Genomic DNA, 126,495 nt, shown 5'->3' on the forward strand with positions numbered 1-126,495 from the left:
GCTCGTTTTCTAAACAGGTCTCATTTTTTGCCCAAACTCATATTTCAAGCCTATATTTTTACCTGAACCCTCCCATTTTTCGGGTGGGCTGTCAGGCCGGGCCGGATAGCCCAACTCAAGGTCACCTTTAGTGCTTACCTATTCCTTGAAGAACATGTATTTGAGAGTGTAAAGTAAATTGACATCAACAACACATTTCTTAATGGGGATTTGGTGAAAGAAGTGTAACAGCCCAATTTTCAACGGTGCCAGGAATAGTGGTTCGAGGCCACCAAATCTTGCAAGTAAGTTCGTAAATATTATTATTTAATAGTTACAAGTCAAATATGGTTTTAGAAAGGTTTTTGAATTAGTAATTTGTGTTTTATAATGATTTATTCAGTTAAGTAGTTTTAGAAAATGAGGCATTGAGACCTCGTTTCTATAAACCGAGCCGTAAATATTTTTATAAATATTTACGAAGTGTCATTAAGGTAGTATTAAAATTTCATTAAAAAATTTTAACGTTTTAACAGTTAACTAATTAAAAAGGACTGAATTGAAAAAGGTACAAAACTTGCTAATTATAATAATAAAATGACTAAATAGCTTAATTAATAAATAAGGGAGGACTTAAGAAATAATTATGCCAAAATTAAAAGGATGAGGCGGCATAAAGATGGAAAATAATTAAAAAAATGCCATTCAATGGCAAAATGGTAAATAAGTTGAAATTAAAAGTACACAAATTAGATTTAAAGGTTTTCTAGACATTTCTTACTCAATTTCGGTTCAAAAACAGACATGAGAGAGCTATTTGAGCTGGTTCTTCAATTTTACTTCATGTGAGTTTAACTCTTACCTGTTTTTTGTAATATTTATATTTTTGAGATTGTTATAATTAAGTCTAATTAAATCTTACCTTTGTTTTTATTTTGTTAAAAATTCTGGATGTTGCCATTGATGAATATATATAATTCTTGATGTTAAATGATGAGTTTGAGATATTATTTGTTAATTAAAAGCATTTTATTAAGTGATTTTTGATGAATTTTTCGATTAAGGACTAAATTATTGAAATAGTAAAAATACAAGAGTTTGTTGTGAATTTATTGCAAAAATGGGATGTATTGGATGCCATGAATATTTGGCTAGCTTGAATTTGTATAAAAAAATTGTTAATTTGCATGTTTTGAGTTCATGGACTAAATTGAATAAAAGTAAAGTTTTAGGGGCAATTTTGTAAAAATATCAACATGATCAAATTGCATGAAATGAATTGTTTTATTATCTAAATTAATAAATTGAATGAAATTGTTAATTTAGATCAAGATTGGATGGAAAATAGAGGAAAATGGAGAAATACCAAAATGCCACTGAATCTTGGTATTTCTGCAATTTAGCTAGGTAAGTTCGTGTAACTAAATTGTGAATTTATGTGTATTAATTGAAGTGTATGTATGTGATTTTGTTATTTCCATGTATATGAAGTTGATTGCATATCCGGCAATGCCTGACAAACATCAAGTTCCAATTGAATAAATAAAATTCGATGGATACAAGATTTCCCGAATTGGTTGTGGTCCTGCATATGTTGCGAACACACCATAGCTCAAAAGAGCGTCCCATTATTATCCCTCTTGAGCTTCCCGTTATATGGTTCTTGCGAGCTTCCCATTAATAGCTCTTCGGAGCATCCTGATTCGTTGTGATCCTACATGTGTTGTGGATACACCGCAGCTCTTATGAGCGTCCCAATATATGGCTCTTCGTGAGCTTTCCGATTAAAGGCTCTTTGTGAGCTTCCCGATTAGTGGCTCTCCGAAGCTTCCCGATATGGCTCGCTTGAACTTCCCGATATATAGCTATCCAGAGCTTCCCGATAATGGCTCTTCGGAGCTACCCGTTATTGGCTCGCATGAGCTTCCCGATTATGGCTCTAATAAGCTTTCCGTTATACGGCCTAGATAAGCTTTCCATTATATGGCTCACATGAGCTTCCTGTTATATGTCTCGAGAGAGAGCTTCCCGAATATGAATTGACGAATTTCAGATTCGTACATTTCATGTGTACTACCCTTATATCTATCGATATTTTAAATGATTCAACGGGTAAAGTTATGATATGAGATAACATGAGTTCGAAATGAACTATTACCAGTATATACCTGAAACACATGGAAATGATATTTATTTTATATATTAAAACATGACATGAAAAATACATGTATATGAAACTTGCTTGATAATCATGTATATTCATGATTATGAACTGTTACCGGAATAAATATACACGAAATTCATGAAAATGATGGTACATAAAATATTGATATAATGAAATGAATGATATATGTTTATGAATAAATGACAAAAGAATGATATGTATAATGACATGTAAATATGTGACTATCTTTGATATGTTGATACAAGGAAATTATGTATGTTGAGACGAGTAATAAACTCAAGTGTGACATGTCGAGAAAATAAGTTTATCAATGTTGAATTTATATGTAATATGTGCAAGTACGCTAACCAGTGTTGTTTGATGCTTAGGCAAGTGCCAAACTACTGGTTGAATGGTAATATGTTTATTTATATGATACATTAAATTGGTAAGTATTTAAGTGGAAACATGCTAGGGATCATGAAAGAGTGGTAAGGTTTAAATTATGCAATTTCTTATGAAATGACTTATCATGTTATTAATTCGAAAAAGGTTTTGGTTAAATGCACTAGCTTGTGACCATGGTTGAATGATATATTTATGACTTGTGTGTCATACGTATGAAATAAGTGTGGAAAGTAAAGAAATGCAAATGAAAATAAAGAAGTTTGGAAGAGTTAAAGTTATATAAAATCATACAAAGCTTGGGATAATATGTATAAGTGATGTTGTGGATTTTTTTCACATTGTGAATTGATGAATATAACTTCATGAGTATTGTGCTGTCAATATTGGATTATTCTTGATATGTATAGATTTCATATTTGTAATTCATCTTGATATGTATAGATTTCATATTTGAAATGAATTAATATGAATAAAGATTACACAAGCTTACTAAGCATTCATTACTTACGCATTTGGTTTTATTTACCATACAGATTATCAAAAGCTCGAACGGGTTGGAAGCTTGTCGGAGTTATATCACACTATCCATTGGTTCTATCGTAATTTAGATGATTTGATTCTGGCTATAATGACATGTATAAGTTAATTTGACCAATGTTGGCTTATTAATGTTTTGTTATATCTAGCCATAGGGATGGCTTGTGATGAACATGTTTTGATGTGCATATGAGAGGCTATATTGTGTTAGATGTGAGTTTTTGGTATAGTTGAAAGATGATAATCTAGGTATGTTAATACTTAGTACAAGTATGAATATATGCGAATTTGGTCAATTTGATAAGTTTGAATACTAGAGTATTTGTGATGATCATATATGAATAAAACTTGGTTTTAGCTTGATTTGAATGCTATGATATAGGTTGTTGATGTGAAAAAGTGTTGAGTTAGGTTGATGACAAATGGGGTGAGAAATGTGGCTTGAAAATGACCTAATTTTGTCCATACAGGCAGAGGCACGAGTGTGTGTCACAGCCATGTGTCCCATGTGTCTATTAAATTGAGAAAAATAGAATGTTCACACGACCTAACACATGGGCGTGTGGCTTGGCCGTGTGACCCAAGTTAGAGAGCACCCTAATATAGACACGGACTATGACATGGCCGTGTGTCCCTATTTTGAATGCCACACGGCTTGAGACACGGGCGTGTCTCTTGACCGTGAGAGCCACACGGCCTGACCATACGGGCGTGTGTCCCCTACACCTAGGAAAATTTTGAAATTTTGCAAAAAATTCTCTAAATACCCGGTTTAGTCCCGACTTGTTTCTAATGCATGTTTTGGGCTTCGAAGGCTCATATAAGGGACTTTATGAATAATATCTGACATGAATGTTAAATAATATGAAATGTTTGTATTTGATCTGTTTATTTCGGTAATGCTCCGTAACCCTGTTCCAGCGACAGATATGGGTTAGGGGTGTTACAAGAAGTTTACATGCTTCAACCACCAGGATTTGAACAATCAAGTGATAATGGTGAACGTTTAGTTTGCAAGGTTCATAAGGCTTTTTATGAGATTTATGCAAGCCCTTAGAGCTTGGTTTTGTTGTAAAAAATCCAGTTTAGAAAATGATTTCCAGTCACAGTGTAACACCCCAAAACCTGGCCCAGAAGTTTTGACCGGATCTCAGAGGTTACATTGATCATCGAAGTGATCAGGAAGCAATTTTACAAAACACGTTGTTGATGTCTCATTTCAACATGGTTTAGCTTGATCCTAGCTAAATCATTCAATTATTTTCGGATTCAACAGAAAACTTCAGATTACGACAAAAATGTTCAAAGTTATAATTCTATAATTTCCAAAGTTTAGTCAACATGGTACTTTACAAAAATAGTTTAAGGTGAAATTTTATAAAGTTCGAAATTAAACTTAAACCATAGTTTTTACAGTTCAAAACAATTTATCAAAACAGGAACTGAAATAAGACTTATTAACTTACTTTTTAACACGACTGTCTAAGACCTTTGGTCTACCGAGCCCAGCTTCAGATTACGAGAGTACTTGAAAGGGAAAATTAAGGGGGTAAGCCATACGAGCCTAATATGAGTCTGAAACTAAACGTAAGAAGCAAAAGACAAAGAAACAAACCAAAATGCTCTCAAAACATTACTCGAACAATCGATCAGAAATACAAAATAAGGATATAAAATTTACAAGCAGCGTTTACAAAATCCCAATCACACACAATAAGTAACCACGCAACACTAGGTACTTTAGTGGATAAAAAACAGTACATGCACCCCCACGTTCAAACAAGTGGATAAAAAACAGTACATGCACCCCCACGTTCAAACAAACAACATGTAAACATATGCAAACGATATGTAACAAGTCAGAAAATAATCCCACCCATCCAGCCAAACACCTCTTCATTCTCTGTTCACACCACAAATGAGTTATAAGAAGCTCAACCAACCATTCACACCACATAGGACCTCAAAAGGCCCATCCAACCCTACACACCACGTATGTGGATCAAGCCACTCAAATGTTAATATGCAGCAGAGCTGATGTAACACCCCTTACCCGTATTCAACACCGGAATAGGGTACGAGGCATTACTAGAACACATACACTTGTAAACGTATTTAACCGAGTTATAAAACTTCATCTAAATTAAAACTTTCAAGTTATTAACATGCTTTTAAAATTCTTCATAATATATCCTCAAAATATTATATTCATAATAAATGGGACCTACAAGACCCGATACATATTCATGCAGTTTACAAGTCTCAATATTTCAATGCTTCATTTCCATTTCATTCAATTCACAAATTTCTCATGTTCACAATTCAAATCATTAAGTTCAATTTTAATACGTATTTACATTTAACTCAACCTTTATCGGTTGTACCATTCATTTACACATTTATGAAATTCTCAATTTTGCAATGAAAATATCAATTTAGCTTAAATAACAACATCAATTCAACCCATCATCCTAGAATAAATTCACTACCACTTACCATCCTTAATCAAAGTAGAGAACGGTTACGGAAAATTGAGTACTTCACTTCCACTTTGCCATAGTATAACTATTATCTTGCGTATAATTACTTAGCACTTTCCGAAGCCATAGCCCTGCCATGGTCTTACACGGATCACATTTATCACTTGTCACTTATCACTGATCAGATAAGTGTAGCTAAAGCTACCACTTATCACTTGTCACTTGTCACCGATCAGATAAGTGTAGCTAAGCTACCCCTTATCACTTGTCACTTGTCACTGATCAGATAAGTGCAACTAAAGCTACCATTTATCACTTGTCACTTATCACTGATCAGATAAGTGCAGCTAAAGCTACCACTTATCACTTGTAACTTATCACTAATTAGATAAGTGTAGCTAAACTACCACTTATCACTTGCCACTTCTCACTGATCAGATAAGTGTAGCTAAAGCTACCACTTATCACTTGTCACTTATCATTGATAACATAAGTGTAGCTAAACTACCACTTATCACTTGTCACTGATCAGAAGTACTCAAATACGACGTTCAGCTCAATTTGATCATTTATTCTATTTTCGCATTGTTATTTTATTCTCAATTCATCAACAAATATATCTCATCATACAATATATAATTCATGAAATTAACATGTAATCATTAAATTTCAACCATATAAACTTAATATTTTATTACCTTTCTACACTCGTTTTCTATGCATATCACACAAGATATAAACATATCATTCAATCATAGTCGCAAGCTAGTGTATTTAAACATAACTCTTTTTGGAACTAACCACATGATAAACCATTTCACTAGAGATTACATAATTTAAACCTTACCACCCTTTTTTTATGATCACAAGCATATTTCGAATTAGGCACTTACCATTTCAATGCATAACTTATAAATTTAATGTGGCATAATCCAACCACTACTTGGCCAAAGCCTAAGCATGTACACCAAATATGTTGGCCAAATACACATATAGCATAAGCATTATAAGCATGGATGAGCACAACATTTATTCATGTATCACGCTTATCAACATATGTTAATTCATAAACCATTCATGACATTACTTCATGTCAAATCATATACCGAATATACCATACATACATACTATGAAACTTTATTTTCACACATGAGCTTAAACCATGACCAATAATGCACAATTATAAGCATCATTTCTATTTCATCGTTTATCAATTATAATCAAGCATATGACCAATTATACACAAATCATTCATATATTTTCCCAATTTTCCTCCTCCTCCTCTTCATTCCACATCCTTAATGTGTATAACACATTTAAACAACATTTTCCATACTATCACTATTTTCCTGTATGTAAATTCAAGCTGTCTATCTGAGTCAAAGTCACTAATTTATTTATATCTCAAGCTACAGAGCTCCAAATTAAGATCTGTTAATTTTTCCTGAAACTAGATTCACATATATTCTTACCATAAAATTTTCCGAATTTTTAGTTTAGCCAAATAGTACAGTTTATTCTTTAAAGTTTCCCTTGTTTCGTTGCTCGATAGTTCTGACCTCTCTTCACTAAAAAATAATTATCTCATTGTACAGATTTTGGATATTGTTTTTGTTTGTTTCTCTTGAAAATAGATTCACTGGTTATTCTAAACATATAAAATTTATCCCATAATTATTTTTGTACAATTTTTGAAAATTTTCCAAAGTCAGAACAAAGGATTCCGAACTTATTCTAACTCTATCTAACTAAACTTAAAATATCTCAAAATATATAACTCTTTTGCTTGTTCTGTTTCTTTTATGTGAAAATAGACTCATTCAGCTTTAATTTAATATATTATTCAGCCTCTAATTCAATTTCCACCATTTTTGGTGAACTTTCAAAGTCACACAGCTGTTGCTGTCTAAACTGTTTTGTTGCTAAATGTACTATTTCATAATTTCACTTTTTCTCACTTTTCTTTTTATAGATCAAGGTCAATTTCTCGTCTTTCTTGATTTATAACAATACATTTAACTTATTTAACACTCACATTATTCAATTTAGTTTCAAACATCACTATTTGGAAAAATTACATTTTTGCTCCTAAACTTTTCATTAATTCCTATTTCGTCCCTAGGCTCGAAAAATGAAATTCATGGAATTCAATCCCCTTTCAATCCTAAACGAAATTCATAGGTATTTATAACAGTTCATGGATTTCACAAAAATTAGAATTTTTCCTTTGCATTTCACAAGTTTACCATTTAGTCCCTAAATCTCAATTTCACCCAAAATCACTTTGTAAAAGTTGTTTATTTACTAACAACCTTTCATTTTCTACCATAAATTTTCAATTTTCAGCATGTTCATCCATGACACAATTTCCATACCTTGATAACTTTTCAAATAAATCCTCAAGTTATCTCGATCTCAAAAATATAAAAATTATTAAAAACGGGACATGATTACTTAACAATTTATGCCAAGAAAGTCTCTTCTCTCTCTCCTAGGGTTTTCATGTAAATTTTGGGGAAGAAGATGATAGAAAAAGATGATATGTTCATGTAATTAATTATCATCTTTTAATTTCCCCAAATTCCAATTTAGTCATTTTCTTTCTCTCAAATTCCATGGATGATTCATCCATAAAAATCTACCATTTTTTGATTGATAGTCTATTTACCATATAAGGACCTCTAGTTTTGAATTTCATAACTATTTAACTCTTCTAGCTTCTAGAATTCAATTTATACATTTTATACAAATAGATTATTTCCTTAATTAATCACTAATTCGATAAAATTTTCATATCAGTATTTTCATGCAACCTTCCTATCATAATGCAACCCATGTCATAATTTTAAAATAAATTTTTTCTCATTGGATTTGTGGTCCCGAAACCACAGTTCCGACTAGACCCAAAAATCGGGCTGTTACAACTGACATATGTGTAGTATAGTGCGGTAAACCGCTGTACTGATGAGTTGCAGTTAAAGTTGCCAAAATAGAACAGATCAGACTTCTTTCTCTTCGCAACTAAACCCAAAATTTTCATGCAAATGCAAAAATGCACCTCATTTAAAGATAGACATACAGAAACAAAATACAAAATCAGAAAGGCACATAATCGAACAATCAAATTCAGAATTAGAGGTCACGATACCTAACTACTAGGTAACATCACTTAGGCAAAGTCATTAAGTGAGTGATATGCTAATACTTAACACATAAATTCATGCCAAACGGAATCTCAACTACTCTTGCTCAGGCCTAGCCAAAGGTCGAAACACACAAGAACACGAAACAGTCACAATCCGACTCAAAACAAATATATAATTAAAATATTCATGTTTTTATACTAGGTTAAAATATGTCATAAGTCATTGTACTATTCGTAAATTTGAAATTTAATCAATGTACTTTTATTTTTGGGTTAGTCTTACTTTTTAGATATCAAAATTCAAGTTCAACTATTAGTATTATTAAAAAATATTTTGTTAAATTCATGTTCATTATAATGTCATTATTTAGTTATATGAATACTGATAATTTTTTTATTTAAAAACGTGACATTAACAAAATTGACAAAAAAATTTAACAATGTTAACAATTTCAAATCTGAAAAGTAGAGAGACTAAATTCTAAATTTGTGAAGAGTACATAGACTTATGACATATTTTAACATTTATACTGCAAAATATTTATTATTAAAATATTAATATTGAATATTTTTCAATAATATATAAAGAATATAAAATTATTATTAAAATAAAATAAAAATATTAAATAATTTATTAAAATAATAAATTATTATATGATTAGATATAGATAATTAAATATGTACGTTTAATAATATTGAAAGTTATAAGATTTTATTAATTTGAAATATTTAAAAATTATTATAATAATATTAAACTTGACTTAAGTTAATTTTTATATAAAAATAAAATCACCTATAAATGAGCTCTCTCTTCAAAATGGTAAGTCATTTTACAAGAAAAGAGGTTTATTTTTCGTTGTCCTGTAAGTCATTTTCCGTTGACCAAGTTGTTTTCCATGAAACAAACATAGGAAAATGTAGAAAACATTTTTCAGAAGCCATTTTCAGTGAAATAAACGGAGTCAAAAAGTCAATTACTATTAAATAGTAATCAAGTCATTTATCACAAATATAAACAACTCGTGGTCATGTTTACTTTTTATCTATAATGTAATGTCAATGTGAGGATTTCATTTACCCATTAGTTGAGCTATGAATTCCACTATTGTCAATAATGATACATACTGCAAGAGTCGTATACCAAACGCGTCAGCTTTCGGTTCCTTATCTATTTGAACTCAGGTTTTTACTTACATTAAAGTATACGATTCACACATGCATAGTTATCATCTACTTGGGTTTTATCTGATGCACTATTAGTCTAGTCAGTCACATTTATGTCTCTATCTTTTAGGAGTCTTTCGCTCCTATGCTCAAGATAAAACATCTCTCCAATTGAACTTGATAGACAACATATTATTCTTTCAATTGGTTTGCTCATTTCAGATTAAGCTAAGGGCATATTTAGGTTCATCTACTAATACGAGCAGTTTTTTCGTATTACAATTCAACCACGTAATACCGCTTAATATTAGTTAAACATTAGATAACCAATGAGCCATTATTTGCTTCCATTTTGTTTTGCGTGCAAAAACATTTGAGGACAATATACAAATGGTATTAATGTAATTAATGAATGTTATTATTAAACCAATTTGTTCAAAAAAATACAAGTATGAAAAATGAATATACTACACTTAAGGCACCAGATCCAACAGATTTCACAAGCTAAATGAGTTTTTAGTTACTGAACTCAAGTTAATCACTTTAATTGCTGACACATCACTGTTCACAAATAGAACTAATAGTTCGTGGATGATTTGTCTTGTACATGTTAATGACATAATACTTACCGGAGATACTCCTAATGACATTGACATGCTATTCAAAAATTGAATCACATGTTTTCTCTCCAGGATATTGGTTACCTGAAGTATTTCCTTGGTGTTAAGATTCATCATTATGATAGTATGATTCATTTGTCTTGAAAATAATATATCATCGGCTTGCTGCATAAAGTTGATATGTTGAGTTCCAAGTATGTTCCCACACTTATGATTACGTCTCCGTTATTATCAACTTTAGATGGAGATCCTTTGATTGCAGATTATGATGTTAAGTATCGAAGTATTGTTGGGGAGATTGCAGTACATTTGCTTAACTTGTCTTGGCATTTGCCTTTTCTAATTAATAATGTGAGTCGATAAATGCAAACACCTACAACTAAACACTGGCAGGATGTAAAGAGAATTTTATGATATCTTCAATGCACTATGACATATGGACTTTTGTTTACACCAATAGACCAACTTACTTTGAATGCCTTCTCTGACACCGATTGGGGTAGTTCACTTGAGGATCGTAGGTCCACATCTTGATGTTGTATATATTTAGGGCGAAGTTTGATTGACTAGTCCTTCAAGAAGTAAGGTGTTGTTTCACGATCAACTACAGAGGTTGAGTATCGTAGCATCGCCAATACAACTGTTTACTTATCTTCAGATAGTTTATCGTTGACTTAGTTAAGTGAGAAAGTGATTGGAATCCCAACAATTTGGTGCAATAATATAGTGGTAGTTCACATTTTTACTAATCCAATATTGCATGCTAAGATGAAACATGTGGAATTGGACGTTCATTTTGTTCAGGAGAAAGTTGCAAAAAAGTCAATTACAAATCAATCATGTTCCAACCCAAGAACAAGTTGTCGATTTTCCACTAAGCCTTATATAAAGTGTTCCTTATTTGTTTAAGATATAATCTTGGTATGTGTGATATGGATGATAGTACATTTTCTGAGCAATAACAAAAGAAAATAGAAAGCATATTAGAGTATATTGATATGTGATATATATGTTTGTTAAGTTGGTCAATTGTTGAGTTGTGTTAGCAATATTCTGTTAAGTTGTTGTTAATAGTTGTTAGAGCTATTTGTAAATGCTACTCAATTAATTAGTCATGTATATTGAGTATGACTCCTATTTCAGTCAAATTTGAGAAATAATCATTCAGTTAAACTTTGTTTATTTGTTTCAATCAAACTCTGATTAGTCTAGATTATTTTATTATTATTTGACCTATGAATTTAGTTTATAAATAGACTTTTTTACAACATTAGAAAATACACCCATTAGAGATTAGAACTCATTACACATTTAGAGAATTTTGTGTTTACGTTTTGAGGGTTCTTTGTTTTCGAGTTTTCAAGGTTTAGTTTTTATCTCTATTTTTTGTACTCTTCGCTCTTTTGCCATTATAATAAAATTATCTTTGCCCGTGGTTTTTTTATCCTCTTTGGAAGGGTTTTTCCACGTTAAATTTGTGAGTTCAATTTCTCAATTTATTCTGCTATTTTTTACTTGTTACTTAATTGGGTCGATCCCAACAAATGGTATCAGAGCTAGTTTAATTTTCATAGATCAACTCATTCAGTGATGGCAGCAACAATGTTTGAGATTGAGAAGTTCGATGGTGAGACAAATTTCAATCTGTGGCAAGTTCGAATGATGGCAATTCTAGTTCAAACTGGCTTGAAAAAGGTTGTTACCGGGAAAAAGCTTGAGAATCTAAATTAAACAGAATGGGAAAAGCTTGATGAAAATGTTTTGTCTGCAATCCAGTGTGCCTCATGAATACAGTATTGCAGGAGGTATTGATAGAGAATACCTCATCTGCCATGTGGAAAAGGTTAGAAACTCTTTATGTGACTAAGTCTCTGGCTAACCGTTTAGTATTGAAACAACGTCTATTTACGTTTCGCAAGAACGAATGTGAGCTTCTTAGATATCACATTAGTCAATTCATTACTCTTTTAAATGACTTAAAGAACGTTGAGGTTCATATTGACGATGAAGATCAAGCTATGCTATTATTGTGCTATTTACCCCATTCATACAAGTCTTTTAAGGAGACTTTGATTTATGGTAGAGACAAACTCTCGTTCGAAGATGTGAAGGGTTATTTGTTGAGTAGAGACAAACTCGACAATGAGTTTGGTTTGGATAGTAAGGCAGATAGGCAAGCTTTCGTTTTGGTAGCATCAAAGAAACGAGACAAAGGGTGTCGCTATTGTAAAAAGTTAGGTCACGTCAAAGCAAATTGTTATAAACTGCGAAATAAAAGAGCTGCTGAGAGTAACGAGGAAAATGTAGCTGGTGCTAATTTGGTCGATGAAAGCGGTGATGATTTCTTATTAGTGTCAACGAGCGATAACTCCAAGATCACGTCCAAGTAGATTCTAGATTTGGGATGTTCTTTCCACATATGTCCCAATAGAGAATGGTTCTGCACATACAGTTCGGTTGAAGGTGGAGTTGTGCGCATGAGAAACGATTCATCTAGTAAGGTAATTGGTATTGGTGCTGTTAAAATTAGGATACACGATGGGACGATTAGGACACTCTCAGATGTCAGGTATGTACTTGATTTACGAATGAATCTCATCTCCTTGAGTATTTTAGACTTGAAATGATACAGAATCAACATCGAGTCGAGCAGTATTAAATCATCTCGTGGAGCTATTGTTTTGTTAAAATGTAAAAAAATTGGCAGTCTTTATATTCTGAAAGGTTTTACAGTGACTGGTAAAATCGGACGTCCCCCATTCGTTCCAGAGTCGAAGTTAGCTTGTTTGGAGCGGAGGCAACTTGGTCATAGGAGGGAAAAATGTACGATCGTTTTGTTGAAGAGAGGTTTTCTTTTGGATGCAGGTTTTGAAAAGTTAGGGAACTTTGTTCATGAAAATCAGACCTAGGCTTTTTTTTCAACATTAGAAAATACACCTATTAAAGACTAGAACTCATAACACATTTAGAGAATTTTGTGTTTACGTTTTGAGGGTTATTTGTTTTCGGGTTTTCGAGGTTTCGTTTTTATCTTCATCTTTTGTACTCTTCGTTCTTTTGCCATTATAATAAAATTATATTTGCCCGTGGTTTTTTTATCCTCTTTTTTGTGTGTTCAAATTCTCAGATTATTCTGATAGTTTTTTTACTTGTTGCTTAATCGGGTCGATCCCAACAATGTATATAAACTGGTGTACATTGCTATTGGCGATTAAGCAATTGAATTTTATCTCTCTTATATATTCTTCTTATTCTTCTTTTTAATTTCTCCATTTCATTCCATAGATTAGTTTTAAAACCTTCTTCATTGTTTATTGATTTTCCAGCAAGCACCAGATGAATCGAATGTCAAAATAAATGTAGATACTACCTTCAATGTCAAGGATTCGAATGCGGGTTTGGGCGCAATAGCAAGGAATGGAGATGCCATGGTTTTGGGAGGCCAGACATGTAGCGAGGCTGAGGTTTTGAATATAACATGCACTAAAGCTTGCATAGTGACAATGGACTTAGAGTTGGCACACAACATGAAGCTTAGAAACATTGTGCTTGAGTTTGATAATATTGTTGAAATTTCTAAGTTAAAACATGCTGCTTTAGATTTATCTCTTTCATGCCCGTTTTACTATTTATATTTAGGGTTTGTTGTTGCTTTTCTCAACGATGTCATCTCCAAAGGTTGAACCTAGGTTCTTCTCTTAGGAGTGCAATGTACCTTACCAATGCACCCAACACTTGTGGGAGGAAACCATTTTAATAAGACCTACGGGTTATTAGCTTGTTTTGATCATGTTGTATTTAATTATATACTGAGGGTAGCAATGGTGGATCTCAGGACTAAGTTTTGGGATCTAATTAAAATTCCTAAAATGTTTAGGAGTTTATTGAGAATTTTCTTAAAACAAAAATTTAAGTTCTAATTAATTATTAAAAAAAATTATGAAATTGATAAAGATTTTTAAATTTTTTAGGAAATATTTAATTTTTTTTTAAATTAAAGGCGTAATAAAGATTTCAAAACATTTAAGAGACCTAATTAAAATTTTAAGAAAAAGATTTAGCATAATAAGTTATGAATGATAAAACTTTTTGATACTGTGGGTGTATACAAATAGCTCAACACAATAATGATGAAATTTTGAGCTACATCTTTACCATTGTTTGATAACAATGGCAATACAGCTAAGTGGACAAGAAAAGAGTTTATAAGGTGTTATGGGTTTGATTAAAAACTCAACAAGAAAAAGGTGATATTCTAATTTTGGATTAAGATATAATTGAAAGTAATTGACATAAAAAAATAAGTGATAACATAAATATTATTTAAGTACCACAATCTCCATTTGGAAACAACAACTCACTCCTTTTAAGTTTACCAAATTGCTTGTTACTCAAAATCAGACCATACAATGTGTTAAGTTATATATCACATCACATCCATTCATACCAAACACACCACAAATGTCATAAATAGTATATGATGTTTATTTAGAAAATTCCCATGCTTTGAGAAATTAAATAAAAAATTTGAATATAGTATTTATATTGATATATGTTACAATTATTTTAATTTTCGAGTAAATGGATTTAGAACCAAAGGGAAGGGATTGTATGAATGTGATTCTACATCATTCTTATCCATTTCTAATAGGAGAATGACAAATCGGATTTTTCCTCCTGAAAAAATTCATATAAGAATGACTTAGAATCACAATTTCATATAATCCTTTCTTTAGAACGAAATTTGCATTATATAGACAAATCATTCCGTAAATAAAATTAATCAAAAATATATCATAAAGAAAATATTAAAAAATAATGATTTAACCCATTCATGAAAGTGATATGAAAAATAAAATATAGATATGTTTAAGTGGTAAAAGCTTGTTTTTAGGTAAAATAAAAGAATTTTTATTTAAACAAATTAAAACAAAACGATAGTATAACGCAATATTAACATTGACAAAGCCACACATAAATGAAGGTAGTAAATTAAAATTCTAAAGAAAACTTGTGTTGTTGCCTTTTCTGGCAACAACATCAACATACTGATTATCCTCTCAAAAGATGTGAATAAGACAACTATGCTCAAATTGCATTTGATAGGTTTACATAAACTACCACAATGCAAAACAGAGATTTTTTTCACAACTGTCCCCAAAAATATTTAATTTATAAAAATGACCCAAGGATAAAATCATTCACAACGGTCATTTCACCGTCGGCACTATCTTCCATCATTCTTTAATCATGTAATGATTGGCCCGTCCAATAAAAAATGAATTTTTTGTGCTGGTACTATAATTGTCTATATGTACTTTTTTGAAATGCCTTTAAAAAATATGGGTATTTCATGACTTAAAAAAATAACTTTTTTGTATTTTTTAATTTTTAAAATACGACTATCTTTAAGGAGAATTTGGAAAAATACATATTGGTGCCGACGGTTACAATACCGGCATAAAAAAATTCATTTTTTATACACCAAACAATCATCGGGCAATTATTACAAGATGATGGAAGATGTGGACACTAACATACACTATAAATTTTAAATCATTTTCGTAATAAATTTTATACGTAGATTATTATTGTAAATAATCATTTTCTTTTAAATCAGTTTAAAAAAAACTCAAAACAATCATTCATTTAGCTTTATACAGTGATTTTTTTTGTTTTTTGATAAAGCTTTTATACAATTAATTCAACATAAAGGGAAAACTTTCATACAATGATTAGGCGTGAAGGTAATGAATAAAGGGAAAAAAATTGTCATTTTGTTTTTTATTAAAATATAGATAAATTAATTATTACACATTAGATTAAAGAGCAAATTGATTTTTCAGTTAAAAATTTGTATCTTTGATCCATTTTTATTACAAAAAATTAGTATGATTGATGGAATAACCGAGCAATTATACGTGACATTGTACCATAAAAAAAGATTAATTTTGTTTCTTTTACTAAAATATAAATAAATTAATCATTGTATATTAGACTAAAGAGTAAACCAATTCTTTCAGTTAAAAACTTTTATCCATTTCTACCGTAAAAAAGTTAGTATGGCTGATGAAATAATCGAATTATTATACATGACGTGTCACGTATATTTCATTCTATCATAAAAGGTCTAATTTGTAGCAACAAAAATAAATAATTTTTAATAGAATGATTAAATTACTCTTTGATCAAATATTTAAAAATTAATTTATTTTTTAAATTAAAAAAATACAATTTAACTTCACCCCTTCATACTACTTAAAAATATATATAGCCATCTAAATAATCCAAATACATAAAATTGAAAGCATAATGAGACTAAAGAAATAAAAGCAAGAACGAGCTTTTGAGTGAGTCTTAGTAAATTATTGCTGCTTTGCAATGATTAGTCGGCTCATGGGAAAAACAAAGTCCCACCAAAATTTTCCACCACCACCATTAATCAGTTATGTACACCTGTCCACTAATTATATTGTTACATCAAAGTATGAAATTTCATCAATGTGTATTTAAAAGCTAGACGTAAGAATCTCATCTGATATGCCCGATAATTAAGTGTTTTTATCATTTCAGATGTGACCTAGGTTCAAGTTCGTTAGTCGCGTTAGTTATTCGAGATTTATATATTATTGTAATTCACAAAAAAGAACTTGATATAAATAAAATAAAAATGTTGTTTAAACATAAATCTTCAACATTTAACATTTAAATCATATCAAAACTAATTTGTTTTATCACATTATAATTTGTATTATATAGAAATATATAGGTAAAAGAACTCTTTAGTCCCTTTTAATTTTTAAATTAAGTAAATTGACCTATCTATAAAAATCAGAGTAATTTAATTATGTCAATTTCGAAAGTGAGCAACTAAGGACAATTAATCATAAAATTGATGTATTGTGTCAATTGTACATAATTTTGATTGATGTGATAACATATTTAGCCCTCGATGTGTAACATTCAATTGGTAATATTTAGCCACTGGGCCAATGTGTGTGAGAGAATACAAGTTTAGATACCAACTAGATACTTTTGAACAAGTTCAGGGGTAAATTACATATTAACCTTTTGAAAAAATGTCTTATTTTCTACAATAGTTATTACTGATCTTTCTTATTTCGAGTTTAAATTTGTAATAACTAATCTTTATTTTATATCTAATTATTATAACAAATACATAATGAATATAATTTTTTCTCGTGTTATAACATATGTAGCTGGATGAGACATTAAAATTAAAAAATCAAAAGTTTCTTTAATTATTTTTAATAAAAACAAGTAAAACAACTCTTTATTGTTTTCTAATACCACATATTTTCATTTTTCAAAATTTATTTTTAAATACGATTTTTTTAACATTTTTCATTAAAAAAGAGACAGGAAAATTACCTATATTTCCTCAAACCAAACACAACTTCATATTTTTCAAAATTTGATAAAAACAATGTGTAAACTTTAAAAAATATATTTGTAATTGAATATTATGATTTCACTCATGTTTTGTAATCTCTTAAAATAAACATAAAGAAGAAGAAGAAAAAGAAGCAAATTTCTCAATAATTGCTCTGACCTCTAATTATGTCTAAATGACTACAAGTTTGTCTAATGCTAATTGCAAAGTCCAAAGTCAGTAAACTACTCAATTCCCCATCTTCTACATTCGTTTGTCAATGCTACTTTCACGTCATCTCTTCTTTTATTTAATTTAATCCTCGAAAAAACATGTCTTTTTTTGTTGGATATATATTCCATTAATTTATATAGTTGTTTCAATCAACCAAAATTTCATTTCATTTTATCCGATTTATAATAAAAAAAATTAATAATTTGATTTGGATTGATGCTTTCTTCAAATAACTCTAATAAATAATCTATTTTAATTTTGTAATTAATTCACACTCTATTAGAATAAAACTGAGCATATTTCTTTAAATGCCTGATAAGTAGGATGAAAACGTCCACATTTTGCCACGTCATCCTGCACACTGTTTTTAACTACAGAAAAAGATTGTATAAAACAATGCCATCTCATTTTTCCAATAGTTTAATGTCACATCGATATTTTTATCATGAACAAAATTAAATTTAAAAAAAAATCCTAATGTGACATTAAACTATTAGAAAGAGATAATATATTTATTTCATACAATCTTTTCTCTTCCGACTACAATAGAGATCTTTTGCTGCGTTGAAACGGTCATCTAATGTATTTTATTTTTATCTCATGCTTTTCTTTCTTCCTTTCTCTATTGATGGTTAAGTATAAGAAAAGAAAATTGTGTTGACTATAGTTAATAACCATCCAATTTTAAATTCATTTTTTACAAAATATTTATATTTATTAATTAAAAGTTTCCAAACAAATTAACTGTTGGTTTGAACATTGAATGTATATATATTAAAAATACATATAACATGTAAATTAAATTATAAAAATATGTATACTTGTTGCATAAATAACTTTGGTATGATATGCTTTAAAAAAAAAACTTTTCTAAAATTTATTAATGTTATCTTTTTTTTTTAACATGTTATATCGAAATTGACATTTAACATTTAATTAACGATTAAGTAAATAAAAAGACCCATTCGATACAATCCTATTACTTCAAGTACATAGGTCATATTTGGTAATTCATTGAAAATTAAATCAATTGCAAATTAATATTTTTAGTGATTTTTTATTACACACTGTTGGGAGAGGGAGAGGAGGATAATAAGGTTTAAACCTATATCATTTGGGTGCTAGACAAGAGTCTTAATTATTACTCCAATCAAGTCTCAACAATTTTTTGGTGATGAATTTTTTTAAACACGTTTGATAATCAATAATAAAAAATAATAAGAATGTTATTAAAAATATAAAAAAATATAAGTAACGAGCTACTTATCAACCAATATATAACTTATTCAATTATTTTCATTTTACCTTATTTTGTTAAAACAGTAAAAATAATATATGATATAAACTTAAATCTGTAAACCATGTCATGTTAGGTTATTAATAACAAAATTAAATGCGGAAATATATCTAAATCTATGGATTTCTTGAAATCTTATGATCTTATAGTTTTGATATTCTAAGTTAGCACGCAAGTAATTTTGAGAAGGCGACTCTCTCTTTTCTAAAGATGGATATTAGAAAAGTTACGCATGTGTAATTTGGGGACCATAACCCTAATCTATAACTTTTACACATTAACATTAATTTCTAATAAGTCCATCCTCAATTAAAAATTAGTTACTAGGGTATTTATACATATTTGACACATACTTTATTTAATAACTAAAAATCAATAAGCCTTAACCAAATTAAATCGCTTTTAATTTGGACTAACATTTTATGATAGTAAATAATATGTAATTACACCTATTATATATGTGATGTCCATATTTTCAAAAATATTTATTTTAACATTATCCTTTAGATGTTTTATCTTTAAAATTTTAAATAATATACTAAACAGACTACATAATTTAAATTCAATACTTAATTTTATAACATTTAATTTTTCAAATTATCAAGCAATGTTTTAATTAAAATGCTTTAAAAATTATTGATGAATGTAGGTTTTAAACTATAATTTAAGGATTATTGGTAAAATTAACGAAAAGAAAATTTATTAAAGATGCAGTGTTAATTAGATGGGGGGACTGAAAATAACGTTCGTGTTATGTGGGGAAAGAGAAGAAGAAAAATGAAAAGGTGTGGTTGGAAGAGCGGTGAAGGAGGGAACAGGTAACCCCGTATTATGGGGTCTCTTGTTTTCAGTTCATGCACGATCACGAGCCATTTGCTTCTGCTCGGTGGGTGGCTTGTTGTTCATACATGTCTTTTTCACATTCATTTTAATATTTTTTGGTTTTATACCATATATTTATTTAATCCTTCAAAATTATAAAAAAATATTTATTATAATAAATATAGTCCACTAAATTATAGTATGGAGTAATGAAATTTTGTAAGGGTAACGATAGGTCTGTTTTAGGATTTATGTTTAGGGTTCGTGATTACTTTTTTTAACAATGTAGTCTTTAATGTTTAAATCCATATATTCCATTAGGAGTATAATATAGATTATCATTACTCTCAATAATTAATTTTATAGTTGAATTTCAAGATATCCTTTATACTCGTTTATGATTCATAAAAATTTTTCAGGCTTCATGACTCAAAAATTTCCAGACAAAATTTAATATATTTACTTTTTAATGTCATTAATTATTCTAAATAGTTGATATAGATAATTATTATGTTTCAAATACTGATGTAAATTTTACTAATAAATATTGGGTGTAACGATAAAACACATGTACTTCTAAAAAGAGAATGCAAGTTCAAACATTTGAGACAATATTATTGAGAGGAAAACTCACGATCCTAAATATGAACCACAAAATAAACACAAAACTGATATAATTTTAAAAAACCATATCAGAATATATACTAATTTTAAGAAATATTTTAATAAAAAATAATTAACTAAATGAACTTATAGAAACAAAATAATTAAATTATAACTAAATTTACAAAAAAAAAACAAGCAAATAGAAAAAAGAAGAAGAAAATAGAAAGTGGAAATGTGTGGAAATTTCAATATTTGAAAAAAAAAGTATATTATATTATAGAAAATAAAGTATCACGTTGATTAAGGAATGGTATATTAGTATATTCTAATTCACGATGAGATGAGATTATGATGCTATTTTTATTTATAATAAAACCATTATTGAAATTGGACCACTCAGTGAAAAACTTAAAATATAAGTAAACCAATCCACCAAGAAATTATTTTGAAAAAGAAAGTTATCATTTGTAAACATCTGAGTTGATTTGGAACTAATTCGAGTTATTATTAACAAGGTCAGAGGACGGATTCACATGTGGAATGATACAGTATATTCAACCGCTGTACAATTGAACTGTTCCGTTTTATATTTGGACCGTTGAAAACTAACGACCAAATTTCAAATTTTGATAATCAACAAAAGAATGAAATTCAATAATAAAATGGTTTTGATTTTTGTTTATTAATAATTTTTAATATTTATTTATTAAACCAACCAAACCCTCAATACATTTTCTCTTGTATTTATTTTTTCCTCCAATTTTTTTTTTTTAGTTTTCATTGTGAAACACAAAATAATTAGAGTGTACATTAGAATGATCCTAAAAATTAAAATTTTTAGCCACCAATAAGATTGTTATATCATCAAATTTTAAAGATATGAAATTATTATTATACACTAGTCCATAGATAAATTTTTTTTGGATCCTTCCTATAATATTATTCATTATCCTTTTTAAATTATTTAATAATATTTCAGCGATATTTTTCTAAGTTATTGACACATAATTTTGTTAAATTTTTTACCAAAAACCCTGAATCTAGAATCTCGAACCTTACACCCAAAACCTAATCTTAAACCCCGAACTCTTGAACCCTAAATCGAAACATTGAAGCTTGAACCTCAAGGTTCAGGGTTCGAGTTCAAGATAAAAAAAATAGTAAAATTATGTGTTAATGACATGGAAAAATTGCACAAAAATTACTAATTTTTCCTTAAAAAATTGGTTGCACAAAAAATAAAAATACTAACTTATGAAAAAAAATGATAAAAATTTGTAAAAGAAGAAAAGATGTTTGTTTATAATTTTAAAAATTAATTATTTTAATTACTTTAATTAAAGTTAAATTAAGTTGGAGAAGATATTAAATATAGATGAGTGTATAATAATACTTTATTATCTTTAAAATTTAATCACATGACATTATTTTATTAGTGCCTAAAAATTATGTTTCTTTATGATCATCCGAATATAATTTATTCCGACATAATTAAACCTAACTTTATACCATTTAGTTGTTGTTTAATACAACTAAAAATTAAGTATTAAAATATATTTAGTATGTTACTTAATATTAAGTATTAAAAAACTAAACTTTTTGATAAATATAAAATATAAATATAAATTTTTTATCCTTAATTTTAATCCCTTCACTTAATTTTAAATCCAATTAAATTTTAAACGACACATATGAAATATTTAGTGTCAATTTACAATATAATATTAAAGATATTGAAGTTAATTACGTAGTTCGGAAAAGCATTCTAGTTTGAAAAAACAATTTAGTGTCAATTTATAATATCATATTAAAAACATCGAAGTTAATTACGTAGTTCGGAAAAGCATTCTACGTTTGAAAAATTAATTTAGTGTCAATTTATAATATAACATTAAAGACATCGAAGTTAGTTACTTAGGGTGGGTTTGGATAGGTGATTGGGTGCGTTGCGTTTAGTTCACTTTTTGTCTCACGCTACAGTATCGCTACAGTATTTAATCTCACCGCCACTGCTGTTTTTACACTAATCACAGGTAAACACACCGCCCATCCAAACTCACCCTTAGTTCGGAAAAACATTCTATATTTGAAAAAATAATTTAGCGTCAATTTATAATATAATATGTAAAATTAATGGCTGAATTATTTGTACTCAATTTATATTTGAAAAGATAAATTACTAAAAAAAGAAAATTAAAATTATTCAATTTTTTTTCTTAAAGTTAATATTATAACATAATATTTTATGTTATTTTCATAAGTTTTGGACCAAGGTTAAATATGATAATTTAAATATATATTTAAAAAAAAAGATAATTTATTTCAAATATAAATTTATTTTTAAAAGAAAATCAATTTAAGAATTTCAACATTAAGTACTAAAAAAAACTAATCTAATCTAATCATCAAACATGTTTAAGAATAGATTTATAAGAAAAAGCTAATTTATTAATAAGATTAAATAACTAAATTAATTTTGTAATAAAAATAAAAAAAACTACTTTTATCATGCTAATTTATTTTTAGAATAATTAAAAACCTGGTGATCTAAAGATCTTAACTTTGAATCAGTAGGCTGGTATACACCAGATTCATCCACGCGAGCGGTTCAACCGAGTCAAAACGACCATATGTCCGAGTCATAACAGCCGAGTCAAACAATCATTAGCGGAAAAAAAAAAAAAACAATATCAATTCAAAACGTAAGTTACTGTGGACGATTGCTATATTGAAAAAAATTAATTAGAAAGTTAAAACAGCACTTACCTCGCAATTTATATATTTTTTTAGAATTTTTTTTTATTTAGAGTTGCACGTTATATTATTATTTTTTGGTTTTATTTTTGTGGTCTTCCATTCTCCATTAGCTGTACGGTTCTCTTCTGCTTCTTCTTCTTCTCGATCTCTCCCTCCTTCTCTTCAACAAGACGCGCCGTTTTCTCGCAGATTCATACTATCTTTATTTCTTATTTATTTAGTTTCTTTTTTTCCATAGCTGTTTTCTTGTTGTTCAGGTTGGACTGTGAATTGTGAATTTGTGACGCTTATTTTTATTCATAATTTTCTACGCTTTTACCCGTATATATTAAATATATAGATAGATTCATTTTTGTAAATCGAGAGAGGTTTTTTTTTTTTCCCTTCCGTGGTTCTTCGGTGATCTGTATCTTGAGTGAACCCGAGCTTTGAGGCTCGGGGAACACGGGATCCGAAAAGCTAATGGCAGCCGAGAATTGCAGTGATGGTGGACAAGATCCGAATCCTTGCTATTTGCAGAAATTCAGACTCTACGAGACTCGCTCGGTATTTTTCCTCTCCCTGTCGTATATACATACTCGTTTTGCTTCATATATTCGTATGCTTGTGTATACGGGCTGTTGGTTTAAGGATTTGAATTTCGTCATTGTAGTTGCTTATATGTTTATCACGCTATGATTTTTTTTTTTGCTTTTTTTTCCCCTGCGGCTGTTTAATCTTTTTGGCGATTTTTTAACTAAATCGTCATATATGTAATTTGAGTGTATTTGATTTTCAGCTTTAACTGGTAGCTGCTCTGTGATTTGCTCTGTTTTTCTCAATGGTTAGCTTGATGTTGGGATGGTTGATTTTTTTTTTCTTTATTTAAAGTTTGATTGTATTTATCTATGGGTTTATAATTTCTTTTGCGAGTTTGGTTATAATTGCCGAGATCTTGATTTACTTGTTCTTTATATTGTATTTGTTAGTCTGACTGAGATTTTTTTTGGCTTTTGAATGCGTATTGAACTGGTAATTGGCAATAGGAAGTCTGATTGCGGTTTAGCTTCTGTTGTCAACCTCTTTTTTTGGCTTGTTATTCTAAGGAGCGGTTTGGTTGAATTTGCATTTCAAAATTCTTTTTATATTCAACACGTATTACTCAAACTTTTTAGTATTCTGAATTCAGCTTAGCAGGAGAAAGTCTTCACTTAATGAATAGGTTCATAATATTCTCTTTAAATGGATTCAACTCTGATGAAGTGTTACTGTTTCTTTTTTCTCGGTTTTAATCTCATAAAGCGGTTCATTACTCCTGAGATCATGGGCAGTGACTGTTTATGTGCTTGGAGCTACTTCTGTAGAAATAGTCCTTATGCTTGGAGCAAGTTCTACACTTATAAGATATATATTTTCCTGTTTCCCTCTATGATGCTGATAGGAGTGTTGCTGCTGCTGCTTTTGTTTTAAGTTTCTTTTCACTCTCCCGCCCCCAAATTCTTTGAGCTATTATTATGCAGTTTCCATCTTCATTACATGATATTAATGGAACATTTGTATATTCCTGGTATAACAGAACTTCTATATGGTTGGAAGAGACAAGAGCGGAACTCTTTGTAGGATATTAAAGATTGATCGATTAGATCCTTCTGAACTAACTGTTCTTGAAGACTCCACCACTTACCCAGAAATTGAATGCTATGATCTGTTAAGACGGATACATGAAGGAAACAGGTCCACAGGCGGACTTAAATTTGTTACAGCTTGTTATGGAATCATTGGTACGTATATCACTCAGGTTCTCCACCTTCCCCTCTCTGTCATTTTCAGTATGACCTAATGAATTTCTCTCATTAATTTAGGGTTTGTAAAATTTTTGGGACCTCATTACATGCTGCTGATTACAAAACGAAGGAAGATTGGTGCAATTTGTGGCCATACCATCTATGCCATTTCCAAGACCCAGATGATAACGATTGGCAATTCTCCTGTCCAGTCAAATATGGCTTATTCTAAGAATGAAAAAAGGTCTTTTGTCAATTCTGTGTGTAAATGTAATCTGTCCTCAGTACTTATAAGGAAATATATGAGATTAGCGCCTCAAGTTTTCATTGTCCATTTGTATTTAAATGGAATTGTGTTATGTTGTGGTTATTTTATCTTCTCAATTATTTATGTTCTTTGGGACAACAATTTGATTTCTGTAGTTCTCTTTTAAAGTAGAAGAGTTCCACGGTGTGGAGGTAATCTCTGTGCCATTTTTGGTGATACACCCTTCTTGTCTTATCGTTGACGTGGCCCATGCAATTTGAACTTATTTAATCACTTCTCTGGTTTAATACCTTCTTTCTTTTATGTTTACTTTTCTTGGTTGAACCAATTAAGTCAGCTTGTACCAGTTTAATCTAGCATCTTAGTTAATACTATTTGTAGAGGCTATTGCCAGTTCATTTCCTGCATGCGTACAGGGGCTAACTTCATTGCTGTGTGATATTAGTATTACATGTTGACTGACACAAGGTATCATCAGTGTTTGTGGGGGAAAATTACTATCTTTCTATTTAATTTCCTGGTTAAATTGTAGCTTATGCAGTGTTTTCATTGTTAGTAATTCATCTAATAACTAAACATGTGTTAACATGGATTGCCTTTTTCTTTCTTTCTTCTTTGCCATTGTTGAAATAGATACAAGAAGCTCCTGTGCTCAGTGGATCTTACAAAGGACTTCTTTTTCAGCTACTCATACAATGTCATGCATAGCCTTCAAAGAAATTTATGCAAGAACGAGACAGGACTATTAAACTATGAAACAATGTTTGTTTGGAATGAGTTCTTAACTCGAGGAATTCGGAATAATCTCAAGAATACTCTGTGGACTGTTGCACTGGTGTATGGCTTTTTCAAGCAGGTATAATGCACTAAAGCTTCTTCCTATTCATTAATCTGATATGTTAGGTTGAAGTAGCTACTTTATTTTCTTTCAGATTCTGTATTTCGTTTAGGCTTAAAACATGTTTTGCAACAATCTAGATAACCTTGAACTTTTTTAGCATTTTCAATAGTTGTGGAGCTTTTTGGTGTGGGACATTCAGATTCGTAATTTCTTTGGTTCTATTTTATTGAGCGAAATTCTTTTGTCAATGATCTTGAGGATCATAAATAAGCAAAACTAACCCATAAGGCTTTTGCTAAATGTGTTAAATTGAAGTAACTAAAGCAGTTAAAGGTTTGATCTAACCCCTGTTCCCTATTTTGCTTTCCAGGTCGAACTTTCTGTATCTGGCAGGGATGTTAAGTTAACTCTCATTGCAAGGCGTTCTCGACATTATGCTGGAACAAGGTTTAGATAGTTTACAAGCTATTGATTGAAATATCTGCTGCATTTGTTATAACTACCCTTAACCATTTTTATTTTGGTCCACAAGTCATTAGGAAAATCAGCTTCATGCTAATTTCCATTGTTAGATGCTTTGTCATTAGGATGAACTTTTCTTTCACCTACTTTTGTTGCTGATCTTGGTTCAGACATGTCTCATTTTCTTATTTTGTTTATATTGCATAGATATTTAAAACGTGGTGTGAATGAGAAAGGTAGAGTAGCAAATGATGTTGAGACGGAACAAATTGTGTTTGAAGATGTTCCCGAAGGATGCCCCACACAAATAAGTTCTGTCGTGCAGAATAGAGGCTCCATCCCACTTTTCTGGTCCCAAGAAACTTCTCGCTTGAATTTGAAACCTGACATCATATGTATGAATACTTTCTTATTGAATAACATAATGAGAGCCATAATCTTTAGTTTTACATGGTAATTACTGTGCATTTTCTTAATTTCACCTCTTGTTTCCAGTATCAAAGAAGGATCCAACTTATGAGGCCACAAAACTACATTTTGAAAATCTTGCAAGGAGATATGGAAATCCAATAATCATATTGAATTTGATAAAGGTAGGCCTTGGCTGACTGTTCGTAAGTTTCCATAAAGTTTGTGATGTTATTCTATTTGCAATGTTGCCTGATTCATTCTGCTTTTTCTTCTGGTGATTAACAGAGGTGTGAGAAGAAACCTCGGGAAACTATTCTTCGTTCAGAGTTTGCTAATGCCATCAGATATATCAATAAAAGTTTAACCAAGGAGAACCGTCTGAGGTTTCTTCACTGGGACATAAACAGACACTCCAGAAAGTACTTTTTCCCTACTTCACTTGCATATGCAAAATTCTTGCTTACGAATCTTTTAAAAGATGGTTGACTTAATAGAGCTTTATCATTTTTGCAGAGCTACAAATGTGTTGGAACTTCTAGGCAGAGTAGCTGATTATGCATTAAACTTGACGGGTATCTTTTACTGTCAAGTAACACCAAATTGTAGACCAGAGGGGTTGTTGGATTTAACTTGCGTACTGTAAGTACTATAGGATTTGATCATATTTTTATGATGCTGTATGCTGTCTTTGTAATAAGTCTAATATAAACTTGCAAACTTCCTAATCTCTTTTTCTACTAGTTATTTGATGAAAGAATATCTTTTTGCTCAGCCCACTCTTTCATGACTAATTATTGCTAGAATGCACATCATATTTGCATATGTAACTAATGATGCTATTTGTTCTCTCTTGCATTTACTTTTTCCTTGAACAATATAGCCATTTGTTGATAAAATAATATCTGTTTTGGTTGATTTGTTTTACTGAAACTTTTTCCAATTATTTGCGTTTAACTACTTATACTACTTTGTTTGCAAATCTTTTGCAGGCAAAATGATGAGCACTTTGCTCAGATCCCTTGTGACAAAAGTGATGATGGTGAGAAGTTGGACATAGATGTTGGTAGTGATAATCAGAGTTCTACTGAGAATGTAAAGCCCCCCATGTTCCAGACCGGAGTCCTTAGAACCAACTGCATCGACTGTCTAGATCGTACTAATGTTGCCCAATATGCCTATGGATTAATGGCTCTTGGGCGCCAGCTCCATGCTATGGGGTTCACAGAATCCCAAACTATTGACCAAAGTAGTCCTTTGGCCGAAGATTTAATGGGAGTTTATGAAAAAATGGGTGACACACTTGCTCTACAATATGGTGGCTCTGCAGCACACAACAAGGTAATCCTCTTGAGAGATTTAGGGAGCTTCAATAATTATCCCAAAAGAAATTAATGAAAATAATAATAATAAATTTCTTTATTAAATTTAATAAATGGCATAGTCAACCTTGAAACCTTGTGGTAGTAACATGGAGTTGCTTGCTCAGTATCATGATGAGAGAGCTTACTAGTATCTGCCTTTCCTTGTACTGAAACCTTAAAGTATTAGGTCCCGAGTACATTTCATTAATCTGTATTGGTCATATCAAACAGATATTTTGTCAAAGAAGAGGTCAATGGCAAGCAGCAACTCAGTCACAGGAGTTATTTAGAACTTTGCAACGTTACTATAGCAACGCATACATGGATGCAGAGAAGCAAAGTGCAATTAATTTGTAAGTTAAAAACAAGTTACTATAGCTTATGACAGGAAATGCTTGTAGTTTTGTGCAAATTGCAGTTGTCACATTTATGATAATGTGCTTGGTAGCAGGGAGGGTCCAGTGCAATGAGGACTCTCTCCCATACCACTAACCCACCTTAATAACACTCCTAGAATTTGGCATTATCCTATTCAGGTTCTTGGGTCACTTTCAGCCACAACAGGGTAAACCAGCACTATGGGAGTTGGATTCAGACCAACACTACAGCGTTGGAAGGCATGGCCCTAATCTTCTTAACGAGGATGCAAGGTATATCGAGTGTCCAAATTGCTAATATATTTTATACCAAATTTCTAGTTCCATTGGTTTTTCTGAGACTACATATTGTCAAATTTCAAGATATGATATGCATATGCTAAGCACTATTTATGTTTGATTGTGAACAAACAAATTTTTTGGATTTTAACCAATCAGGAAGAGAAAGTTGTTCTTGAATAGCAATATCATACTCTCATTTGTTTGTTGTAGGATAGGTAATAAATTTTTTTGACCTGTTGTTTTCTGATCCCATATTAACATGGTAAATTTAACTTTTCTTGCAATAACCACAGTCACTTTCAAATATCTGTAGGACATCTATTAAAAGATCAATGTCTGATGGCAACATCCTTTGTGGAACTGACTCTCCCATGAGTGCTTCAAATGTTAGACAGGAGTCTGAAAATAGAGGCGAAGCTATTTCAGAGTCCACTCATGAAATGCCAGCTTATGGCATTTCTTATTCCAGGTGTGTACTAACTGTTTCTTGTTTTCCAAGTTTCCAAATTGCTGTTGTGGGTATAGCCCCTTCTATAGCAAGGTTGGCTTCTAAAGATGCCAACATCTTAAGATTTTTAAATCTATCAGTGTTTGTATTGTGGAGCCTTGATAACAGATCATTTTCATTTGAATTATTTAAAACTGATTCAGAGACTTCATCTGCTGACGCACATGCCTAAAATTTACTGGTTTTCTAGGTTTACTCCAAGAATGTCTTGTAGGCAACTTTTTGGAGAGATTGAGGACCAGTTTCTTGGAAGTAATCGCATATGTTACGAAAACGGAGATGAATGTAATTGTACCAATTTTGATATGGACTGGCTTTCTTCATCAGGAAATTCATGTGATGATGATGCGTATGACAGGTAGTTAAAAGGCACCTTCAGTAAACTTTACTTTAAAAAGCACTCTGAAATCATTGATCCTTTTGCCACTAATAATTATGTTTCCTTTTTAAGTTCTCAGTTAGTACCGTCATCCCAAAAATTGATTTGATCACAGCCTTCTACTACTTGCGTCCCAGTTAGCATTGATATTGGTACAACTTTTTGAGATTAAAAGTTGTGTTAATTTGATCACAGCCTTCAACTACTTGCGTCCCACTTAGTATTGATTTTGGTACAACTTTTGAGATTAAAACAATGCTAAACGAGTAAAACAATTTAGCTTTTCAATTAAGATCCAAACCAAAAGAGTTGGGATTTTAGTGTTTCTGGGGTTGAAAATTGACTTTGATATGAACGACTTTTCATTTCACCACAACATTTGTTTCACAGCAATGCCAAATGCTGAAAATTCTGAAATAATTTTCTCACCCAATTTGCTTGTAGCTGCAGGTCTGCCGCGGGCCTATCCTCTGAAAATATTGGTGTTGAACTAAAAACTGGCATGACCACATCTCCAAGTGAGTCTGGTTCAAACATAAAGGTTAGTACTTTGTTGTTGAAACAAATTATTGCACCCTTTCAGTTATGTGTAAGAGGTTCATCATCTTATATATATATATTCCCAACTCCATCCTCCCCTCTGACCACCAAGAGATCATTCATTCCTTGAATTTGGCGCACACGTCCAGGCAGGCAGTAAATACAAATAGTTAACTAGGGTTAGGGTTGCTAATTTTTGAGTTTCTTTCATCCATTTTATTTTTCCCAAATCGTAATAGTTGAAAACAATTTTTTGTTTCTTGTTTTGCTTAGGTAGGAGAGCGCAGTGCGTCTGAAGTGACTTGTGATGGTCTTATGGATGAATATTCTGAGAGCTTTGTGAATTGGGTAACGCATGGAGATTTGCTTATTCCAGTAAAGTTTACTTGCCAGTAGTTGTAGTTCCATGAGTAGAATTTATTTAAACTGCAATTACAGCCAAATTGAATCCATCCGAAGGATGTGAGTTGATTTCAAAATCAAAATAAGTGGCTGAAGATATACAAGAGGTAAGTGGGGGTACCTGATATCACAGCGTATGGGAGGGGGAAAAAGCATTAAATTTTAGCTGTTGTAAATGGGTGCCAATACCATAGCTGCTAATTCATTTTTGGAGCTCTCTGACGGCCTCAATCTACAAAGAAAAGGATTAAAAAAAAACACCCAATATAGGCTTCCAAGTTCTTAAGGTTGTATGTATTTCATAAATAGATAGATGCCCGTCTGGTCTGATTGAGAGCTTCAACATTTTGTTATGCCTGTATTTCCTTATTACTCTTTTAACTTATTTTTCAAAGTACATGATGCACATTCACAAATATATCTTCATTTTTTTTTGACCTATTGGGAGGCAATGGCTCGAATAGAAGAATTTCAATTTCAGTTGTTAGGATCTGCTAGACGTCACTGGCAGCCTTTAATTGAGATCATATTTTTGAGAGGATTACAATTAAAAATATAGTTTGCTAGTACATATTCTAATGATACAATGTAAAATTAACCTTATATATAGCACGATAGATGAACCGAAAATAATCGGATAAAAGTCTTACATAATACATGTATAAGATGGGACGAAGATTCACTTATCTTAATTATGCATCAATTTCGAATCTTAATCAACAATTCAACACCTCATTTGTATATAAGAAGCAAAGCCCAAAATAAATAAAAAAATATTCATTATTAAATTAGCATTAATTGAAGGTAGTTTCTGTAACAATACAAGTTACCGGATATGTCATTTGTTTCACTAAAAATGACTTTTGGAAAATAATTTGCTTTTCTGAAAAAGTTAATATTTTTTAGTGTTTGGATGGATCTGTATAAAATATTTTCTATTATTTCTTGAAAATATTTCATAAAAGTTATTTTCAATGAAACAAATATACATTTAAGATTTATAATAAGTAGTGAATTGATTATAAAATAACGTTAAGGTGAAATTATAGTTAATAATGAATCTTCATAATGTTAAGGATTAAATTATAATTTTTTTGAAATTTATGATTTAAATAAGAGAAATGGCATGCATGAAACTTTATGTATTATAAAAATATATTTTATTAAAGTGCTTATATGGTGAAAAATAAATTACATGGCAATAGGGACTAAATTTAAAAAATATACAAAAATTGTGAAAAAAATTAATATGTGAACAAAGAAATTATGACAGAAGTTTAATGAATGTGTTATAAGATATGAAATATGGATAAAGTGTTGTAAAAGTGAAATTATGGAAAAACATAAAATTTTATGATAATGACTAAATTGTTAAACTTGAGAAAAATGTGAATGAAATACATAAAAATTTGATATGTGAAACAAGATATTGAAAAAAATTATATGATTAAAGTGTAACAAAAACAAAAATTAACTTAACATGATTAATTAGTGAATATTGAACTTGACATAAAAAACTAAATTGAAAAATTATAAAAATTTATAAAAAATTTAATAAATAAAGAATGTAATAGAAAATGGATGTTACGTGTCAAGTATACAAATATTACAGTGAACAGAAAAAAACTAAATATTTAGTACGCCATTTTACGAAATAAAATAGTAATTTTACATAAAACAAACGTAGAAACAAATTGAATAGTATTCGTAAAAAAATAAATAAAATAACAAATTTCAGATGCTAACGTATTTAGCTTAGCTTGACATTTGAGAAAAAATAAAACAGTTTAAAAGGGGAATCAGATATTCAAGTTTGAACATAGCTGGGACTAATATTCAATTTCATTGGCTTTTATAATTGAAAGTACATAAACAATATTACAATAAACATTAAATACTTAAATTTAACTCTATTTGACCAAAATAATATACTTACCTATTTCTACATAGAAAACAGATGGCTATAATTTTTTTAAAAATTCCCAAGAGAGGACTAATTTATGCAGTAGGAAGAAGCGCAAAGCATATTTCTGATACCAAGAAACCATTGCCGCATATAACAATAAATTCATCACTTTTGATTCCAAAACAAAAATAACAAAAATCCCTAAATAATATCTATAAAAAAAACTATTCAACTAAATCGTGCCAGAACACACAATTCCATTGTTCGACATAGCTCATATTTCAAAAGCAAACCAAAACATTTTTTGTCAAAATCATAATAAATCCCTCTCATTCCCAGCCAGTAGCAGCAGGGGCTGACACATCGACAGGAGCACCAGGGATTTGTGCTGGGGCAGCTGCAGCATCCCACACATCAGAAGTAACGGCAACTGCAACTGCATTTGAAATTCCAAAGTTGATTAAGCAAAAGCAACAATCATCAACATGTAAATTAAATAATATGTACAAAGAATTCTTTAACAACTTACCTTGATCACCCCAATTACCAGCAGGTACACCAGAGATAGGTGGCTGAACCATATCAGCAGACCATTGATCACCTATTTGTGCGGGCCATTGGTCAGTTGCTAAAGAAACCATTCCATAATCAGGAGCAGCGATTGCTTCCTCCTCTTCTTGCTGTTTAGCTTCCTCAGGCTCCCTGTAGAAGAATAGATCAACCTGCATACATACAACTCACGCATAAGAATGTGCAAATCTCAGAAACATCAAAATCACAACATAATGGTTGTGTTCTCTTTTACCATGACATCCCATTTCTGTCCAGGAGCAATTGTTCCACGCATCTGAAGAACCATCCTAGCTAACAGCCAGAAAAGGCAACCAATGCTGTGCTTTCCCTTGTTATTGGCAGGGATACCAATGTCAACATATCGCATTGGTGAGTCAGTATCACAAAAAGCAATGGTTGGAATGTTTCCGAGAGCTGCTTCCTTGATGGGCTACAATATAAATAGACTCAAGTGTTAGCTAAATCCAAAACCATTTTCATTAACTTATTGTTTATTGGAACACCATAAAATTCAGCGCAATTCAACCATATAGTACAATTACCTGGTGGTCAGTCCTGGGATCTGTGAGGATAAGAAGACGAGGCTCACTGAACGATGTCTGGAGCTGGTTAGTGAAGGTACCAGGAGTGTGCCTTCCAGCAATTGCATGACAACCAGTGTATTGTGCAAACTTCAGTACAGCTCTCTGACCATATGGCCTTGCAGATTGGACAATGATGTCCTGAGGGTTCTCGATGGCAACAATAACACGAGCAGCAAGTTGAAGTTTCTCCCAGGTCTTGCCAAGGTTGATGATGTAGATTCCTATCAATGACAAAAAAAAGAGATAATTTAATCGTTAAAAACAGATTAAAACATACTTACATAACTTTTAGCTTATAACCAAATAGATTTAAGATAATTCAAGGTGTTATTAAGATCCTTCTCTGAAGTCAATTAATCTGAACCATCGTATCATCAATAGCAAAAATAAACTACTAGGAACACCGGCATATAATGAACAAATTACTATTTATATAAGCAACAAATAGTCTAAATACACAAAAGCCAAATAAAAAGCTACGTTATCATCAATAACCTCGTGTTCCAATCAATTGTGCATATTATTCTACGGAGCACGAAACGTGACAAGCTAAATTTCATCAGAAAAGCTAGATAAATTTGCAGGTGAAAGATATATTCTGTAAATATATAAGATATTTTAACATATGAATTGAGAACATGAAAATACTAAAAGCAACGCATTCAACAGATCTCAGATCTCTATAAATATACATACTATACTAATCAGATAAAACAAACAACATCAAAAAGGGGAAATTTTAAGCTTCTGCAGGAAAAAAAAACCCAACAATTAAGTAGATAAAGGAAAAGGAAAAAAGGGGAAAATTTACCGTCATTGCGACGCTTGAAGACGTAACGCTCCATTTGGAAGTCACAGTTTTTGGTACCGAGATGGACTTCGGCGGCCAACATCATTTGGATGTCGGCTTCCTTAGGAGAAAGCTGCCTTGCGGCAGCGGGGACAGTGGCGGTCGCCATACTTTTGCTTTTCTCTTTTTAACTGCTAAACCCTAAAGGAGGGGGATGGGTTCTCCACAGAGGAAAATATTGAGAAGAAAGAGAAGAAAGCAAAAGAGGCAATGGTGAGAGGGCTGGACGCCTGTTTTGAAGTTCTTTATAGAGTAGAGTTTCGAAGTAACCCTAGTTATGTGCAATGACACTACTGTCCTCGTTGTTTCTTCCTATTTTCCAATAAATAGGACCCAAAGCCCAATAATGCCGAAATGAAAAACTCGAAGAAAGGCCCAATTCAATTGTAAATATATATTCTAATTTCAATTGATTAATAAACCCAATTCAATTAAAATTCTATTTATAACTTAATTCAATTAAATATCAAATATCGAGTAATAGACCTGTCCATGGACCAGGTTAACTATCTCATCTCGATGGCCTGCTCGAAAAGCGGGAAGATTTGAGTAAAAATATAGGTTTGGGTAAAAAAATAAGGTTCATTTAGAAAATGGACCGACACTCGAGTAAGTCTTTTTCGATTTTAGCCCGGCCTAGCCCGATTATGCAAAAAAATTTACTGTTTTTTTTAAAAGATTTCTTGTTTTTTTCACTATTATATTACTATTATATTATTGTTATTATTTAAATATTATATATTTATTGTTAATTTTATTATTATTTTAAAGAGATCTACTTACTAAATTATATGTATGGCTGAATCCAACCCCTCTAAAAATTCGTGACAAACTCAATAAATACATTGTTAGCGGTTGCGTATCACTAATAACACAATTGCAATATTTAAACCCGCAACCCGACCCGCCCGAGAACAAGTCTTTAATTGATTTTCCATCTTCTCCGTTGTTTTAAACCCTAAACCCCTTAATATCTTAGATTCTCTTTTCACTGTTAGAAGCCGTAAATGCAAAAGCAAAGATGTCGAACTCGAAAACCGCACAGGACGTAGAGCTACTGAAATCTGATATAGCCTCATTTGCTTCCTCTCTTGGCTTCTCCGCCGATTCTTCTCTCCCTTATTCCGGCTTCAACGATGTCGATTTTAGGAAAGCTGGTCCCCTTAAACCTCCAAAGCCCCCCAAAACCCCCAACACCCCAAAACAAAACTCACAACTTGAGAAGAAACGTAGCAATACCCAGACCCCCAAAACTAATAAAAACACGAAAAACAACCAAAGACCAAAGCCCAAGCCTCCCGCTTTGTCACTTGATGACAGCAATAAGAGTAATAGGTTTTCTAGAGATCCTGATAAGTTTAAGAATTTGCCAGCTTTGCCATTGGTGAAAGCGAGTGCTTTAAGTGCATGGTACGAGGATGAGTCGGAGCTGGAGAAGAAATTGTTTGGAGAGGAGGGGAAGGGGAAAAAGGCTGTAAATGTTAGAAATGTGGAGGAATTGGAGAGATTGGTGGAGAAGAAGATGGAACTTGGGGAAAGATTGATGTGGCTGTACGCGAAAGATTACGAATTATCGAAAGGGAAGTCTGGGGATATGAAGATGGTGTTGGCTAGTCAGAGGTCAGGGACGGCTGCTGATAAAGTTTCTGCTTTTTCATTTGTGGTTGCGGATAATCCTGTTGCTAATTTGAAGTCGCTTGATGGGCTATTGGGTATGATTGTTTTCCCTTTTTTTCCTGTTGTTATTAAGTTTTTTAGTAGTTGGGAAACTATTGATTGTTGACTTTATGGTTATAATGCGTATAATTTATGTTTGTAGCCATTTCCGAATTTATGCTTATATAATGAAGTTTTGGTTGCGTTTGCTTGCAAAATGAGGAATGTTCTTAGGCTTTTGCTTGCTGTTGAAAGCTAAATATTGTACTACTTTTTGCACGAGCCTTTTTTTATGCCTATGTTTGCTAATTCAGTTTTTCATTGAATTTGATTTGTGGCAATGGGTTTAGTTTTACATGTTGAATGTTGCAAGTTCAGAAATCTTTTCATTAGTTTGAGTAATGTACAATTTGCAAAATGTGTTGCTCTGCATAAATATTATTACACGCATTTGAATCAATGGACCCTGGATATTTCCCCTATTTGCTGAAATGCTATTGTTCAAATGGACTTCTTTGCTGTTGCAGGGTTAGTAACATCAAAAGTAGGAAAACGATATGCATTTACTGGATTTGAAGCTTTGAAAGAACTTTTTATTTCAAAGTGAGTATTCTCTATACCCTCCCTGCCCATGCATGCCTAATCCTCTTTCTTTCTCCTTGAGTTTCTTTTCAATCATACATCCATGTAGTTCATGTGCTTTAGGATAGAGTGAATATTGTCAGTAAGGAGGTATAAGACCTTTTATGTGCTAAGTTGTCCCCAAGATAAGTGACCTCCTTCTGTGGTAGCTATTCTTTAATAGGCTTCCAAGATAATGACATTACAGACATGAATCATGGGTCATGCACTTGTGGAAGATGTCTAGATTTTAGGTCACTGTAGATTTGATGGTTCTTGTAAATTTTATGTACTTCTCCAATTTACTCATTACTCACTTAAATCATTTCAGGTTATTGCCTGATCGAAAGCTGAAAACACTTATACAGCGTCCTGTTAATGAGCTTCCAGAGACAAAAGATGGCTATTCCCTTCTACTTTTCTGGTATTGGGAGGACTGCTTGAAGCAGAGGTATTTAAACTTTTTTTTAAATACCTTGTCGCAGTTGTATGGTCCTTGAAACTCAGAATTCAATAAATTAATTTAGGCATATGCATGGTTTATGATTCCTATCAGTAGGCTCCCAGTAACTTGACTGGCCATGCAAGCATTAGTTGATTAAGGTTTATTTTTGTCTGTGCACAGCTTGCCTGCACTTGTTAATAACCGAAGATTTGAGAAAAAACTTACCGCTCTTTCAGTCCAGATTGGTTAAAACTAACTCAAACCCCCAAAATTTGCTCAGCCCGTTCTAAATTGAAACGTAATCTAATGCAATTTGACCATAATTAAGTTAACAACTTAAATTGTACCATGAATCCTAGTTAACCTGTCAAAATGATCCAAAATGAACTATCCAAAGTCTACCTCAAAATTATTAACTAATTTTATTTTCCAACTCAACAAATTGTACTAATGACTGGGACAAACATAATAACTAGAGTGTGAAACCAAAAAGACCTGACCTGAAATGGTCTGAACTCAAGATAATCCAAAGGTAAAGCAACTCAAATTTTCTTCATACAACCTGAAGTGACTTGATCTGCTTGATTGACACCTCTACTTTAGTCAAATAAATTCATCTCTTACACATTTGAACAACTTTTTTAGGTATGAACGTTTTGTCGTTGCACTCGAAGAGGCATCAAGAGATATGTTACCGGCTCTGAAAGACAAGGCACTAAAGGTTAGTCTTATCTGCTAAATCTATGCATTACTTGTGATCATAAGTAGATCTCTCTTTTTGTGGATGATTGACTAAATGAGTTTTCCTGTGTAACATGTGCAATCCTCGAAGCTTTTTGACCTTTTGTTGATTGCTTTTGTTGGAATTCCTATTTTACATGGTAGTTTAAGTTGACCGGATGCATTTGAACTTCGTTGAATTGAAAATAGATCATAGATCAGTCTAGAGCATCTTGATCTGAGTTTTGCATGGTCAAGGTTTTGCTTTAGGGAATGAAATCCAGTATCCTAATATGAGTAGTTGGAAATGTTTATTCTCTTTGCATTCTTGTTTCCATCAGGTTATAATACAAATGTCTCAACCTTTTTTTATTTGCAGACCATGTATGTACTGCTAAAGAGCAAACCAGAGCAAGAACGCAAGCTTCTATCTTCACTAGTAAACAAAGTAAGTTGATATTAAATTACTTGAACACTAAAACTTTCCTTTATTGAAGCATATACAGTGTACCAGCATTTGAAGCTGTAATAATTTTGTTTCATCATGTTTTGGTTATCTATAGCTTGGAGATCCTCAAAATAAGGGTGCATCAAATGCTGACTATTATTTATCAAACCTCCTATCTGATCACCCTAATATGAAGGTATAAGCTCTGTTAACTTTGTGTTTAGTCATCTGTACTGTATTTCATTGTTTCATTATCCATACCAAGTTATAGGTGAGAGTTTTGCTTTGAAGTGGGAGATATTTCAAAACTAGCTAACTTTTATCTTATCATTGGTATTGTGGCCTATGAGAGCAATTGCCTTGCCTCTTGTCTAGAGAATTAATGGTAGATGTAACTGTACGGCCAAAATTTTTGAACTTGTTGAAATGAAAACACTGGAATTATCTATTGTGTTATTTCCTGTATAGGGAACTGAAGAAAATTTTAAGATATTCTTGCACATGTTAGTGTTGCATATAGCATTATACTTATGCTAAGAGCTTTTCTGTTTTGGCAGGCTGTGGTTATTGATGAAGTGGATACTTTTCTTTTTCGGCCTCATTTAGGACTACGTGCCAAGTACCATGCTGTATGTCCATCTAGTTCTTGCTAATAAGATATTATAAATATTGTACTATACATTCTTTTCTACCTGTGTAGCATCATATTTACTTATTCAGTATATTGAATCAAGAAATATTGCTAATTAGTGAATGGGTTTTCATGTTACTTCAAGTCATCCATTGAGGGAGAACATATCATCTCTTTTTTAAACCATAGTAGGTTCTTCAGAAAGTTCTTTTTAAAGCAAGTATTTTGTATTTTTAAACAATTATTGAGCATATTTCTTAGAGCAATATATTTTGCTTTGACTTGACTTGATATAAATGCTCTATTGCTGGCATTTTTTGGAATTGCTTGTGATAATTAGAGCTTGATGTCTGTATCAGATGAATTGCTTGTCACTATTCTGAACTCCATTAGTCAAAGTTATGATGCAATTCATTTTCTGATTGGACTTAGCTGGGAACTTGCTAATATGTCCTTTGTCATGTACAGGTCAATTTTTTGAGCCAAATTCGTTTGAGCCACAAAGGAGATGGGCCAAGGGTAGCCAAACGTTTGATAGAAGTATACTTTGCACTTTTTAAGGTATTTGTGGGTTTCTATTTAATTACAGGATTTTGTTTGTATGGCTGCATTTCCTGTTTCTTACTCAATGTAACTAATTACTTGGATATAATTTTAATATTTTTCCCTAGACGTGTGTTTGTAGTCCAGTTGGTGATTTTGTGAAAATAATAGATTTTATATTTCACAATTGCAGGTACTGATTTCTGAGGCAGAAAAAGGTCAACCAGTGGATGACAAAAGCAACAAAGCAGTAAAAAGCACACATAAGTCTAAGGAGAACAAAAGAAAAGGTAGCAGGGAATCACATGTTGAATTGGATTCAAGGCTTCTGTCTGCTCTTCTTATGGTCAGTATTGTCTGTGTGGAAGTTACTGTTCATGATTTGAAAAAGATTTGCAACTTTATCCAACTTCCTTGATTTCTCCTGTTGCATATCTACAGGGAGTTAATAGGGCATTTCCTTATGTTTCAAGCAATGAAGCTGATGACATAGTTGATATAGAAACACCAATTCTCTTCCAACTGGTAGGCAGAATATGACATTTATTATTATTATTCAGCTAGAACATGTGGATAGATGTTTTGTTGCTTCTTGTTGAAGTGATTTATCATAATCTTGATCTTGGATGTCAACATGGACCATTTTCAGGTTCATTCCAAGAACTTTAATGTTGGAGTTCAAGCGCTAATGCTTCTTGATAAAATCTCATCGAAGAATCAGGTTGTCAGTGACCGATTTTACCGGGCTTTATACTCAAAACTCTTACTTCCTGCTGCTATGAATTCATCCAAGGCAAGTGAAGTTGAGATTTGGTTAAATTTTGTTTCAATGCAATATGTTTGTGGTCTAATGCTTATTGGATTTTATGGCTGTAGAGAAGACATGTTTCTATATATAAGAATTTTGGAAATAGATGTTTCAGCAAAAGCATTTTGTAATTGTGTGGAACATGATTGTAAAGTTTGTTTTTGATTGTTACTCGTTGAAACAGAATCACTATTTACTGAGTACTATATTAGTGTACAGATGCTTTTGTGGATTCTATTAGTTGAAAAAAGGAATTCTTAAATTTACATGGCATATCTTTTCAGGCGGAAATGTTTATTGGACTTCTTCTGAGAGCCATGAAAACCGATGTCAATTTGAAACGCGTGTCTGCCTTTTCAAAACGTATATTGCAGGTAAGGAATGCATTGCATTCTCTCTTTGCTTACTCCTTTGGTTAGTTGATGCTTTGAAGGAATACATATAATGCCGACACTTAGAAGTACTTTTCATTTCATAACCAACATTTTTTAGTGCATGAGTGAATGTTGTATGGGAATTCATGCTAGTATAATTATTATCTTTCTAGCCTTCTTGGCTACAATTGTCATAAATGATTTTCGTAATTTTCAGATATATTCCTGAATTGCCTGTGGTATTTGCTGGTTGACAAGAAGTGGGACAGGATATTGATAGCTATGGAACAAGACAGATCTTATTTTTGCTTAGCAGTTTTAATCTTTGTTCAGTTTCTTGTGAGGTTATTTTTTGAGTTTGTATAGCATTTATTCTGTGAATGAACTAGATGTTGTTTGATTTCTAGAGATTTAAGTAGACATCTATCTACAACTTTTAACAATTTGAATTTCTGCTGGTTCTACTAATGAACCAGGTGTTGTCTGATTTCTATAGCTTTTAGCGTCTCTACTATCTTTGAAATTAACAATTTGAGCATCTCCTAGGTTGCACTTCAACAACCACCCCAATATGCTTGTGGCTGCCTTTTTCTTATATCAGAAGTTCTCAAAGCAAGGCCTCAATTATGGTAAGGCTGGTTTCATTTAGATGGCCTTGCACCGTATTTTGTTATGTTTAGAAGTTTTTTTCTCTTCTGACAAGATTGCTTTTTCTGGTCAGGAATATGATGCTCCAGAATGAGTCAGTTGATGAAGATCTGGAACATTTTGAAGATATTGTAGAGGAAACTGCCTCTGAATCTAGCTTGCCATCAAAGAAAGAAGAAAATAATGCTGATATCTGTGTTGGTGAAGCTGCCAACTCTGATAGTTATTCTTCAGAAGATGAAGGTGTTTTGCCATCCTCTTATTCTGATGATGACATTTCTGAAGATGAGAAAGAGTTGTTTAGAGAGACTCCAAAGGATCAACATCACAAGGAGCCCAAAATAATATCCAATCAAAATGCATTAACATCTCCAAAATCCACTGTCAAGCCTTTCTTGCCCGGAGGATATGATCCCAGGCACAGGGAACCTTCTTATAGGTATCTTTTCTGTCATCTTTTTCCAGCTTGTGGTGTTTCATACTGTTACACTGCTTAAATCCTAGTATGCATGACTGACCAAGTGATCTTTGTATAAATTGGCATCATTATCATTCTGATTATTAAGAAAGTAAGAGTTTTCTGTGAATCAAGGGAGAAACCGCAGAACACTTAACATGGTTTATTGGCTTTTTTTATTAATTTTCATTATATAAATTGCACTGAGATTTTATCATTGATTTTCTTCTTTATCTTGTTGGGTTTTGGATGATGATTTTGTGGGACTGCGTGTGTATGACTGTCTCAACAGCAATGCGGATCGTGCAAGCTGGTGGGAGCTGATGGTACTTTCAACACATGTTCACCCTTCAGTTGCCACCATGGCTGCAACCCTTCTGTCCGGGGTCAATATTGTTTACAATGGAAACCCATTGAATGACCTATCACTTACTGCTTTTCTGGACAAGTTCATGGAAAAGAAACCTAAAGCAAGCTCATGGCATGGTGGATCCCAAATTGAGCCTGCTAAAAAGGTTAGCTTTATCTTCTCAAAGTCGTTTTGCTTTGATTTTGAGGTTTCAATCACTTTTGAGGAACTTTCTAGTTTGTGTGCCAGGCTATTGATTGATTGAAGTAGCTCTATGGTGGAAGTACCCTGCTGTGAATAATTTGAAAATTTTGCTGACATATTTTTCTGTTTTCTCAGCTTGATATGAACAACTATTTGATTGGACAAGAGATTCTGTCATTAGCTGAAACAGATGTTCCCCCAGAAGATCTTGTCTTCCACAAGTTTTATATGAACAAAATGAATTCCTCGAAGAAACCAAAGAAGAAGAAGAAGAAGAAAGCTGCAGAGGGAGAAGCTGCTGAAGAATTGTTTGATGTCGGTGGCAATGTTGTGGATGATGATTATGTGGATGGTGGTGATGACAGTGATAACGAAGAGATTGAGAATATATTGGATTCGGCCAATCCTTCTCTTGATGCAGACGGGGACTATGATTATGATGATCTAGACAATGTTGCCAATGAAGATGATGATGACTTGATAGGTGATGCCAGTGATGCAGAGATGGACATACCCTCTGATGATACTGATGGAGAGGGTTTTGATGTTGATGCTGGCACTGATAGTATCAATGATGATGGTGACGATGCTATTGCTATTGGAGATGCAGATGATCTTAGTGATGGTGAGGATGAGTTTCATCAAAGAAAAAGGAAAAGAAAATCTGGTAAAAAGACTTCAGCTTCTCCCTTTGCAAGTCTTGAAGATTACGAGCATTTGCTAAACGACGATAGCCCAACCGAGAAAGATTCCATAAAAACGAAAAAGTCCAAACCTCGTAAAAAGCAGTTATCTAAGTGATTCCTGCCTTACCTGGTTTATTCAGAATCTCATGGTATTGCATTCTGAACGTTTGTTTAATTATGTGCCGGAAGATCGGTCCCTTGGAACCCATGCCTTTCATCAATAATGGATGAGGCATGCCTCACTCCAAATGAATGGATGAACAATTTTCTCACCTCCTTTTAGCATCAGGAGTGAATCTAAAACTCATAAATGATTCCAGAAGCAAGACACCAAGGGAATTGAGGGTAGGAATTGACCGAGTAAGAAAATTTGTTCATTGTCTTTTACATGCTATAATCTAAATGTTGTTTTATACATAATCATATTTTTATGGAAATCTTGTGGCAATTGGTAGGTTTTGTGATTGACAATTGAAATTTTCTTAAAACAGAACAAAATGGACAACTGCTTCATTGAATAAACTCTTTGGAGTTCACTTCACTCATTACATGCACGCATGCATGTATACAATGCGTATATTTTTGTATGCACCACCCCTTGATTCTGTTTCCAATCTACCTATGTGTGTTACTTTTAGCTGCTCATTGACATGATTCATATTTAACCATAAATATGCAGTTTTACCAATTAATACCTCTACAAACTAATTACAATATTAATACGTATTTAGCATCCTATTCTTTTTATACATGTGATTCTCCCTTGCTATAAGAGTAAAAAAAAATCCATGTTCTTTAATCATTATCTTCAAACAATCATATGTTTTGTTTAATTTGTCATTAATAGCTGCTGAAATATTTTATGATTAGTAGTACAAAATGGAGCTAAACAATTATTAGTAGTTGATACCAGGTCGGCACATGACATAAATCTACAACAAGATGTCCAAATGTTACTTCTAAACCACATGATCCAAATTTTGAGATATTGTTTCATGTTCACTTGCAGATTTCCTAGCCACCCTACTGCCTGCCTATGCACCATAGCCCTAGCCTTTATAAAACAATAGTTCAATCATTTGATAACCCTTTATTTATCAACACCTCTTTGACTTATTTAGCATGTGAGGGATTAAGTTGAAATTAAGCTTTAATTCACTCAATTTTTTTAAAAAGTTGGATTTCCTCGAGATTGGGTTCTAGTTATGATACTAACAACAGTTGGCTAGGGCCTTTTTTGTACTAATTTATTATATATCCCCTATGTTTAAGTGTATATTTATAATAATGAAACTTAAATGTTTAGCTGTAAAACTTGGTGATTATTCTTGTTCTGATTGTAATGTATTCTTACATCAATTAAACTAAACATGTTTAAATGGCGGTAGGTAAATCATTAATCATGTATTATCTAACAAATATACACGTTTTAATTTATTCACTCAAAAACATACCACTGGACCACTGGCAGGCAGTTGGTTCCTCTCTAGCCTTAGCAATGCTACCATCGAAGGGACCACTCAAACTCACTCACTTCACTCCAAAACCAACTAGAGTCATTATTATTGTTTTTTAAATTTATGTGTTTATTGGTCATTACACTAACTTTCAATATTCATATAAATTAAAAGTTAAAATATGCTGGAGGCTCTTTCAATTTACAAAATTTCAGAATTTATTCTTGTATTTTTATTCTCAAGAACTTAATCCCTTTACTTTGAGGTTTTCAAAACATTGTTTACAATCACATTTTCTTTTTTTTTTATTTACATAGCTATGAAGTGAGTATTTTTTTTATCAAAATACTACAACAAATTTAATAAATAAAATTAATAGTGTTAACAGTTAGACCTGAATTATAAAATCTAAAAAGCAGAAGGATTAAATTCTTGACAATAAAAGCACAAGGACCAAATCTCAAATTTTCAAAAAATTTCATGGACTCATGATATATTTTAACCTCAATTAAACTAAAAGAGCTAATTTGTCAAAAAAGAATAAAAATTCAGAATTACATTATTATTTCTATAATTTAATGACTTTTTTTCCTTTTTGTCCACCAAAAGTTATTTGCTAAACCTAAACAATTAATGATTAGATTTGTAAGAGTACAAAGGTTTAATCCCAATTCCAAAACATTAAAACCTTAAACAATGGTCAAGATAAAGAGTTTTCGATACCCAAAATCATCTCTAAATGAGGGTTCAACTTTTGATTCTCTTATATTTGAAATCGAGTCGGATAATACCTCTAAATGAAAAATAAATTCTCTTTAACTTTATTTTTTTCGTCCATAAAATTTAAACTTAAAATCTTATTTAAAGAAAATTGAGTTCTTTCTATAATTTAACCGGACAAACATCGGTAAAATTATAATTATTATTTCTCTAATTTAATGGGTTTTTTTTTCTGATCTACCAAAAATTCTGTGCTAAACCTAAACAATTGATTCTATGAATAACAAGACTTGTAAGACTAAAAGTCAAAATAAAAACCCTTAAACAATTATAAAAAAAAAAAAGGTTAAAAGCTTAAGATAAAAGTTTCCCTTACCCAGTATCATTAATGGATGGGGTTGACAACTTTTTATTATATGGAGCGCTCCATAAAATTTGGCATAATATCATGCACCACCATAATTTAAAATTCATATAACCCTAAATTATTTTTTTTTGTCATATCTATTTTTTTTGAGACAATATTTAAATTTAAGTATAATTTCTTTTCAACCAATAAATAAGAGTTAGAAGTGAAACTAGGGTTGGCAAGGGCCTAGCCCCCTAAAATGGAAAATTTTTCATTTAGACCTTTTGATATTTTTATAATTTTAAATTAATAAAGATAAAATTACACTTTGGCCCCCTAAAAATGACAATTTTAATTTGATACTTTAAAAATTATAAAAATATAGACTATTAAAATGGTAAAATTATATTTTTACTATCGTAAAAATTTACAATTTAGTTTCTGCCCCCCTAAAAATATTTTTTTTGCTTCGCTCTTATCTTCAACACACTCAAACGTACATATTCTTATATTGATAATAATACTTATACCAATCGAGTTAAGACTCAATCAACTTAAACTATTAATATATATATATAAAAAAAGGTAGTTTGGTAACGCACATTATAAAATGCTTAAAAAGACGAACATTTGAACAAATTGTAACGCATATTGGGGGAGAAATGAGATACCCACCAGCTCAAAATACTTTGTTTTTATACTACAAAATTTTGAAACAAAAAATAAAAAAAATGGGGGTATTTTAGTGTTTGGAAATGGTGACTGCTTACCAACCAACAGCTAGATTTTGTTGCTTTTAATCATGTACATGGACAAGAACAATGAAACCACCATTTTGCCCTACTCTCTCATTTCTTTCTTACATTATTGCCCTTTCATTCTTATTTTAAGTATGTTGTTTGGTGATCATTTTTCACCATCATGAGAAATTTTTTGGAGTCTTTTTCAAGATATGTAAAAACAGTAAATTTGCTATAAAGATCCACATTAAGGTTTTATGATTCTAGTGTGGAAGATGTGTGATTTAAGTTAATACCAAGTATTAATTAAAGTTAATAATAACATGGAAAAAGTTGACCTTATACATCTCAACTTGCTAATTTTCTAATTTTTTTGGGTGAATTATAATAACAGGTTAAAACTTGAACAACCAACGCGACTAGCACGATTTAAACCCAGACCACATTTGGGGCGGTGAACATCCTTGACCAAAATTTGAGCTAATCATTCCTACTATAAAATATTTGATTTAGTAAAGCATAAATTTTATAAAACCTATCTAAATATATAATTTTTATTGTAAAAAGAATTAGAAATTATAAGTACATATTTAAAACACATTATACCATGTGTGACTCGAATATGAAATTTCAAAATTCTAAATACCCATTAATTCAACTTTGACAAAACCGATAAAAAGATAATCATTTTATTTATTTATTTATTTATTTCATCACCTTTTCCACCTACCTTCATCATAATATGTGTGTCGATTTCAATTTTTCCGTATAAAAATTCTACTATATCTATCAATTAATATCATCTTAAATATTAATATAAGTTTGCTATAAAAAATCACATTAAAATGGAATAAATATAAAGAAAAGGTAGTTCTTATATAAATAAAAATATATAAACTAAAAAAAAAAAAAAAGAGTCCCCACCAAATGGTCAAACAGGGGGCAACTGGTTTTTTCATTTTTTACAAAACCAAATGTCATTTCTTAGCTGTAATGGTATTATATCAAACAGTGGGCCTTAAGCACTAGCAATGGCCTCCCCCTTCTGTTCTTTTATATACCGACTTTCCTTCACTTTTCTCTGCAAATTCACTCAAAACAACAATCCCCCTTTTCTCTTCCTCTTCAAAACCCAGTTAAGAGAACATAGGTTATATATATGGCGAAAGTTGGGAAGCTAACGAAGCTCAAGTCTGCAATAAAAAGATGGCCGTCTTTAACGAAACTCACCCGTACAAGCAGCGCCATAGCGTCCGCTTCAGATTCTGAGGATCAGAAGAGAAGTATTCCGACGGGTCTTCACGCAGTTTACGTCGGGAAGTCACGGCGGAGATACCTGGTACGGTCGGAGATCATCTGTCATCCTTTGTTTCAAGAGTTGATCGATAGGTCCGGTAATGAAAGTGAAGTCATTGTGTCTTGTGAGGTTGTTTTGTTTGAACACTTGCTTTGGATGCTTGAGAACGATGGGGCGCAATTGGGTTCCATGGAAGAGTTGGTCGAGTTCTACACTTGCTGACAAAAGGAAAATGGTGATGACGAAACCAGTGCTGAATTTGTAAAAACAGGGAAATAATGGAAATCAATTTTTAGTGTAGGATGATATAATTTTAGTGTTTTGATGTTCCATTGGGGACGATGAGGATTAACCCATAATTTGATTTTCAATCATGATCGATGTTGCTTAGCAAACAACTTTTATAGGAAATTTGTTGTTCTGTTCTGTGTTCTTTTTAAATGTTCTGTAAGAACTGTTACAACCAAAACTGGTTGAGACTCGAAAAATGGAAATTAAATTTGGTTGTTTTTCAATCTTTTTTCTTAATTACAGACATTGATATTATCACGTTTATTTGTTTACATAAAATAATTATTTAATTATAATTTTAAAAACTTGTAGTATAAAACTTTCTGGAATTCATAACAAGAATAATATACAAAATTTTCAAATTATAATTATTTATTGTTTTATCTAAAATAAAAGAAAATATATAAAAATAATGATATCTAATAATTCAAATCAAAATCCTTTTATTTATAGGCAAGTGAAATGAAGCCTAATTCTCAAATCTTTGAAGAAAAATGAAAATATATATATTTTTAAAATTGATAGTAAAGTTTTTTATTTTTTATTTTTGGCCCCTTTTTATTAAGAGTCAATTTAGCCTTACTTTTTAATAAAAATACTTTTGAGAAAAAAATATTACTAAATAAAATACTTTTAAAATTTTTAAAAATACTTTTAGAATAAAAATACTTTTAAAAATACTTTTAGAATAAAAATACTTTGCAAAAATATTTTTTCGACCAAAAGTAAAAGCAGCAAATTTTAATTTTTACTTAAAAATACTTTTTCGACAAATTATTACGTAACGAGTAATATGAAATATTAAAGTTTAAAATTTTAAAATTCAAATTAATTTAATTTTTTTCCTAATACAACATTGTAAAAGATCCAAAGTGTTGAAACAAAGAAGGTAGGGGAAGATGCAAGACGACAAGGGCTTTGGCTTTACTTTAAAATAGTAAAATTGCCTTTAAGATCCCTTATAAATTATGAAACTATAAATTAATATAATGATAAATTACTTTTTAAACCTCTCAAAATTATAATTTAATTGTGATAACTTAAAAGAATTTCAGCCTTTTGCCCTAAAAGAAGGGCCTAAGATTACAGTGATCTCACACAGAAATTAAAATAAAAATAAAAATAAACACAAAGCCATTTTTTTTATATCCATTATCAGCTATCAGCAATGATTAATGTCACGGATTTTTTTAAGAGATAAATAACTAACCATGAAATATACTGTATTTTCATAAATGAGAGATTAAATCTCAACCACATGATTAAGGGATGAATTATATAGATAATCACTCAACAATAAAAAATATTTTATATTTAGACACTTAAAATAAAAAGTTTACAAATTAAGCACCCATATTACATAATTTATCCATTTCAGTCCAACCCATTAAAATCACAAAGTCAACCTCACATGGCAGTTAAAAGAAATGAAATAATATCAAATTTAGCCCTTAACTTTTATATATTATATCGATTTAGTCATAATTTTTAAAAATTAATCTCAAATTTTATAAATGTTCTCAATTTGATCCTAATTCTAAGACATTCAAAAAAAAATTATATAAAAAATATAAATATTTTCATAAAAAAAACAATAAATGTAAAATGAGTATTGGAACTTTAAAACAAGTTATAAAACTTCAGCTGTAGCTACTGATCGGTTGTATGTTTGTCAACCAAACAGCAACTCTATGTATCGGATAGAAGAAGCTCCGACGAGTGTGGAAAGAGCGGCAGAACAGGACCGATGGTGGTTGAATTGGAATGACTGAATGCTTGAGTTTCTGAAATCGGAGGATTTATGCCTTACAACTGAAAGGAGGAAGGGAGGGTTTCCATTTCTTTATTTTGCTGATGAACATGAGGAGGGGAGTTGGTCTTTTCTCTCTGTTTTTAAATGTTTGTTTGATAGTGATTTTATTGCCCGAGATGTAGTTATGACTCGTGGCAGCTTAAACGTTTTTATTGGTTGTTGTGGCGGTGTAATTTCAACTCCCCTCTAATACAATTAATGGAATCCCTTGTTTCTCTTACGATTACAAAACCCCGGAATAATATCGACGCTCTGGTCTGGTTTGGTCTGTGGACGATGGGGGGTGGGGCGACGGAGAGGGACTGGGGACGGGGGATTTTTATTTTATTTAATATTAATTTTATTATTACATTTTTAAATATTTATTTTAGAGTAAAATATTACAATAGTCACATTTATTTACCTCAAATTACATTTTAGTCACTTACATTAATGTATTGTAATATTTTAGTTATTGAGCCGTTAATTATCGTTAACAGTGTAACGGTGAGATAACGTGACACGTTAAATCATCATTTCAAACAAAAATTTTAAGTTAAATTATATAATTAGTCTCCATATTTTTTGTTTTAAGCAATTTAATTTTTTTATTTAATTTTTTTTAATTTTTTTCATTCTCCTTTACTTCTCTTTTTTTTCCTCTTTTCTCTGTTTTTTTAATATAATTTTTATATTTTCTACTTGTTAAAATTAATTTCTATATTATATTTTTAATTTTTTTCAACCATTTAAAATTTTCTTATTCTTTTTCTTCTTCCACTAGCATAAAACTCAGTTGAGTTGAACGGTAGAAAATGTGTCTGTCACTTTATCGAGATAGTTTTATCCCGTAGGCGATAACAAATACGCATGAGGGTAGGGTAGGTGTATAGGGCGATAACAAATACACATGAGGGTAGCATGAAGCTGGACTGATCCTGATGCTAGCAGGTGTAGGTGCACAGTCTTTTTCACCGCACTTGGTCAAATACCAGTGTGAAAAACTAGGCAGTGATAGATGATGATGTTGACGGTGAGGAAGAGTGTTTCCATCTACTTCAGTTTTGGTCCCCTATTCTTTTGTCATAACTCCCTACAAAATTTAACAAAAATCTCGTCTATATTTCTGAATCATGTCAACATCTCATCAACACCACAGTTTTTCATTCTTTTTATAAACAACATTTCAGAAATGGGTTAATATTTTGTATATTATTCCTTCATAAATTAGCAAATCATATCAGGTGGAAGCATAAAATTCGAAACATTAAAATAAACGACAAAGTGTTTAGAGGGAAGCTTAAGATTAAAATTACATGACAAATTAGGATGACCAAACGAGAGCGTTGGTATAATAATGGTTTCCTTCTTTGGAAACATGCAAGAGGCAAGTATTTCAAAATCAACCAATTAAAATTATTTAGCTTAATTAAGAAAAAATTCGGTTGGTTGGCATGTAAACACTATGTTGTTGCAAATTAATAAGGGATATTTCATGAGTTAGGTACAACACCAATCGCAATTAATCCAAGTGGGGGCAAGAGAGAGATTAAAACATAGAAATATTGAATATGGATATTAAAAGAATTAGGTTAAGCTGTCAGAAATAGACAAAGTTTTAACTAATATAAAACATGTTGACGTAAGCTTTTTAAGGTGCAAATGATTGAGTAGTTGGAGATGCTTTTTACACGTCCCAAAAGGGAATGACTTCCACTCACCTTTTATCCATTGTGTTTACCCATCTGGATCTTGGATCTCCGCAAGATGGAACCCGTTCGAGTATGGGTCTTGCGAGTGGTGGCTTTAGTTGTTTATCAGCAGCGGAATCATTTTCCGACGTCGATTCCAATAGCACCATGGTTATTAAATGCCATCCAAAGGTGTATTTGCCTTTTCGGTCAACTTCCAGCCTTCCCAAGCGATCTTCTCCGACGATACCGGCTATGATGTTTAGATGCTAGGTTTAGTAGTTGTGGTTGGGCGCCCAATATAAACCTTTAGGTTATTGTGTTGTATTTTTTGGCTTTGTGTGTGTGTTTCTTCCTTTAATGAAAGCAGATGATTATTAAACAAAAGAACTCTTCGGGCACATAAGTAAACCGGTTTCTCCTTTTGAAACTTGTGACTGAAATTTGCTTGTAAGTTCATGAAACTTTTTTTCCCCTTTTCGCATAACATTCACTTATTGTGAACGCCCCTTTAATGCAATAGTTGAAGCTCTTTTGTTGACACCCTAAAGTTTAAGGTCCAAACTTTATTATTATATTATTTATAAAATAAATCCAAGCTTAACATTTTGGACGCGTTTGGTTTGTCGAATTTTAGACTACGTTCCATAATAGGATTATAGAAATGTAAGATTACAGGCAAAATGATATATTATCTTACTGGTTCATTTGGCGAGGACGTAATATTCAAATACTTGGTTAACAAAAATGTAAGATACCTAAAATAATATTTTACTCAATTGTCATTATTATAAAATTTGTCTTTTTAACAAGTTTAATTCTTTCAATATTTTTTTACTCCCAATTTCCATAAAATTATGATAAATTATTACGATTTTCACTTTTTATTATAATTTATATATTAAGAAGTAATGAACTATAATGAGATTACACTCTATACTAAGGTATATTGACATTATTTCCGTAATGTACATTACAGGATAACTGGAATATTGACAATCCAAACACCCTAATCATATTCCGAAATGTAATATTACGGGCCATAATAGGTTCATATATAGTCATTGATTAACTAAATAAGTCCATAGTCATTGATTTTTATTCATTATAGGTTCTGATCATATTTATTTTTTTTGATACAATACTTAAAACTATCTATGGCTCGTTCTCAACTTGTAAATAGGAGTATAATGCGCTTTAGCACATCGAACTCATGTTCTCCTACATTAACAATAATACTCATACCAATCGAGCTAAAACTCAATAAACTATGTTGCACTAATTTTAAATAATATATCTTTTATACTATTAAAATATTATTAATTAATAAGTGATGTTCAAATTTTAAAACCGAGTTTTATTTTAACATCTCGATTCAACTAAGATTACCTTAAAACAGATACACATGTAATTATAAAAAATAAATTATTGATAAATTGATATTCTTTTTCTTTATATTATTTCTTTTATATCATATGTATATATAGCCACTAACAAGACAGCGCTATACTTAATCCCAAAAAAAGGAACAGCACTATAATTGGAGAGCGCCCGCCTATTAATGAATCGGTGTGCGCTTACTATGGGCTGCCTTATCGTCGCAATGGTGTTAGGTCTTCCGAGGTAAATAATTACCCATCAAATCATTTTTGTTTTCTAAAGAGACGTCATCATAAACATTCGTCCAAAAAATATTTCAACCATTGTAGTAGTGTTCTTTATTTCTCGTTTTGGTCCAAAAATTCAGTAATATTATGATAATGTTTAAAAAATTGTTTAATAATTTAATTTGACTGTAATTTTTTGTAATTATATAATGGTATATTTGAGCAATCATCGTAATTTGTTGGTCTTATTGAATTTGGTATAATTAAAGCACCTCAATTACACTTTTTAATTCTTAGATGAAAGTAAGAATTGAAATAAATACACTTAACTTTAATTTTTAAATATTATTTTTATACAAATTTAAGTTATATTTTTTTATATTATAAACATTAACATGTATAAGTATTTGGGCTGGTTATAATAAAGATTTATTATATTATAAAATAATTTTTGTGTTATAACAAAAAAATTATATTATTTAAATTCTATTTTTTTTAAAGTTATGGTCAAAAAGTTTATTATAAAAAATAATTTATATATTATAAAAGTGTTATGATATATTTATTTATAAAAAGTTATAGTTAAAAAATATGGACATAATTAAAATTTGTACCATCAAATATGACATAAAAAAATTTACAATGAAATTATATTTTGCCTGACAAATATGTTGAGAATATAATTATTACCTTAATAATTATAATTTCATTCAATTACTATGGTTAAAACAAAACCTAATAAATAATTAAACCTTTAAATTGATAAGTTTAAAGCTTTTAAGCTTAGTTGGAGAAAAACACATGGATTTCATAAACAATTTTGTGTTAATGGTGGAGGCTTTGTTCCTACACATACTTTGATTTCTGTATCTGTAGCACCCTTAACCCTTATCCGTCGCCGGTACAGGGATACGGAGCATTACATGACTTTACAGATTAAATACAAATATTTCATAACATTTAGTAAACATATCAGAAACCAGTCATAAAACACTCATATTGTCACTTGTATGAGCCCTCGAGGCCCAAAATACGTGTTAGAATTAAATCGGGACTAAACTGGAACCTCAAAGAAATTTTCACAAAATTTAAAAAAAATTCTTAGGAGTAGGGGACATGCGCCCGTGTGGCCAGCCGTGTGGCTCACATGGCCAAGAGACACGCCCGTGTCATAGGCCGTGTGGGCATTTGATGTGAGGCACACAACCATGTCTATACCCATGTAACTCTCTGACTTGGGTCACACGGCCAAACTTTAACTAACAGTACTTGTTTATTTCTCAATTTCTTAACCTCTCGAGCTAAAACCTTCACTGGTTCTTCCGAATACATCATATCCGATTGTAGTTCAATCTCACTGTGAGGAATCACATGTGAAGGATCAGATCTGTACCGTCTTAGCTTTGATACATGGAACACATTATGAATCTTCTCAAGTTCCAGAGGCAAAGCTAATTTATAAGCCACAGGGCCGATTCTTTCAATAGCTTCATACGGTCCAATAAATCGTGGACTTAGTTTTCTCTTTCTACCAAATCGCAATACTTTCTTCCATGGTGATATTTTTAAGAATACTCGATCACCCACATTAAATTCTATATCTCTTCTTTTTAAATCTGCATATGATTTTTGATGGTCAGAAGCAGCTTTCAAAGGATGATTTGAACTTTTTCTCCAGTTTTTCGGATTAAATCGACTCCCACTAGCTTGGATTCATTTAGTTCAAACCAATACAATGAAGTCTTACATTTCCTTCCGTAAAAAGCTTCAAACGGTGCCGTTTTGGTACTGGATTGATATCTATTACTATATGCAAATTCAGCCAAAGGTAAATACTTTTCCGAATTGCCTCCAAACTCGAGTATACAGCATCTTAACACATCTTCCAGAATCTGAATCACTCTTTCTGATTGCTCGTCAGTCTGAGAATGAAACGCTATACTGAAATTTAATTTTGTACCCATAGCCTCTTGAAATTTTTTCATTCATCAGCATATAATTCTGTTCTAATTCATTTCACAATTTATGCCCTTCAATTTTCGAAATTACACTTTTACCCCAAATTTTACAATTTTTACATTTTGATCCTTACTCAATTAACCCCTCAATTGATCTAATTTTTTTCAATTAACACCTTGTCCAACTATTTTAGACCACTACATATCCTTTCATATTCAAAACCGCAACACCAAACCCTAATTCCAAACTTTCTCACAATTAAGTCCCTAAAATCAATTTCTACCAATATTACTTAATAAAATCGTCATATAATAAAATTAAAACTTTAATTCCATGTTTATTCATCATAAAATTCCAGAACTTATTCATAGTAACTTACAAAATCACCCATGGAATCAAAAACTAATGAATTCAATAGTTGGACCTAGTTGTAAAAGTCACAGAACATGAAAATTTCAAAGAAAAAGCAAGAATTAAACTCACATGGTATAAAAATATGAAAAACCAGCTTTCCTTCAGTCCTCCTATGGCGTTTTTGCTGATAAATTATGAAGATATCTCTAGATTTTTCACTTTTATCTTTATTTTATATATTTAATTTGTAAAATTTCCAATTTTGCCCCTATTTCTCCTTACTTTCTGCTGATTTTTCTTGCCCAACCGTCCAGCCATATAATTTAGGCCTAATTGCCTTTTAAATCCCTCCTTATTAGTTACTTAAGCTATTTGACCACAATTTAACAAATTTTGCACTATTTCCAATTTAGTCCTTTTTAATTAATTGACTATGCAAACGTTAAAATTTTCTAATAAAACTTTTATACTAACTCAATGACACACCATAAATATTCATAAAAATATTTATGGTTCGGTTTATGAACTCGAGGTCTCGATACATCGTTTTAGACCCAATTTACCTATTAAATTCTTTTTAAAACACAAAATTCACTAATTCAAAAATTCTTCTAAATTCACACTTGACCCATAATTATTAATTTATTAAATTTTAAGACTCACTTGTCAGATTTAGTGATCTCGAATCACTATTTCTGACACCACTGAAAATTAGGCTGTTATACTATCAATTCATCTTTTGCACAGAACGATTGTATTTAATCCCACGTTCCGCTCGTTTTGAACATTCAATTAAATTTCATAATTTAATAATAATTTTATTTTTCCACAATGATATGAATAATATATATAATACTATTCATCAATTTAACACATAAACACTAAAGTTTAACCATACAAACTTACCAGGGTTAAATTGTGGAATTTGTAGTAGTTTAGTAACTATTCTGCTAATTTCATTTTTTTACGATTATCTACGGGCTCTTGATCTAAAATATAAAATTATTCATTAATTAGCATATATTTCAATTCTAATTCACTTCACAATTAATACCCTTCAATTTTTGAAATTACACAATTACTCTAACTTTTACAGTTTTGTAATTTAGTCCCTCACTAATTAGCTTATCAAATGAGCTAATTTTTCTCAATTGACAATTTATCTAAATATTCTAAACTATCATACAACCTTTGATCAACAGAATTTTAGTATCAAACCCTAATATTTAATATTTTCACAATTTGATCCTAAAATCAATTTCTATTAAAATCACTTGATAAAATCATCATATAATAAAATTAAAGCTCTAAATCAATGTTAATTCACCACAAACATCCAGCACTCATCAATGGTAACTTTCAAAATTACCCATAAAATAAAAAACTAATGACATAAATAGTTGGATCTAATTGTAAAAATCTTAAAAATACAATAATTTCAAGAAAAGAGCAAGAATTAAACTTATATGAAGTAAATATATGAAAATCAGCTTTTGGTAACCTCCTATGGCATTTTTAGCTGAAGAATTGTGAAGAAATTGCTAGAAACTCTTTTAATTGCTTGTTTATTTGTTTATTTTTTACAAAATTTCCAATTTTGCCGTTGTTTCACCTAATTTCATGATTTTTCTTTGCTTATGCCGCCCCAGCCATCCTCTTTGGGATAATTTGCCCTTTTAGTCCACCCTTATTTATCACTTGAGCCATTTAATCATTATTTCTTCAATTAACAAGTTTTGCACCTTTTTCAATCTAGTCCTTTTTAATAATTAACTATCAAAACATTAAAATTTTCTAACGAAAGTTTAATACTACCCTAATGATACTTCATAAATATTTATAAAATATTCACGACTCGGTTTATAAAATCGAGGTCTCGATATCTCATTTTCGAAACCAATTATCCTAATAAATTCTTCTAAAACATAATTCACTAATTCAAAAGTCTTCCTAAAATTGCATTTGGCTCATAAATACTAAATAATAAAATTTTCAAACTCACTCTTCGAATTTAGTGATCTTGAACCACTGTTTTCGATACCACTGAAAATTGATCTGTTGCAGTACCATTTTGAAATTGATTAGTCTCATCATCAGATTGAAAAAGCTTTGACCACTCAAAAACTCTCAAACCATATCCTATAATATTTTCCCAAGTCCCAATCAGTCTGAAACCCATCCTAAGTATTTCTCAAAACACAATCATTTATGTTCTTTTATTTAGAAAAACTAGGGTGCTTCTTGTCTATAACATCTTATTTCTTCATTTAAATATATATACTCCTAACTTCTGCCAATAACCAAAGGGTACAAGTATCCATTTAAATGTTGGATTGAGACTGACATTAGATCTGGGCTTTTTCCCACTGTGCCCTAAATTTTGACCAATACTTGAACAGGTTGGTTCTACCCAATAGAAACACCAATTTGTTGGGTGCAGCCTAACACAACTATCAGGGCCACTGCAAGCCCTATGTGGAGGACGGCTAAACCCACACTTACTAGACTTCCTTGTAGACTGATTGGTGCTTACCCAACTCAACCCGATTAACTTGAATCCGAAACCGGTTCAATATACTTTGATTTGGAAAAAAAGTTTATAAACAAAAGATCTCATATTCCTTCAACTTAAACTCGAAAATCAGTGTCGAATTCAGTAATTCTTTTACGGGATGGAATTGAATAATATTTTTTTGAAAAATTAAAACATAATTCTTAATTAATTAATTTTTTTAATTTATAGAAAGTCAAATGTATTTTTATCATAAAATAATTTTTAATTTAATTAGGGACTTAAATAATAATTTTCTATTTGGGGCCAAAACTTTTGCTTACCCTCTTAAATTCTTCCCCGCCGGAAATAATTTAATCTTAAAATGATTTTAATTTAATATGATTATCTCAAAACTCTAAACCATAAACTTAAAAAACTTTAACCCTAAAAGAAATGAACTTATAACTAATTTAAACTTGAAATGACCTATCATTTTCAAAACACATATTAATCTAATCTAAAATCAACCCTGTGTGTACAATTGAAAAAGTCTGATTTCATGGAGGTTAGTGTCAATTTCATTAAACAACAACATGCCCAAATCATATTTTTTATTAATTGACTATTCCCCGTTTAAGTTTGTTGAGTGTTTTTCTTTATCTCCTTCAGGTAGTGGTATTTGTATACAAAGAAGGGATTATGTAAAATTATGATTCCACATCATTCCTATCTTTTTCTAATAGATGACAAATCATATTTTTACTCCTAATATTCAGCCTTTTCCTCTTGGAAATATTTAAATCCAACTAAAAATGTTAAAAATCAAAAGAAAAATCTGATTTATCATTCTCCTATTGAAAAATGATAGAGATGACCTGAAATTACAGGTTCATACAATCATTCCTCTTGTATATTTATATGATATGGGTATTGTTCACTGACATGACATGCTAGTTAGGCTTCATGCATATAAGCACGTATCCTACTCTAGACTCACCATGTGTTTATACGATCTTATGCACGTGTAACCTCGCAGGAGAACGAGCTCGACCTGTAAGCTTGGCCTGTGAGCTCATCCCGCGAGCTCATTAAGATTTGGCCCAAACCCATTCGAATTTTGGATCGATGATGGTAATTATCCTAACAAAGTTACTAACTATTCACACCATTTATATATTTATTTTTCTTTCTTTAGTTTTAAATCCACCTATAACAAATGAAATCATCTAAATGGTCTCGACTTTGAGAAAGTAGTCGATACACTACAGTTGATGATAGTGGGGCTGAAAAAGAAGTTTCCTCGTTGTGCAATTAATCTACCAGCATTCTTTCCTTATCCAACTAGCCCTCTTGTTTACAGTTATAGAAGGCCCAATTGTTCAACAGCCTCTGCTACAATGGACCTTGTGTTGTCTACATATTTTTTCCCTTTACTCACTGTGTTAAAGCAACAGCCAACATGGGTTTCTGGTGTTTAACAACTGTTTGACAGTTAGTTTATCACTGTCCACTTCCAACTTGCAAATGTATCTTCTTCTTTGCTTCCCCACCATTTCAAAAAAACAAAACTTGCTGAAAAGCTTTGAACAATTGATTGTAGGACCCTTTCACAAGCTGGATTCCAGAGTTTCCAGCCACCCACCACTCTCGTCCGTACGACTGAAACAAAAAAAATCTTCCACAAGTACCGCTTTTTTGGATGAAGACATAGTAATATAGAGTCATTTCATTCTTCCTTTGTCAATCCCAGATGCTTTACATTACATAATATATAACAGATGATAATTGCAGTTAAAAAAAATAGGAACATTTGGTTTTATACTATAATTTACATCAAAGTATTGGAGTCTCTCATACTTACATAGACATATGATGAGACGTATGTGACATGTCTTAGAAAGGGTATTTGTGGGTCAGACAGACCCAATTTTTTTTTATTGTTGTAAGAGAAAAGGGAGTGACGTGGAAAAATATCTTCCAAATGTAACACACATGCAAAGCAAGCTTGAGTCTCTCTGTCTCTATCTCAGTCTCACCCCATATTATCTTCCTTCTTATAATTTTCTGGAAGAGTAGAGTAGAGGAGCAATTAAATTATGTCGAGTGGACTGCTATCTTATCTTCAAAACACTGTTAGAAGAAAGCAGCACTTGGTCTTTCAATCATATCCCCCCAAAATGTGAAATGGCTGTTGCATTGCAGGTCCCCCCTCCTTGCCTTATATTTTCCTTTCGATTTAATCGGGCACCGTCTTTGTATTTTTCAAAAATTAAAAATTTAGTCTCTATTTTTTGTATTTTAAAATTCAAGTCTAACAGTTAATATTATTAATTTACTTTTTGTTAAATTCAAGTTAATTATAAAATCATTTTTTAAATTACAAGGCTATCAAGTGAGTTTTTTTATTTGAAAAATATCACAGCAACGAATTTAACATTGTTAACAATTGGACCTAAATTATGAAATCTGAAAAGCAGAGAAACTAAATTCAATGAAATATAAATACAAGGACTAAATTCCTAATTTTTGAAAAATATAGAGACTTGTGACATATTTTAACCTGAACCCTAATCTTTTCCCTTCCCCTTTATTAATTTCAAACTTATTAACGAGAATATCTTTATTAATTTCAAACTTTCACTTACCTAGTTTAAGGTTTATTAATAAATTTTACTATCGTTTTATCTCGAATAAAATCAAAATATATTCTCAATTAAAACTGTCAATCATATATACGACAGAGTCGGACTATAAGTATAGTATGATATTTTTACCACATCATGATACATTGCAACCTGTACACTTCCACCACCATCGAATTACCTTTGCCATCTCCTCTCCTTGGTTTTTTTTCCAGCCTAGCTCCGCCTGCATGGCTTCACCGCAAACATTGTTTAGCCAAGACTTGGGAACATGCAAATCAACCACTTATGACAAACAAACCATTTCAATAAAACAATCATCACTTACCACTAACATACCTTACAACAACTTAAGTGATCTTATATTACTCACCTAACAATGATATTAGAAGTAAAAAAGGAGACGACCAAAAGAGCAACATGCCATGTGTGATCAACTTATATAAATCCTCTCACTCCCTTATTTCTCGATCATTTCCTTCCTCTGATTCCCGCCTTTCACCTTCTTCACTAATAGTAGTACAGCTCTTTGCCCAAATAAAATGAGCCATCCATTCCAACAGTAATAAAAGAGGGACAGAGGTAACAATCTCTGAAACAATCTTGATTGACCCAACATACAGAAATAATTGAAGTTCAGCCTGCCCTTTTATTCTTCTCTTTGGGATCACAAAATTTGTTTGTGAATCTCATTAAATTACTAAAACAAATCTTCTCATCTAGCTACCGCATAATAAACCATAAAGGCAAATTGTGTTAAAACATATATATATTTGGTGCATATACATTTAAATATTATGAAATAATATATAATTTTTTTTTATTTTTAATGAATTCAGTGTTATATTATTAATGCAACAAATGAAGGTGATCCAATTTGTTGATTCTACAATGTTATAAAACAAAGGCATGTGACTTCGAGCACCTTCCAATCCAAAACCTTTGTCGGTGTTTATTTACACTTGGACCACTTATCAAATCCACAACTTTCTCCCTTTATTGCAATCTCACTTTTGCTAATCAATGTCCATTTAAATTGGATTTTAGGATTAAATAAAAACTAGAAATTAAATGCATGGTTTAAATTATGAGTAAAAAAATATTTAAATTCATAATTACATCGAATTAATAATATTAAATTATTTTTTTTTCTTCTGAGTTGGTATCGAGTTGACTAATGACACTAACTTCATGAACAACATTATCAATATATACATAAGTTTTGGTCGAAGTGATAAAGAAGTTTTTTATCAAATGTTGGTGGTATGAGTTCAGATCTTAACATAGACAACATTTTTATTTTTTAAAAAAGAGATAAAAGTACCCTTATAATCAGGGGTGAAGTCAAAAAAAATTTTAGGGAGGCCGAAATTAAATTGCAATTTTTACGATAGTGAAAATTCTAATTTCACCATTTTGATAACTCATATCTTTATAATTTTTAAAAGATTAAATCACATTTTTATCATTTTTAAGAGGACTAAAGTGTAATTTTACCTTTACTATTTTAAAATTTTAAAATTTTAAAATTTTAAAGGGCCTAAATAAAAAAATTTCTATTTTCATAATAATAAAACTTATTTAAAATGAATAATCATCTATAGCCTCTCCCCAATCTATAAATAGGAGAATAGTGCGCTTTAACGTGCTCGAACCCATATCCTCTTGCATTAGCAACAATGCCTGTACTAATTAAACTCAAATTCAATCAACATCATATATGTTTTTTTAATATCTATTATTTCTCATTATTTTATTACTTAAAATCACATTTTCATTTATAATTTTTTTTCTCATATTAAAATTATAACCTAAATGCATTAATATCAACTGTTAGATATTTTCTTTCAATTACTAACTAAAAACTCATTAATAAAAGTTTGAACTTCATTATTATTTTCAGTCAAAGTTTAATTATGGGTTGAATTTTTTTATTGTTTTAATATTCTAATTATCAAAATAATTAATTATATTTAATAATTTAAATAATATTACTTTACATTGATTATATAAAATTAAAAATTTAAAACTACTAAAAGTAAAATAAAATAAAAAGACAAAATCTAATGAATATCCCAAAAATTTGGAATGTAAATTTTCCAAACCCAATCATTTTCCATGAGGCTATCCACAAGCTGTCTTGTAATAATCTAAGCTGTTAAACAGTAACAAAAACAAAATGGAACCCAACATATTATTATTATTATTATTTCTTCTAAGATTTTTCTTAAATAATATATTTATGGTTGAGGGTGAATTTAGATGGGTGATGGGGTGCGGTGCATTTAGTTTAGCTTCTGTCTTACGCTACAGAATCCCTATAGTATCTAATCTCACAGTCATCTTTGTTTTTACATTAATTGCAATTAAACACACCGTCCATCCAAACCCACATTAAATTACTAATACCTGAATTCTATATCTACTTTTATTATTTATTATAAAGCCTCTAAATCAATCAGTTTCACGGATTAATTAAGTATCAATTCAATTAAAAAAACGAAAATATTTTTATTTTACAAAGTGAAATTATTGTTTTGAAAGTATTTGACAATAATAGGGTAATCTCTCGAATTTTATTGATAGACTTCAAAGGTATATATATACGATAATAATTACGTAGGAATCAAATTGCTAAAAGATAATATCTCATAATAATATCGTATAATATCATATTAGGAATTAAATTGTTAAAAAAATAATATCCCATTATAATATCTTATAACATCCCATAATGAAATCAAATTGCTAAAAGATAATATCACATAATAATATATTTTATCATTTTATATAGAAAATTAGAAAAAACAAACATACATAACAAAATGTGAACATATACTTCTTTAAAATTTCACATTTATATTTTATCATTCAACCAAAATATTATTTATTATTTATATTTATTTATAACTATATAATTTTATTTTTCATTCATATGGTATTGTGTAATATTAATTAAAAAGTTGAGATCAGAAAAAAAAAATTCTTCCCACAAAACAGTGGATTATATGTTGTACTCCATAATTATATTTCAATAAATATTTGAATATAAAAAAATGGCGTCAACAAGGACCCTTTCCAAACTTCATGTCTTCCCTCATTTCACAGTAAACAAAAGAAGTTTCTGGAGACACAAATCTGCAAAATATCAACCCTTTTCATCAAATCCTCGCCGTCCATCAAACCCTTAGATCCGCCATTAAATAAATAAATAAACAAAACATGCTTTCCAAAAAAAAGTTGATTTCTTGTATTACTGTTTCTTTCATTATTTTATTTTCATTCACTTTTAAAAAATATTGCTTAAATTTTAAAGTATTTTAATTTAATTCTTAAAATATTTTTATATCAATTAAGTCCTTCCCTCATTTTAGTCCTTAGGTTAGACATTAAATAATCACTTAAATAAAATATATTTTAATCGTGACGAATATAGAGTCTTAACTAAAAATTTTAAAAAATTATGAAATTAGTTAGAATTTTTTAAAAATTTAAGAGGATCTAATTAAATATTTTTTAAAAATAAAATATGAAAATTTTAAGAACTTTAGTGGCTTCAACCACCATTACTATCCACCTTTTATACATGTTGAAAGAAAAATTATTTATCAAATTTTGTTGATATTATTTATTTTATTAATATGTTAAATCCAAATCTATGGGATAAACAAATATTTTAATTATATTTCATATTATGTCTGATTTGAGATTTAATATCTAATTTTACAAATAAAACACGTAATCGATGTAATATTAATACTTTTTGAGATTTAAAAGGACAAATTAAGCATTTAAACAATAATTAGAAGATGTTGAATGCAATTGAGCCATTATATAAATTTATAAAGCAAAAACCATTTTATATATAAATGACCGGTTTCTAGAGAGTTCTTGGGGGCCTTTAGCTTTGTAGGAGAGTGAAAGGGAGAGACTCTTTCCTTCCCCTCTCTCTCTCTCTCTCTCTCTCTCGTTCCATAAAATTTTCTCTGAAAACCTTTTCTTTCACGGAAACATAAGAATAAAAAGGGATTCCGTGTTGCAGTGTTTCCCACACAAAAGGTGTAAATCCTAAGTCATGCTTTATAAAAATTCTAGTATTGATATGAATGTTCAATATCATAGGTGGGTTTAGCTTCGTTTCGATTTTTCTAGGTTTCCTAGCTTTAAGTTTTCGTTGTTTTTGGTACCATAATTAGTCGACAATACAAAGGACTGTTGGGTTTTGTTGGTTTTGAATTGGTTTTTTTGGGGGGAGGGGTTTGGGGTTTGATTTTTTTTGAAGAATGGCAAGTGGAGGAGAGAAAAACAATGATTTTTATGCAGTTTTGGGGTTGAATAAGGAATGCACTCCAACAGAGCTCAGGACTGCTTATAAGAAACTTGCCCTGGTTAGAGTTTTAGCCATCTTTTCTTTTTTAACCATCTCTCTTTTTGATTCTCCAATTTTCCAAATATTTCAATATTGTGAGGAAGGGAAAAAAAAAAGGAACTTTGAATAATCATGCATTTTGAGCCTGAATACCATAATTCAGGCAAAGGCATTGCTTTTGGTTCCTGGGTTTTTGTTGGGGCATTGAAATGAAAGAGGAAAATTTGTGTTCAATATGAAAAAAAGAAGTGGAACCGGGAATAATTTTCCGGGAAAAATTATGTTTAAATGCTTTGAAATTTTTGTGTGTTTGTTGGGACAGAGATGGCACCCTGATCGTTGCTCAGCCTCGGGTAATTCAAAGTTCGTGGAAGAAGCCAAGAAAAAATTCCAGACTATTCAACAAGCTTATTCCGGTTAATATTCTTTTTTACTAGTATTATTATTAATTTTGATTTTATTTTTAAAGTGGGAATTATTGACCTTCATTCACGAGATGCTGTGTCTGCCATGGCTTTTGTCCCAACAGTTCTCTCTGACGCAAATAAGAGGTTTTTATACGACGTTGGAGCTTATGACAGTGATGATGACGAAAATGTAGTGAAATCCTTGTCTTAGTTTTAAGGTTTAATCGAAACCAAACCAATGCTTAAACACAAAATCATTACCTTTTCTGTTTGATTTTTGCAGGGAATGGGGGATTTTTTGAACGAAATGGCAGTGATGATGAGCCAGACTAAATCTAATGTAAGCTACTAAGCTTATGTATTTTGGATCCAATTTTACTCTCATTTTTTTCATGTAAAAATGGATGAGGATTGCTTTTGGAAAATCCTAGGTATTAGCTGTCTTTCTTTTTTCTTTTTAACCTTTTTTTTTATGGCACTGCTCTGTTTTTAGAAGGCGAAAGGATCATATAAACAAAATTAATATTATAATAATATAATTTGGGGATTGATCAGATGATTGCTTATCTACTGAGAATCCCATGAAATCCGTTGTAGTTGGGCCCATCATAGGGATTGGCCAATGATCTCCCTGCCTTTTGGGAAGGACACTTGAAAGGCAGGCTTTCGTGGGTCCTTGGAAAGTGGATTTTTAGTATATTTGTGTCTGTTCATAGCATTCTATCAATCAATGGGGTTTAATTACTATTATTTCATCTTTAATGGTTTTTGAGATTTCAATGTTTAGTGTAGTAATCCTACAATTTTTGTGACTTGTTTACAATTGTTGACTGTTGATATTGTCTTTGAACATTTTTGGAACCTGTAGAAGAATGGAGAGGAGAGCTTTGAGGAATTACAGGAATTGTTTGAAGAAATGTTCCAAGTGGACATTGATTCGTTCGGGTCTAATGGTCGGCCGACCACGTCCTGTTCTTCTTCATCTTCGTTTGCATCGTACGGTGAAAGTTCTGGCTCCAACAAACGGAATTCCGCTGATATGAGCTCTGGTGAGACTATGCCGGAGAGTGGTTCTAGTTTCAATGTACAATTTCACGGCTTCTGTGTGGGAGTAAGTCCAATGCTACAACCAGATTCGTTGTTTTATGTCGTTACATTGAAACTGGATTAAGTCGTCTTCTACAAATTACATGCATAGTTAATTCACATGAATGCTATTTTATATTTTTCTGATTGATGTTTTGAAGACAGGTGGAACACAAGGCAGATATGAGGCAACAGAGAGGAGCCAAAGGAGGAATGGTAGGCGGAGTCGGCAGTAGTAGACGGAGAAATGGCAGGAAACAAAAGGTTTCATCCGGCCACGATGTTTCTTCCAACGACTGCCGCATTTCCGGTTCATGATAAACACCATTTTTACTAATTGATGAATGTAAATTTATCCTTGACTCAAAAACCAGTAGTGGGTGAGATTTCCCTTCTTTTTGAGCGCCACGGAGAGTGCCAAAGCCGAAACTAGAGCAAGAAGATTAGTTTTGTACGAGAGAAGCGTGATGAAAAACTAAGGCACCATTCGAGTCTGTGACTTTGTTTTCATGGTTTACCATTGTAACTGTGTGATAAATCATGGCAATGCATGTTCATTTTATAGCTTTGTTATACTCTTTGCTAAAGTACTCTATATTTGCTAATCAATAGATAATCAAACATTGGTCTTTAGCTCCTATTGATCTCTAATGGCATAATCAAATATTAAATTAAAAAAGAACCTTGGCAGTGCTGGAAAAGAAATAAATAAATTTCTCATAAAAGAAAAAGAGAAAATATTTGTCTGAAGATATTGTCTGAAATTTTTGATGTGTGGAAGTGGGTCCAAGTTTCATGTGGGTAAAGGGACCCATACAAGGGTTGTAGAGTCAAATGCAGAGATTATATAGCAGACCAGACTAGTTCCCTTCGTTGGGTTTCTGGCTTTTGGTAATGATGGTGAGCGAGAGGTGGAGATTGTCGCCATCAAACCTTAAATATCAAGCGCGCAAAAAAGTCATGGCTCCTACTCCATTGAAACCCAACCTTGCAACTAGCACTAAATATTCAATGCCAAAATCCCCCATGTGTCTACATTTTAGACCAAACATTTCCTATGATAATATGCGTTATGTTATAATTATATTTTAAATTTGCTGTATAAATGTTGATAAATATGAAATTGGGCATTATGTGGAATTTTTATTACTTTTCTCCACATTTCCATCGCTTTCCAAATTGCATACAAGTTGGGCAAGTTGCATGGTTTTGTGATAGCAACAAGTATATTAAAATTTCCAAACCAAATTCAAGGGGGGCACTATTTGATTCCATTTTAATGTGGAAAACTGTGGGGGACAACAAGTGGAATGTTCCTGAAGCCACTAAAATATCTGGTTTTAAAGAATGGTTGGGATTTTTTTTGTTGAGTATATGCCACTTTTTCTAATTGTTCATTTTATTATTAGGTGAATATCTATCAATATTAAAATAAGTTTGATGTACTTTAAAATTAAAATTTTATCTATTAATCAATAAAATGTATACGTTCTCTTTGCCCCCATATTTTTTTATTCTTTTATTTATTTTAGGGAAAAAAAATCCATAACTTAGCAAAAGAGTTAAACCTGTGGCCCCTTATAACCCACCCACACCATTGCCACTCCTTTCATCTAACAATTTTGCTTTACGTGTGCAAACAATTATAAAGTTTTTCCTCATATTAACCTGTTGGATTGAGTTTATAACATATATGGTGTATTGATTAACTTTAAAGCATCGTACGCTTCTTTTATAAACGATTTTTACTATTAGTTTATAAGTGTCATTATGAAAACAAAGTTGTTTTAGTACTAATAGCCAGGGTAATGACAATGTTATAAATATTTAGGTATGTTTTACTGTGATTTATTTTATTATAGCATGTTTATTATAATGGGAAAAAATATTTGATTGTTTTATAAATGGTTTTTACTATTAGTTTATAAATGTTATTATGAAAGCAAAGTTGTTTTAGTACTAATAGCAGGGTGATAACGATGATGTTAAAATCTTTAGGTATATTTTATTATGATTTATTTTATTATAATTGGAGATTAATCATGGCAAAAATATGAATAGATAGATTTTGAATTGAATTGAAATTTATGCATGCTTGTGATGATGGTAATGAAAAAAAACATCATGTTAGATTTTTATATTTGAGATATGAACTTTTAACCATGCAAAGTTTTAACTCTGAAAGATATGACCATCAAAATATGATAAATTTATGCACCTAAAGTTGCAAAATATCTTATCTAAAGCTCGTTATCATCAGATGCACCTAAAGTTGCAAGATTTTAAAATTATGAGTGAATATAACTTTCCTGTAATTAGGATAACTTCTCAATTAAAATTATATGAGAGAATATTACTGATGATAACTTGTTGGAGAAAACTTTTCGACTTTTCATGCTTCAAATATGCCCCATATTTTAAGAAATATTCTGAATTAATATCACGTTTACTTGTGATTGAACAAAATAACTAGCTTTTAATGAAAATCACAAAACCGATCTTATTGGATTTGCTCCATTCAGTGAAGCAAACGCATACATAATGAATTTAAAAGATGTAATTGTGGTTGTGGTAGGTTGAACTATAATAATCATCAATGAGATTGTAACACCCCTCATCCGACTTGGTCGCTGGACTTGAGCTATGAAAATGTTACTACTATTACTAGAGCAAATCACATTAAAATTTTTAATAATAAATCATTCAATCATAAACGCTTGCACAATGCAACATATAATTAAAATTGAAACTCAATCAAGCTTGCAAAAGCTTTCAAGTTAACCCGAGCATGATTAAGGATCAAATTGCAAACCTTTCAAAGTATGAGCATCGTATCGATACCTAGGTCAGGTACCGATACTGTCATTGGCTTCGATATTTCAAAAAATCAAGTTAAAATTCACCAGTACCAATACTAGGAATAAGGTATAAATACCCTCGTTAAGTTGTATTGATACCGAATTAAGTATCGATACTGTTTAAGCATTCTGCCATTTTCAAAATTTTGGTCACAAGTCAAAATTTGACATGCGTGTAATCATTGTTATTATAGACTTTTATATAAATCACTATATAGTGAAAGTTTATATTAAAATCCTTTAAGGGTATAGAAATTCCTAAAAAATTATTCAATATGCTTGCACAAATATTTATATGAATTGAAATGGTTTGAACATATATGTTAAATTAGGCTCAATGAACAATAATTGGAGGAAGATTATAAAATGATTCAAAATACCCATATGCATTTTTATAGAATGATCATGATCAAAGTTTTCTATGATTATTATTGACTTTGAAAAAAATGGTGATATAAATGCTTAGTAAATATGTTCAAGTGATCATTTGAAAAGCTAGCATTCAAAATTGAATATGTAGAATTTGAGATATCATATGTTGTTGTCATGAGGGGGAGTAAATACGGCGTTGTACTCTTTTTCTCTTAATCGAGGTTTTGTCCCACTGGATTTTCATGGTAAGGTAGCATGTTATGTGTATTATGATAAGTGTCCTCTTTTTCTTTTACTGAATTTTTTTTCAAGGGGGAGTGTTATAAATATTTTATTATTAAGCGAATATCTATCAAGATCAAGATAAGTTTGATGTATATTAGAACTCTAATAATTATCTGAAGTAGAATTTTATTTCATTTATATACTTCTTATATCTATAATATAGACTTTGAAAAAGTATTGATCAATAAGTTTTATAAGTTCTTTTTGCTCCATTTTTTATTCTTTTACTTTCTTTGTTATTTATTTAAATTAAACTTTATCTGTCAATTAAACCATATAACGTGATTCTAAAAAATATATGAAAAATAAGTATCTACGTGTCTTTAAATTGTATTTAATTAATAATTCACATATGAATTTATATATTTTAATTGTCCATTATATATCTATTCTATTGTAAAATTTTCATTTGATTCCAAAACACAAACTCCATATAATTTTTACTATATAAAAAATCACCCATTATTCATTTTTTTAACATTAATCTCATTATAGATTTTTATTACACTTGTTTTTTTTTTATAGAATGCCTAAAACTATTCATAACTTCTTTCCGAACCCTTAAATAGGAGGATAATACGCTTCAGAGCACTCGCACCTTAAATAGGAGGATAATACGCTTCAGAGCACTCGCACCCTCATCCTCCTTCAATGACAATAATACTAATACCAATCGAGTTAAGACTCAATCGATTGTTCATCTAATTTTTTGACCTATACTAATAAACAACTATATTTAAAAATAACCATATACTAAAAAACACTCTTTATTTTTAAAATTTTAATTTTTTTTTCTTTCAAAGTATTTATCGATAACAAATATTATATTAAAAATTGTTTTTCAGATGTAATGTATTCTACACACCTCCAAAACCCAATATCTAACTCTTTTTTTTTTTTTGAATTTTACGTATATACGCAGAAAAATTATTTAGTTTCTAGAACATGTGAAATGTCTATTCATGCATCTTTTAGAATGATATTATCAAGACACCCCTTCACACACATTTCACTTAACCCAAACTAGATTTTGACAAAAAATTCTCAATGATTTTATCTTGGTGTTTGTAGCTTGTACACTGCATTAAGTATAACTTTTGTATTGCTAATTTCTATTATTTTCTTTAAAAAAAAGTACAATAAAGAGTATTCATACCAAAAAAAAACATTTCTATATATATAATTCACATCTTAAACTTTTCATGCTAATTTGATAAAAATATAGTAGAGATTTTTTGTAATAAAAATTAGCTTGTATTTTATTATTTTTACTAAAAAATAGGTAAAAAAAACAGACTAATCACTCTGTTAAAAATTGCATCATTTTTATTAACTGGTCGTCGTACACTTGCATGACGTACATATGGCAACCCATATGTCATTGTCTGATTATTCTGTCAAGCACGCCACCTTTTAGCAGTACAAACAAATAAAAACGACTAATTTACTCTTTAATCTAACGTATAATTACTAATTCTTTTTATTTTTTAATAATAGACACAAAATGTGATTTTACTTCTTATGAAGGGAACTCTATCATATACAGTGCTTGTCTGGTGTGTATATATATTTGCCAAATTAAGTTCCTCCACCAAATGGTTAAAATGGTATAGCATTGGGCCTTGGGATAAAGTTATGATAATGAAAAGGAACTAGACAAGTAGCTGTTGTAAGAATATGGCAAAGTGGACAAGTTGAGGAATACAACAATCACTTAAACAAAAAGTACAAGTTGATGTTAAAGTTTGATTTAATCATGTGATGTCAACCTTTTTGTATTACTGGGGCTAACAAGCTTACCATTAAATTTAATTTGGGTTTCCATTTATGAATAATTCTACTTCAAAAACAACTGATTTTGAAATTAGGGTATAAGCTGATTTTTGCCTTAGCGGAGTCCAATTAGGGTTTTGAATTCAAGCCCACCCACTTCAACATTCCTTCTAATGAATCAGCCAGTGACAATTCCAGCCCATAAAACAGCTTGTTCTGCCCTATTTTAAGAGAGGCAATGCCTAGCCAAAGTTGATTGACCGTTAAACCCTAACCACCATGTTGACGTAATGTACCATGTGTTAACGTAATGGTTTTTATATTTTATTTTTTATTAACATGACATGTAATATAAAATAGTATCATATCATTAAATTTGTACGTGTCGAATTCTATGTTAAAAATGGTTTATTCTTTAATTATTAATGGCCACATTAGCAATGCCGTTAAATTTAATAGTCAAAGGATTTAATTGATCGATTTTTTTGGATTGAAAAACTTAATTAGATGTAAAAAAAAATTAGGAAGGGTTTGGTTGGTTTTCCCAAAAAAGTTCATAGCTTACAATACCATGAAGCAAAAAAAAAGAAAAAACCCATATTATATTGTATTTATTAGTTTTTATTTCGTATATATCACTTAAACTGTATTACATTTATTTATTAAAAATTTAAATTTTAGAATCTTAATAGTTTTGGATTGATATTTAATTTAATATTAAAACAAGTTTTATAGGGTGAAGAATAAAATAAAATGAAAGTGTTTGTAAACCCTATACAAATTCATTATTTATAAAGTGAATCATGTGAAATTATTCAAATTTCTTTAAATTACTGAATATACTTGATATTAATTTTTTATTTCTAAATTCTCAAATATATGAAATTATATTTGATGTTACTTGAATATGTTTGAGAAAAGAACAATGCCAACAAATTATAATTTTCTTTTTTGTGACCTAACATTATTTTAGGGTATATACGCCCAACTTTGATCTCTTAACTTCAATTTAAGTATTTGTCGTATTAATTTATGTTTTGATGTATATGATTAATGAATTAAATAATGATGCCTCACCTAAAATAAAATTTAATAATTTTATTTTAAAATTTTTAAATATCATATGATTATTTAAATTACTAACAACATATAAAATTATACCACTAACATATCAAATATCAATCATATATATTCTACATCATGTTCCATCCATTTTTAAAAGCATGGCACATCCATTGTAGGAGATAAAGATATAGATAAATTAGTTTATTTTTCAATAAATTATCATTAGCCGTAAAGTTTTGTTTTGATCACTTAAGTAAAAAGTTACAATTTGGTCGTTAAACTATTCTGAAGTTATCATTTAAGTAATGGGGCTATTAAAATCAATCTTATATGGCTTTCTCTGTTCACATTGCATGCACCAATCGAAAGTTATCTTTCCATTTCTTTTGTACAGTTCAATGTTTTTTTTTCATGAAACAGCTTTAGATGTCACAAATCTACAAACCAAAATTCAAATAGTTTTTTTTGTTCTGATTTCTAACACTAACCATCAAATCGACTGGGATCTAAGGTATGTTCTTCTACTCGCTGATGGGTACTGATCTATTGTACCAATCATTGAATTGTCGCTTAAAGCTCACTAGCAAAACTTTAAAAAAAAACTTAATAGCTTAGTAACTTAAATAAAAACTTTTGAATAGTTCAGTAACTTAAATGAAAACTAGTGACCAAATTATAATATTTTTAGTTAAGTAACCAAAACGAAAATTTACCCGTAATTTAGTGGTTAATGGTGTAGTTTATTATTTAATTTTATTTTTGTAAAAAGCTCATTTTGTTTTTATTTTATATTGAAAAAAATTGAAAGATAGTAGTAACACCAAAAAAGAAAGAAGTATCTTATCATTTGTAGATTTATAAAGAGAACAACAAAAATTTATATATTTAGTGGGTGACATCAAACTAAGGGATTTTATGTGCAAATGGACCTCCTAACTATATATCTCTCATTTAACTAATAATTTGGTAAGAAAAGTAGGTTCCATTGTTAGCCTATCAGTGAAATTAATTCTAGTGATATTGGAACAGATAGAAAAATATTTAATATCTTCCATAAATTATTGCGTAAAAATATAATGAACTTTTTTTTAAGAATTAGATTATATTTTGTTTTATTTAAAAATTGGATAAATTAGTCCTTATACATTATATCAAAGAGTAAATTGGTATTTTTGTGAAAAATTTTATTCATTTATACTGTTAAAATATGGTCCATGTACATCAACATTGTAACGACCTGAATTTCTATGACGTCAGAAAATTTGATTTTTAGATCGAATTCATTTAATCAAGTTAATCGAAAATTAGAATTGAATGGCTATGTATCAAGTGCGGAAGTATAGAGTCGAATTAATAAATGAAATGAAATTAGATTGATTGTTAATAATAGTACAATGACTAAATTGTAGAGCGAAAAGAATAGGATAATTTTATTAAAAGAATTTAAAAGGGGTTTAAGGTGTTAATTTCACTAAGGACCTTAGGATAAATATACCATTTAAAATGCCTATTAATGTTGAACAAAATAGCATCAACCCATTCCCACTATCTATTACCATCAAAGTGTGGTTAATTATAAAATTAATAAGTTAATTAAGTAAATTAAACTAAACATTTTGCTAATTATATATATATATATATATATATAATAGTTAGTGGGAGAAAAGAGAAATGTTTATCATCTCCTCTCCTTTAGTCGGCTAAGACAAACTAAACAAGGAGAAAGAAAATTTCCTAAAGGTAATCACCATTACCGTAGCTTGCTCAAGGAAATTCAATAAGTTTTCTTTGTGATTTTGGTTGAATTTTTAATAAGCAGTGATAGATATGAATAGCCCAATTATTAGATTTGTAAGTTTTTATTTGGTTTACCATTGCAAAAATCTTAAAGAAAAAGTTAAAATTCATGTACGAGCTGTGAGATAAGTTAATTTATAAAATTAGATGATAAAAATGTTTGAATTGATTGTAACACTCTGTATCTGACCCGATCGACCGGTTTGATTACAAAATATCACGTCATCTCCGAAACAAACTATAAACAAATTACAACTAAATTGTACGACTAACATAATTAAAACAACCAAATAATTTTTCTTCTTTCTTTGATAAGTAAGGAAATAATTCAACAGCCTTAAGGTCTAATATTTCTTACATGGAAGTCCCTCATTTTATCTTCTAAAAGAAGTTGCTTAACATAAAAAAATAGGGAAATCAATAATTTCTAAATCATATTTGTTCCTAAAACAATATTTAACAATGCAATCAGCCACTTTATTCACTTCACGGAAGACATATTGAAATTTGGCGTGCCACTTTTTTTAAAAAAAAAAAAAGAGAAGAAGAATATTCATGGTAGAAGTCCTAAAATAAGTGATCTATAAATAAATAGTAATAAAAGAAATTGTGATTGTTTTTAGAGAAAACCGTCAAACATGAAAACACGGAGGATTATTAGTAGGAGTATGTGGTTAAGGTAAAAATCGGTATCGAGTTCAGAGATTAAATTGAATAAGTTAAAAAAGTATAGAGACTAAAGTGCAATTATCCTATTTTATTTTGATGGAAAGGATTTAATAGTAATTTTTCCATTACTTAAAAAATCAATAGTTTCATGATGGCTTTTAAATGATTTTTTTATTAAGTAATAATATTTTATTAAATAATATTATAATATATATATATAAGAGAAAAATTGGGAGAAAGATAACATCTTTATCATCTTCTTTCTTTTTCACATCAAACAAAGGGTGAAAAGAAAAAAAAAATTCTTCCATCATTTTCCTTCAAATTCAAGTTTAAGGTATGGTTTTTCTTCAAAATTCTTTTTATAGATTTTGAATCTTTGAAGCTTGTTTTACATATATATACCAATAGTTTTTGATTTATCAAGTATTTTGAAAGTTACTATTAAAGGACATTGATGGAAGCTTAGAAAATTTAAGTGAAGTAGATATATTTTTGGATAGGAAATTATTAGAAGATGAGTTCTAACTTATTAGAAGTGTGAAAAAGAAACAAAAATAGATGAAAAGTTTATTTGGTATATTTGGCCATGTTAAAGGTGAAGTAGAGAATATTGACCACTTTGTGTAATATTTGTACTAAATGATAGCTTGTGAAGCACTGAGTACTCTGGTGAAGACGGAATTGAAAACAAATAATCGAGTTAAAAGATATGCGAATTTCATACTAGAAAACTTAAGTTGCCAATGTGAGTAATCATGCATATTTAAGCTTGTTTTTATTAGTTTTAGTTTTAGAATGAATAAATAATGTTGTTTCGTATTGAATTGCTCCTATTGTAGCTAAAAACGAAGCGAACATCTTAAAGGAGAAAGGCAAAGAAAAGGAATAAAGCAATTAAAACTTTAGTTTGTACTAATATCTTATTTTCATTACATAAAGCTTTAGAATATTTAATTTAATATGACTAGTTATATTTATTTTATTTTATTTTATTTTTATGAGTTTTGGATGAGTTTAAATGATTTAGTTAATATTTATAAAATTATGTTTCGAGATTAATACTATATTTTTCATAAGATTAAATTAGCAAATTCATGGTTATGATTTGGATTTGAGTATTATGATTTTAGATGATTGAGTAGGAAAATATTTAATATGTTTCAAATTGGAAGCCTATTTTACATTAGGAGATATGTGATTTGAACATGAAAGGGAATTGAAATGAGACTTATATGAAAATGGAATTGAAATGGATCATGAAATTTGGTTTTTACCCCGTTTCACTAAGTTAGACTAAATCAAATATAGTTAGTGCCATAGAGTCTTTATGCCAGAGAATTTAGATCTCCCCAATTCCCAGAGGGTCAAGGGAGAAAAGGCCAAGTCGGTCAGTTGTTATTATTGTTAGCCCCAATTCCCAGAGGGTCGTGGACTACTCTGATAGCCATTGTTGCCGAACAACTCAGGGTGGTGAATTCGTGTATCTGGTTATGAGTCTAAACTTTAGTACGGGGTCTAAATTGAAAGAAAGCAAAAACAAAACTTGAATTTATTTGAATTTCCATATTGTGCAAATTAAATTAATTCTGCTATCTTGAATTTAATTAAAAAGATTATTTTCTTTATTTGATTTGTCAATATCAAAATATTAAAGTTTATTAATATTAGAATTTTCTTTTATTGTGATGTTATTAATGATATTTATAATCATGTTTTAGTTTATTTCTATTAATTAATTTGTGTCCAATACTTATGTAATGATTTATATGATATTAGCACCACCGAGCATAAAAGTTGCTCAGCGTATGGTTTGTCTATTTTTCCGTACGCAGGTAGTTAAATTTGTTAGATCGTTCTAGCAGCATCTGAAGAACCGAAGTTTAGCTCAAATAATGTTGGTGAAGAGTTTACTTTATAGTTGATGTAAATGGCATGTACCTAGGCTTATAAATATATAATATTATGTCGTAAACTAAATTTAAATATTTTTATTATGTTTTCTTAGCTAGTATTTTATAACTAATGTTTCGATAAAATAGTAAAGCATAGAAATCTAGTTTATTGATATATTTTGAGAAATCATAGTGTTGGGAATTGATTTGGGAGATAATTTGAATGTGGATATTTTGTGAAAATCTAAATTTTGCAGGGGTTTTATGTAAAATAGGCAGAAATGCTGCCGAAATTTTTATAAAATAATTTTACCACTACGTTTTCTTTTCAAAAAAAAGGGAAAAATGAGTTGCTTCAGCAACGAAATGTGACCTTTTATATTCGGATCCAACAACTGAGTCAGGTGTAAGGTGTTACATTTTAGCGGTATCAGAGGTATCTGAATTTGATACCGGATGTGTAAAAATGTGATGTAATATGTATAGTGAAGTCCAGTGTACATGCCATTATTAAATATTGAGTTTGAGCTGAAATCAGATGCTAAAATTTTTTTGTTTAAAATTTTGTATAGTAACATGTCTGAAGAATCGAGAGATAGTATGGAACGAGAAGTAGAAGATGAAAATAGACCCAATGCACCTAGTGAAGAGGGAACTAGTGTTCATCAGTCCCCGAGACTGGACAAAGATAGTCGGCTCTAGGTCATGATCTATTATTGCGTATTGTTGTTGATTTGTTACAGAGGGTTGCTGGTATTGCACCTCAACCTACACCTCCCACTGGACAGAAAGGTTCTTTGATTAAAGAAGTAAGAAAACACAGGGCCACTGAGTTTAGAGGTGTGAGAGGTGTTTATCCTTATATTGTTGAAGACTGGTTAGAATTAGTTGAAAGGATATTCGAACAATTAGAATGCACCCCAGCTGAGTGTTTGAAGTGAGCTGTGTCTCTATTGCAATGAGATGTCTTTCATTGGTGGAAAACAGTGGTTCGTTCTCATCGTGCAAATCGGATTAATTGGGAGTTATTTTAGACCAAGTTTAACAAGAGATATGTTGGAGGATTGTATCTAGAAGAAAAGAAGAAAGAGTTTATTGAGCTAAAATAGGGAAAGATGAACATTATCAATTATGAACGAAATTTCTTCGCCTGTCCAAGTATGCTCCAGAATTGGTTCTTACTGAGGAAGCTACTTGTAAACGCTTCCGCTAGGGATTGAGAGAAAAGATTAAAGTCCAACTGGCTTCTCACAGGATTACAGAGATTGCTGATATGGTAGAAAGAGCCAAAATGGTAGAGCAAGCAATGAGGTTAGATAAAGAGAAAGTGGATGATAAAGCTCAAGGAAAAAGGTTGATTGGTTCTAGCTCACAGCCACCTTCTGAACGAGCTAGTGATTTCAGAAGTCAAGGGAGATCCATTACACTTCAGATTGGTGTTGAAGGCAAAAGCCGATCTAGATAGTCATCTACGCTAATAGCCAGAACAGATTGTCCTGGTCGTATTATTTGGACACCATACTGCGATTATTGTGGGAAGTGTCATAAAGGAGAGTGCTGGCGTAAAACCGGAGCATGTATTAGATGTGGTTCGATGGAGCATTATGTTTGAGATTGTTCGAAGTCAGTTGATGTTACTTCTGTGTCATCTCAGAGATTAACTTCTACACCTCGAGGTCGTGGTAGTACCCGAGGTGGTGTTGGTGGCAGAGGCAGTCAAGGGAGAGTCACTAATTCATCTACGAGTCGTGCAGAGACTACCATTCCTGCCAGAGTCTATACTGTTAGGACTAGAGGGGAAGGTGATGCCACCGATGTAGTTTCTGGTATTTTTTTTCTCTATTTTCTGTATCTATTAATGCATTGATAGATCCGGGTCCTACACATTCATACATGAGAACTGGGTTGATTAATATAAAAAAACTAATAGTTGAGATATCTGAGGTTAGAATTAATGTTTCAAATCCGATGGGACATTCAGTGAAAGTAAATCAAGTATGTAGGCAGTGCCCTATTGAGATTCAAGGTAAAATATTTTTGGCCGATTTACTGTTGATGCTATTTGATGAATTTGATATGATTTTGGGAATGGATGGCTGTCAGAACATGGTTTAACTATTGATTGCTGGAAGAAAAAGTTTAAGATATAGGATTCAAATGGTGAAGAGATAGAAGTGAAAGGTATGAAACCAGTTGGTCTTGGCCGAATAATCTCAGCAATAAAGGCAGATAAATTGATTAACTAGGGTTGTGAAACGTTTCTTACTTATGTTATAAATTTGACTATGAAAAGTCTAAAATTAAAGGAAATTTGTACGGTGTGTGAATTTTCAAATATGTTTCCGAAAGAATTACTAGGAATTCCACCTGATCGAAAAGTGGAGTTTGCAATTGAAGTTTATCTAGGAACTACTCCAGTATCTATTGCCCCTTATCACATGTCGTTAAAAGAGTTGAAAGAATTGAAAGTACAATTGCAAGATTTATTAGATCGAGGCTTTATACGACCCAGCGTATCACCTTGGGGCGCACCAGTGTTGTTTGTAAAGAAGAAAGATGGTTCGTTGCAGTTGTGTATCGATTATCGACAGTTAAATAATGTGACAATAAAGAATAAATATAATTTGCCTCGTATTGATGATTTATTTGATCAATTGAAAGGTGCAGCAATATTCTCTAAAATTTATTTGAGATCTGGTTATTACCAATTGAAAGTGAAAGAAAGTAATATGCCAAAGACTGCTTTCCGAACCAGATATGGACATTATGAATTTCTGGTGATGCCTTTTGGGTTGACTAATGCTCCTGTTGCATTCATGGATCTCATGAGTTGTATTTTTCAACCATATTTAGACCGGTTTGTAGTAGTATTTATTGACAATAGTTTAATTTATTCAAAGACTGATGATGAGCATAATCAGCATTTAAGGATTGTACTGTAGAAATTACGAGAAAAGCAGCTTTATGGGAAACTTAGCAAATGTGAGTTTTGGTCATCTGAAGTAGTGTTTCTTGGGCATATAGTCTTGGCCAAAGGTATCCATATAGATCCAAAGAAAGTTAAAGCCATTTTGGAATGGAAACAACCCAAAAATGTTTCTAAGATCCGCAGCTTTTTGGGATTAGCGAGATATTATCGGATATTCGTTGAAGAATTTTCAAAGATAACTTTGCCCCTGACTCGACTACTCTAGAAGAATGTACCATTCAAATGGGATGAGCAGTGTTAGGAAAGTTTTGATACGTTTAAGAAATTGTTGATAGAGGCTCTAATGTTAACACTTCCAGAATTAGGAAAGGAGTTTGTGGTATATAGTGATGCTTCACTTAGCAGTCTTGGTTGCATTTTGATGTAAGATAGAAAAGTGATTGCGTATGCTTCACGACAACTAAGACCATATTAACGCACCTGACGCATGATTTAGAACTGGCAACAGTGGTTTTTGCATTAAAAATCTGGAGACACTATTTATATGGTGAAAAGTGTTACATCTACACAGATCACAAAAGCTTGAAATATCTTCTCACTCAGAAAGAATTGAACTTGAGACAACGTCGTTGGATAGAGTTGTTAAAAGATTACGATTGTGTGATTGATTATCATCCAGGTAAAGCAAATGTTGTTGCTGATGCTTTGAGTCGAAAATTTCTTGTTGATTTAAGATCAGTGTTTGCACAGTTGAGTGTTTGTGAAGGTGGTGCATTATTAGCTGAATTAAAAGTGAAGCCGCAGTTAATTGAGCATATTAGAGAGGCTCAGCAAAATGATGATAAGGTGATTGAAAAATGAAGATTAATTTAGCACAATAGCTTGGGAGACTTTGATATTGGAGATAATGGTTGTGTAAATTTCATGGAAGAATTTATGTGCCAAACAAGGTTAAATTGAAGAATGAGATACTTCAAGAGGCACAAAATAGTCCTTATGTTATGCATCTAGGAAGTATAAAGATGTATTGAGATTTGCGAGAATTGTATTGGTGGCCAGGTATGAAGAGAGAGATTACAGAATAATTTTTTTTTAAATAATTGGAAGAACCATTATACATGGACTAACATTTAATACATCATTATTGATATAAGATAAAGGAACATTGAAAGAATTGAAATTAATTATAATTAATTTTATTTAAATTTAAATTGTAATTTATTTTGTTTCTCTTTTGAATTTTGAGTTTGGAGTTTCAAATTTTTGAGTTTTATATTTTGAATTTTAGGTTTCGAAAGTGATGTTTTTGTATTTATTTATGAAAAAGGGCTTTTAGGACCAGTCGTTTGCATGAGGGGAAATGCCTTGTACTCATTTGTTACACATGAAATTGTGGCTGCTATCTAGTCACGGAGGAGAGGGATAATGCTATATGATTTGGATTCCACCCATGGATGCAATCCATTTTAAATTGATGGTTTTTATTATCCTTTTAAGCAAGGGGGTATCTAGGGGTTGGAAAGTATCCCGCTTTCTTAAAATGAATTCTTTTTATTTAAATCCTTTAATATTTTTAAAATTTTAAATTAATAAAGGTAAAATTATATTTTAGTTCCTTTTGATTTAATCATTTAAAAATTATAAAAATATAAATTAATCAAATGGTAAAATTACATTTTTACTATCGTAAAAATTAAAATTTAATTTCGGTCTCCCTAAAAAAATTTTCTGGCTTCACTCCTTCTTTTAAGCATTGTCTCCGATTTCCTAAATTTGTTTATTTCTAAAATTATAATTACATTATATGATTTGAATATAAGTGATGTATATTAATATGGCGTAATTATTTCATATAATCTTTTTATCTTTATGTACCTGGAATTTTATATTGAAATATCATAATTAAATTATAAATCTTGAGTGTCAAAATATAAAAGAATATTATTAACTTATAATTTTACAAGTTTTGAAGAACAAGTTTATTACCTTTTACGCCAAAGCTCCTACTGGATCTCTTTAGTTAAATGGTATAATTGTTTTTTTAATTATTTTCTCAAAATTAACAATTTAATTTTTTTAGCTTTAGTCAAATAAAAAATTACACTTTATGCCCTTTAAATTTTTAATTATTCAATTAAAACCATCTTAATATAGACCCCTAAATTTTTTAATTTTTATCTTGGTACTCCAACATAAAATTCATAGCTTTGTCCCTTTGTCTATCTTTGGTGTCTTTCTTATTTAGGTGATATTTATTTTTGGCATAATGACATTTTTGGGCCTCCAACTTTACAAAAAAAAATATTTTAGTCTTCCATTTAAATTATCGCCTCTTTTAGCTTTTAAATTTGCATTTTTTGTTAAATCACCCCAAAATGGATAGAAAAGTTAACAGTTTGTTACATTTGCTGATGTGGCATCCACGTGGATTGCCACGTATATGACACGTCAACATTTAATTAATTTTTAAATTTTAAAAAAATATTTAAAAATATTTTTATTTTATTTTTTTTAATAATTTTAATGATTTTTATTTTTTTAAATTACAATTTTTTGAATTTTTAAATTTTAAAAATTAATTAAATACTTAAGTGACATCCATGTGACAATCCACGTATATGCAATGTCAATAAAGTTTTCATTCATTTTAAGATGATTTGATTAAAAAAAATACAAATTTAAGGCCTAGAAAGGTAAACAATTAAATAAATGGCTCAAATAATTTCTTTTATAAAGTTAAAAAGTCAAATAAATCATGATGCCTTATTTTTAAAACTAAAACTTGATTACTCGATATGATTTGAATATATACTTTGGTGAAATTATCATTAAATACAATCTTATCCTAAATTAAAGTGTTTTAAAATTGATTCAATTACACTAGACATCCTTAAATTATGACTATCGTTCCAAATTGATCTCAAAACTTCAAAACATTCTAATTACATCCTAAACTATCAATATTATATCAATAAGATCCTTTCATTACTGAAACCATTAATTTAACCATTAAATGACACACAGATTCTTATGTGACATAATTGAAAATAAAATTTTTAAAGAAAAGTAAAATTTTGCTACATAACTTTTAAAATTAAAAAACTAAACATAAAATAAAACCGAAAAAAAAGAGAGTGAACAATTGTTTCTATAAAATCTTCGAAAACCTCAAAAATAAGATTTTTACAATATTCATTTTAAATTATGCCACATAAGATTTGATATCTCATTTAACAGTTAAACTAACGATTTTAACAATAATAGAATATTATTGATATAATATTGATAATTTAAAGATATTTAATGCAATTTAAGAATGAATTTAAAATGAATGTGATAGTTTAAGATATTTAATGCAATTTACATGTGACACCGACTATGTAAGAGAATGGGGGCAATATAAAATTTCAAACCTAAGGTAGTTGTGGTAGGGATGATATAAGGTCACCCTCATGATTCAGTCACACCCTCCATTTTCTTTCAAATGATTTTTTAGATACCATTTACCTGCATGATGTCTACTGATGGAGACCACCAAACCCTCCTTTCAAATCATTAGTGAATGTCAAAAATCAGTCTAACGACTGTTCTTTTTAAACAATATTTATTATAGATTTTTAAAATAAAATAATCCAGGTTAAAATCAACCTATATATAATAATAACACATATGAAACCGACATGATAAATATATATGATGAGATTCAAGCTTAAATACTTGTTAACACGAGATACAATAACAAGCGATTTTTATATTTCTATTTTTCTAATTAATATTTGTCTTATTTAGTGATTTCAATATTAATTAATATGTTAATTTCTCTTAAAATGAGATATTAATCTGCATATCATTTCCGAAAATTCAGGTATTTAAGTTCCTCAACCGATTAATAATTATCACACACTTTAATCATCAGTTTGGTAGAAACTAATAGAAGAAAATTACTTGCCTTCCAATTTGGATTAGAAAATAAAACATCGTAGTTGTTGCCTTCTATCTTTTAAAATTTTAATTTATTAGTAAAAATAAATATTCTATTTTTTGGCATCATTTTTGTCGAATAATTATTGAGAACAAATATAACACTTTTTTTTTCTCTAAATTTTGAATATATAAAACATTTATATCTTCAAAATTTAGACATGAAATAGCATAATTCTGCGAATGGAATTTTCAAACTTTTAAATTTTATATATAAATTATCATATATTTTAGATTTGGTGTTACCAAATAATAATAATCAAAGATTCAATTGGAGCATTTTCAACTTGATGCTCATCAAAGTACGGAGTTGTAGAAAACTTCTACAGTTGTCGAGTTGTATCAAGTGCTAGCTAAGACTAATAAGTCAAGTATTTATTCTCTTCTTGATAGAATTATTCGTCTTGTGCTAACTCTTCCCGTGTCTACTGTAACAACTGAACGAACATTTTCAGTCATGAAAATTGTGAAGGCAAGGCTTCACAACAGAATGGAGGATGATTTTCTTTCAGCTTACTTGGTGGCATTCATCAAAAAAGAGATAGCTCGAGAATTTTCAACATATTCTATCACTGATGAGTTCAATCTTATGAAAAAGCGGAGGGTGCAATTTAGGATACCTAGTATTGAGAAATAGGATTAAGATTTAAGACCAATTTTTTTAATTTAATTTTTGGAATTATAATGATATTTATGCAAATTTTAGTATAATATTAGTTATTCTTTTTTGCATATTGGGAAAAATATTTAATTTTATATAGTGTGATTTTTTTACAGTTAAATCATTCATGTTTTTTAAAAAAAATATTAAATTAATTTATTTGATAATAAAAAAGGTATCCGAGAATAATTGATACTTTTTTATGTTAAAAAAAAGTAGTTCAAATTTAGAAGTTTCCGTCCCTTTAGAGTAAAATCCTGGATCCATCCTCAATTTAATGAATTTAGGCTCCGTTTGTTTCAATGTAAAAGCTTTTACGGAAAATATTTTCAGCTTTTTTTTATGTTTGTTTCATGTAAAATGTTTTTACGCCTTCATTTCCGTAAAATGTCTTACCAATTTTTTTTTTCTGTATGACATTTTCCAGACTGATAAGACTCTGTTCACTGTAACATATTCATACTCGACCTAAACATCAGCTTAAAGCACCGGGATGTTACATTCTATGCTACATCTTCACTCATCAAATATATATATATTTTTTTATAAGTTTTCATAACTTTTCAATTTAGCTATTTTTTGTCATAAAAGTTCAATATTCGGTAATTAATTATATTAAATCAATTTTCTTTCTTATTACACTTTAATCACATAATTTATCTTAATACCTTGTTTCACATATGAAACTTCTATGTATTTCACTTCTATTATTTCATCCACATATTTTTTCAACTTTAACAAATTAGTCCTTGTCATCATAAAAATTCCATATTTTTCCACAATTTCACTTTTACAATACTTGATGCATATTTCATCATCTCATAACACATTCATTAAAGTTTATCATAATTTCTTATTCACATATTAGATTGGTTCGCACTTAAACTTTTGTACAATTTTCAATTTAGTCCCTATTGCCATGTAATTTATTTTTCACACTTTAATCAAATAATTCATTATAATATCTCATTTCACATGAAGATTTTTCATGCATATCACTTCTCTTGTTTCAATTATAAATTTCAAAAAGTTTACAATTTAATCCTTAACATCACTTTGTAATCAATTCACTACTTCATTTAAACTCTTTATCATAAATTTAAAATGTATGTTAGTTTCATTGAAAACAACTTTTATGAAATATTTTTAGGAAATCAATCAAACAACATAAAATATTTTACATAGATTCATCTAAACACCAAAAAATATTAAATTTTCCAAAAACCATTTTCAGTAAAACAAACGAACTTGAGTTTGAGAAATTTTCTAAGAAATAGTAATGAGAACAGATTCATTCTTCCTGCTGAATAAGGTTAGAAGGTGTTCTTTATATAATAGTGTTTAACTAACAAAACAAAGTAACTACTTTCTACAGTTTGGTTTAAGCCAAATTTGAAATAAAATAATTTTATTTATTTTTGTTTACGAATATATAAATATTAATATAAAATTATATATTTATTAATTAAAGGCTTAATTGATTATTTATTAAAAATTTAATTGATTTTTTAATTATTTTATGAATTTTTTTTTGGAAAAGTAAAACCATTGGCAAAAACAAATTTCTTTTTATTTTGGTTTTTCTAACAAAAAAGAAAGAAAGAACTGTCCTACCAAAAGTTAGAATGTAAACAAAGAAAAAGAAAAGGAATATCATGTGATGTTGGAATTTAATTATCTTTGGCATCCCATAGTTAAGTGTAGTTAAATGATTTTGGCTTCCCACCTCAAATCAATATTTGTAAGTCGGTGGAGGTTTTGTTTTCCTGTTTTAAACTAAAATTTAAAAATAGTTTAATAAAACCATGATATGCTTATTTTATTTGAATTAATGATCACAACTCAATTTCAATGGACGGTGATAAATGTCAAAGGGAGACTGATTGGAAAATGCTAAAAGAATCTAATTTTGCTACTTTTTAGAATTTTAAAAATTTGATTCTTCTATTTTTTATTCTAAAAATTTAGTCTTTTTTATTTAAAAATTAACATCCAACTAATAACGTTTTTTATAGAGTGGTATTAGTTGTAACAGCCCGTTTTCAGTGAAATCGAAAAAGTAGTTTCGAGACCATAAATTTGAGTCTGAGAATAAAATTATTTTAATATTATTATATGGTTTGAATTATGTTAGAAATATCGTATGAAAATTTTGTTAAAAAATTTTTACCGATTACATGTTTAATTGATAAAAAGACTAAATTGCATAAAATGCAAAAGTTGAGTTCTAGTAGCTATAAGTATCAAATAACTATGGAATTCAAAATTGGAGGTCCTTATATGGCAAATAGACCATTAAGAGGAGTTAGTAGATAAGTTTGATGATTCATCCATGAAAAATTAGATAAAGAAAAAGATGAAATTGGAAAGTGAAATGATAAAAGATGATAACTAATTAAATAATGAAAATATCATATTTTTCATCATCTTTCCCAAATTATTTTCATGGAAACCCTATATAAGAGAAGAGAACTCAAGCAAGCTTACTTGGCTTAATTGGGTAAGTAATCTTGTCCCACTTTTAGTAATTTTTATGTTTCCGAGATCATAAAAGCTTAATTTAGCTATCTCGGGGATTAATTTGCAAAGTTATCAAAGTACTAGGGTTTTTTCATGGATGAGTATGCATGAATTATGAAGTTTTATGGTAGAAAATGAAAGGTTATTGATAGATAAACAACTTTTGTTAAGGAAATTTGGATGAAGTCATGATTTAGGGACTAAATTGAAAAGTTGTAAAATTCATGGAAAAATTTCAATTTTTATGAAATACATGGGCTGCTATTGTTATATGTAAAAATCAGTTAGGCTTGGATTAAGGATTAAAATTACATGAATTTCATTTTCTAAGCATAGGGACGAAATTATCATTAATTAAAAGTATGAAGACAAAGTGGTAATTTTGCCTATGATGTGAATTGAATTGTATTAAATTGAGGTAAATTTATTCGTATAGATTCAAATAGACTAAATACGGAGCTAGATCGAGGTAAAGAAAAAGTAATGGATTAGTAGCATACAAGTTCACGAATATTGTCGAGGTAAGTTCGTGTAACTTAAGTGTGTAATTATAGGCTTGAATTGAATGATTTGTATGTGAATTATGTAATGATTAAGTATATGAAATTTGATCGCATCTCTAAAAAATACTCGATAAATATTAAGTCCGGTTTGAATGAATAGAATTCGATTGGATACAAAGTTCCCGATTAGTTATGATCCTGCATATGTTGCTGATATACCGTAGCTCAAAAGAGCGTCCCGTTATAAGCCCTCTCGAGCTTCTCGTTAGATGGTTATTGCGAGCTTTCTATTAATAGCTCTTCGGAGCATTCCGATTGGTTGTGATTCTGCATGTGTTGTAGACACGCCACAGCTCTTATGAGCTTATTGATTAAAGGTCCTTTGTGATTCTGTATATGGCTCTTTGCGAGCTTCTCGATTAAAGGCTCTTTGTGGGCTTCCTGTTATTGCTCACTTGAACTTCCTGTTATATGGCTATCCAGTGCTTCCTGATTAATTGCTCTTCGGAGCTACCCGTTAACTACTCTTCGGAGCTACCCGTTAATTGCTATCCGGAGCTACCAGATATAGGCTCTTTGTGAGCATCTCGTTATATTGCCTGGATAAGTTTCCCGTTACAGGGCTCACATGAGCTTCCCGTTGTTGACACCATTTTTTGATGAAAACGGGGTCGACTTGGGTTTTGAAAAATGAAACGAGAGTCGCCACCAATCCTTTTTAATGAGGTGTGATTAGGTCACCTCGAAAAGTGGTTGTTTTTAATAAACAGTTTGATTTATTAAAACAACGATTTTGGTCCACAAAATTCAGAAAAACGAGTTCGGGAGTCGGTTACGCACGAGGAAGGATTAGCACCCTCGATATGGCCAAAATTGGTACCTAGTTGATTACTTAATGTCTTAAATGTCGAAAATTGAGAACTTTGAAGAATTTTAAAAAAAAATACGATCCTTGTATTAAAACGTTGAAAATTTTCAAGAAAAGGGGCATAATTCGCATTAATCGAGAAAAGGCATCATACCCAGTAAGTTAGGACACAATGTCTCGAATTTCCAATGCGCGAATGAATGCCGAAAATTTAAAAGCTATTTAACTATCTCGAATTTAAAAAAGGATCATGTCCAGTAAGCTAGAACACGATCTTTTTTTATTTTCGAGATCATTTGAAACTTGAATTTGAAAAGATTCGCGTATTTAGATTTATTGTGAAGATCGAAACCCAGTAAGTTAGGGTACGATCCTCTCGAATCTAAACACGAAATATTGTTTATTCAAAACTCATAATTCATTTATTGAATGAAATAATTTAACACGAAATAGTAGAAATAAGATACGATGTTAATATGCGTAACTAAATAAATATGAATACGATGATGTGAATCGTAAATAATAGGAACAATCACAACAAAATGGTAAATAAATAAAAGATGACAAAACGATTATACATGAAATAATAAATAACTAGGGCTAAAACATTTCATAGAAATAATGATGGGAATAAATCAAATAAGACAATAATAACTCCAATGAATATAAATAAAATTGTAAAATGAGAATAAAAATAAAGACAAAGACAAAACAAAACATCTATGCACATATGTATAATAAAGTTCGGAAATAAAAAATGTAAATAAGCAAGTAATAATATAAATATATAACAAAACAAGTGAGTATATATATATCCTAAAAATACATGCATGTAAACATACAAAAATCAAAAGGTATATGGGGATGCGTATACATATGGAAAATCAAATATGAAACTATGCAACTAAGTATATAGATTAAAGTAGATAAAAAAGTATTTATATATTAAATAAATTATAAAGAAAAAGGTATACGTGTATGTATATTTAAGCTATTATATAATAATATGATAAGTAGCAATAATATAAGTAATAATAATAATAATAATAGTAATAATAAATAATAAAAGATGATAATACATTAAAATAATGAAGAAAATAATAAAAATGCTAAAAAGGGGACTAAATCGAAATAAAAGCAAACAATACGGGGCGAAATCGAAATAAAAAACGGAGGGATTGATTTGAATGTGCGAATAACATAGAGGGCCTGGAAGGTAAAATTTCCCTTCTCCTCTAAAACGCACAGCTTCATTGAGGACCAAATCGAGAGAAAAATGAAATTTTGTGGAAAAATTAAAAAATAAAAACAAAATAGGACCCAATCGTAAACAGCCTCAAAAGCGGAAGGATCAGGAGTGCAAATAACCCCTTTTATCCAGAAACACGCGGATCCTTGGCGGTTTGGGTTGGGTCGGTCCGTTCCATGCTAAAACGACGTCGTTTTGGGGCTTAAGGACGCCGGCCAAAACGGCGTCGTTTTAAGGGCCTATAAAAGGCAAATTTCTTTTCAAAAAAAATCATTCATTCCTTCTCACAAAAAAAACACTGATATGCTCTCCCTTTCCCTTTCTCCGTTCCTCTCTCCGGCCAAGGGTCCAGCCAAACGCCGCCGCGCCGGTCGCCGATCACCGGCGTCGGCGCCGCCGTAGGCGGCGGTCAGAAAATAAAAAAAGCCTCTTTAACCCTTCTCAACCCTTGACTCCAAATCTGGGGTTGTCTTTTAGAAAAAACGGCCAAAAATGACCGAATAGAGGAGGGGCCCTTCGAATCCCGACAACGAAGAACGAAACAGGTAGCTTTTTCTTCTCTTTCTTTATTTTTATTTATTTCGAATGTGTAGGAGAAAAAACAAAAAAATAACCGAAAAAAAGAAGCAATCGTAAAAAAGGAGTCACCTTTTCAAACTATTTTTTAATATTTCTTCAATGTTTTTTTTTCAAATCGGAATCCCCTTTACAATCTGTATATAATCGGTTTTATATACCGAAAATCAAAAACAAAAGCCCCCCCTTTTCAATACATTTCATTCGGCTCTTATAGCCGATTTCAATACTATTTTCTACTGTCTTGCTTCTATGTCTGTCTCCTTTTTGTCCTGTTTGTAGGTTTTGGCAAAGTCAACGAGCATTGGAGGGATAACCTTGGCCATTTTGGTGCAAGGCTGACAAGCGGTGGCAGAGGAGGCGTACGGCAGCACATGGGAGCGGCGCATGAGCATTAGGGTTAGGTTAGGGTTTCAATTTTACTGAAACTGATTTTAAGTTGTGGGCCACTTGGGCCACTAGGTTTTTTTCTTATTTTTGGGCTTGTAATTCATTTTTAGTGTGTTTAATTATTTTGGAGATTGGGTTGCTTTTGGTTTGGGCCCGGGCAAAATATGGGCTTTACACCCGTTATATGGCTTGAGAGAGAGCTTTCTGTTTATGTACTCGTAAAAGCATTTTCGAATATGAATTGGCGGATTTACAGTAGTGTACACTTCATGTGTCCTACCCATGTATCCATCGAGATTTCAAATAATTCAGTGGGTGAAATTCTGACATGAGAACATATGAAATTAAAATGAATCATTATCTGTATAAACATGAATTACATGGAATTTGATATTTAATGAGCTCATCCTTGCTATTGGTATTTACATGAAATAAATAACTAACTTGTTTGATGAGATTATGTGCTTAGGCTTTTGGACAAGTTGTTTGGAATGTGTTTATATGCTTACTTTAAATGTAAATGTATGGTAAGTTAATTTCATGTTATACGAACTTACTAAGTATTAAATGCTTACTCTGTTTTATTTTCTTCTGTCTTATAGTACTTGGAAGCTCATTGGGTTGGAAGCTTGGCGGAGATCACTCACACTGTCCACTGGCCTAGTTTGGTACAAATATGAAACTAATTTTTTTGTTATAATAGCATGTATAGGTTAACTTAACCAATGTTGTTATATAAATGTTTTGGTTATAACTAGCCATTGGTATAGCTTGTGTTTGGTATATATATTGAAATGTATATATATGTAGTATTAACATGTTTGATGTGTGAGTTTGAAATGGTTAAATGATGATAATCATATGGATGAATGGATTGAGATAGCATATTTGATAAAATATGCCTATATATGAATTTGGTCGATTAAGTAAGTTTGAATACATGAACACATGTGATGATATGTCATGCATAAAACTTGGTTTGGCTTGGTTTAAATGTCTTGAATTAGTTGGTGAATGTGTTTAAGTGTTGGTGTAGGTGGAAGGTGAAATTGGGTGAGAAATAAGGCTTGGAAATGGCCTTATTTTGTCCATACGGGCAGAGACACGCGCGTGTGTCTCAGCCGTGTGTCACACACGGCTTAGCACATGGGCGTGTGTACTGGTCGTGTGTCCCTTGCATCTTAAAAATTTCAAAATAGAATGCTCAGAATTGAACACACGGCCTGGCACACGGGCGTGTGGCTTGGCCGTGTGACCCCTGCACCTAATTAATGAAAATTATAATTTTCACGTGGCCTAGCACACAGACGTGTAACTTGGCCATGTGATCCAAGTTAGAGAGTTACACAGGCTGGAACACGACCGTGTGCCCTACTTCAAACGCCACATGGCTTAAGGCACGGACGTTTGTGTCCTGCATCTTGGATAAATTTTGAAATTTTGTGAAAAATTCTTTGAGTTCCTGATTTAGTCCCGACTGTTTCTAATGTATGTTTTAGGCCTAGAGGGCTCATTTAAGGGACAATATGATTAATTTATGATTGATTTCGGATATATGAATGTGAAGTGATATGAAATATTTGTATTTGATCTGTAAATTTCCAGTAATGCTCTATAACTCTGTTTTGGCGACAGATATGGGTTAGGGGTGTTACATTTATTGGTATCAGAGCTACGGTTTAGCCGATTCTCGGACTAACGTAGCATATACGAGTCTAGCTATACATGACATTATATAACCTGTGATAGTGTAATATCTCCTGACCATTTTAAAACATGTTTTTTTTATATAGTAATGTTATCCAACCGAGCTGAATCTGAAGAAGCTGAAATCAATACTCAAGCTTCAGTTTAAATAACAACCTCGAGTAGTAGAAGGCTCGTATCTAAGGGCCGAAGAGGAGAGGCTAAAGAAGCCTTCTTCCAAATGATGAATGAATGGTTTACAAAATTTGTAAGAACAAATCTTGTACAACAACTTCCCCCTCCTGCTTTTCAACCGGTTCCTAACATGCCACAAGGTACAAAACTTGTTTGAACTGGTACGCCTCCTGTTAATAAAATCCATAAATATGTGGCAGAAAATTTAGAGCAACGACTGAAGATGATCCTGAAAGGGCTAAATTTTGGTTAGAAAACACTATCAGGGTTTTTGATGAATTATCTTGCACACCGACCGAATGTCTGAAATGTGCTGTATCTCTGTTAAAAGATTTGGCTTACCAATGGTGGAATACATTGATTTCTGTTGTACCAAAAGAAAAGGTTACATGGGAATTATATAATATTTGTGCTAAAAATGAAATTTTTTATAATTGAGTGACTATCTGTGTAGTTTAACCAATTTGTACACACCAGTTCCGGTAGAAAAACATGTGCCACCGGTGCGGTACTAACTACCTTAACTGGAATTAGGGCGTACCAGTACTAATCCATTTCAGTGTACCATTTCGAATTTATCTATATTTTGGAAAATATTAAATATATGTATATAAAAATATTTACAAACATCAAAATTTGTACACACCATTTCAGTGCACAATGTTTTGGTAAAAGCTTTTTTTATTTATTACCATAATTGTAAAAAGTTAAAAATTTTAATATTATTCATGCACTAGCAAGTGCATAATGTTCCTGTTGATATGATCAGAATTGGGCAGAACAGACCGATGCGACAAGTACAGGCTGAAATTTTAATTGATGCAGAAAAATGAGTTAGTTGCATCAATTTATTATTGGAATGGTGTGCATCGGCTGAGACAATCGAAATCGGTGCGAAATTGTCTACATTGAGTATGCTACCTATCACAAAATAAAATAATTATATTTAATTTTAATGATTTTTAAAATTATTCATTAACTTATTGTGTTTTAATATGGTTCATTGATGATGTACGGACTTATTCATATATGCTGACAGTGCCCTAAATGCACATCCTAATTAAAAAAAGTTCATTAGTTGTACTATTGATTGGACTTTAATTTTTAAATCAGATAAGTGCAATGATTAAATTCTTAGAATTAAAAGTATTGGGATTAATTTTCAAAAGTTGGAAGAGTATAAGGATTCAACATAAATTAAACAAAAAATTGAGGGCAATATGGTAAACCCCGATGATTATTTTCTTTCTAGAAAAGGAAAACCGAAGTCAATGCTTGAACCGCACAATAGGAGCATTTTTCACTTTGGACGCATTTTATTTTATTTCAAAAAAGAACTGGTAAAGTAGGAGAATAAAATTAAAAGGTACAATGGCTACTGTGATTTCTTCTAGTGCTACAACCAGTGAGGCTGAGGACGGTGGTTAGCTGGAAGATTGCTCTACTAAAAAAGTTTGAAACAAGGATCAACGGACAGAGTTGAACATGTCGATTACGAAGAATTTGACTCAAACGCCAATATTGACCTAGAAAGACAAATTAGTAGGAGGTTCATCGGTATCGAAAAGGTCGAATAAGACTCAAGAGATGGAGTTGGGTCATGATTTGGAGTTTGTAGAAGGGGATACTAAGAAATCGACCATTAACAGAATCCCATCTATTGATTTCTCAGAGAGGGTCAACTAGTTGCTTATTAAGGACACGACCTTGACATTCATTGTCAAGCTCTTAGGCCGAAATATTGGTGTAAAATCTTTTCCAACTCTTCCCTAACCTTTAATTCAAACTGACTTAAGGTGTTGGACCCCGATTTATCCATTTCATTTTGAATCTTCGCAAGTTTCTTCATCAAAAGACTATAGCGGGTGCCAATATTGTCGTAGATAGATTTATTCCACCCCTTAATATTCAAAGTAAACTGTTGGATAGCCTCTGTCATATTACCCTTGAAAACCCAATTTTCCTTGACAAAATTTGAAAAGTTAGGATGTTCAACCTAACCAGCCAGGAAACTGAAAGGGCGTCCCCCAAATAAGTTGACCTTTAAATTGAGAGAAAGCAGTGATATGTGATCAGATTTGAGCCTAGGAAGATGGGAGATTGAGCAACTAAGAAAAACTCTAATCCAAGTTTCTTTTCCGATCGCTCTATCTAGCCTCTCAAATATTCTTCCTCGATACCAAGTGAAATGTGGTCCTTTAAAACCTAAATCCTGCAAATTATTCACATCGAGAAAGTCTCCAAAAGGAGAACATCCAATTCCATCTCTTTTAACTCCTATTTTATCTCTAGATGAAGTAAAGCATTAAAATCACCGATAGCAGCCCAAGGAACCCTTCTAGGCGGTATAACCGTATTAAAACCCTCCCAATGTTGTCTCGTTTTTTGTCTGTCAATACTCTCATAAACAAAAACAACAGTAACAACTTGGGTTTGACCCCTCTTTAAAATCCAAACAACAATAAATTAGGGGTGGTTACAAATTACCTCAATTGAAATATTATCTTTCTAGCCAAGCCAGATACCTCCTGAAAAACCAATAGCCTTACTCTATGCGAATTCTAAAAACCCAAACTGGAAATGATCTTATCTGCTTTGTAACCAATTACTTTTGCCTATATTCTTGAAAAAATACAGGGAAAATTTTTATTTGACATCCATGGCAATTCCAAGAAAACACAGATAAATCTATAAAAAATAATTAAAAGAAATAAAAAACCAATCTTACTGTTTGGGAGCCAAGGCATCCTTCTCATGCTTTTTATTAGCTGCTGAAGAGTCTTTGTCAACCTCCTTGTTAAATTGAGCACTAATTAGCTCAATCATAAAGCTCATCGAGTCTGTCAAGGATACCCGAGCGATTCCAGTTTGCTTAAAACGGTCCCCACTATCTTTAATAGTTTAATTAAGCTTTCGGTTGATGCGAATAAAAGTACCTTTATACCCACGGTTTTTAAAAATAACACTAATTTTTTTTATGTATAATTACACTGAATTAAAACTAACGTGACAAATTATATATTCAATCAAAATTTATATATAAGTTTAAGATTAATCCCTAATTTTTTTAATTCAGTTTTCTCGTAGAATTAAATGTAAGCTTTCCTAGATGGTTTTCTAATATTATTCCTTCATAATCTGATGGCAAAAAGGAAATAATATTCCATAAAAGAAAGTTCATAATAATGGGTCTTTAGTATAATTTATAGCAAAACATCTTTAACATTTTTGTGTACATTATTATGAATTAAATGTATTCTCAATTTTTTGGTAAAAGTATTATAGATGTGTCTACATAAAGAGTTAAATTATATTTTGTCTCGTTTATTTAAAAATTAAGTAAATTAATCATTATACGTTAGATCAAATAGTAAATTTATTTTTTTGTTAAAGATTTTATCCATTTCTACTGTTAAAAACTAACGTAACTGACAGAATAACTAGACAAATACATGTGTCATACTATGTGTACCTCATTATGTCATACAGTGACCAACTTTTAATAATAGAAATGGATAAAACTTTTAACAAAATGACCAATTTACTTTTTGATCTAAGGGACAATAACTAATTTATCAATTTTTTAATAAAAAAAAGTAAAATCTAAACTAACTCCTGATAAAAGAACCTCCATGATTTTTTTACCACAATTTTCTTTTTCTTTTAAGATTATTACGCACATATTGCTTCATTAGGCTATACTTAACTGAAAAAAATATAACAATCAATATCGATTTACATGAGATGAAAAATATATATTGATTTCTTTATTTTAGTTTTTTTAATCCTTTTAAATTATTAATTTCTAACGTCACATGTGATGACATAATTTTATGTATTTAATTTTGTAATTATTTTTTAAAAGATATTATTTTAATTACTATAACTAACATAAAATTATATTCATTGTTCAAACTGTTGAACATAATTAGAATATATATTAATTTATTTGACAATTCAAATTAATATAATAATAAATTTTCAAATAATAATTAAATTATTTCATCATATTCAATATAAAATAAAATCTCACTTTTCATATAATTAATACAAAATGATATTATTCAATATAATAACTAATTAATATATATAAATTATTTTGATAATTCGCCCTAATAAAAAAATTATAATCATTATTAAACCATTTGTAAAAACTAGACCAAACTCTTCACTGTTTAAATTTTTTTTAATGGTCAATAAATTGACCATTGCTAATATACAATTAAAATTATTATATTATATTATATATATGTATTATTTATAATATTTTACATATGGAATATAAAGCTAATTATTTTATAAATAATTAAAATTTTCTATTCAAAATAAATTAATATATTTTTCTTTTTACATTTTTTGGTTAATGGAAACCTAATATTTTAAATATAAAGTAATTTAATATAAAAAATTTAATTTTATGTATTATATAAATTTATTTAATAATTTTTTAATGGAATCAGAAACCTTATTTATAAGTATCATAATTTATAAACGTGATAAATTTATAATCTTATTTATAAACCTAATATTTTAAATATAAAGTTATAATCTTATTTATAACTATTTAAATAGATATTTTAGTAAAAAGAATTTAATTTATAAACGTGATAAATTTTATAAATAATTTAAAAGAATAAATTCAATAATATAATGAAGAATAAATGTTATACTAATAAATTAAAAAAAATTCCAAACTCATATTTTTATATATTATAAATTATACATAACGATGGATGATGGTAGGTTTATTGGTCCAAAAATTGAATAAATTACACTATTTATTATGTTCCCCGATAAAAGTTTTTAATCAAAGAACATTATTATTTATTTAAAATGTCAAAATAATTTTATCCTTTTATGTTTAAATCTTAACATATAGGTTTGAAGTAGATTTATTTGGATGAGTTAGTTTAAATTGAATTAATTATTTAATTTAATTCAAAAATAAGGTTAAAATTCAATTAAAGTTTGTCACGTGTTATGTTTTAGTGTTAATTTTTGTATGGGTTGATATTTGATACAATAACATATTTTAATTGTATAAGTGAGTTTCGAATATTGTCATATGTTTTTTTTTAACTTTTTTAATTGTTATCTTTTTTATCATGCCTAAATGAACATATGTCACTCTTAAAACACTATTAGTGAAGTTTAAGAAAATAGTTGATCATTTGATTGATCTTCAAGTGTTTGAGTGGTTGCGTTAATGTCAATTGAAGATGAATTTGTAGAAGTGTGCTTTTGTTGTAACACCTCATACCGGTTTGGTCGTCAAACCCGAGCTATGGAATGCCATATTAGCCACTTAAGTGACTCCCTGTTAAATCCCAACCTAACCTCCAACACACCACAAATTAAAATACAAAATATGCTTAAGTTACTAACATGCAGCGAATTGTCGTATAAGTACTTTCATTAATACACTTTGACTAAATTTTATTCAAGTGGTATTCTAGTTTAAGTAAACAATATACACATTTCAACATCAAGGTTCGCTCCTAGTGTAGCTTGCACATTCTAAGTTTTCGCAGTGCAAGACTCATTAAACAGGGTAAGTTTCATGAACTACCCTTACGTTTTTAGATATTGCGAACTCAATCCGCAGGGTTTCTCCTATTCTGCATATCAAAATTTATTGAGGGTTTGCGGATAACAGTTTGCCAGTCATTTAGGGTTTGCACTTTGTATAGTTCAACGACACTGTCACTTCACAACAACTTTGGCGAACTCTATATAAGTTTGTCAGTTTTGAATGTTCCATGCTATTGCTTATGGCAAACACTAAGTTAGCAATTTATTACTTAATTATGAAATTTGTAAATTAAGAAAACATCAATCAAACTTGGACTTTATTCATATATTTAAAATTCAGATGTGTTTATATGGTATTATCGGTTCACAAATAAAAACATAAAGAAAAACATAAGAAAACATAAAAATAACTATGTCCTAGGACAATCGGCAAAGTCAACAAAAATATATCTCTAAGCACAAGTAGAATCCCACATTGCCTATATGTCCAGAGTTCGCTTGTTCTACCTTTCCAGTGTTTATGCTTTACTTGGATCACTCGCCTCATTGCTACTCATCGTGCTATCTAACTATGTATAGTGTTTAGAAAGGAATGTGTGAGCTATTGCAAACTCCGTGAATATACAGGAAAGAAAAACCACATATCACGCACAAAACATAAGTTAAGCAAAAGCTTTGGCAAAGTTACTGAACTGTGAACTGGGTTCGCCATACTTACGCGAAGTCTAGTTCGCAGCTACTAACTATCAGTTAACTTAAAATAATAAAACATAATATTTTGGAAAACACATTCTTTTCATGTTTTTTCCTGTTGGATAAGTAGATCTCCTTATAACTCATTACTTTGACTGAAAAAGTCTTAACATGTCCCATAAGTGTAGCATAAAGCTAAGCACTCTCCAAACACACCAACATGTCCCATTGAATGGAGCTTAGCTTGACATTCCCTTATCTCTTTGAGCTGCCCCAATGCCTCTCGCCCAAAACAAAAAACGTAAAGGTGAGAGTCACAATCCTATGGCATGCCATTATATCCAGCAATTTCAGAAGATTATAGTGTAAAATCATTTACTTAAACATAGAGCTCGCAGGTCATGAGGAGCTCGCAAAACACTATTTATAATTAACTCACAATATAGAGCTTGCATATCACTGTTCATAAAAACACATATTTAAACACAATTGCAAAATAAATTTTAGAGAAGACTTACTCTCAGAACTTAGGATAAAACACTAAGCTCCTGATTAAATCTATGGTTCGCATATACAAGTGGCAATCCCTGAACACTCTCCAATTTGCTGAAAGCTTTTAAACAAGCTTTGCTTTTCCCTTATCTTTTCTTGAAGATGGTTTTGTCAGGTTCACAATTTCACAAATATACACAAGTACTAATAGACAAAGCACATTAAAACTCATACACGAACACAAGCGAACCTAGGTTTGTACATGCTAGTATTTTGGCAAACTTAGTTTCTTTTATTACAAACCTTTTTAAGAGTTCTAAGAAACAGAGTCTTACCTTAAGTTCTAAGAGCCAAGTTATGGGTTATTGTTTTCGTAAAAACTTGACAACAAGAAGTAATCGATGAAGAGATTTGAAAGAGTTTTGTTGTTTAACAAAATATGGAATTTTTAATGAAAATATCTTAACTTATAGGCACTAGGTGTTTTTATGTTCTTAGGATACCATAGTTGCAGTAGAAGTAGGAAAGAGTTACATGCATGCATGGTGTTGTAAAAAGGAAAGTAAGTTGACTTTTTAATTTTGGTATAATTACCTTTTGACTACTGCTACTTTTGACTCTCGACCCAAAACAACTATCACAGCTGCCAGGCCCACTGGCAATCCCTGCTTCATCAAGCTCACTGACAATCATAGTTTGTTAAATCTACTGGCAACCCCAGTTTGCTAGGTCTTCTGACAAACCCCAACTTACCAGGCCTATTGGCGAACACCAGCTTGCCATGCCCACTGGCAATCCCTACTTTGTCAAGCCCACTGGCGATCATAGTTCGCTAAATCTACTGGCAACCCCAGCTCGCCAGACCTGCTGACGAACCCCTTCTTGTAGCAGCCTGATTTTTAGTGGTGTTGAAAATAGTGGTTCGAGGCCACCAAATCCTGCAAGTAAGTTTGTAAATATTATTATTTAATATTTACGAGTCAAATATAGTTTTAAAAAGGTTTTTTACCTGTTTCTTGTGATTTTTATGTTTTTGAGATTGTTACAATTAGGTCCAACTAAACCTTATCTTAGTTTTTGATTTTATTAAAAAATTTGGAAATTTTCATTGATGAATCTATATGATTTTAGTTATTAAATGATTAATTTTATATATTAATTTTTATTTAAAAGTATTTTATTAAGTGACTTTTGATGAATTTCCCGATTAGGGACTAAATTGTTGAAATAGTAAAAATACAAGGGTTTGTTGTGAAATTATTGCAAAAATGGGCTGTATTAAATTCCATGAATATTTGAATAGTAAGGGTTTGCATTAAAAATGGTTAATTTGCATGATTTTGGCTCAGTGACTAAATTGAATAAAAGTAAAACTAAAAGTAAAACTTTAAAGACAATTTTGTAAAAATGTCAAAAATGACCAAATTACATGAAATAAATTATTTTATTGTCTAAATTAATAAATTGGTGAAATTATTAATTTAAATCAAGATCGGGTGAGAAATCGAGAAAAATGGAAAATTACCAAAATACCCCTAAATCTTGGTATTTCTACAATTTAACCAAGTAAGTTCGAATGTACTGTATTTTGTATAATTTTAATTAAAGTGAATTTTAATTGGTGATTGGTATTATATATATATATATTTATGTTCTATTGTTGGAAAAATATTATCGAATTTAATACTCAGTTTGGATTGAACGCAAGATTTGAGTACATTCGTAAATTGGTGTATGGTGGTATTGGAGGGAGACATTGGCATATTACCCAAGTAAACCAGGTTTCAGCATTTGTTGCAAACTCTTATGTTTTACTTTCTGTTTGGAGTGATTTAGGTGGATCAGTTCTCACGAGCTTCTGTTCAACTCTCGCGAGCTTTTGTTCAGCTCTTATGAACTTCTGTTAATGATGTACTCTTATCCGTTAGTCGTTCTTAGATTTGGGAAAGTATTGGTAAAGTGATTTATTTAATGAATTTGAAAGTTATCCAATGATATTCTAAATGGTTCAACGGGCAATGTTCTGTTACGAGACGATATGAGTTTGATACAAACTAATACAGGTATATACATGAAATACATGGAAATGATGGTACCTGATATATTGATATATAATGATATATTGAAATGGATGATATATATATGAAGAAACTGTAAGAGAATGATATGTATCATGACATAAACATATATGAATATATTTGATATGTTGATACATGGAAATTATGTAAATTGAGACGAGTAATAAGCTTAAGTGTGACATGTTGAGATAATAAGATTATCAATGTTAAATTTTTATGAAATATGTTCAAATATGCTAACAAGTGTTGTTATTTGATGCTTAGGCAAATGCCAAACTGTTGGTTGAATGATAATATGTTTCATTATAAGTTGTATTGAAATGGTAAGTGTTCAAATGAAAATATGCTTGTGATCATGAAAGCGTTGTAAGGTTTAAAGTTATTTAAAATCCTACTATGCTAGGGATGACATGTAAAAATTTCATATTTGAAATGAATTGATATGATTAAAGTTTATACGAGCTTACTAAGCATTCATTGCTTACGTAGTTGTTTTCCTTTACTTTCAGATTATCGGAAGCTCGATCGGGTTGGAAGCTTGTTGGAGCTATATCATACTATCCATCGGTTCTATCGGTACTTTCAGATGTTTTGGTTTTGGTTATAATGGCATGTATAAATATTTTGTTTAATGTTGACCTATATGTAATTTTTTGAGATTAGCCACTTATTTTGGCTTGTTTTAGATACCTAATTATGGCTTGTTGATAATTTGGTGAGAAATATGGCTTGTAAATTGACCTATTTCTATCCACACGGGCATGTGTCTCAGCCGTGTGTGACACATGGCTAGGTGACATGGCCGTGTGTCCCCTGTATCTTTTAAAGAGTGCAAGTCAGTATATTCACAGGGCTTAGCACACGGGGGTGTAACTTGGCCGTGTGACCAAATAAGAGAGTTACACGGGAACGTACATGGGCTAGGACACGGTTGTGTGTCCCTAATTCGAATGCCTACACGACCTGAGACACGGGCGTGTTTATTGACCGTGTGAATCACATGGCCTAGCCACATGGCCGTGTGACCTCTTCAGTGCTGAAAATTTTTAAATGTTTTTGAAAAATTTTCTGAGTTTCTGATTTAGTTCTGATTTGTTTCTAACGCGTATTTTGGGCATCGAAGGCTCGAATAAGGGAAAATATGTATGAGTTAGATTGGTTTCTGACATGAATGTTATGTTATATGAAATGTTGAAAATTGTCTTTTTGATCTGTAAACTTCGGTAATGCTCAGTAACCCAGTTTCGGCGAAGGATACGGGTTAGGGGTGTTACACTTCTAGTGAGCACCAGCTCGCCAGGCCTCAAACTCTTAGGCCCTATTTTAGGATGTTACATTTGTTGTATCTTTAAGCAAGTTATTGGGGTTTATTGTAAGACACTATATGATTAAAATAAATATGGTCAATGAGATTCAAGCAACAACCTTCATGAACTTAAAAGTTGCAGAGAGGATTAGGCATACATTTGGCATTTCATATCAAGCTTGGCGATTCAATGTCAGTTATTTAGTTGTCTAATGAAGAAAAATGTTCATTTTGTCTATAATGAATCTTGTAGCAATGCTTTCAAAGTTATTAAAGCTTATCTTCTAAGTTCATATATTTGAAAGGCACCTACACCTAGTCAACCTTTGATTATCTATATTGTTGCTTAAGAACGTTCATTAAGAGCAATATTGGCAGAGGAAAATGATGAAGGAAAAGGAAACTAATCTCTATTATCTTATTAGAACTTTGAATAGAGCTGAACTAAATTATACTCCAACTAAGAAGACTTGCTAGGCATTGATGTTTGCAGTTAACAAACCAAAGCATTACTTGTAGGCACACTTTGCCCGTTTCATTTTGCAAGTGAATCCTCTCAAGCATCTCATATTTGTGCTCAGTGGAAGATTGGCCAAATGAGCTCTTTTATTGCAGGAATTCAACATAACATGTGTTCCTCAAAAGGTAGTTAAAAGATAAGCACTTATTGATTTTCTTACACACCATACATTCTCAGATGATTGGACGTTTTCTATAGATCTTTTTGATGAAGATGTTCTTTTCATTAAAATTCCAAGACCATGGAAATTATTCTTTGATGAGCTTGGTTGTCATGATGAAACAAAGACAAAATTGTCTTTCACTTCAGAAGGGGAAATATTGTCTTATGTATCTAGTCTTGCTCAAAATTACTCCAACAATATGGTATTATATTAAGCACTCGTTATTGGATTGGAAATGAACATGGAAATGAAAATCACACAACTCAAAAAGTTTGAAGACTTGAAATTGGTCATCAACTAACTCCTTTCACTCTTTAAATTTTTGGACCAATTACGAGGTGCTATGCGTCAAGCCGAAATTACAATGAGTAAAACTAATGACATCACATATTATGCCATAATTATTTTCTTTAATTAATTAAGAGGTAAATAATAAAAATTTAAATTATCGCTATTAAATTAAATTAATTAAGTAATAATATTAAATCTTTAATTAATTAAATTGATAAAAGTAAATAAAAGAGTTTAATTTATGTGTATCACTCCAAATGAAGAGTTTATATTCCATAAAACTCTTTTTTTAAAGGACTGACACAAGTTCTTTGAAGGAAAGATTTTGTAAACTTGAAGCTCTTTCCAAAATCTCAAAAATTCTATGAAGAAATTGAAAAACTTGAAGAAATCCTAAATAGCACTGTATAAATTCTGAAGAATGCCTTCTTCCAATATTATTTAGTTGAATAAATGAGGTTTAAACCCATTTTAAAAACAAGTCACTACAACACTTGAAGAAACAATCCACATCCTTTCAAGAGCAAGTCACTATGATACTTGAAGCAACCTGCATCCATCCAATATTAAGTCTAGACAATCATTAAATTGAAGCTCTATTAAAGAGAAGAATTAATGGATTATTTATAATAAAAAATTCAAATATTGTAATTTATTTTCAAATTTATAAATAAAAATTGTCTTCAAATGTTCAAGGTTAATTTTGGTTTCAAAACTTGTGTTTACACAATATTTTAAAATTCAAAAAATGTTTTCCAACGAGCTTAACAAGCTCCTCAATAAAATTTGGTCGGAGGGACCTTTAGAAGGCTCACATACTCATTGGATGAAATGGACTAGTTTTGATCTTCCTAAAAAACCAGGGGACCTCGATTTAGGGACTAAAAACTTTAATTTGCTAAACAAGTTTAGAAATTGATCCAAAACACCGATTCTTTATGGGCTTGCCTTCTCAAAGGAATTTGTTTCTTGTCTTTTTTCTATTATTATCGAACGTGGAATAAAATTTATGAAGGGTTTAGTTTACTTCAAAAGGGATTTTGTTAGAACATTGGTAATAATGAAAGCACATTGATATGGCATGGTAAATGAATTTCAAACCTTCATTCATTCAGTGTTAACTTTATTCTACCTTCAACAAATAACGACCCTCTACTTGTTCAAGATATGATTAGGTCGCTTGCATGGGTTTAGGATACAAAGCTCATTCACTTGATTTTATCACCTAAAGAAAGGCAAGTTGTTTAGAAAATTCCTATTGGCTCCTTAAATTCTTAAGGTAGACTTGTATGACATTTTTCAACTAATTGAGTCTATGATGTGCGATCAAGGTATAAGCTTTTATCCTAGTCATCATTCCTCTCTTAGGGTGTGTTTTGTATTGCTTCCAAGAAGCACTTTTGGGACAAAAAGCACTTTTGGACAAAATCATTTCTAAACAAGCTGCTTTTTGAGGGAAACGTGCTTCCCCCAAGCCAAAAATTGGTCCAAAAGCACTTTTTTGAGAAGTTGAAAATTTTAGCTTCTCCTTAAAAGTGCTTTTACTTTTGAGAAGCATTCCCAAACTAAGCCTTAATCTCGTGTCCTCTAGGTTGGTTGGATCGTATCCATCTTCGGAGTAGCCTTTGAACTAGAAGGTGCAAACAACTCTAAGGTCAAAATTTTCATTTGTAAGGCTTGCTACAAATTGTTGGACAACAAAGAAAAATTTAGCGAAATGACCCCATCATAGAGATCATATATGTCCAAGAGGTTGTGATGAGTATGAGTCTTTGGAGCATGTATCCTTGTTTGCCCTTATTCTTGAGCAGTTTGGGCAACCTCTAGCCTAAACAATTCACCTTGTTGAAAGGGATTTGATTGTTTCAAGATTTGGTGGGATGAAATTGTGAACTTCCCTAACTTCGCCATGTTTAGTGCTAAAAGTCTTATTGTTTACTTGTGTTGGGACATATAAAAGCTCACAGCGAGTTTGTCTTTAATGGCCTAAATAGTGATTCAACGCAAACATGACTTGGATGTTTGATGCTCTTATACTAGTTTTTCAGAGGTATTATATAACAACATTATCTCTATGAACATGTTTTGTGTTTCTTTTGCTTGATACAACTATGTATCGATTTCTTGAAATTAAATTGTGATGCATCAATGAGGAATGATGCAACTTGGGTTGGTATAGCAGTTTTTTGTCAAAACCATTTAGGAAGGGTTATCGATGGGTGTAGCTATTTGAGAACGGTTGGTTTTTATGAGACAATAGATGCCTGGGTAGTCTAGGAGTCTTGCCTTTTGGCCATTCGTAAAAGATGGGACAAAGTGATTGTAGAGATGGATTGTAAAGACATTATTAACTTCATCTTTTCCACTTTCTCATCCTCTCCTATCCCTTACCATTTCTCAATCATAGTTGATGACATAAGAAGGCTTAGTGCTATTATTCGACAAGAGCAATTATCACACGTTTTTAGAGAAGCCAGTAAATTGGCTAGATGCATTAGGCAAGGTAACTGCATTCTTAATTGGATGTACAATTTTCCCTCTCATTAGATATCTTGTTGTAATCATCTTCTACCATTTGTCAATTTTTAATTAAAAAACTTTAAATGGGTAATTTTAAATGAAACATTATGATAAATTGCATAGGTATAAAATCTATATGAAGTAGTTAGGTTATTTTTATTCAAACCATTAAGAAAGTTTTGAAAATTTGTATATTTTAGATATATTCTAATAAATTTAAATTATTATTAGATAAACTCATAATGTAGCTTTATTTTATCTTTAAGATGTATTTAAATATATAAAAATTAAGAAAAATTGCATTTGAAACTTTGCTCACAATTATCCAATCTAACACATAATTAGTTAAGAAATAAAAATTGTTCATGAAAATTTAAATATTGAAAAAGCTAAATGTAAAGGAGAATATAGTAACTTGAAATAAAAAAACAAAAAGATGAAGCCCTTTTCTGTAAATAAACATTAGTAGTGAAGAGTCCATCGATGTTTGAAAAATTGAAAAAGCACAAAAGCAAGGAAAACCAAGCAACCAAAGAAACTTGTCCTAAGAAAAACATAATCTCTCTCTTCTCTTCTGTTCTATTTTCTTTCACTAAAAAAAAAAGTCTCTTTCTCACTCTACTGTATCTTATTGGACAGAGAGTTGCCTAGAGAGAGAAAGCAAAGTCATCATCCTCAGAAAAAGAAAGAAAATATTTGCCATTTGAGTGCAAAAACCATCTTGTCATTCTTAGGGTTATCTTCAAACTTAAAGAAATAAATCCCCCTCAAAGGAAAAAAAAAAGGAACCCATAAAGTTGAACTCTTTAACTTACTCAAATGAATGTAAAGCAACCCAAATGCAGGTACCCATTTGAGAGTTGATTATCAGGACCCGATTCCCCACTCCAAGATCTCACATTTTTTTCTTTCCTTTTTATATACGGTAACTCCTTGGTTCTCAAACGATCTGACACTCTCATTTTTTACTTCAAATAAGTTCATTTATTTCTTGGGGATTTTTAGCATGCAGTTTATTTTCATTTCATATTTTGTTAAGTTGCTTTTATTTATTTATTAATATTCTGTTTTCCTTGTGCCTGCATGTTCTTGAGTTCTGTATAAATGGTTTATTTTAGTACTTGAAGTTGGGCCTTTTGGGTGGAATCGGATCTGGGATGCATCTGATTTACATCAATGAATAATGGATTTCTATTTTTGTGCCAAGAGTTTATTGTTTACTCTGTGAATTTTTTGTTTTTCATCTGAGTTTCTAGATTGAGATCCATTGTTCATTTTTGGTAAGTGTTAGGGTCTAAAATTGGTAGCTTTTTTCCCTTAATTCCTTTTTTTGGGTTTATAACTATCTTTATTCCAATTTATTGTTATTATGATTCCATCTTTTATTTGAAATGTGAATTATTAATGTATTGATTTCCTTGTTTGATTTGCACATGTTGGGTTAAGTTAAAATTGCCTTTGTACGTGAAATTGCTACATAATAAGTTCTTGTTTGGAACACTTTAGTTCACTGTTTTTTTTTTCTATGTTTCTTATTACAGAATCTTCTTTGTTGCTTTGAAGTCTTATTATTGAAGTATTGATTTTGACAACACTCACCAGCAGCAGCTTCTAGCTCTGCTAAGAAGTCTACTTTGCTTATGTGAAGGGTTAGCCTAGGGAAATTTGTAAATATTATAGAGGGAAGATGAAGTCTGACACGCCTATTGATTATGCGGTCTTCCAGTTGTCACCAAAGCGCTCACGGTGAGAAATAATTCTACAACTTTGTATGTTCTGCATTTTCTTTCAATTATACTCATTACCGTTATTTGCTATTGGCAGATGTGAATTGTTTGTTTCGAGCAACGGAAACATGGAGAAGCTTGCTTCTGGGTTGGTAAAGCCATTTGTTACTCATTTAAAGGTGGCAGAAGAACAGGTTGCACTGTCACTTCAATCAATTAAGCTTGAAGTAGAAAAACGTAAAGATGCCAAGACTTGGTTCACAAAAGGAACCGTTGAGAGGTTTGACATATTGAACAATTGTGGATTTCCTTATTATTTCTTGCAAAGACTTTCGGTTTCATATTTTGATATCATTGCAACTTGTTTCTAGGTTTGTCCGGTTTGTTAGTACACCAGAGGTTTTAGAGTTGGTGAACACATTCGATGCAGAGATGTCTCAGTTGGAAGCGGCTCGAAGGATATATTCTCAGGTAGTAATGGTCTTCATCTCTAATGTTTAGCAGAAGTGTTGCTTTATTTGTTGCTATTTTAGTTTACAGTTATATTGAATCATGGAATCCTTTTGCTTAACTTTCAGGGGGCAGGAGATCAGCTTTCTGGTGCATCAGGTTTGTTTTTTTTCTTCTATCATGGACAGCTATATTTAATGATTTCGCTGTACTTTTCTGTTTCCCATGTAGTACCAAGAGTTTGTTGGTATTTTGAGCCCTTGTTTGTTACAATTCAGTTTTTGATTCCATAAGCACACAACTTCAATAATTTTTGTTTTATTGTGAGCCTTAAGGTGGTGGTGAAGTTTCCTTTTATTTTGTGGAATACCGTTTGACTATTACTAGTTTTAGGATTTGTGTTTGCTTAATTAATTATGCTTGTTATTGTTATCCCAATTTGGTGGTGCAATCAGGAGGTGAATCAATTTTTGAAAAATTAATGCAAAATTAAAGACATTTATATAAATTTAGAAATTAAGAAAATGAAGCAGTTAAGAGAGTAGGTAAAGAAGGTTAAACACGAGCAATTTATAGAGGTTTGGCCTTCTGCCCTAGGTGTCTTGAACTTAAACACCTTGACTATGCTACATTGTTATCCTAATAAATTTAACTAAAGATTGTGATGCGATATATTAAGGATTATGATGCGATATTCTTGTTTGATTCTGTCCTAATTTTGGGATAACCTTCTATGTATGTGCATATATATGACACTTTTGTATAAACTTGTATGCAATTGAGAATATCAACAATGTAGTCCTTTGGGTATTTTTCCATAGATGTAGCACACCATGCTGAACTATGTATTTTTTTGTGTTATTCTGATCTTGTATTCTCTTACTCTTTTCCTTCTACATTCATAATTGAAATAGAAGAACTTATTTTCTTGTAACATGGTATTAGGACTAAGATTTATTATGCTCTGTTACGTACACACGATGAGGGCTTGTAAAGTGGTATTATACCACTTCTTGTAAATCCTATATTTTATTGCCATGTATTCTTATCTTGTTCCTCCCATATGTTTTGTCAAGGTAGATTTTCTTACATGATGAGGGATCCCCTTACACTAGTGTATAACTAAATTAGTTTTACGTACTTTCATAACTTTTTATACAATCTAACTGTTGAATTTATCAATGTAATTTTACTTGTCATGCATGTAAAATTTTGACTTGATCTGATATTTTTATCATGTTGATCTAAAATACTATCTGTACTTATATATATTTAACAATTGAAAGTTTTTTACATAAGACAAATAATTAGAAAATTTTAATTTACTCCAAACTTGACATGCACGATCTACGTGAATGGAACATGAGATATGATGGCTGGATTATTAAAAATATTAATTGTACAAAAAGTTATGAAAGTGTGTAAAACTACTTTAGTTGGATTCCTCCCCATACACACATATTGCTTGGAAGAATTTGATTGATGGAAGTTTTTGGTTTTTTTTTTTTTGGTAATTTAAGAGCCGTCTAATGTTGCTGGTTCTTGCCTTCTTGGGTTGGTACTCTGCCATCTTTGTTACCTTTGCAAGTTATTTTGGTCCATCACTCAGCATTCGGGTTGCCTTCAAACTTGGTTTGTGATGATACTTTTCTGTTTGCCTTGATTTAAATTTATTACAGATGTTTATACTTCTTCCATTAATCAGACACTTGATCTTATGTTTACTCTTAGATTTGTATATTGAAGTCTGGCCTTTAAAATGTAATTGAAGTAGACTTTGCATTTCTGAAACAACTATTAATCATCATTCTTTTGTTGTTGAGCTGGATGGCATTTAGGTAAAATCTCAAGTTTATGATCTTGTCCTGATTGTAAGCAATAAACTGACAGTGTATGGATAATTTGTGATAGGTGGGGATGCTGCAGGAATGACAGCAGCTGCTGATGCGACAAAGTAACTCGTTTTCTTTTTCTAGCTTTTACATCTTTGATGGCATAATTTGTTTGGTTGAATTTATCATTAATTGGAACTTGTTTTTGTGGATGATTGTGACATTCAGATACTGTTCTACTTACATGTTTGCAAATGTTAAGTTGATTTCTTTCGAAACTTTATACATGCTAGAAATTTGCATGCTTTAGGCATGGAAGGGACAGTCAACAAGTTAATAATGATCATATATGGGCCCACTGACAATCAATGCATGATGACATGTTCAAGAAAGTAAGGGTAACCTTCCTTTTCTAGCCTTAGGATGTTTGGAGTTGTTCAAGTAGAGTTTATATAGCATTGCACAGAAACTATTGAAATGCTTAAGTTTCACTCGAGATATTATTTTAGCTGTGGTTTGGAAATATTATTTTAGCTATGCAGAAAGTGGACAGTTAATAAATATGCTGGAGTTATTGCATTTGTTAATCATATAGACAGAAATTGCTCTGAATGAAAATTTTCGGGCTAACGCAGCTTTTGTTTCTACAATTGGATCTTCCATTTGCTTCACCACCTATGCTTTCTAATTTGATTTGTTGTATTTCCTATTTAACAGGAAGGAGCTTTTAAGAGCTATTGATGTACGTCTTATTGCAGTTCAGCAGGACTTGGCAACAGCTTTTGCACGTGCATCTTCTGCTGGTTTTAACTCTGACACTGTCTCTGAACTCCAACAATTTGCAGATTGGTTTGGTGCTCATCGCTTGAAGTAAGAACTCTAGAAATCCTATTCATTCTGATGCTGTCTGTCTGTCTGTCTGTCAGCTCGGACTATTCTTCATGTAGCATGGGGGCCTATAGTTCAGTGGATCTTGGTTAGGTCACTCTGCAGTTTTTTGTAATGTGTCTAACTAAAAACAGTGAGCTTGGACAATGTTTCTTTATGTTTTCTCTCGGACTTTGAGTGGCACTGTTTTATCTTTAGGATTTTGTTTAGTAAGAAGGAAAAATAGATTGAAAATTGTCTTATCTAGTGGATAGCCCGAAATATAAGAAAGGTGGTGGACACATCTAAACGTTAGATCAAACAATTTCCCTCGTCTTCTCTTCCTTCCCTACCAATTTGATGATATTCACCTGTTTTCCAGGTAAGTGTAGAAATTTCACAATGCATGATCCCTTTCTCCGATAACTTGAAAAGGAGGGAAAATGAGCAACTTAATGCAGAATTGAATGTTTGTTCTCGTTTTCCTTCTCTTAAACCATTTCTACGCCACCGTAGTTGATATGTGTGACAGGTGCTGGTGATAGCCATGTCTGACATGGTTAGATTCAATCTTCAATTGTTTGGATTATGTAGAGTCCAAAAGAGACATAACCATATCAGTTTGATGTGTTCAATAGTTTCCCTTTTGGTCAGGTTTTCAAATAGCTATTGATTACCTGTGTCACGATTGATAGAAGAGTTAGAATCAACATTGTGCTCTGTAAAATGATTTATATTCCTTCAGAAAGGGTGCGATGTCAAACCAATATGTTTCAGGATAACATGGTTTTACTGTCCTTGTTGTGGGGTTGTTTTGAGTTATAATGATTATTAGAAGGCTAAAGGGCCAAAAATTGCTTGAAATGGTACCTAGTTAAAACTGATCTAACTGCTAATCTGTTTTGAAAATGAAATCCTACCATGTGCTTAGTTGCATGCAACCTTCAATGTATCTAGATGTACTAAATTGACATCCCTTTTGGCTTTTTTTTTTTCTATAAAACTTTAATCAACCGATCTAAGTAACCTTTTATCCCATGTATATGTCAACTTAAACAATGATTGTCTTCTGTTTGTTGGGCATTGAAGGTCCAAACTAGATTCGTGTTTATTACCCGCAGATCCCAATGATGCAGCCCTTGAGAGTTAGAAACCTCGCCAACATCATTTCTTTTAATTATTTGGGTTTGGGAGCATTGGACTCCCCTGAAAAGTGGATTATTTTGTTACAAACGAGTTAAAAGATGGAAATTGTTGAAATTGTCAGCTGGTAGCACTAAGTAGACATGAGGAATTATCTCATCCGAATTTAGTCACATGCTACCTGATATTTTTCTGTTAAGTTCGTCATATTGTCCTTGTTTTAAAAGAAAAAGTGGGGTATTGTTGGTGAGATTTGGCCTAATTCCCTCAATATTGGAGTCTGACCTGGTAATTTAACTCTAAATCAAAAGGAAAGAAAGAAAGAAAAAAGAAGTCCACTTAATGTGTGGATTAACTTACTCGTATGGTAGTTTCAGCTATGTTAATCTGTTCTACCCATTTGGAGGATATAAAAAAGGTCATATCCCTATACCATGTTAGGATATATGTCGGACACAGAGTCTGAGTAATTTAGAGTTTCTAAGTTCTGACATTTTGTACTCTTTTACTTTTCTGTCATATTTTTCTTCTATATCAAGATAATGTTGGTAATGTTTATTCTCATTCAAGTTTTAATATACGTGCAGTGAGGCTTGTACCAAATTCATGTCACTATGCCAGAGAAGACCAGAACTGATTTGTCGGTGGAAACCAAGTCTTGATGATCAAGTGGTCAGAGCATCATGGGGATCTGACATGTCAATCGATGACCCCGATGAAGACCAAGTTGGGTCCAATGTTAATAGCAGGCCCCACCAGCCTTCCCAAAATAGACACCAAGAACAACAACAATCAAACACTATGCAGACCCAGCATCATATAGGCCAATCAAAGTCAGCCACATCTCAACAACCAAAGCTCTCGAGTGCTACACAACAACATTCTGAAAGTGAAAAGAGGGAAGAAGAGAAGAAAGAGGAGGGGAGGTTTGAGTCATCGCCTAGCCAAATCAGTCAACCTGCCAGGAGGCTTAGTGTGCAGGATAGAATCAATCTCTTTGAGAACAAACAGAAGGAAAGCTCAAGTTCTGGAGGCAAACCAACTGCTGTTGGAAAATCTGTTGAACTGAAAAGACTTCCATCTGATGTATCAGCTGCAGCAGCAGTTGCTGAAAAGGCTGTCTTAAGAAGATGGAGCGGTGCAAGTGACATGAGCATTGACTTGGGTAATTACAAGAAGGATGTTAATACGGATAGCCCTTTGTGTACTCCATCCTCATCTTCTGTGTCCCAAGGTAAAAACTACATGTTTCAAGGTTTGTCCGAGGATAAGGAGCGAAAAGATGAGAAGGGTTTGAGTGACAAGGTAAGTTCAGTTAAAGTTGAACCTAAGAGTGTTTCTGGTAGAGCTGCTGATTCTGGGTTGAAAGATCAGGATGGAATGCAAGCACAGATAGCTAATAATCTTTTGGGGAAAGAAGAGGATCTGGTGTCGAAGGGGCGAATGAATTTGAAGGATCAATCGGGATCACAGAACAGGCATTATCAGTCTTTTACAAGCAAGTCAGAACAGGCTGAGTTGGGTGATCAAGTGGTTTCTCAGGAAAAGGTTAAGGGTTCTTTAACCAGAGAGAGGGGAGTTTCAGATGTGCAGTCTCAAGTAGTTCCTGATAGGACTGCGATTGTGGGGGTTAAGAACCAACCCGCTTATCGGTTCCAGGATGGAGTTTTTGTAGATGCAGTGGGGGATGCCACACCTGAAGGTGAATTAAAGAAAAGAGTGGAGCTTCAAGGGAAAGACCAATCAGTGTCACAATTGCAATTTAGGACTAAAGGCCACTCCCAAACATTATCAGGGCAGTTTCAAGGTGGTATTGGACTAAAAACTAAGGAGGCTCAGTATAAAGGTAGTGAAGGCGAGCAGTTCGCTCCTCAGCAGCACTGGAGATCTTTTACTGGGGAAGTTGAGGAAGTGAGAAAGAAAGACTTAGCATCATCTGAGAAGCAAATAAGTAAAGTTGAAGATTCTGGAGTCCATGAAATGAAGTTCAAGAAACAGGTTCTAGTTGGTTCTGAATGGAGCAACAAGTCACAGGGTAGGAGGGGTGAAGGTGATTCTGTTTATGCAAATAACAAGCCTGTTCTTGGAAAAATGGTTCCTCAGGGTGAAGAGAGTTTAAGTGCCCCAACGGTGCCAGTAGATCAAACTCAGAGGATAAGGCAGTCAAGGGGAAACCAGGAGCTGAATGATGAGTTAAATGAACTTGAAAAACTTTTTGCAGAGCACAAACTTCGAGTTCCCCCTGATCATTTCAGTTCTGCTAGGAGAAGCAAGCCTGCTGATGTCCAGATTGAACCAGAACCAAGCCCAGCATGCAAAAAACCAGCAGCAGTAGATGTATCTCCCGTACATATGCCTGACAAAAACTTGATTTCTGAACCAATGGGGAGTTTGAGTAATATGGCTGTCTTTTGTACTCCTTCGACAAAGATGGTAGATAACCAAGATTTTTCTGGTAGTTTGAGGCGGAGTTTCTCTGGTAACAGCTTTTCCGATGATTCTAGAGGAAAATTTTATGAGAAGTACATGCAAAAGAGAGATGCAAAGCTGATGGAAGAATGGGGTTCTAAACGGGCTGAGAAGGAAGCCAAATTGAAAGCTATGCAGGATATCCTTGAGCGAAGTAGAGCTGAGATGAAGGCCAAATTTTCTGGTTCTGCTGAGAGACAGGATTCTTTGTCCAATGCTCGTCGACGAGCAGAGAAAGTGAGGTCATTCAATTTTCGGTCACAGAGGGGGCAGGTATCTCCTATAGCATTTAGGTTTTCAGGAAATAAATGCCAAAATTCATAACTGGTAGAATTGAACCTCCTCTTTTTTTATATATTTTTTTAAGTTTCGGGAATTTCAAAACTTGTGATGGAATTGTTTGTTACTAATTTTGATAAGATTATGCATTTGGCAGCATCCAATAAGTTTAATTCAGAGTGAAGATGATCTTTCTGAGTTTTCAGATCAGAAGTATTACAAACATGATAGATCATATAATGACACATCTCTAGTCGATGGTTCTTCTAGGAGCTCCAACACTAAGAAGCATTTTCCAAATAAAAATGTATCTTTATCCACTCCTCGTACCACAGCAGCTGCAGTTCCCCGCTCAGGGGCCAAAGTTTCTATCCCCAGTTCTGGAAGGCGAAGAGTGCAATCTGAAAATCCTCTCACACAATCAGTTCCCAACTTCTCTGATCTCAGAAAAGAAAATACAAAGCCCTCTTCTGGCGCTAGCAAGACAACTAGCTCCCCCCAAGTGAGAAACTATGCTCGGCGCAAGAGTACCAACGAAGAGATTGCACTCGGCAAGGATGACCAACCTAGACAATCTCGGTCCCTTAGAAAAAGCTCTGCTGGTCCTGTGGAATTTTCGGATTTGTCTGCCATGCCCTCTGACAGCATTGTTTTGGCATCTTTGAAATTTGATAAAGAACAGATGGGACAGAGCTTGAATGACAAAATTTTGAAGAATGCAGAAGCAAAGCCTTTTATCAGGAAAGGTAATGGCATAGTTCCTGGTGCTGGAGTAAATTTTGCAAAGTTCAAAGCATCAGAGACTTCTGAGACTCCAAACGATGAAGACTCTGATGATGAGCTAGCATTTGAAGCAGATGATTCCATGGATATGGCAAAAGGAGATGAAGAGGATGTGCTTGAAATTGGAGAAGTTGATGATTCTGTTTACATCGAAAACGGAACGGCAAGACTGAGCCAGGAATTTGACAAGTTGGATAATTCTGAATCAGAGAATGGTGATTCCTTGATGTCTCTTTCTCAGGTTGACCTTACATCAGTTGCTGAACTGCCTGCTGCAGTACCCTCTACATTCCATCCTGCAGTATCCCTGCAGGGTTCACCAGGAGAAAGCCCTGCATCATGGAATTCATGCATGCATCATCCATTTTCTTATCCCCATGAGACTTCAGATATTGACGCTTCTATGGATTCCCCCATTGGGAGCCCTACATCTTGGAATTCTCACTCACTTGCCCAAACAGAAGTGGATGAAGCTCGAATGAGGAAGAAATGGGGAAGTGCTCAGAAACCTTTTCATGTAGCTCATGTAACCCAAAATCAGTCACGCAAGGATGTGACAAAAGGGATCAAAAGGTTATTGAAGTTTGGACGGAAAAGCCGTGGGACAGACAGTTTGGTGGACTGGATCTCAGCTACGACTTCTGAAGGAGATGATGACATAGAGGATGGCAGAGATCCTGCCAATCGATCATCAGAAGACTTGAGGAAGTCAAGAATGGGATTTTCGCAAGGCCACCCTTCTGATGATGGTTTCAATGATAGTGAGTTGTTCAATGATCAGGGTAACTCCTTTTTTCCTCTTGTATGTCAATTACATTTTTCTTAGAACATTCATTGATTATTCTGTTTTTCTTCGTATCTGTTTGTTAGTTTGAAGTTTTATTGATTGCATGCACTGTTCGATATTGTTTTAATAAAATAATTGCTATGGACGGTTTACTTAGAATATCTTCCATTTATTGTAAAGCTATAGGACTCTCTTTAACTGTGGAAAAGCATTGTTTTTGTGAACAAACACGTTGAACTGGTTTAGCTTATTAGAGTGTATTATAGAAGTTACTGTTTTGAAATCTAGTCTGTATCAAAACATTTGTTTACTTTGTTTTGATGGGGTCCATCCTCCGGTAATTGATTAAGGAAAAATAAACCATTTGTTTATTGAGAGACTCTTGTACGTCTTATCTTGCTGTTGTTAGAATAAGAAATCTTAGTGCCTTTTGGTTGGTCAAGGAGGTTGCAGTTGTTTATATGGAGCAGGTCATCAGGACATGAATGGGAAAGGGTTGTTCAGAAGTGAGTTTACCTCAAGGAAACAAACCCCAGTGTTTGGTCTTCAAATTTAATGATACACATGCAAACAAATAAAATTTATTATTGGCTTGCTCATTCAACTTTATGATAAGTGTTTCTTTTCTTTGTTGCAACTTCTCCATTTCTTTGTTGTATATATGAACCCAATTTTAAACTAGAGCCATCAATGGGCCCTTGCAGTTCAAGCCTTATGCACTTCTATTCCAGCACCACCCGCAAACTTCAAATTAAGGGAAGATCATGTGTCAGGAAGCTCCATAAAAGGTGACTCCTTGTTCATGTTAATGTACTCATCTGATGCTTCTTGTTCTTCATAATAAATTATGAAGACATTCTATTGAACAAATGCTGTTGTCTCATAGATTATTGGTTTGAACCAATCCCCTTTCATACCAAGTCTGGTTCTATTTGATGCCCAAGAATGTCCTGTCGAAAGCAATATACTGCCTCTTGAACCAAGAGAGTATACTACATGAAAATTGCAATTATGAAATCCCAGTCTTTTGGTTGAATGTTATGCAACCATTGAAGGTCCTACCTTATTCATTAAGCGTGAAATGAAGTCATTGCTATTAATAATTATCTCAAAATTTCTTTTCTTGAGCCATATTTTAGAACTTCAGTACCATTGGACTAATCCTCCACTAACATCTTGCATAATTTTGCAGCACCCCGTTCATTCTTTTCACTCTCAACATTTCGAAGCAAAGGTAGTGATTCCAAGCCTAGATGAATTTCTTCTTAGGAAGGTCTAGGTCAATGCTCGGAATCATCTTAAAACAGTAAGGTGTAAAGGAATATCATAAGAGACAAATGCTCGGGGCAGGCATGATATACCGAATGGTATCACATAAAAAATGGGACTTGTAAATTTTCAATTCATAGAGTCTTGAGTCCTTCCTCCTGATCTGGTAAGTAAATTTCCTATAGTTGGTTGAGATTTGATTATATATTGCATCGAGCAAGAAATCACCTATTGGCTTAGAAGTCACTTTGGTTTTGGTAGTCCACAGGCATTCTTTTTATCCATTTCATTTGCTCTTTGCCTTATGAAGTATATCAGAAGTTGAACTGTGTTAGAACCAGAGGTATTTTGACAATGTGAATAAACAGAAAAAAAGGAATTACTTTTTATCTCAGTAGCAATTTGTACTATATCCCTTTTGGTTCACCTATTTTAATTCACTATACTGTTTTCCGAGATAAAAAATACTTATGTTGTTGATAGATTTTTGTAAATAGAAAATATGTTGATGGCATACAGAGCTATGGATGATGAACCAGGTTCTCATATTCTACCATTTTCAGTTCGGGTTTTCACAATATTTATATGTATAATTATAATATACCGAGCAGCGTTTATATGAGTTGGCAGTTAGATTTAAAAGTTGCAGCTGCCTTTGCATTCTCTCTTTGCGAGCCTACGAGAGGTTTCCTTAGTGGAAAATAACAGAACCTTTGTAACAGTTGCCTTGCGCCCTAGACATAGTTTTCAGCTTAATTTTGAACAAGACAATTAAAATATAACATGATAATATATATGCATGTATATTTTGTATGTTTAACAGATGGGACAGTTAGATAGAAGCATGCATGTGAAGCCAAATAAGAAAAGATGCTTTCAATGGTCAAAGAATTTATTGTGAACCTCTACTTCTTCAGCTAGGCCCTGGCCGGACATGTATTTGCTTGAACCTTGTTGACAATTTGTTTGTTTAAAAAAAAAATGAAATCCAAAGGGATATCAGTCTGGTCAACAATGTGTTTATTTATTTATCTTCGATGGTACTTAAATGACAAATGGAGAAGCCTCTTTGCTTTGCATTTGTTGCGTTACGTATGATGGACACTGTCAGACAGGGAGAGAGACCTTTACGGTGATCGTTGCATTTCTTATTTACATCTCCGTAGTCATTAAAATTTACAAGAAACAAGAAAAAGAATACCCACTAAAGTCAATGTCCCAAAAAGGATTATTGACATGAAAAAAGTTGTTCTGAATATTAAAAACATAATTTCTGTAAAGGGCAATGATTAATTTTAATGTCTGAACCATAATTTCTTAAACTACAAATTTTGTTCTTTAATAAATAAAGTTGTAATTTGTAATGCATGCCGGCCTGCCCTGGCCTAGCAGGGGTAGATAAGAAGCCAATGATAGATGAAGATTCCTAATATGCTTTTCATTTTTCATAGTTATATGATGCACTTCTTGCAAAAGACAAAAATCTGCCAACGGGAGGTTATTCCTAGTATCCTTGATTACTTTACCATTTTTAGTCGGCCTATGATCCTTGATTACCTTGATTACTTAATCAGTTTCTTAACGAAAGATATCGGTAATCTCTGTCTTGAGTGATGTAAGGAATTGAAAGATTTGGAATTACAGCATATGTTTTGATTTTCATTGTAGACAAGCGGAACAAGCAATGGTCGTTGACTCCTAGGACAAATGACAGTCTTCGGACAGCTCTTCCTAAATTAAACGAATATTGTTTCGCTTCATGTTGTCCGTGGCATTCGTTTCTTCATCTCCTTTTGCCTAACACTTAAATTTGAGATTCTTCCAATGTTTTAGTTAAGACCCTTGTCTCTCAATCTCTTCTATGGCTGATTCCTCTTTCGAATTCGACTTCTCTTCTTCATTAAGCCACCATCAACGCCATAATACGCCAGCTTCACGCTATGCCTCAAGTACTGTCATGCCACGCCGCTTTGCTCGGGGTTCCCGTGCCACTCCACAGAGGTTCCATCACAACACTCCTGCAACGCCTTTTGCCACGGACGATGATATGTCATGGCAAAGTGAAGTTTCATGGCAGTTTGAGCCTTCTGGTTGGCACGACAACCGCAATTTGGGTGCAGCCCTTAGTCCTTGGGCAGCATCCAGTGCATCATCATCAAATGGTCAGGCATTTCGTCGACGCTCAGCTAGTGAATATTATCTTTCTCACACTTCCAGAAGCTTTGTGAATCCGAGCTACGAGCTTTCAGGTTATTATGCTGTGCCTTCAGGGCGGCTTGAGCTTCAAAGCTACGTTGCTAGAGATAATGACAGTTCATCACATCTCCATTTCGGAGACCGTAGTAGATCTCATCATGATATTTCAAGACTGGCTACTATTAAAGAAAGCAGCAGTAGAAATGCTGGAAGCCCTTTAGTTGACGAAGATGAGCTTAGCTCTGTAGATTATTACACTCCACGAGCTGTTGAGAGGCATATACACCTGCTAGGGACTGATCCGAACCATCATACAAGAGCTGATTCACGTAGGTCTTCAGTTTCACAGGCCTACACAGGTGATGACCGGGATGACAATTCTATTGGAGGGCATCACCGTTTTCATAGACTATCGCACCAGGGTGATCATGAGCATGGTAGGAGCCATCACACAAGGCACAAGGTGGATAATGATCTTGATGTAGTAATGCAGCAGGAGCTTGGTGGGAAATCAACTAGTCATCATTTTCTTGGTAATCATCAGTACGATGACATGAGCCTGTCGATGGATTTCAGTGAAGATTTTATTACAGGGCATGGTCATGGTCATGGTCAAGGTCATGGGTTATCACATCACAGTGTTCATAGTGATCTTGATGGTCATCATCAGATGAGACACAAATTGGAAGGTCTTGACCATAACTTGCAATCAGCTAGCCATCAATTCGGTGGCGATCATAAGTACGATGATTTTGATCTGCCCCCAAATTTCAAAGAAGATGACTATGAGGAGGAAGAGGATGTAGAACCACCAAAGCCAGCCAGTTTGTTTAGTTTGTTCAAGTATTCAACAAAATGGGATATGGTACTAGTGTTTTTAGGTTGTTTGGGAGCCTTAATCAATGGAGGTTCACTTCCTTGGTATTCTTTTCTTTTTGGTAAGTTTGTCAATAAGATTGCACAAGAATCATTGAAAGGTGAACTGACCCAGATGATGAAGGATGTTGACATGGTAAGAATCAAAAACAAGAAATCTTATATTATTTATACCCAAAATTTCAAAATAGTATTGGTGATCAAAGATATATGGTTGATATGAAAACACTTATGTTTTCTTTTCTCCTGCTTCTGTATCTTCAGATATGTAAATTTATGTCTTGCTTGGCAGCTGTAGTAGTGGTTGGAGCATACCTAGGTAATGAAAACATAAATTTCAGAACCTGTAATTACTTTGTCTTAATAAGTATTAGAAATGATTTTTCATTCAATCAATGGCAGAAATTACATGCTGGAGGCTGGTTGGGGAACGTTCAGCTCAACGAATTAGAACAAAGTATTTGAGAGCAGTTCTGAGACAGGACATCAGCTTTTTCGATACGGAAGTCAGCACCGGTGACATTATGCATGGTATTTCAAGTGATGTTGCTCAAATACAGGAAGTTATGGGAGAGAAGGTAACCCTTGATGTCTCATTCCAATTGCTGTAAACCCGAGTTTTTCGGACTTTTAACTTGTTACACTGCCAACTAGCACTCGACCTGATGATTGCTCAATACTTGGAACTGTGATTTGCAGATGGCACATTTTATTCACCATGTATTCACCTTCATATGTGGTTATATAGTTGGGTTTTTGGCATCATGGAAAGTGTCACTTGTAGTTTTTGCTGTTACCCCACTAATGATGTTTTGCGGTATTGCTTACAAGGCTATTTATGGTGGTCTCACGGCAAAGGAAGAGGTAAAAATGACCACAATAGTTACTGGAAATGTTTTACAGTGTCAACTTGTTAGTCTTATTGTGTTTTGCTCCATATTTTTGGAACTACAGGTTTCTTACAGGAAAGCTGGTACCATTGCAGAGCAAGCAATTAGTTCAATTCGAACTGTATTTTCTTTTGTTGGTGAGGATAATTTGGCAGCAAGATATGGTGAATTATTGGCAAATTCAGTGCCTCTTGGGGCAAAGATCGGGTTTGCCAAGGGTGCGGGAATAGGGGTTATCTATTTAGTTACATACTCAACATGGGCATTGGCTTTTTGGTATGGTTCAATCTTGGTTGCCAGGAAGGAGATCTCTGGTGGTGATGCCATTGCTTGCTTCTTTGGTGTCAATGTAGGGGGAAGGTATCAGCCTCTCTTTCCTTAACCATAATTACAGTGCAACTTCTAGTGCTTACAGCAAACAAAAGTCACTAAGTTGTTTGATCTTTTATTTCAGGGGCTTGGCATTAGCACTAACATATTTTGCTCAATTCGCTCAAGGCACGGTAGCAGCGGGTCGAGTATTTGATATCATAGACAGGGTTCCAGAGATAGACCCTTATAATCCCGAGGGAAGGATGTTATCGAGTGTTCGGGGAAAGATTGAGTTTAAAGGTGTAACATTCGCTTATCCATCTCGTCCTGACACTACAATTCTCAGTTCTCTCAATTTAGTCATTCGATCAGCAAAGACTCTTGCATTGGTTGGAGCAAGTGGAGGTGGCAAATCCACCATCTTTGCTCTCATTGAGAGGTTCTATGATCCTGGCAAAGGTATAATTCATTAATCATCTCAGTTTAATAGTAGCATTGAGCTTAACTATGTAACGTTTTAGTTGCTGATCTGGTTTGGGTCTTTTAACTGGTAGGAACTGTAACCTTGGATGGCTATGATTTAAAGACACTACAAGTAAAGTGGCTAAGAAGGCAGATTGGTATGGTTGGGCAAGAACCAGTTCTCTTTGCCACCACCATATTGGAAAATGTGATGATGGGTAAAGAAAATGCCACCAAGAAAGAAGCTGTTGCAGCTTGTGTTGCTGCCAATGCTCATGGTTTCATTTATGACCTTCCACAAGGATATGATACTCAGGTCCATACCCAAAAACATACATTGAACATCCATATCAATAAACTTTTCATGCCACTAACATGATTTCCACACATGTTCTGATTTCTGGCCTTGAAAATGGATTTTGCAGGTTGGAGCTAAGGGAACTCAGTTATCAGGTGGCCAAAAGCAGAGAATTGCTCTGGCTCGAGCATTGATTAAAGACCCTAGAATCCTTCTCTTAGATGAGCCCACCAGTGCCCTGGATTCCGAAGCCGAGGCAGTTGTCCAACAAGCAATTGACAAGATTTCTAAAGGAAGAACAACAGTGGTCATTGCTCACAGGCTAGCAACAGTAAGAAATGCCAACACCATTGTTGTTCTTGATAATGGATCAGTTGCTGAGTCTGGTAGCCATCACCAGCTAATGGAAAGAGAAGGGGCCTATTATAAACTTGTCAAACTTGCTTCTGAAGCAGTTTCAAACACTGAACTGAATGAGACAAATACTCAAAAGGGAATGGAATTTTCCACATATGATAAATCAGCCTATGAAGCATCAAGATCACTATATGCATACGATATTTCGAAATCAAAGTACTTAAAGTCCATCCAAGTAGTTAACCAAGGGGAGGAGGAAATGCAACAAAAGCAAAAGCCTAGAGAATACCAAATTTCGAAGATATGGACTCTACAAAGACCAGAGCTCATCACGCTTTTACTAGGTTTTTTTTTTGGTATCCATGCAGGTGCTATTCTCTCCATATTCCCCTTGTTTTTAGGCATTGCTCTTCAAGCTTACTTTGATGACACTCCAAAAGCATTGAAGGAAGAAGTTAACAAGCTCGCCTTAGCTCTTGTTGGCCTAGGCTTTGGTTCTATAATTTTCTTAACTGGACAACAGGGTTTTTGTGGTTGGGCTGGAACAAAGCTGACAGTAAGGGTGAGAGACCTCTTATTCCGCTCGATACTAAAACAAGAACCTGGTTGGTTCGATTTTGAGGACAATGCCACGGGTATCCTTGTTTCAAGACTCTCAATTGATTGTCTCAGCTTTCGATCGGTCCTCGGGGATCGGTACTCGGTCTTGTTGATGGGTGTGAGTGCAGCTGCAGTGGGGCTTGGCATCTCGTTTTACCTCGAATGGAGGTTAGCCCTCGTGGCTGCTGCTGTTACTCCTTTCACTCTCGGTGCAAGCTACTTGAACTTGATTATAAACATTGGACCAAGGGTAGATAATAAAGCATATGACAAAGCTAGCACCATTGCTTCTGGTGCAATTTCGAACATAAGGACAGTGGCTACATTTTCTTCTCAGGAAGAGATAGTTAAATCTTTGATCAAGCTTTATCTGATCCTAGGAAACAATCAGTGAAAAGGTCACAAATTCTAGCCTCGCACTTGGTCTTTCTCAAGGTGCCATGTATTGTGCATACACTTTAACACTCTGGGTTGGTGCCTCCCTTATGAACAGCGCATTACAGGTTTTGGTGAAGTATATAAAATCTTTCTCATTCTTGTGTTAAGCTCATTTTCAGTTGGACACTAGCAGGCCTCTCACCAGACACCACCATGGCTGCGACAGCGATCCCTGCTGTTTGATATCATCAACCGAAAGCCGCTGATTGGTAATTTCCGAGATAAAGGTAAAAAGATCGAACGTTCGAAGCCATTGGATATCGAATTGAAAATGGTTACATTTGCATATCCATCTAGGCCACAAGTGATTGTGTTAAGGGACTTTTGTTTAAAGGTGAAGGGTGGTAGCATGGTGGCATTGGTAGGTGGAAGTGGGTCAGGGAAATCAACGGTCATATGGTTGGTACAAAGGTTTTATGATCCATATCAAGGGAAAGTAATGATGGGAGGCATAGATTTGAAGGAGCTCAACTGAAATGGTTAAGAAAACAAGTAGCCTTGGTGGGTCAAGAGCCTGCTCTGTTTGCTGGAAGTATAAGGGAAACATTGCTTTCGGGAACCAAATGCCACATGGGGTGAGATTGAAGAGGCTGCGAAGGAAGCTTACATCCACAAGTTCATCAGTGGTCTCCCCAAGGCTATGAAACTCAGGTACATCCTAACTTAGCCTCAACCATACCCTTCAGCTTTTTTTTTTTCCTTTTTTGTCATCCAACTATGAAAAGTTACAAAATGATCATCAAACTATTACTAAATTACAAAATGATCATCAAACTATTACTAAATTTTATTTTTCGTCTGTCAACTATGAAAGTTACAAATGGTCACTCTCTATTCAACTTTGTCTTTTTTGGTCATCTGCTGACTATCATAACAATGAAAACACTCAGAAATCTAAAATAGTTGGGTGACCAAAAAAGATAAAATTGAATAGTTGAATGACATTTTATAACTTTTCATAATTGAGTGACAAAACAAGGAAAAAAACCATAGTCGAGTTACTACTAATATAATTTACCCTTTTTCCTAAAATATTCATATCTCACACACATACATGCATGTCTAAACGTGGAATCCTTCATATTAATTAGTGCACCATCCTCAATTATCTGACAAATAGTTTTATTTTTCTTGCTATATAGGTTGGGGAGAGTGGGTTCAGCTATCAGGCGGTCAAAACAAAGGATCGCAATAGCAAGAGCCATACTAAGAATCAAAGGTGCTGCTTTTAGATGAAGCAAGCAGTGCTCTGGATTTGGAATCAGAGAAGCATATCCAGGATGCACTAAGAAGGGTTTCCCAAAGTGCCACTACAATTATCGTAGCACATAGGCTTTCCACTATTAGGGAAGCCAATACCATAGCTGTTGTGAAAGACGGTGCAGTTGTGGAGTATGGCAGCCATGATAGCTTTAACTTCCCATGTTGATGGTGTTTATGCTAGCTTGGTTCGGGCTGAAGAGAAGCCAATGCCTTTCTTGACTTGGTTTTTTTTTTTTTTTTTTTTTTGAATTTTAGATTAACAGTCACGAGACTTTTTGGTTCTTTACATTCATTAACGGTTCAAAGATTATAATAATGACTTTTTTAGAATTTGTTAGATGCCTTATCTAGTTCCCTATGAGATACACACCT

General features: G+C 31.8%; 6 protein-coding genes, 1 long non-coding RNA gene and 1 pseudogene across 11 annotated transcripts; 6 read left to right on the top strand and 2 right to left on the bottom strand.

Moving 5' to 3' along the window:
• Positions 1–23,659: 23,659 nt before the first annotated feature.
• On the top strand, positions 23,660–31,639 carry LOC107913843 (phosphoinositide phosphatase SAC2). Of its 2 annotated transcripts, none has more exons than XM_016842491.2 (16): positions 23,660–24,152; positions 25,162–25,366; positions 25,448–25,613; positions 26,271–26,493; positions 26,849–26,925; positions 27,148–27,335; positions 27,436–27,533; positions 27,637–27,770; positions 27,865–27,990; positions 28,341–28,689; positions 28,944–29,065; positions 29,249–29,362; positions 29,685–29,840; positions 30,070–30,237; positions 30,703–30,799; positions 31,072–31,639. In XM_016842491.2, the coding sequence occupies exons 1-16, from the start codon at positions 24,069–24,071 to the stop codon at positions 31,192–31,194; spliced, it is 2,430 nt and encodes an 809-aa protein (XP_016697980.1). In that variant the 5' UTR covers positions 23,660–24,068; the 3' UTR covers positions 31,195–31,639. The 2 variants fall into 2 exon arrangements, with proteins under 2 accessions (XP_016697980.1, XP_016697982.1); XM_016842493.2 differs by having other exon boundaries at positions 30,709–30,799.
• A 1,618-nt stretch (positions 31,640–33,257) lies between these two features.
• LOC107913844 (40S ribosomal protein SA) lies at positions 33,258–35,412 on the bottom strand. Its single transcript, XM_016842494.2, has 5 exons — positions 35,075–35,412; positions 34,222–34,484; positions 33,912–34,109; positions 33,636–33,828; positions 33,258–33,542 (listed from the first exon to the last, which is right to left on the bottom strand). The coding sequence occupies exons 1-5, from the start codon at positions 35,220–35,222 to the stop codon at positions 33,436–33,438; spliced, it is 909 nt and encodes a 302-aa protein (XP_016697983.1). The 5' UTR covers positions 35,223–35,412; the 3' UTR covers positions 33,258–33,435.
• Positions 35,413–36,033: 621 nt separating this feature from the next.
• Positions 36,034–44,244, top strand: LOC107913845 (uncharacterized protein C4F10.09c). The gene is made up of 16 exons (XM_016842495.2): positions 36,034–36,825; positions 37,297–37,372; positions 37,722–37,841; positions 38,481–38,556; positions 38,935–39,003; positions 39,119–39,199; positions 39,561–39,632; positions 40,103–40,195; positions 40,371–40,523; positions 40,619–40,702; positions 40,827–40,970; positions 41,270–41,359; positions 41,906–41,988; positions 42,081–42,446; positions 42,757–42,979; positions 43,153–44,244. Exons 1-16 carry the CDS (start codon positions 36,135–36,137, stop codon positions 43,816–43,818), a joined length of 3,087 nt encoding a protein of 1,028 aa, XP_016697984.2. The 5' UTR covers positions 36,034–36,134; the 3' UTR covers positions 43,819–44,244.
• Positions 44,245–47,964: 3,720 nt separating this feature from the next.
• On the top strand, positions 47,965–48,781 carry LOC107914620 (auxin-responsive protein SAUR78). The gene has a single exon (XM_016843576.2). The coding sequence runs from the start codon at positions 48,129–48,131 to the stop codon at positions 48,486–48,488; it is 360 nt and encodes a 119-aa protein (XP_016699065.1). The 5' UTR covers positions 47,965–48,128; the 3' UTR covers positions 48,489–48,781.
• A 16,181-nt stretch (positions 48,782–64,962) lies between these two features.
• On the top strand, positions 64,963–67,531 carry LOC107913846 (dnaJ homolog subfamily B member 6). Of its 2 annotated transcripts, none has more exons than XM_016842496.2 (6): positions 64,963–65,484; positions 65,788–65,881; positions 65,995–66,062; positions 66,156–66,212; positions 66,741–66,983; positions 67,124–67,531. In XM_016842496.2, the coding sequence occupies exons 1-6, from the start codon at positions 65,380–65,382 to the stop codon at positions 67,274–67,276; spliced, it is 720 nt and encodes a 239-aa protein (XP_016697985.1). In that variant the 5' UTR covers positions 64,963–65,379; the 3' UTR covers positions 67,277–67,531. The 2 variants fall into 2 exon arrangements, with proteins under 2 accessions (XP_016697985.1, XP_016697986.1); XM_016842497.2 differs by having other exon boundaries at positions 64,967–65,484; positions 67,120–67,531.
• Positions 67,532–91,018: 23,487 nt separating this feature from the next.
• LOC121222340 (uncharacterized) lies at positions 91,019–96,103 on the bottom strand. Its single transcript, XR_005919574.1, has 2 exons — positions 95,959–96,103; positions 91,019–93,400 (listed from the first exon to the last, which is right to left on the bottom strand). It is a non-coding gene; the product is annotated as an uncharacterized lncRNA (long non-coding RNA).
• Positions 96,104–107,329: 11,226 nt separating this feature from the next.
• Positions 107,330–118,825, top strand: LOC107913848 (uncharacterized). 3 transcript variants are annotated; one of them, XM_041102898.1, is made up of 11 exons: positions 107,330–107,750; positions 108,367–108,571; positions 108,650–108,832; positions 108,924–109,023; positions 109,131–109,161; positions 110,914–110,956; positions 111,552–111,704; positions 113,432–115,586; positions 115,750–117,157; positions 117,867–117,950; positions 118,355–118,825. In XM_041102898.1, exons 2-11 carry the CDS (start codon positions 108,513–108,515, stop codon positions 118,417–118,419), a joined length of 4,281 nt encoding a protein of 1,426 aa, XP_040958832.1. In that variant the 5' UTR covers positions 107,330–107,750; positions 108,367–108,512; the 3' UTR covers positions 118,420–118,825. The 3 variants fall into 3 exon arrangements, with proteins under 3 accessions (XP_040958832.1, XP_040958833.1, XP_040958834.1); XM_041102899.1 differs by having other exon boundaries at positions 108,474–108,571; XM_041102900.1 differs by lacking the exon at positions 117,867–117,950.
• A 1,123-nt stretch (positions 118,826–119,948) lies between these two features.
• Positions 119,949–125,335, top strand: LOC107913847 (ABC transporter B family member 13-like; annotated as a pseudogene).
• The last annotated feature ends 1,160 nt before the right edge of the window (positions 125,336–126,495 follow it).

This window comes from Gossypium hirsutum, chromosome D10, assembly GCF_007990345.1.
Source record: "Gossypium hirsutum isolate 1008001.06 chromosome D10, Gossypium_hirsutum_v2.1, whole genome shotgun sequence".
Classification (NCBI taxonomy): Eukaryota; Viridiplantae; Streptophyta; class Magnoliopsida; order Malvales; family Malvaceae; genus Gossypium; species Gossypium hirsutum.

Coding starts and splice junctions, on each gene's coding strand:
- LOC107913843 (XM_016842491.2), top strand. CDS start 24,069: ATGGCAGCCGAGAATTGCAGTGATGGTGGACAAGATCCGAATCCTTGC. Junction 25,614..26,270: donor TATTCTAAGAATGAAAAAAG/GTCTTTTGTCAA, acceptor TTGTTGAAATAG/ATACAAGAAGCTCCTGTGCT. Junction 27,534..27,636: donor TCATATTGAATTTGATAAAG/GTAGGCCTTGGC, acceptor GGTGATTAACAG/AGGTGTGAGAAGAAACCTCG.
- LOC107913844 (XM_016842494.2), bottom strand. CDS start 35,222: ATGGCGACCGCCACTGTCCCCGCTGCCGCAAGGCAGCTTTCTCCTAAG. Junction 34,110..34,221: donor ATCCCAGGACTGACCACCAG/GTAATTGTACTA, acceptor TTTATATTGTAG/CCCATCAAGGAAGCAGCTCT. Junction 33,829..33,911: donor GACAGAAATGGGATGTCATG/GTAAAAGAGAAC, acceptor GTATGTATGCAG/GTTGATCTATTCTTCTACAG.
- LOC107913845 (XM_016842495.2), top strand. CDS start 36,135: ATGTCGAACTCGAAAACCGCACAGGACGTAGAGCTACTGAAATCTGAT. Junction 37,842..38,480: donor GAGGACTGCTTGAAGCAGAG/GTATTTAAACTT, acceptor CAACTTTTTTAG/GTATGAACGTTTTGTCGTTG. Junction 40,524..40,618: donor TTCTGTCTGCTCTTCTTATG/GTCAGTATTGTC, acceptor GCATATCTACAG/GGAGTTAATAGGGCATTTCC.
- LOC107914620 (XM_016843576.2), top strand. CDS start 48,129: ATGGCGAAAGTTGGGAAGCTAACGAAGCTCAAGTCTGCAATAAAAAGA.
- LOC107913846 (XM_016842496.2), top strand. CDS start 65,380: ATGGCAAGTGGAGGAGAGAAAAACAATGATTTTTATGCAGTTTTGGGG. Junction 65,485..65,787: donor CTTATAAGAAACTTGCCCTG/GTTAGAGTTTTA, acceptor TTGTTGGGACAG/AGATGGCACCCTGATCGTTG. Junction 66,984..67,123: donor TTCACGGCTTCTGTGTGGGA/GTAAGTCCAATG, acceptor TTTTGAAGACAG/GTGGAACACAAGGCAGATAT.
- LOC107913848 (XM_041102898.1), top strand. CDS start 108,513: ATGAAGTCTGACACGCCTATTGATTATGCGGTCTTCCAGTTGTCACCA. Junction 115,587..115,749: donor TTCGGTCACAGAGGGGGCAG/GTATCTCCTATA, acceptor TGCATTTGGCAG/CATCCAATAAGTTTAATTCA. Junction 117,951..118,354: donor GTCAGGAAGCTCCATAAAAG/GTGACTCCTTGT, acceptor ATAATTTTGCAG/CACCCCGTTCATTCTTTTCA.